This window comes from Aricia agestis, chromosome 11 (assembly GCF_905147365.1).
Source record: "Aricia agestis chromosome 11, ilAriAges1.1, whole genome shotgun sequence".
Classification (NCBI taxonomy): domain Eukaryota; kingdom Metazoa; phylum Arthropoda; class Insecta; order Lepidoptera; family Lycaenidae; genus Aricia; species Aricia agestis.
This window is the reverse complement of record NC_056416.1, coordinates 9478150-9622328: the sequence shown is the minus strand read 5'-3', so window position 1 is coordinate 9622328 and position 144179 is coordinate 9478150. Positions and strand designations below refer to the sequence as shown.

Below are 144179 nucleotides of genomic sequence, written 5' to 3'. Positions count from 1 at the left end.
GCTCGCCCTTGTTCATGTCGCACGAGAAGTTGTCGCACTCGCAGAACGGACCCGATATCACCTGCAATATTTGTTATGTTACTATACTTCGTTTCATTGTTATCCAAATCTACCTATTTTTATCGTAAGAAAAGCAAATCCACGTTAATTTGTTAAAATTTCGCCATCTTTTTATACATACCGAATCGGAACAAAGCATACAGGTTTACTTTACTCACAAGTTGTGAGGTGTGAGTCACAACTCATAAGCTACACTCAGCCTAGATAGCTCCTTTTATTATTGAGGTCACAAAAATGTTAAGGCGTCATCACATTTTTACAATAGTTGAGGTTTGCATTGCTAACATTTAGTACTGTAACATAATTCAATAGAATTACGTTAATAACTTGTGGTAATTGCCAAAAGATTTTTGCTTATGAGTTATGACAAAGTTATTATTAATTATTATCGACTGGCATATACAGTAAAATTACATACCTTCTGCGGATCGTCCATCTTATTGCACTCGCACACACCGCAGATGCAGGTACCGCGGTTAGAACAGAGCGGGCCAGCGGTGGCGTTGGTCGGCCGACAGCCGCGCTCCTGTTCTAGGGAGCCGCCGCCGTGCGCGCTGCACTCGCAGGCTTTACCGAACCGGCCGGGCGCGCATACGCAGACTCCGCACGCTGACACGCCCTGCCCGCTACACACGAGACCGCTGTCGTCGTACGCCTGGAGAAGATAACTTTAGTCATTTGGAATTCGGTTTTAAAGAGTGTTTGATACTATACATAAGAAATATGTCATCACATAATGTCCAATAAGATACTTTGTGATTGATAAGTTGTGGTATCCTGTTTCTGTTATTATTATGTGTACACACATCAACACATTTTTATCTTATGATGTTTTAAACATAAAAGGCACAATAATTATTAGAAAGCACGCGCCCGAACAGCCCGCATTTAGAATTCATTGAATAAAATTATGTGAAATTTCGCACATTCGTCCGCACCGTACGTGCCGCATTTCGTGTACGCAATTCGTGGACGTGTACGGTGCGGACAAGTCTGCGATCAGCTTCAAAAGGAATAACAGTTTTATTACAGCGTAAAGTCGTGTTGGTAATATTTTTATGGGACATTTCGACTACTTTGTCATACAAAATTGTCGCGCTTAACATATTCTCTATATTTATCAAGTTGAGTCGGGCAATACTACAATAATTTTATTCTTATTACTCTTTCATTCCGCTTAACCTTATTTCAGCAAATAGGTGTACGTACATGATGTCCGGGGTGTTCGCAGGGGCAATCGCAGATCATCTCTAGCTCGACAGTCAGACTCTCGGACACGCCCACCGGGTATATGGTGAAGTTCTGTCGCCACTTGGTCGGGTCCTTGGGGCACTCCTTCAGCACTATCTCCGCCGTGAACTCTACTACGTCGCCGACCTGCATATTTATAAAGCATTCTAAATACATAACTATAAAATTAAAATCTAAGAATGGCGCTACATTCCGAAATCGAGAACCAAATCTATTTTTCTATGTTGTCTACTACTAATCCATGAAGTTAATATACCTAGCGGAATAGAGAAACAAAGGCCTGAGCAAGCGAGATGTCACTATCAGTAACACTGAGTGGTAAAAAGAGACGTGTGATACATGACAGCAGCACTCTTTTTTTGACGTCCAGTCGGCACGTGCCGCAAGACAATTTAATCTCATAGAAATCATGTTCAATCATGCTTGTGTAACTTGTAAGTGTATACGTACACATATTTTTACACACAGATGAAACCAATTTCGGTTTCGTTTGACAGCTCGAGAATATATATATATATATATATATATATATATATATATATATATATATATATATATATATATATATATATATATATATATATATATATATATATATATATATATATATATATATATATATATATATATAGATAATTGGAATCTCGGAATCGGCTCCAACGATTTTCATGAAATTTAGTATATAGGGGGTTTCGGGGGCGATAAATCGATCTAGCTAGGAATCTTTTTTAGAAAATGTCTTTTTATTCGTGTTTTATCGATAATCGATAAACTGAAAAATATGACTCTTCCTGACATCTATTGGCGAATAATAATACTATTTTGTTAGCAACTAATTGTTTTAACGACCAGCAGATGGCGTTATTAAGTAACACGAAGTCAATGAGTGTTTGCTATACCGAGCAAAGCTAGGTCATCCAGGTACTATTAACTTTATGTACCAATCATAACACAAACTTTCGCATAAATAATTTTATGTGATGATAAGGTTAAAAAAAATGTGTATCTCTCACTTGTGCCAGTTTGCATATTATGAATATCTGTCTTTTGATGAATATAATAATATGTATTTAATAAAACTGATGATGATCACAAGTAAAAACAGTATTTATACCTACTACTAATACAAGTAAACGGATTTTAGAAATGACTCATTTTCATATTAAATCATGAATGAATAAGTACAATATTCGTAATGTGAGCAATTCTCACCTTGAGTCCGTCGCACTTGTTGGTCTGCATGACGTTGTCCTTATCGCCGAGACAGGATGAGTAATACATGATCTGCACCGCGTCGCTCGTCGTGTCCTTCATCTCCACGGTCGACGTGATTTTCTGTTGAGTTTAATAATACATAAAATAATTTGTATAAGTATGGACAAAATATGAACATTACCCTGTGACATTAACTGTGTAATTGTTATTCAAATGGCTATCCTTTTTACTATTTCTTCCATAAAGTATCTGATACACGGTTTTTTTTTAATGGCCCCTCACTTGGGACCTCTTGTTCCCCCTTACATGATAAGGGACAATTTCTACAGTTATTTATTTATTACATGTTCGTTTATTTTAGAAAGTTATACATGGCTTGTTTACATTAATATACGGTTGTCAACGGCGGTTGTCAACACGCAAAATCTATTTAACACTGTGGTTTACAACACGTTTACAACAGTGTAGCTGACAACGCGCAAACCCGTTTTTGCCGTTGACAACCGCCGTTGTCAACCGTGTATCAGATACTTTAGCTAGATAACTTATAAATAGGTTTAGTAGGTATACTGTACTCGGCGAAACATGGCGGTAGCGGTCATTGACAAAAACTTGCCATTTTCTATAAAACCGCGATTGACAATGAAGTGTCAGATGTTCCTAGCCCATTGCCAATCCATGTTTCCATTCCATTGTTAAAGAGAACTAACTTTGCTCGCATATTTCAGCAATTCTTACAGGAGAAAGATGAAGAACACTCATTTATCTACGCTAAATTCAAGAGGGAAAGGGACGCACTATTGCCCACTTAAACGTCAAGTCATATGAGAGAAAGAGATGCACTCACGTTGTACTGCTCTCGCACGAGCTCGACGACGTTGCCGGAGTCTTCGCTGAGGGTGCCGCTGCTGGAGCCCTCGATGTGCTGGCTGAGCTGCTCGTACACGCCGATCTGTTCCGCCGTCACTGCGAATATCACGTTGATAGCGTGCTCCTTCACCTACAATACAAAATTACATATAAAATAATCCCAAATTAATAATTCGCAAGCGATTTCTAAGGATTTAACAATAATGTTTATGTTCTGTTCTCTATTTAATTAATTACAGATGATTTTAAAAAACCAAACAATCTGTATTGTATTCTTGCACACTTATTTAATACCAATGAAAATTCATCGAGACTTTAATAATTACTGACCTCATAATACGGTAATCATACCTTGAGATTGATCTGCGATATACTGGGATAGTCCTGGGTTGTGGAGTGTGTGTACACGTTGTTCTCCATGTGACACTCCCCGTCGTTCGGCTGCACGATACCTCCCAACTACAATTAAGACATATTTTATTATTTACATTTTAAGGTTCCGTACCCAAAGGGTGAAAATGGGACCCTATTACTGAGACTTCGATGTCTGTCCGTCTGTCCATCTGTCTGTCTCCAGGCCGTATCTCAAGAACCGATATAGCTAGACTTCTGAAATTTTCACAGATTGTGTATTTCTATTGCCGCTATAACAACAAATACCCATACAACAAACGTAATTTTTTTGGCCTTTTTTGCTCTATATCAATAATGGAAACAGGTAGGCACTTGAATTTTTCACAAAGTCCTTTATTATATGTGTACTTAATTATTTAATTATAATATTAATTAGCATAAAATAAAAATTTAAATCCCATATATAAAACACAATTTTAGCCTGTTTTTGCTCTATAGCAGTACGGAACCCCTTTTGCGCAATAACGATAGAGTTTACTCTATGGAGTTTATAATACTTCCGTGACGTCGCATTGTATGTATTTTAACTTAAAAAGATAATAGTATTGATAAAAAAATCATTCTTTTACGCACTTATATCTATCTACTCGTGATAATTATTAGAAAAATAAATGTATTCATTTCATTTCATGTATCAATGTATGCTGACACGCACGCACTCGCGTACGTAAACGCATCGCGTACGTGTGCCCGCAAAAGCGCACGCCAATACCTTTCCATCCCCGGCGTAGTGGAAGCCCGCGTCAGTGGAGAACACAAGCAGTTTACGTGCGTGCTCGCGCCAGCCGATCTGGTCCTTGCACACGACGGCCTGCATGATGGCGTCAAAGCCGCCCTCGGGAGCGTCCAAGTTGCCGGACACGTCCGCGCGTGCTACCGCCATCTAGTAGGACAAATTAGTTTATATTTCGTCAAATAGTTTTTTATTGTTCTGTGTCTATGTATCTGGTTGCCTGGAAGCAACCGCTTAAAGCAGTAATACCGCCAATTTGCGCTCTGCCTAAATTTTGTTTAGGTACCTACTTATTTTTTTTATTTTGTATTTTTATTATGAGCAAATAAATAGTTTATTATTATTGTTATAATAATATGTCTTTGTGGTCGGGTTATGTCGAATCAATATTATGAATTTTGATATGTCGACTGAAACATTAAGTCGAGCAAATTACGTAGATCTTCCATTTGCTTATTCTTTTTTTTTCTGAGAATATAATAACTATGATGCTCTTTACTCAAAAAAAATATTATTAGTATTTTTATGTAAAAATATGTCTTAAAACACCGCGAAATAAACTTACATCAAAGAAATCTGTGTCGTTGCTAAGAGACATTTGATTTTTGTATCCGTAGGGAGCCGCGCAGTCGTCACACGGAGCTATGAGTCTGAAAATACAAAAAATGTAAGTAAATAGACTTATCACAAGGAAAACCTTATATTTACTTGTTTATTTTAGTTGCTTCTTGAGATATAAACACAATAGCCAGTACATAATCAATATTCCAGAAATAAGTCAAAATCACACCATTTCTAAATATATGTGACATTTTAATGCTTGTTTTCCCGCAGTAAAATGATTATATCTTAGAGCACAATAGATTTGTCAAAATGTTTTTCATTCAAATCATAAATAGAATAACTTGCATGATTCGATACTACTACTAGAGACACAGAATATATATTAGCTATAGGTAAATCGTTCTGCTGCGGGTAAACAACCACTTAAATGTCACGTTGTATAAAATGTTTAAAAACTGGGAAAATTTTGCTCCTTGTATTTGACATAACGCATCACTAAGTAATATGGCGCATGGTACCTTTTATAAAATTCATGAATAAAGGTTTGTATGAATCCGCATATCAAATTAAGCACGACCGGAGTCGTGGCCAAATGCTATGTACGATTGACACATAACAAAAGTAACAATGCACTCACTTCTTTGGTACGGTAGACACAAAAGGCATGACTAGTTTGTCCACGAAGGAACCGAATCCGATTCTGAAGTTGGACGTGATATTTCTCATGGTGCTGGACAGCAGACTGCCCAGGGAACTGAGCTTCTCCTTGTCGTTCTTCATGGAACGACTGAGGTCCATGAGGTAGTAGAGATCTACAGGGTAGTCCTGCGCTTGAGCGTACGAGAACGTCATTTTCTGCATCTGATCTGTAAAAAATACACTTGTATGAGCACACTAGACTGTTTAGAATAAATATAGTGATATAGTGTAGAATAAGGTGTTTAAAATTACATTGTATAAAAGAAAGAGAGAAAATCACAAACATCTTTCAGATAGGTCAAACTACAAGAGACACATGGCCTTAACCCATCAATCGTGGAATAACGAGACACAATACCTTATCTATTGTTATCGCGGCCGGATGCGGCCGCTTAGGGCTTCATGAATTAAGAGTCCAGGTGCCATCGAAATTCTCAAACAAACGTACAGTAGAACTCCAATTATCCGAATTAATGGGGACCGGGGCCCATTCGGATAATCAAATATTCGGATAATCGGATTTTTAAAAAAAAATTGCCATTGGAGAGAATAAAAGCTACGTTTTGATATTGCACGATTTTTTTATTGAACTAAATGAAAGGAACATGAAATTTTCACATGTTTTAAATATAAATAAAATGTACTTATGTACAAGTTTAGAAATAAAAATCATTGTTTTTTAAACATCTCCGTTAATGTAAGCTGTTTTGCGGTCTTCAACCGTTTTCGGGCAGCCAGGTCACGCATTCGCTTGACGGTGAGCAGTTGCAAGTGGTCACACTCGGGCTAACGCGTGATTCGGATAATCGGCGATCCGGATAGTCGGAGTTCGGATAATTGGAGTTCTACTGTAATACCATGATCATTTCACTTCAAAATATTTACATACTTACCAAAAATATTAACTATTACAATATTTACATACTAAATTGTAATCGTTCTTATTTTTTGATATGTAAATATTTTGCAGTGAATATTTGTACAGGAACCTAGGTAATTACTATCTTAAGCTGAATAATAACTCATATATGATAAATATTCTCGAATAGGAAATGATCTTGGTATTACTTTTGTATGAGAATTTCGATGGCACCCGGACACTTAAGCTTTACAGCAAAAAATTCTTACGAACGCTACAGCAGAAAACGCGCAAATCTGAACGTGCCGTAAAACGTCATGAACTAACTCTAGAAATAAATAAGGTGAAATACGAAATATGAATAAAACGAAATGTGAAGTTCGATAATATTGTCGATTGTAATATATATAACAACAATCACATCCTGTCATCCACTGATATTAGTTATTGATGAGACATTCGCAATGTATGTGATATTCGCAAGTTCGTGTAGTCAGTAGTCACGTTCAGTGTCTATCTCAAGAGATGATGTTTTAAACTAATGTGAGTGACGCAATGATGTCAACTTACTCTGTCTCAGGCGCAGCTTGACTCGTTGGGGTTTGATCTGCACTAGGTTTTCGCCCCCGGCCGCGCCTTTGAAGCCACCGCTCATGGAACTGCTACTGCTACTGCTGCTGCTCAAAGACTCCTCGTAGTACGAGGATTCCATGCCGATACCCATGCGTCCTCTCGCTGCAAAAGTTTAAAAATATTTTGATAAAGCTGCAGAACTTATAAAGGAGACTGAGCAAAAGTGGTCCGTGAACCAATACGCATACCATTGATGTACTGTTGTACGAGGGCTGCTATTTATGTATCCGGAACTGGCCACTTACAAGAACAATATTTAAAAAGTAATTACAACATTTGAAAATAGAACTCTTTGGTTGAAGAATACATTTTGTTTCATGTGACTGTCAATTATTTTTCCATTGTGGCGTCATTTTGAAAATTGCGTGTCTTCATTTGCCATGGATTTAACGCGTGAACATTTTCGTGCAATGATTTACTACGATTTTCGGCGTGGGCTAAATCAACAACAGTGCTTTATTCAACTCACCGCAACTTTTGGAGATGAAGCACCATCAAAAACCACTGTTTATCACTGGTACAGTGAGTTTAATCGTGGGCGGTCTATGCTCATGGATGAAAATAAAGAAGGTCGCCCAAAAACAGCTGTTGTCCCACAAAATATAGATGCTGTGCGGGAACTAATAATGCGTGATCGTCATGTTACATATCGCGAGATAGAGGCGTCCTTAGGCATAAGTATGACGAGCATACATAAGATATTACACGAACATTTGGCTGTAAAAAAAATATGTTCGCGTTGGATTCCGCACAACTTGACAATCGATCAAAAACGGGCTCGTGTCGATTGGTGCAAAAAAATGATAAAAAAATACAACCGTGGTACGTCAAAAGCCGTTTATAATATCTACACAGGTGATGAATCTTGGATCTATGCATATGACCCCGAAACTAAACAACAGTCAACGGTGTGGGTGTTCCAAGATGAGCCGAAACCAACAAAAGTTACTCGTGCAAAAAGTACTTTGAAGCAAATGGTCGCCTGTTTTTTTGGAATTAATGGACATGTGGCTACAGTGCCATTAGAGAATCGTAAAACGGTTAATTCTGAATGGTATACGACCATTTGTTTACCAGAAGTCTTTGAAGAAATAAGAAAGGACAACCGACAACGCAGAATCATATTACATCACGACAATGCTAGCTGTCACACCTCAGCTGAAACAACTCAGTTTTTGGAGGGTCAAAAGATCGAATTGACTGGTCATCCGCCGTACAGCCCTGATTTGGCACCTAACGATTTCTTTTTATTTCCATACGCGAAGAACAAATTACGTGGTCAACGTTTTTCGAGCCGCGAAGAGGCTGTTGATGCGTTCAAAATGCACGTTTTGGAGATACCTCAATCAGAATGGAAAAAGTACTATGAAAATTGGTTCCAGCGTAAGCAAAAAGTGTGTCGATCATCGCGGCGAATATTTTGAAAAGCAATAAAACCATATTAAATGATATATGTTTGTTTCTTTTTTTAATTCCGGATACATAAATAGCAGCCCTCGTAGGGATACCTCTACTACATCCTTGTGCAAAGGGGAATCAAAATCTAACCCGGCAGTTTTGAGAAAAAAAAATTTGATTACTTACCATTATTATGGTAATTTTTTGTTTGAAAAACGTTTTAGTTGAGTATTTTTAGGGTTCCGTAGTCAACAAGGAACCCTTATAGTTTCGGTCTGTCCGTCTGTCTGTCTGTCTGTCTGACGTCTGACGGACAGACGTCTGTCTGTCCGTGGTTTTGCTCAAAGACTATAGAACTTACAAAGCTGTAATTCATCATGAATGAACATATTAATGGTGCCGACAAAATGACCAGTATCCCCCCCGTCTATCAGCTAAACGGTTACTTCTGGAAATGTGAAAAAATTCACGAAAGTAGGAAATAAATTATCACGGCTAAGAAGGCTTTATGAGTTATTGAGTAATAGTAGATCAAAAAAATGTATTTTTACGTGGGAGAGCCATGCTTCGGCACGAAGGGGCCGGCTCGACCGGAGAAGTACCACGTTCTTACAGAAAACCGGCGTGAAACAGCGCTTGCGCTGTGTTTCGCCGAGTGAGTGAGTTTACCGGAGGCCCGATCCTATACCCTATTCTCTTCCCTACCCTCCCCTATTCCCTTCCCATCATCCCAAAAAGAAGACATGATATTATTTTAAGTAACACAAACAGGTCTTGGTGAAATTGGCGCGAATAGCAGGGACCGTAGTAGGTTTACTTAACTAAAGTTCAAGACAAAAGGTCTTTATCACCCCATATTCTAAACAATGGTCGACTGATAGTTCATGGTCTCGAATAATTTGATGAGAGTCTTTAATAACCCTCAATATGAAGAATAAAGATCTATACTTTTTATACAAGTGTAAGATTAAGGATAATTATAGAAAGACGTGTTGTCCTTGTCTAATACAATAGAACTGAAACAAAAACTTTATAAAACTATAACGTCTTAGGTCGTAAACACATTTTTGATTGTTTATTAGTAAGAGAGTACCTCACATAATTTTATGTATTAATGTTGATAAATACATAAAAATTAGCCATCCCGCCAATGACTTCACCTTATTTCTCTGAATGAAAATTCCAAAAAAATATTATGATACACACATTTAAAAACCCTCCATTCAACTAGAGTTTAGTTTTAATAATATCTATTATCTAACTATGAATCATTGCTAAAAATGTCGTAAGAATTATTTATAAACCGTAGTACGTTCATAATATTTATAAGCAAAAGAGTTTATAAACGCATGAACTAATAGATGCGGAACTAGTTGATACGCGTAGTTATTAATTAATTTTTCAATAAATTGTTGATTTACTCAGAACTAATCAATTTATATCGTGTTATGAATGAAACTGATTGTTACTTGTTATTCAGGATCATTATTATTATAACCACTTTAAATTTTAAGTGACTCATCAGTACAATGCAATGTAAACACGGATAAAGGTAAAGGTAAATGCAATGTAAAGGTGATATCAGATAGTTCACTCGGATGACTATTGGTCAATTTGACATTTGCACTGATGACTCGTCTTATTAAACACAAGAAGACAATTATAAGTATCGAAAAGCTTGCAAAAACATTTTGATACATAATGGTCACATCAGAAGAACAGAAAACAATAAACTTAGGGCCTGTTTCTCCACTTTCTGATAAAGTGCCTAATAGGCTATTTACAACTTTTTTGACAGATTCTCCATTCTTGATCTGTCAAGTTAATTGGTGGATAGCCTTATCAGGAAGTGGTGAAACAGGCCCTTAGTCAAATTACAAATGACCATTCCAATAGCCAACTTTAACCTCGCTGTCAAAACCATCAAAATATACAACTCGACTAAGCACCCTTATGAACTCAATCGTAAATGCTGACCTCTCGTCAAATCCCTATTGAACATAGGGTCGATGGACTGCTGGTTGTCGGGATTGAAGATGAACTCCTCGCTGCAGCCGGCAGTGCCACCCTCCATGGCGGGGTTGAAGCATCTCGGGCCGTTGAACTCGGAGGCGAAACACCAGGCACAGGAGGGGGTTCGCGCGCACTCGCTACACGTCGTCTTGCTCGAGCAGGGGTTCTGTGCCAGGAGTTGCTCAGCCCTCTGACCCAGGCACACCGTGAGCAGGCACGCCGCGTATAACACTAGCAGTTTCGTTCGATACATTGTGTTCGTTTTGAGGATCTGTAACAATGATGTTATTTAAATGCAGGATCATACTTATACATTTTGTTATAGGTTAGGGAGCGTCCATAAATAAATACGTACGAATAAATACGAATAAACATTTTCGTTAGTGTGCGTACCTAACGGAGCAGTCAGTAGCGAGCGAGCCATGTACGCGTGTATAGATATGGTCACCAACACAACTAAGAGCGCCGCGCACTCATAGATTGCAAGAACTATAATGTTACGAGTGTGTGCTTTTATTAGTTTGTTCTTCTATTAGAGTTTACATCAATTCATAACGGAATCACATTATTTGTCACTCCATTCATTCTGCCGCAATGTATTAGCCCCAGGGTGATAGGAGTGCGGTTAGGTGTGTAATGTGTATACTGTATAGTGGTGGGCGGGTGCGGGCGGAGAGGATCACCCACGCCGCACTATCGAGGTCATAGTAAACTAGAGCCCACGGTTACTACAATGCGGCCCATACATTTCGCTTTTACTTATGTGTAACTATTCTTTTAAGATTTAAATGCGTTGCCTTATTAACGCAATAATGTAGTTATAGGTCTAGAATGTGATGGTAAAAAGTGAGAAATTAAATTGACTCTAGCAATGCCGGGGTAATTGAAATAAAATATTTTGATCCTTTTTTTCCTTATAGCGGCTTATTCTGTGTGTAAAACATGCAAATATAAAAATGTATCCAAGGATCAAGGATATTTTTTGAAAATCTGCCGTCAGCCATCAGATTCTGGTAGTCCTATAAATATATCCTAAGGAATACGGCATAATATTACAAAACCGGCATTTATTTACCTCATTCCTAATACCAAGATCTCCACTTTGTATACAGATGTTTTTCTTATAAAGTGTTTTGTCATTGTCCATTACGTTAGGAAAGTGGCTTTCAGACAAGGATAAAACATTTTATAACTCCAATAATTGTTTTTCTCCAAAAAGTGATGATTGTCCAAAATACCTCGGCAGTGTTTTTTACTTTATAATCAAGTGTTTAACTACCAAATAAAATAAATTGGATATGAAATATCTTTTAATTACTACGCGAAGTTAGAAGTGGCTTTGAGGGTTATGACAACAATAACAGTGCATAGGAATTAGGAAATAACTAAATTGATATCTGATGATATCATACTCAAATGTTAATATGAATGTTTGTATAAAAACAGTTACTTGCAAGTTGCAAGGTTAGCGTATTGTTACTTGTAAAATAATAATGAATATTATAGAATGAAATCAGCAAATATTTTAACCTAGATATGAATAGTTTAGTAAAGATTTAAGTAGATTATATAGGGGGTTTCGGAGGCGATAAATTGATCTAACTAGGAATCATTTTCAGAAAATGTTTTTTTTGCGTGTTTTATCGATAATCGATAAACAGAAAAATATGACTCTTCCTGACATCTATTGGCGAATAATAATACTATTTTGTAAGCAACTAATTGTTTTAAGTACCAGCAGATGGCGTTATTAAGTAACACAATTCAAGAAGTCAATGAGTATTTGCTATACCGAGCAAAGCTCGGTCATCCAGGTAGGTACTTAATATAAAATATGTAAAAGTGTGTCTGTTACCTCTTCACGCCCAAACCGCTTTTAACCGATTTAAAAAGAAATTTGAATGAAAATACTTTTAGTCCCGACTCCCGGGAAAGGATAATCCCGGAAAATTGTACCTACAGTTCCCACAAGATAAACAAATTAAGGCGCAACAGTGTTGCAGGCGTAATCTTTTAGATGCAGAATGAAGATCTTTTAGAACTTGAAAACAAGAACATATAATCTTCCAACGGTCAAGGTTCTGTGTCATACTGAGGTCACAACTTTGGTCAACCTTCAATAAAACCACATTTGCACATCACCCTCATGGCGGGAATGGATTTATTAGTTACAAACTTTCGTCTTTATAATATTAAGTAGGATTACGCATACTACTGAGAAACCAAAGTCTACATACAAACTTACAAAGCATTATAATATAATATAATAATATCTATGGACGCTTCACACCACGTCAGTCTGGCCCTGTGCTAAGTACCTTAAGGACTTGTGTTACAGGTACCAGACAACGGAAATATATTTAATACTTTTATACTATACATATATTTAAAAATTTTATTTTATCATACACATATTTAATACACATCCAGACCCGGGAACATTGAAAACTTTTTGTTCCGTCGGCGGGATTCGAACCCGCGACCCCCGGCTTGAGCTACCGACGCGCTCACCACTGAGCCACAGAGGTCGTCATAAAGCAAAATTTCGAAGCATTGAAATTAAAATATGGAACTCTTGACAAAAAATAATAAAGGCTATGCCATGCTCAAGCTTTCTAGTCTTTAGAGCTTATTGCTAATCTTATAATCACTGCGTGACTTCGTATTATAAGGATGTAGCTTTTAGAGGAGCATTTGAGCATCCTTGACCTACACGTACTGCTGTTTTCAAAGGTTTTCCTTATATCCTTACGATGTAACATATTAAACCTATACGAATTCTAGCAACATAATATATAAGAACAATGTTTACTTCTATTTTTGAACTCTGTAGTTTGCATTTCACTTCAGCAGACTACCTGAGTCAGCTGATTAAAATTCTAAGAACTACTACCAACTTATCAATGCACGTCTTAATCAATATTTTATTGCCAGTTATTTAAATGAGGTTTAGAGCCTACACTAGTAATCAATGATAAGGAGTTGAGATGAATATGAGAGAGAGAGCTTTGCTCTATGTAGAGTCACAGAATAGATACAAGGTAGAGTCAATACTCAATATGAAGCTACTACTAATTTTTAACACTTCAGCTTTCTGAACATACCCCACCTAGTGCCTGCCTACACAGTACCATGTACCTCAAGACTTGTTTGTATGTATATTTTTCAAACCAGATGAACCGTTCCTGTGGCCTACTTTTAGACATTGAGTTTCGACGTTCATTGATTTATGGCACATGCCAATTGCAGAACCCTTGATTGGTCTGCAGCACAAACGGACGGACCGACTGGGTTTGAAATAAATCATAGAGTTCAATGATGTGTTCATGTTTATTTTGACATTGATTTCCTCATGGGTTTGACTAACTTCTTATTTTGCTAAGAAACTTCATACAGCGTACTACACACCTGATAGTCCCTATTTCCACAGTTTCACTCACAAACACAAACAGTGACCCACTTTACACAACTATCCGCAAAATATCCATCAGCACCGGGACCTTAATTTCTTATGCACTTATCTAATAGCCTCATAAACGTTATTCTCGTCTCGCGATAAGAGGTGTCATATTTATATAAAGCGCGATTTAACACCGTGTACGAGCGTCGAGCACACGACCGTCCCGCGCCGGATACGACTGTGACTAATTGTACAGAAAATAACTTCGTCAGCCGCGGTGGCCGGTGATACAGCGGCCCGTCACCGCGCCTTCTTAGAACCAATACGTGCCAAATCCGATCAACAATACATTTGACTTACGAGCTCTATGACAATGTTGACCATGTGTTCACGAACCCATGAGTTTTAAGCCATTTCTCTGGCCATGTGTCCACAAACCCTTGGTTTTTAAGCCGTGACTCTAATAAATATCCAAGCTTTTGTCCGAATTCGGTTTGATAGACGATCAGATGTTTCCTTAGTAATGATAACAGTCCTTGACCCTGAAAAAACACATAAGGCGCACTGCGCACACAATTCACAAAAATGTGTTAGTAGAGCTTTTAGAATTTAGATCATTGCTGCAGATACCATGAGAAATGGTTTAGGAAGGAACTTGTATCCTTTTCCTTTGGGTTGTTAAAGTCTACATCGTGTATACCCAAAATTATTCTAAGTACCTTAAAAAACTTACGCTCATATTTTAATAAAGTTTAAGGAGCTATTTTTACTTCAGCATGGGCTCATAAGTCATAATTCGTGTTTTTCAAAATTAAGAATGGAGTAAAAAATAACGAATCGAAATAAAGTAGGAACAAAATTAGGACTTTAGCTCTTTTCTGGACGTGGCTTCCAATAAAGCGATGTAAAAGGAACGAATATTCGTCAGTTGTTCGGCAGAGGTAATCAAGTATTAACGAGAAACCGGTGTTTTTAGGTCATTGAAATTACGTCATGTCCACTACATTATGATGATTCAACCACGCTATCATAACCTTTCTTGTACGTTAATGAGTCTTTTTGCGAGAATTTTGATAAAAGCTTACGTATTATTTCGTAGTTCTTAAGGTTTCTTATACTGGAGATTGGGACTCGCCTTGAAAATATGCATATTGCTCTATCAGCCAAAAAAGTAATTAATCAGGATTCTGGAAGTATCTTCATTAGGATAAACAACTTAATATGTTTAAACTTAAGCTCGAAAGTAAGTTGAACTTCTGAGTTCTATAATACAACAGAAGAGAGAAGAGCTTAAGTATTAAGTAATCCCCCTGTTAAAAAAAATATATTATTATTATTAATCCTCCTGTATCTGTTACAGGAAGTTTGTGATAACTGCTAAGCGGCGCGCGGCGCCGAGATTACAATAAAAGAATTAAATGGAGAGCACAATTAGTTATTATTTTTATGGGTGATTAATTAATTTTTCTAACAGTGCAAATTGTTTTGGCTTATCAATAAATAATTATTGTCCATGGTTTCGCAGAACTTGCGTCCTGCAGTCCCATAATGACTAAACGTAAAACAACTGTACATTTTAGACCATGTTGATCTTTTCCTATGAGGAATCTCCAGATCGAAACACCGAACAAAATCCAATGAAATTCCTCAAAAACGCCATTTAGTCTAGTTCTTTACGGGACATAACCTAGAAAGTAACCGTAACCTAACGGCTAGCAAATTGATTTAACCGATGGAGCGTTTTTACGCGATGGCATTTAATCACAGTTGGGCATTGTGTCCTGAACCTGTGCCTTGCCGGTCGGCGCCCAGTTTCCATATAGCGACGATAACGGGGGTGGCCGCGGGGTCACTGACCGCTCCTGTCTGCCGCACAGGCGTGGCGCCGCGACTCTATCTTTATGTAGCTTTAGGTATACGCTATATCAGGGGTTCCCAAACTTATTTTGTCTACCTTTGAGAACAAATCACTTTAGAGTTTAGAGCGCCCCCATTGTTCTACCTACTTTAAAGTATGGGGCTATTTCCGCACATTTTATGAAAATCAAATATGTAAAATGCTAAATTAGTCTAAATCAAATTAGTCGTTTTCAAACAATATTTTTACTATTACCCCCGACTTAATTTTTGTTTAACAAAATATTATACTCTAAGTAGCCTCAACAACTTGCTAGCCAAAAATTAAATCTAATTTGAGGGAATAGATATGTTACGCTCCAAGACCGAAATCGCTCAATGAGCCACAACGCGTTGTGGTCACAGTGAAACAGCCACGACGCGAAATTCGCGTTATGGTCTTTTTGTGATTGCCAGAACGCGTCGTGGCCGTTTTCATTAGAGCCACGACCCGAATTTCGCGTCGTGGCTGTTTCACTGTGACCACAACGCGTTGTGAGACATTTTTTCGCTCATTGAGCGATTTCGGTCTTTGAGCGTTGATTTGTTCTTGATTGATTAATCGTCCATAGGTATGGAAGATTATATTTAAATTACCACGTGTACTACAAAATATTTTTTCTTGTACTAAATCACTGCATAACGTGTTTTTTCATTATTATTTGAAAATATCCATAGTTCCATAATATCCGTGCTAATATTATTACTGTCTGTCTGTCTGGCGCTGGTTATGGATATTTTATAAATAATAATGATAAACACGTTATGCAGTGATTTAGTAAAAGAAAAAATATTTTGTAGTACGCGTGGTAATCTATATATATAAAACTCAAAGGTGACTGACTGATTGACATAGTGATCTATCAACGCACAGCCCAAACCACTGGACGGATCGGGCTGAAATTTGGCTTGCAGGTAGATCGTAGAGTTATGACGTAGGCATCCGCTAAGAAAGGATTTTGATAAATTCCAACCCCAAGGGGTTCAAATAGGGGATGAAAGTTTGTATATAAATTATTATACTTCTTAACGCGAGCGAAGCCGCGGGCAAAAGCTCGTTTAAATATAATCTTCCATACCTATGGACAATTAATCAATCAAGAACAAATCAAGAAAAACGAATAGCATATCAGCCACGACACGAATTTCGCGTTATGGTCTTTTTGTGATTGCCAGAACGCGTCGTGGCCGTTTTCATTAGAGCCACGACGCGAATTTCGCATCGTGGCTGTTTCACTGTGACCACAACGCGTTGTGAGACATTTTTTCGCTCATTGAGCGATTTCGGTCTTTGAGCGTAACAGATACATTAAATTTAAAACGCATCTAGATGAAATGAAATTACAAATCACCCCCCCTAAACCTCTACACAACGCCTCTTTTTTACCTCACCTTAAATATTGTTGTGAGATACTCTTAAGTTAAAAATCACGAATTCGAAGTCTAGAATTTTCTTAATCTGCCCCCCCTTTTAAACCTCTGCCCCCCCTATATAGAATGCAGTTAAGCCCACACTGCAGGCAGCCATTGGTAGAGTAGCAGCTGATGTTTGTAATAGTCTCTCTGCCCTCTGGTGGAAATGGTAGAGTACCACAGAAATTTTAGTGGGTAGCAGTGGCGAAGAGTCCATATAATCCGATTCCCGTCGGCTTCCCTTTTGGGAAATCGAATCTATGGGCCAAATACATTTTTATCTAATAAATATTTTACATACTTAAAAAACTTTGAATTCACTAAACGCCTACAAAATTTTATATGCAATAAATTTTTCTCTCTTGAAATAGTTTGAATTAATAATTAATCGCCTACAAATTTATATAGGCAATGCAATGTTCAGGCCATCTCCGATAGAAGCCGATAAATTAGCGGGTTATTTCTTCATACAATGATATTTCATAGTAAGCATCTGTCCTTTTCATTCCTGTGAACTGATCGTCATGTTCTGTCTCGTTCTACCACGCGCCAATATACTCGGAAATAAGCCGATACTCGGCGAGTTATTACGGAGAAAGGTTAATTAGCAACGCACAAGTGCGAGCGAGAAAGATGAACTTCATGAAGTAAAATTGTTATGAGTCAAATGGTGGATGAGTGTTTGTAAACAATTTGTTTGTTTTGTGTTTAAGAGGATACCACAGCGGCTAGAGAAATGAAAAAAAAGTACGTGTAATATCTATAGCTGTCTCCCTTACCTCAAGCTTATACCGCAGAACGCGATAGAGACAACTGCAGAAAATCCAGAAAATCAACGATTCGTTGTCCCCTGATTCCTTCTCCAAAACTTAACCGATTTAAGTAATTTTTTCATTAAAGATTAAAAAAAGGCTTGAGCTGTGTTCCTATGTTTTGCTTTTTTTGTATAATCTATCCAAATCTGTTTTCTGGACGTTTGAACACAGTGGAAAATCTGGCCATTTTTTTGGGTTTTTGAACGTTCATATCTTATTTAATAATTAAATTATGAAAAAAAGGAAAACATAGGGACATTGTATTAGTGGCCGTAGATATTCAGGAAAAAAATTATAACTCTACTAGCATTATCCAGGGAGGAAACAGGGGACAACGTTTGTATGGAAAAATTGGCGGTGTGGAATCCTCTTAAATGTCGAATGTTATTTGTTTAAGCGTTAAGAAGAGTGCAGTCTCGCGAATTTAAATTAATTTGTGTTGTGATTTCTTAATTGTGACTCGTACAGCTGAGACTGTTGTCTGACAGATTATTTGCTGTCGAAGGAAACTTCGTTTTCCAAACTTAGTTTTGAATGACCGCATGTGCCGTCACGCATACAACATAACTCAGAAGGCATTTTTCAAAGGCATCATTATCAAACTTGAAACTCGAACATTGTTGAACATTAGTGCTGAGCGTTTTGGTAAGTAGATTTTTTACTCCGGCTTCCCTTCCGAAAATATTCACACTTCGCCACTGGTGGGTAGAGACTATTGTCTTGCACTTTAGAGTTTACAAGCTTTCTGTTAGCTCCCAAAAAACAACAGATAATAATATTTTCTGTGCAACACTTCTTTTTCTTCCATATGGGGGATGGGGTTCGCAATATACGCACTTTACACAGAGATTTAAGTGGGTAGAGAATAGTCTCTACCCACTAAAATCTCTGTGTAAAGACTCGGGATTTGTATATGTGTATATGGGACTCGCTGTGTCTATGAATGGTAATTGACCTATTGTCAATATGTGCGTATATTGCGAACCCCATCCCCCATATGGAAGAAAAAGAAGTGTTGCACAGAAAATATTACTATCTGTTGTTTTTTGGGAGCTAACAGATATATTTCAGATGGCGCTGCTCTTGTGCCAACATACGTTGACCGTGTCTCCCGTATTATCGTGATTTAATAATATAAATAAAGTAAATATTACAAGTAATTAGTGCTTAAAATACTTATTAGTGGTTACATCAAACACAATTGAAGTCAAGGCGAAATGAGCGCTATTAACTTTATGAGAACTCAAAATGTGTAAGTGATAACTCTGGGACCAAATTCAAAATTGTCAATATTTGTATCCAACATATAAACAATTTTTTCCATATTTCTATTAACAAGGTTCTGTGACAATCAACTCAGTGTGGTGTTTTTGTGGTGCCTGACTATAATTTATGACTTTTTGGACTTTTTACACTTGTACTCAAATTGACTGGTACTTTTTAAATGACACGGCTCCTGTGTCATCCGCACTGAATCAGTTAATTTTCTCATTGTATAAATGTTCCCTAGACTTTCACAATTATTTCAAGACTAAAATTATATTCAAAAGCATAAAAAAAAGATTCTATGATCTGTTTTGTTGTTAAAAACATTTTTAAATTGGTTAGGTACTCAATATTAATAAATTTTTGTTAGCAATAAAAACTTACTTTGTCAAAACAATCCTTGCTTGTTTTTTATCTTAATAGTTCTAAACTTCTAACCTAAGTTCTCATAAAGGAAGACTACACTACGGTACTAAATAACAAGCTTTTGATAAAATTACTCAGTACTTTTCTGACTACCGTGAAGGCTATGTGAAGCAAAGATATTTAGTTTTGAACTATTTAATCAAATATTGCATCTAAATTTAATAGCAGAATAATGGCAATGAGACCTTGTAAGTTTTACTTACTTGAGTTTATGAATAAACCTTGAAAAAGGTGTAGACAGTAGAACTGTAGAACTTATCATATATAATGATATTATCATAAGAACTTTTTACTTTATTAGCACACATCAAATAGAAGAGAGCTTAGAAGATAAAACTTACCAGAGTTTATACTTTAAGGAAAAAGGGTTTCATAAATTACACTTCATAGTTTACTGGCAAAAACGGGTAATATGGTAGAAATAGATGGAATAGTTTAGTAAGACGATTGTTTTGTTTAAATAGAAAAATAACACAATTTTAAGCTAAATAGAACAAAATCTGAGTCATAAAATTCTAAAATAAATAAAAATTGGTTTGACACTTTGTCAATGAGCTTTTGAATATGTTCCGTACCCATAACAGTATAATAGCAAGTCAGCAAGTTTGGTATGCCTAGATTTGATTGGCTACAAGAACGTCAGATGTGAGATATCAATGGCTATATTACCGTATTTGAGAACACAATCTGTCTATTGATTAGTATTTTCCATAGACTTATTTTTATACTTTCTTTTGTCTATAGTTTTTGCAGTAGACTTCATCGATGCAGGAGCCAGGACTCGAGCGACAAAAGTCGCGAGTTTCGGCTTTTGACTTTTGAGCACTCTGGTGAACTGGTGATTGGTGAAGGTGACTGGCTTTTGGAGCAGTCATAGTTAAACTTTGAGTATAGCCAGTGGCGTTGCGGGGCAAGACCTAAAGGTGTGGGCGAGAATATCTTGCGAGGCCCCCAAAAAAATATTTTGCGAGGCCCCCTGGTGGATGACGCAAGAGAAGGAATTTTTATTTTTTGTATACTTACTCAAACTTTTATGAATAAAACTTTTTATTTATGAATATTTGACTATCAAAACTCATAAATCCTTAGGGGGGTATTACATTATCATTTATATTGGATCATTTCTATGATCATAATATATAGGATCCAATATATATGATCATTTGATCATATCTGCTTAATATATTATCATTTTTCATTGATCCTATTTTACGTCATATGTGGTTTCAATAGCCAATGGAAAGCGCTAACGCTGACAGGTATTGACGTCAGGGTTGCTAGATCTCAGAGAATTCGATTTGTCCAAAGTCATCGTCATTTTTAATATGGCTTGTTTTTTGTTATTTCAGCAAGATTATCCAAGGATATAATTAGAAAAATAATTACTTTACATTATTTGAAACACATTAAGGAACAAGAAATTAAAAACTCTTTTTTATATTAAATAACTGGCAACACCTATTTCTATGACCGTATTTGATCCAATCTCTCAGCAAATGTCAAAAATCTATGATCAAGGAAGAAATGAATCATATTATGTCTATCGAGATCATTGAGTCAATTATATTGGATAATGTAATAACATTATCCAATATAATTGACTCAATGATCTCGGATCCAATATATTATATGATAATCTAATATCCCCCTTAAAAAAACCTCGGGGCCCAAGAGGCGCGAGGCCCCTTAGACCGTGACGCCGTGGGCGGTCGCCCACATCGCCCACGCCTTACGCCGCCTCTGGGTATGGCTTCTCCAAAGGCTTTGGGAAGCACACTTTGAGTATCAAAGTGTGCTTCCCAGAAGCCTTTACCTCCGCAAGTGATATAATGAATCTTTTTAAGAAATGTCATGGCATCACTTTACAAAACATTTTTCGGTGCAAATTTTCCACTAGTCATTACCTGCCAAAGTTGCTGAAAACTTTTTTTTGGGGTTCCGTGAAAATTTTTGGTTTTCCAAGGGTCCCTGCATTAATAAATAAATGAACAATTTATATTACAGTCTCAGGCCACAGCCGGCAGCCCACAGGCCTCAACCACACAAGTCAAATGTCAAGACGCGACGTGGAGTCCGTGGACGGCAGGATGAAGGTTTTTGAGTTTTGACCGCTGATCATCTAAGTCAAGTCGCTCGCGAGTCGCGCCTGGCACTTGGCAGTCGCTGGCTACTGCTGACGACAAGTCGTGTGGATAAATCGATTTTTGTTGTTATGTTGGCATTAGATGTTCAACCAATGAAAGCAAACGCAGATTTTTCTTCTTTGTAAAATATGGCCGACATTTTGATAGTGCTGTCATGAAGATTTCCCAGTGACAATTTTTTAACTTTGTAGTTCTTCATGCACGGTTTTAAGTTCCAATAATATTTTAGTTTTTTTAACTCCATAAAAGGTGTGTAGTGTAAGATTATTTTCTTTACAATATGGCAGCTGACCGTGAAATAGCTGCTGAAGACAGCATTAGAGTGGTATGCCGATTTCGGCCACTCAATGACTCCGAAGAAAAGGCTGGTTCTAAATTCATTGTGAAATTTCCTTCAGGCCCGGATGATAATTGTATTTCCATAGGGGTAAGTGTAAATATTTTTTTATTACGAGCACGAGTTTCTGCAATCATCGCCCTAATTTAGATCATGATGACTAATACATTACTGTAGTGGTGTTCACCTGCTACGAAATGGCCTTTCTTTTTTATTCCGCTTGGTTGAATATGCTTACTAACACGATAATCGGAAAAATCTTAACATATTACGGACAGATTGCGAATTTAAGATACTTTGCCGAAAATCAATACAAATATTTTCCTGACCTTGACCTGGCAATTTGGTAATTTTTTTGTTTGGGTAAAACATATTGTCAAGCAAAATATTTACAATAGTAATAAAAAAGCAAAATATTATACATTTTATGTATTATAATAATTTTATTAGCAAATGGAATTTGTTTCCTATAAAGTTCGTACAAAATATATTTTAGAAAAATAATAAAAAAACTTGTTTACATTATTCACATTTTTTTGTTTACTGATGACTTATTGCATGGGAACCATGACTGACCTCTATAATACACTGGATAGGCTAATGCTGTACAAAATGACAGCTATTTTTAGCGATCGCCTGTCCAGTGTATTATAGAGGTCAGTGATGGGAACTGTACATTTTTTCGGGATAAAAAGTATCCTATGTCCCTTCTGGGTACTTAAAGTTTCCCCATGCCAAATTTCAGCAAAATCGGTTCAGCGGTTTAAACGTGAAGAGTTAACAGACAGATACACTTTCGCATTTATAATATTAGTATGGATTTTATGGAGTTTCACATATTGTGAATTACTTTTACTGGAATAGTAATGAATAATTATAATGGAGAATGTTACTAGGTATGCCAAATTGCTTGAAATTTTGTCACAGTAAAGCCTGTATGTATACAAATACACTAGTTTTTGTTGCAGTCAAAAATACCTAGTAGTTTTGATTTTATAGGGATTCAAAGTTTCGAAAAATATCGATTCCCTCTAACAGTCCCGCGACCGCTTGTGACGTCATAGCACAATTCTGCCGCGCGGGCCCCATACAATATATGTGATTTTTTGCTCTATCTCAACAACGGCAACAGGTAGGCACCTGAAATCTTCACCAAGGTGTTAATTATATGTGTACTTTAATAATTAATAATAATATTATAATAAAATAAAAAATTAAGGGGGGCTCCCATACAAAAATCACAATTTCTGGCCTATTTTGCTCTATAAACTATATTCTCTATTTTAGACGTCGTCTATTTTAGACGTGGGAGAGCCATGCTTTGGCACGAATGGACCGGATCGACCGGAGAAATACCACGTTCTCACAGAAAACCGGCGTGAAACAGCGCTTGCGCTGTGTTTCGCCGAGTGAGTGAGTACCGGAGGCCCAATCCCCTACCCTGTTCCCTTCCCTACCCTCCCCTATTCCCTTCCCATCCCATCCTTACCCTCCCCTATTACCCTGTTCCCTCTTAAAAGAGATGCAGGTGCGTTCTGCATCTCTTCTGATGCTGCGAGTGCCCATGGGCGACGGAAGTTGCTTTCCATCAGGTGACCCGTTTGCTCGTTTGCCCCCTTATTTCATAAAAAAATAACGGTATATGTATTCATGAGTGAGTCCGATTAGTAAAAAAATACAAATAAATAATCGGCCAAGTGCGAGTTGGACTGGCACACGAAGAGTTCCATACCGCTACAGTGATTTTTGTATGGGAATTAATACAAAAATTAATTTATCATTTTTCAATCATCATTCATCAACCCTTAAAATTTTATTTTAATATTATTATTAAATATTAAAGAACACATATAATAGTATAATATAGTAGTTATTAAATATTAAAGTACACGTATAATAGTGTAATAATAAGTTTTTAGCTTTTTTTGCTCTAAAACGACAATAGGTAGACACTTGGAATTTTCACCAAGGCCTTAATTATATTATGTGTACTTTAATATTTAATAATAATATTAAAATAAAATAAAAATTTAAGGGGGCCTCCCATGCAAAAATCACTGTGCACAGTGTTTTAGAAATCCCCAAAATCGGACATGACTAAGTTAATGCAATAAGTCGATGGCGTCTTATATTTCAAATGCAAGAGTAGAACTCCTGTGTGCGCATTTTACATCTTTTTTGAGAAAATCAATTTTTAAATTAGTCATTTTTTGACTCCCTGAAAACGAAATTCTTTTATTTAAATTAATTACGAGGGTTTGTAAACTTGCTACCCAGTTGATTAGATTGATCATTAAGAGACACAAATTTTGTACTTTATTTCATTCCTACAATTCAAGTAGTTCCTGAGATTTTAATGTTTTTAAATATTTAGACTTTATTTTTTTTTCTGCTTTCCTATATGATTTCCGCACCTACTGTCAAAACTGAAAAATACTTTGGTATAGTCTTTACACTAAAATATTTTGGTGAAAATTTCAAGTGCCTACCTGTTGCCGTTATTGAGATAGAGCAAAAAATCACGTTTATTGTATGGGGCCCGTGCGGCGGAATTGTGCTATGACGTCACACCGTTACCGGGGCCCGCGTCGTATAGTTACAACTTGTTTTGCTTACAAATCGGAAACTAATTAACGTATCCAAGTAATTCTTTCACTAATATTCTTTATTTTTGACAGAGAATGTGAACTGCTAATAATCAAAATTAGGTAACATTCTCCATTACTATTATCCTTATTGTAATAGTTGTCGAGGATTTTTTAAGTGTGCAAAGGAAAGCAGTTGTAAAAAAAAAATCCCTGTCATAAAGTATCCCCTTTTAATATATAATTTATATTTATTGTTATTTATGTTAACTATAAATAAATAACCTTGTCTTATTATAAAATTATGTGAGTGGGTAGACAAAATTTTCTTAAAAGATTATTTAAATACTTTTGTGAGCTGATGTTGGGACTGGGATGACTATAACTCAGTGTTTTTGGAACGAAGTTCCTTATCGCATGTTGCAAAAGGGGGCTAGATGGAAAAAATCAAGACCCAAAAGTTGGCACAACACTTTTGATAATTTGTATATTGTTTCTTTTAATGATTTTTATATTGTTTATTTTAATGAATTTTGAATTATAAACTTATGAAGCCATAAATTCTACATTTAAGTGTTAAATTTTATTTAAATACATATTTTGTAATTATAATGTGATCTTTAATAAATTTTAACACATATATTTTTTATGTTTACTTAAAATTTTGTTGCCTTTTAGGGCAAAGTATACCTATTTGACAAAGTCTTCAAACCCAATGCGACACAAGAAAAAGTTTATAATGAAGCTGCTAAAAGTATTGTTTCCGATGTGCTGGCCGGGTACAACGGAACCATATTTGCATACGGACAGACAAGCTCTGGAAAAACACATACCATGGAGGGTGTCATAGGTGTGTAAAAATGCCTTTATTTGAAGCTTTATTCCAAAATTATCCTTTTTCTCCACTCATTGTATTTTTGTTTCTTTAGGTGATCCAGGAAAACAGGGTATCATACCACGAATAGTGAACGACATATTTAACCACATCTATGCAATGGAAGAAAATCTTGAGTTCCATATTAAAGTTTCTTATTTTGAAATCTATATGGACAAAATCAGAGATCTCCTAGATGGTGAGCATATTTTTGTTTGCACTGTGTAAGGCTGGTTTTATAGTTAAGCGTTTCGCAGCGCCGTTGGAGCGCGCGCGTTCGAAGCTGTAACAAACGTATGGACGAACGGCGCTGCTCAAGCGCGCGGACTTTAAAACGCAACTACTACCCCCATACATATTCGAACGCGCGCGCTCCGACGGCGCTGCCGAAACGCGTGACTGTAAAACCAGCCTAACACGTTAGTTCATTTTTATTACAGTATAAAAATATATATGAACCTTAACTTTTTAATATTATATAAATTTTTTTTCAGTCTCGAAGGTGAACCTGAGTGTCCATGAGGACAAAAACAGAGTCCCATTTGTAAAAGGTGCTACTGAAAGATTTGTGTCAAGTCCCGAGGAAGTTTTCGAAGTTATTGAAGAGGGAAAATCTAACCGGCATATTGCTGTTACAAGTGTGTATTTGTTTTTAACATTTTTCATGGTCACAAAATATCTAGACATATTTTATTTTGCATAATATAAGTGTAATATGTAAGAAAAAAATTGATTTTCAAACTATGAATAATAAAAACTAAGGAAAAGTAACTCTTTTAAAAAACAAGCTCTACAATACTTGTCAAAAATGTGTACCTAGGTCCTAGGTACACATTTAAATACATTTGCAATATTTAGGTGGCCTTAAGCGGTATTAGGCTGACGTTACTATAGTATGAGAGTAGTAGTATGGGAGTTACGTTTCCTTCGTTTTTATTATTCATAGTTCAATCAAATATTTTCAAGCCTGTACTGTTTTACATTCATTTAAATCTTTTAGCCTTGGACTCATTTTAACATATGTTTTGTTATTCCAGACATGAACGAACACTCTTCTAGATCTCATTCAGTCTTCCTCATAAACGTCAAACAGGAAAACTTGGAAAATCAAAAGAAACTTTCAGGAAAATTATACCTTGTGGATTTGGCTGGTTCTGAAAAGGTTCAAACCTTTTTTTTGTTCTTGTCTAAAATTTGATTTATTAGTCTGTCAAGAAAGTGAATAAATTAAAAAGTGTCAACATCATAGTGTCATCCCTTTCAAATCAATCTACGAAAAAAGGGATGACTATACATAATTCAGTGTTTTGTAACTCACAGCCTTCTACAGTATAATATTTATATTATATTTCTAAATCTCTCTTTCCTTTTAGGTATCAAAAACTGGTGCTGAAGGCACGGTGCTCGATGAAGCTAAGAATATCAATAAGTCCTTATCTGCCTTGGGTAATGTTATCTCGGCTCTAGCAGATGGAAACAAATCCCACATTCCCTACAGAGATTCCAAACTCACCCGTATCCTACAAGAGTCCCTCGGAGGTAACGCTAGGACAACCATCGTGATTTGTTGCTCCCCTGCATCCTTTAACGAAAGCGAAACCAAAAGTACACTCGACTTCGGTAAAAGAGCAAAGACTGTCAAGAATGTTGTATGTGTCAACGAGGAACTCACGGCAGAGGAATGGAAGCGTCGTTACGAAAGGGAAAAAGAGAAGGTGGCTAGGCTGAAAGGAAAGGTAAGAAATACATTAAATTTTCCAGGTTACCTGTGCCTTTAATGAATTTGCATTCCATGATTTTGATAGCAAGTGCCATCTCACTCAAGAATTAATTATGTGAGATATTCACTGTTTTTGACTTCGCAGTTTGAATTTACCGAGTGCATCTTGACTAAATGTTAATGTTGTTAAAATACAGAATTCGGTAACTAAAGTGTGGCTAATTGATTAGGTTGAGAAGTTGGAGGCCGAGATCAGCCGTTGGCGGTCAGGTGAGACCGTGCGTCCGGAGGAACAAGTCAACCTGGTTGAGATTGACGCTGTCACTCCTGTGACGTCATTCATCGAAGACAAACCACCAGCAGCGGTAAGTTCTATTATCTTTGTTTACGTGAAACATAAGACTGGTTCTTTCTTTTATGAGCATCCATGGCCTAATGGGTAGACCGTTGGTTCGCACTCTTAGAGCCCGAACCCGGGTGGAGGCGTGTACATCATCAAGGACATAATGCGGACGCTCGTACAGTGAAGGAAAACATCGTGAGGAAACCCGCACATAATTGGTCCCAGACGTATTGACTAGTTCTCTCCTCTGGACTAGGCCGTCTATGATGCGAGAATGCCGTATGCGCTTGGGCAACCATACGGACATTTAAAAATCTTGTCCCAGGCACTACAGTATTTGAGGAGTGGTGACTTCGCTCTGAAAAATACTGTATAAATCATCTATATCATCAATCATCCAAATACTGGTTATTTTTAGAGATGTTTAAAAAGCAGTTTATTATGTATTAATTTTTTATTTTACATACTATGCATTTATTTTCACATTGTCTGCCCTTGGCAAAATTTGAACTTACAACCTTCAGTATCTAGGCAGTCACCACCTACTCGAATAAGTAAGCTTTATGTTAAATAGCAAACTTTGGATAGTTTTGTAGGCAAGACTATCCAAAGACGTCATGCAAATTATCTTCTTTATCAATGAAAATATCTTCATGTTATTAAGAAACCCTTAGTAAAATAATAATATAGTTTTAATATAAAAAAAAATCATCTCTTTTTTTAATACTAAATACTTTTGACTAAAAAGTTATACCTTAGAACTTCTTTTTGCACACGATGGTTATTATGATAATTATTTAGATTTGATTTTAAAATAATATTTATGTAGGTACTTACTTAAATTATACAGACAATTAAATTAATGACTCATACTCTAAGCGAGAGGTAAATGAAAATTTAACACTTGAAGGTCAATATTTGAGTGAAGTGATTTAATTTGCACTGTGGATAATACAGTGAGCTGGATACACACTACACTAGCCCGGCAGAGCATTAGTCATAATAACTAGGTTAGGTACATTTTCTAGCATGAGAGGTACTTTAGAATTTATGTGCACATTAATATAATTTATGTTAGTTTTACTTAGTTATTGTCTGAATACTTAAAATACGACGTGAAAATATTAAGTTGAGTACCTACCACTAATGACCGTACTAAGAGAAATTTAACAAAATTACTTAACTTTAAAATAGTCAAAAGTTTGACAGAAATTGTATGGAGTTTATGTCATAATCGTCATTAAATTAAAGTTACGTAATTGTTAAATCACTCTGAGTGTGGCCGCAAGTTCGCATTTTGCAACACATACTACAATAAAGTGAAAATAAGACCATAACCTGCGTTCCATTATAGGAATTTAATCGTAGATAAGCTCGGCAATAATAATGGAATTAGAGCGGCTATTTCAGAACGACTCGCGTGTTTTTACTTTCTATTAAATATATCATATTTCGAAATATTAAACGAATATTGTTATATGCATGTTACGTTTTCTGTCTACCTAATCCTTTGAAAAATACAGCCAAGTTTTGTGAAGACTTGTATATCGGAGAAGTTGATTCATAGGCAGACGGGGGACCTACGTAATATGGTTGCGTTATGACCATAAAATTAATATACCTAGCGGAATAGAGCAACAATCTCGAGCTGTCAAACGAAACCGAAATTGGTTTTATCTGTGTGTAAAAATATGTGTATGTATACACTTACACAAGCATGATTGAACATGATTTCTATGAGATTAAATGGTCAACGTGCGGCACGTGCCGACTCGACGTCAAAAAAAGAATGCTGCTGTCATGTATCACACGTCTCTTTTTACCACGCAGTGTTATCTACTGATAGTGACATCTCTCTTGCTCAGGCCTTTGTTTCTCTATTCCGCTAGGTATATTAACTTTATGGTTATGACTAACCCATCCGACAGATCACACCTAACATTGAATTGACATAATCTGACTAAATGACGTAGATCGGTCAATTGCCTGTGAATCAATTTCTTCGATGGTACATTATAATGTGCACCTACTTTACAAATTAATGTGTAACACATTTGTAGCGTTTCGTATCGTATCTAGGTTTCCTAGTCTTGGTCATGATCGCTAGTTTGAGGCAAGGTGACGAGTATCATCATATGATGTCTCGACGAATATCATCAAAATCTGTTTTTTTTTTATCCCAGCCCGTGCCAGTGGCTGTGTCTAGCGTGGTGGAGGATGCTGCCATGCAGGGCAAGCTGGAGGCGCTGTACCAGCAGCTGGACGACAAGGACGAGGAGATCAACCAGCACTCGCAGCTCGTGGAGAAGCTGAAAGAGCAAATGATGGAGCAGGAGGAGCTGATCGCGTGCACGAGGTAATAGAGAGTATACACTATACATGCGTGATGAACAATTAATCCTATTACTTAGCTTGATACCATTCGGTTTATATAACTTTGTTTTGTTTGTTATTGAACTATGTTAGACATAGATATGAATATTATGTTATAGTGGACATGGCATTGGGTTTTAGGACTATTTTGACATTTCAGCGGTAACATTAATTGTACCAGTTTAACCAGTTCACAACAATCCTTAGTGTCTAAACACACTAGGCCGAAGTTACGCGGCGTAAATTCCGCATGATTACGCCCGCAATGTATTTTCAATTACCGATGACACACTATTCCGTCGCGTTCCGTCCGTATTTTGTATGCGTTTGACATTGCGGACGTTATCATGCGGAATTTACGCCGCGAACTTCGGCCTAGTGTGTTTAGACCCAGTTTCATCAAGCAATGTTAAATAAAAAATCAGTTAATGGCCTGTTAGAGCTATCGAGCGTTCCACCATTATTTTCATAGTTGTGAATAATTATTTATTTTCACTTTGCCAAAAATTCAGCCTTCGGATTTTCCTTGACATTGCAAATATACTAACTTGTATCCAAATTACCAAACCGAAATATGTAAATAAAAGTTTGTATTATGATTCATGTTTTCAGCTTTGACAGATAATAATTATTAACCTGGTAAATTAAGAACTATTATAGCGTAACAAATGTTTGCGATCAGTGATATTTTAATTTGGTCGCATTATCTACTATTATACTACTATGGAAGAAAGTGACACATTGCAGCAAACATGTCGTATTAATCTTGTACATTGCAATTTCGTCGCCTTATAACAAGAATGAACGAATTGATAGTTGTTCACTCGTTGTTTACTTAACATTGCATTTACTAATCCGCTGTTAAATTTTTACTGTGGGACATAAGTATTTTAACAGTCTGTTTAATTTTCCAAGGTCCGTTAAGTAATGCCTTGTTAGGATTTAACAAACAGAGGTTGGTGAAATTGGGTCTTAGAGTCTTACTTTAATATTATAAATGTTAAAGCGCGGATGTTTGTTACACTTTCACGCAAAAAGTACTTGACGAATCATCATGAAACTTTGTACACATACTCTTGGAGATATCAGAAGTAACATAGGATATTTTTTTACTTATTTAAAAAAAATACGAAAACAAATGTTGACGAGGACGCGGACGAAGTCGCGGGCAATAGCTAGCTAATAATGATTATTAATTGATGAAGCAGCCCTATATGAATGAAGCTAGAAATATCTAAATATACATCTCAATAAGAAAATGGGCGGTTTTTTACAACCTTTAGCGATTAGTTAGGAAATACAAATAAAACTTGTGAATAAGAACTGTTAAGTATCATAAGATTGTGAAACAGGCCGTAAGATTTGTACGTGACTTTTATTTATTGGCACGACTCTCTGATTGCGTTGCGTCGATACGCATCTACGATCTCTAATTAACGATATTCTTACTATACTCCCCAAACTTATAAAGGTTTTCTGTCCTTATTCTGTCATGTGTCGTTTCCAATATGTAAGACAAAGACGAGTAGATCTTGTGTAGTTATTCGATGTAAGTATAACTATTTTTATTAGCAAGGGGGGAAGGTTTCCTATACGCATATAAATAAAATTCATTTCTCCGTATGCGTAGTTGAAATGACTTCGTGAAATAGATGACTAAAATTAAAATCGCGTCATATTAAGTCATTAAAATGCAATTAGTAGGTTATTGATACGGAAATTAAATGTTAGCTTTGTAAAACGTAACACTAGGCAGTAGGCATGTTACCTAAAAATAAGAACAATCCACTCGAGTTTATTTTTCGTACTGCCAAATTAGAATAATAGATGGTCAATGACCTCTTTGGCGTACGAGTACCTAAATTGCATTGGCCAAGTTTTATCTGGCCAGAGATAAAATGTAATTAATCAAACAATTAATTTCAGGTGTGATTCAAATAATTCATAACATACTAGTTATTTGATAACTGTGTTATGGTCAAGGCTTTTTTTAGAAAATAAACTTGTAAAGTAACAACTGCACTTACAGATACGTTTAGTATTAGTTATGATTACTTATTTAGTTACAAGCGATTCTATAAGTAATCATCATCTTCTGTGTATAGCCGTTTGTTATTTTAGCGCTATGGTCCTATTTTATCAGAGAAGTTGATTTCTAGGCATATGGAGGACCTACGTAATTTGGTCGCGTTACATCAAACCCAGCCGGCAGATCACAATTAATATTGAATAGGCATGATGACTATTTTTTTTTCTTATCGGTAATTGAAAGACACTTAAAAAATAGAAACATCGTTGAAAGAATGACTCTGATAGCTTAAAAATTTATCAAGATATGACAATTCAAATATCTCATAAAAAAGACCTGCCCGAAACGCTCCATGCTACGAAAGTATGACGTCAGTCTTTCGTAGTTTGTACGCATCGGGAGACAACTTTGTTCGACAGGTATATTAAATATGGCGTTTATGAAAGTGGTTTCATAACAAAAGTTGCTTTTAATTGCATAAGTTATCGAATTGTATACAAATATTAAGAAATTTAATTGAAAAAAAAAATCGACTTGAATATCGAACTTTGAAGGCGCATAACAAAAAAATACAAATGCTATCAAGCTGAAATTTTGGGAACACTTATTTTTTACCGTGATTTCTTTATTTTCTTAACAAAATTCGCTAATCTTTGACCTTGTCATCATCCCTATTGACATGATCCAAACCAAAACCAAATGGCATTGGTTAGTGGTCAACTGCCTAGGAATAAATTTCCTTGATGGTACATTTTCTTCACGTTAGCCCATCAACATGATAGACAAATATAGTACGAATGTGTAAACAGCGTATTCGTCTACGATTGCCGATGATCGCTGTCGATTGTGAAAGCGACAGAAAAAGGACATGGGCCAAAAGCCCATAAACGACTCAAACTATTTCAATAAAAAACATATTATAGAATTAGTACCATCGAGGAAATTGATTCATAGGCAGTTCACGGACCTACGTCATTTGTTTGGATTATGTCAACTAAATGTAATTCGTAATCTGGCGACTGTGGTTGACAAAACGCGACCAAAATACGTAGATCCGCCATCTGCGTATGAATCAACTTCTCTGACAGTACAAATAAACAAATGTATGACCTTGTATATAAACCCGCAGACGCGACTACGAAGCTCTGCAGGGCGACATGAACCGCATCCAGCAGGAGAACGAGGCGGCCAAGGAGGAGGTGAAGGAAGTGCTGCAGGCGCTCGAGGAGCTCGCTGTCAACTACGACCAGAAGTCCCAGGAGGTCGACAGCAAGAGCCGCGAGTGCGACCAAATGGCTGAGGACCTGCAGGCCAAGCAGGTGAGTTTAGAACACCTTTTTTTATACCCAAGTAATTTGATTCCTAGGCAGTTGACAGACCTACGTCGTTTGGTTGGCTTATGTTGATTCAATGTTAGCTGTGATCGGTCTGATGAGTTTCACTTAACGCGACCAAATTACTTAGGTCCACCATCTGCCTAGGAATCAACTTCTCTGATAGTACATAGGGAAATGCTTTGCGCTTCTCCAGCGGTTTGGGGATATTAACCAGAGTATGTGGTACTCCCCGTATGATCTACCCACTAAAACCCCATGGTGCTCCACTCCCCACTAAGGCATAGTTCCGGGCACGATCAATATGGCATATTAAATAAGGACTATTTTTGTTCTATGATCGATGTTTTTGTCTATGATAATGATCGCACGGCAAAGTTTTCGAATCCGAGTCGTATACTGAATCGCCCTACCGATCTCAGTTATTTATAGGTACTCGAATTAAAATTTTACACAGAGTGCTCTGGCGACTGCGACGGCCGAGTTGCAACAGCTGCGTGACATGTCGGCGCACCAGCGCAAGCGCATCGCCGAGCTGCTGACCAACCTGCTGCGCGACCTGGCGGAGATCGGCGCGGCCGTAGGCGGCTCCGAGTTGGACTTCAAGCTGAACGTGGACACCGTGGGCAAGCTGGAGGAGGAATTCACCGTGGCCCGCCTCCACATCAGCAAGATGAAGAGCGAGGTCAAGAACATCGTGCAGCGCTGCCATTCGCTCGAGTCCGCCAATATTGACGCTAATCAGAAGGTTAGTACTAACTTAATAAGGTTAAGGGTAAGGTTAGTAGTAAGTTAACAATAAGTTGAGCTGGAATTAATTAAGTCCTGTCCTGTCTTCACAGAAATTATATTCACAGATGTCTCTTAAGATAAACATACATAGATATATTATTATAAGATGCCTTAAACTAATGTAGGTAGGAAAGTTGATAAGATGTTTTGATTGATTGTGATCTTGATAGATGAATAAAAATGAAATATAAAAAGACGAACATAGAAGTTCCAGAAGTCGGTTATTAAAAAATCAATATGTTCTATCTTATAGATCGAGGAGTACGAGCGGTCGCTGGGAGAGTGCCGGCTTCTGATCTCGCAGCACGAGGCGCGGTGCGCGTCCCTCGCCGAGTCCATGCGCGAGGCCGAGAACAAGAAACGACAGCTGGAGGAAGCTGCTGATGCGCTGAGAGAGGAGTGTGCTCGTCTACAGGTAAGTTGGCGAAGATGGAGTGTTAAAGCGACAATTTTTTTTGTAAATCACCCTTAAAATCCTTTCTTATCAAATTTACCTTGTGTAAAATTGTTGTAACTTACTTTTCGGACTGAAATAATAACTAAAATCCGCAAAGTGCAGCTGAAAAAGTTAGGTCATGTAGCAATCATAACTTTTTCTGTTTAATTTATCATAAATATTATGTTTTAAATTTTCTTAGCCACATCGGTTTATATAGCAGTTTTAATTGGCTGACATCGAAACTAACCCACCAACAATGTTGTGAAACTGTTCGAAAGTCTGCTTAGAAATGTTATAGCAACACCACTTACGCAACAATAAACCATAACTATATTGTGTATGGTGTAGGCGGCGGAGCGCGTGCAGCAGGCGGCGGCGGAGCAGCGCGCGGACACGCAGGTGCGAGCGGCGCTCGAGGCCCAGCTGGAGCAGCTGCGCGCCTCGCACGCCACGCAGCTGGCCGCCCTGCGCGACGAGCTGGCCGCGCTGCAGAGACAGCACCAGGACCTCAAGGAGTTAGTATATGTCACTGTTACATATATATATAAGTCCTGACAGTGTTTGTGTGTCAATAACAACTGGATTTATATTGGCAATTATTATTCAATATATGTATTCCAAGAAAAATTGTTGCGACTTTAGATATTTTTCGATACATATGGGTTGTAATGAATGTACCGTTTGTTACAGCACGTACCAGGAACTGACGCTGGCGCGCCAGCAGCTGCAGGACGACTACGACAAACTGAAGCGCGAGGAGGCGGACAAGTCGGCGAAACTCAAGGAGCTAATGTTAGTAAAGTCGCCGCGCAGAAACCTAGACAAGGCCGAAAAAGAGATGGCCAATCAGAGGATGTTGAAGGAGGACGAGTATAACGACTACATTATCTCGCCCAAAGAGAAATACGCGGGCCTCGAAATAGAGAAGGCTTCGGTCGCGGAGGAGAAGTCGCTCTCGGCAATCCCCAAGCCCCCTCCCCGCCACTCCTGCAACATCCACCCCCTCCAACTGCATCTGCTCATATCCGTCACCATGATCCTGCTCACCCATCGCTACCCACAGATTGTTGTTTTGGTTTGAGCTTGCCGCCTTCACTGTGATACCGTCATGGGTCTCCGCGCCGCCGATTTATCGTTTCGTGCCTTTATATTACAATAATTGATTTGACGTGACGAGATCCATGAATTAGATGATTCGCTTCTCTATCACCGCAACTGCCTTATATAAGCACGAGTGGCAATAAATTATTATAGGTTTAATGAGATTATATAAGGCAGCTGTGCCCGATACGTAGACTTCTTGATTTAGGGTTGATTTTCAGTCGTTTCGATGCTTCGCTTCCAAATTATTATGTTACCTATTTTTTTTATATTAGGCAATTTATACTAGGAGTAAAAGTATATTTTAATTATTTTACTAATTGGTAACTATTTTTAACGTCGAGCATGTTCGTTGTGGTTGTTTCATGTGTATTTAATAGCATGATTATTGGAACTTAATACCGATTATGTGTAGCGGTCCTCTAATAATGTTTCTTCTCGACTCTTAACACTAGTTGAGTAGTTCACTGTTGATTGTTACTCTTGTTAGATAAATCTACTAGATACTTTATACTGTAACTAGTCAATAAATATAGTGATAATTTGTACAACGGTAGGGGAACGCGATTAACAACTTAACATTCACTGCCTCGCTAGTCGTGTTTTGTGATAAAACTTCGGTTCGTGCTAATTTTTAGTTAAAACCAGTATTATTTGGCACAATTTAGTTTTACAGAGGAGCATTTACGAGTGAGATTAACGCGTTCAAAACATTGTAAATAGTCGTGTACATAGAGTTGTAAAGAGAGTTTACGAGTGACATATTTTTCTTAAATATTTTTGTATAACACTTGTCGACCATATCTACTACCGATGGCCTTTCGTTCGGAGACGAGGTTCATTGCATTTAAAGAGATTCGAAGACTCGACGACGCCATTCCATTTTGCATTTCGTCCCCCGTGGACATCATGTAGCGCATGCACCCACATTCCTTCTGCATTTGTTGTTCCTTCCCACGTTCACTCCCTAGTGTGCACTCTTATATGCCGACGAGTGATTATCGCCTCACCTCCGGGCCGAGAACTTGTGCAAGTCTTAATCATTCACGTTCAGTCCAAATTCAGTATTGCACCAAGTTCCCGCCGGGCCGGGGCAGGTCACGCCCGCGATTTAATCTAGACGGGCTCCGCTGATCGGCGGCAATTTTAGTATTCTAGATTAAATGGCTCGATACTAGGTAACTTTATAGCGATGAGTTGTATATCGAGTGAGTACGTATGTAGTGCAAGGTCTTGTGACGCCTCGCTTTTTATTTTTGATTTGTCATTTTATTCCGCACGTATCCCATTCATATTCATTCTGCCGGGAGTCGGCACATTCGAAAGCACGGCCTAGTCACCGCGCGGCGTAATATGGATGGGTGCGTGCTGTAGCTCGATCACGTTTCAGGTAATATGGCTTCATAAAATTATATTAACACACATAATAATCCTCATAAATTCATAAATTTCTTCTGATCGGTGTGCGGATCCCTTATAAAAGTATCACGTACGTTACGACGTATATGTAAAAAGTCGCACACAATCTTTGCTTGCTGCGAGTGTCAGATTGAAACTAACCAATCACGAGTGAGCTCGCATAGCTTGTTTTTATATCAGCTTATCGCGTGTGTGTTTGTAGCCAAAGTGTGGAGCGCCGCGAGCAAGCCCGCGCCGACCTCAAGGGGCTGGAGGACACCGTGGCTAAGGAGCTGCAGACTTTGCACAACCTGCGGAAACTGTTCGTCCAGGACCTACAGGTATGTTAAAGGAATTTTCAAACTATGAAATTGATAGTAACTAGTAAGTTAATAATATACTTTTTAATCATAACGGAAGTCTCTTCAAATATCTTCGACAAATCGCGTTTGATGAAATGATGTGTCCGAAAATGGCTGCCCTTTAAGACATTACACTGTCGCAGTCCAAATTTATGTCTCTTATTTTTTGTCTATTGTTTTCGTCTGAAATGTTAGAAGATTCTCTTAATAAATAATTAAGATTCTATGAAATCTGTAGACAAAGTGTAAATTATTAAACTCGTATAACGTCCTTGCGCCTGCCAAATCCTCTTGTTTTTTAGTAAAATTTTCAGTTGTAAACAATAAACTATTTTATTTTATTATGGTTGGACTTATCAATAAATAAAAAATGCATATGGTGGCAAACCTTATTAAGTATGAACTAAGACATTTAATTTATTGATAAATTCATCAATCATCCAATAAAATAGTTTATTGTCTACCCCTGAAAATTTTAATAAATAAAAACACAAGGATTTGGCAGGCGCAACGACGATAAGACTAGTAATATCAAACTTTTCTCTGCTCAGGCGCGCATCAAGAAGTCGACGAACTCGGAGGAGGGCGCGGAGGAGGAGGGCGGCTCGCTCGCCCAGAAGCAGAAGATCTCGTTCCTGGAGAACAACCTGGAGCAGCTGACGAAGGTGCACAAGCAGCTGGTGCGCGACAACGCCGACCTGCGCTGCGAGCTGCCCAAGCTGGAGAAGCGGCTGCGCGCCACCATGGAGCGAGTCAAGGCGCTCGAGACCGCGCTCAAGGTGAGACTTCTCAAACCACGCAATACGAATAAACGAGATAATTATATTTGTAAATTACACAAAGAAATATTTAAACAGTGTCTAGCTGTAATGTTTTGTCCTTTTATTAGATTGTTGTAGGAGGCGCTTCATATAACAGAAGAAAACATTGTGTTGAATGTTGGGGATAAGAAAATATTATCAGAAACTTTATTATAAGATGCCGTCAAAACTCTAGTCATTTCAATAACAAATATACTTAAGTTAGTAAAAAGGAATATACCCAGTTAATTTTTTTGTGTCAGTGAAATAAACATTTTATTAACAAGTGCGTATCTAAATAGAATATTTTTGTTGTTATCACAGGAAGCTAAGGAGGGTGCTATGCGCGACCGCAAGCGGTACCAGTTCGAGGTGGACAGGATCAAGGAGGCGGTGCGCGCCAAGAACCTCGCGCGCAGGGGCGTGCAGGCACAAATCGGTAAATAAAGTCACTAAAAGCTGGTTTCGAAACTTTTTTGAAGTTTTGCATTGTTGATTGGTTAACGTTTTGACATTAACCAATCAAAATGGCTGAAATAAATAGAAAAACTCTTGTCAAATGCTACTACTACCAATTGAAAATCAATATATATTTCGTAAAATGTATTTTTTTCATTAACAATGTATAAGTAGAACAACTTCCTAAGGCGATGTTACAGAATACAGACTAGTAAACCTAAGTAAGTAATCTAATGTAATATTGTGTATTACAGCGAAGCCGATCCGCGCGGGCGGCGGGCACCTGGCGGGCGCGGCGGGCGTGGTGCGGCCGGCGCCGGCGCACGACATCAAACGTAAATCCATTGTTGTTGGCGCGCGCGGTACGTACACGCACACGTTGTAACGCTCGAGTCTGTTAGACGCACTACAGTATGGCTCATATCGAGTAATGACTAATGAGTGACCTAGTTAATGATTTTTTTATTCTTTTATTCTTCAGTGTCTAATTAAATGATAAAATTCAAAATATGCTGGGCTTGATTAAACAGTAAATTAGTTCACCATTTAAGGCTAGATAAATCAAGCACGACCTTCGATCACTAATATACATATAAAATATATAGTATTATATATAGTGATCGAAGACCACGACGGCTGTATTATATAACTTCAGTCTCTAATAGGGGGGAAAGTTATCAATTCAAAATATTATACTTATTAGTTTTGCTTGACTCTAGTTAGTTTTTTTTTTTGTGTTGTTTTCTTTGTTGTGTTTTTATCTGTTTTATATGTTTGGCTTGGTGCTATTAAAAGTTGGAGAACAAAGTCCTAAGCTATACAAAAATTGCTACCTTAGCTGACATTTGGTCCCAAAACCAAAAAATTGTGTGTAGTTTTGAGTGTTGCAACAGACACAAAATCCGTTTTTTTTTGGGTGATGGGTGTGTATAATTCATCTAGTTTAGTAATAATAATAAAATGTTTTATTCAAACATAAATACAATGCACTGCACACACTAAGCAAAAAAAAACAAACAATAAACGAAAAAAGTTTACTGTACAAATATTAAATATGTGTACAATTTAAAATATTATATAATTCAGCTGTTATTTTACTATGTATAATATTTTGTATTTTGAGTTAAAATTATATAGTTTTACTTCAATTATAAAAATAAGGAATCTTGTCGTAACGGAGAGTTCAAGTCTTATTACAGGACTAAAGGCTCGAGAGAGTTACAACACTGCCTGTACGTACGTACGCGGTTACACACACATACACTCACACAAACACTTAATTATAATTTATAAGTAATTGCATGTAATTATAACTAAACACGCTTAGCGTATTTAATTTAAACTTTACACACTTCAAGATAATATTATATTTATAGAAAACCTAGTGTTATTAATTTGTGACATTTATTTTAACGTGTGTTTTGTTTACTTTACAGAGGAAAGTTGAAGAGACAGCCGTTACGTCATAGAGAATCTTACTGAAACTTTATAGATGTACTCTAGCATAAGGCGGCAAAATCATTCTTGAAAAAATATACCCATATAATAATTCTAATAATGTTTACGAAAGCCTAATGTAAGCTGCAACAAAAATATCGTAGAAACCTTTTAGGCTTAACGTTTCGAGCTATCTAATCTTTAAGATCACTAAGTGCACATGTATTTTAGTAAAGATTACAGCTTCCGCCATTCGTGTCTGTATCGGCGCCGCGCGCCGGTGCGGCGCGTGTTTCAGTTCACATAATATTTATTAGAAGGTATTCCTTTACATATAAAAATATTGTTTTTTTTTTATATAATCAGATGTTATATTTTTATGGAATGATAGAGCGGAAAGTATTAAGTTTCATTCTGATGTGCTTTATATAAATTTGTGCTAAATCATCGTATTAGTTGTAATGGGAAGAAATGGTACGCCTACGAAACTGTGAGTACAAAACACCGAGCCAGTTACCAGAGCGGAGAGTGTTGGGTCGCTGCCGTTTCTTCCCCGTCGGAGGCGAAACGTTCGCTAGCTGCGATGACTGTATGTTTAGAATGTCGTGAGTTACTTGCATACTTGCATATGCTGCCGCACAAATAAAAAAATTAAAAAAATACAAAAAGATCACCAATATTAATCTCGTGGTTGTAGCGTTGCAAGTGTGGTGGCAGATGCAGACCAGAGTATATCTTCAATGTGTAGTTCTAGTGTAAGCTTCTTTTAATATATATTTTTATATTGTGATAAGCGTTGTTATGCCGACATGCGAGCATTTAATAAGTTAACGAAGGACGACCTCGTACGGAGGTGTATCGGGCGACGGAATTTAAAACCAACTTTCAACTAAACAATCGCGATACGATCCGCTCGTGCGAAATGGATTGGATGGTATCGATTTTCTGTATACTATTATTTGTTACATTATACGGTTAAATTAATAAAATCTTTAAGGTTCGTCATGATAATGAAATTATTAAGAGATTCATATTAGTATCAAAGATTAGGCATAATAATAATGAAAGTTACGAATAATATTATACAAATGAACTCTAATTGTCACATGCTGTGAAAATTGATATCATCTTTGATTATTCACCGGGCGGTGCGCGACTGGCCGGCGCGTGCGAGCGCTACCTAGGCGACTTGCTGCACCAGCAAGTTCTCAGCCGTTAGGTAACGACAGCGCCAGATAAATTCCCGACATTTTAGTGGGCGATTTTTATATTCGGACGCGGAATATGAAAATCTCTTTCGACTAAACGCAATACGTTCTGGTTACGACTCGTCGCGGCGTTCGTTCGAACCAAACCGCAAACGCTCAGCTGAATAAGTTGATAGTGCATGACAATAAAGTGACGTCATTCCCCGGCTCAGCCCGCCGTCTACCGGCTCGAGCGAGCGCCGCGCGCGTCGGCAGCTCCCCCGTCCTTATCTACCGCGCGCCGGCCCGCCGCGCAGCGTCGCGACTGTCCGATCGGCGAAGGTTTCCCTCGGTCCGTTGATTTACTTTTTTTATTGTTCTGACAGATCCCAATGCTTTTTGAATTCCTTTCGCGGCTATTCGTATCGTCGTACGTCCGCTTTCGATTCGGTTGAAGTTCTCTATTTGCTTTTAGTACGCATCAGCTTCTCGGTAGATCTGTAACTCTGTAAGTACTTATGAGATATCGTTAGATGTTAGCGCGTACGCACCTCACGCTGCGTCGGGAGGGGTCCTGGAACGGACGCGCCCCAGAAAGCCAAAGATAAATCACAACCACTAGATTTATTGATCGAGATTATATTAGATCGCCAGCTGAAATTATCGTCGGTCCGATCCGAAGCGCGTTCCACGGCTCCTCGATCGTGTTGCAATACATTATATCATTTAGGTGTAAAGTTATAGTAAATTATTTCATACTTAAGTTAGATATTTGAGTTTATTATTTTTATTTATTGTAAAGCAAAAAAAAAACTAAATTATCATGTTTGTTTTCACTTTTGAAGTGTTGTACGCTTTTTATATACCTCTTTTTTACAAAGTAGAATCATGATCAAATGCATACTATGTACTATTCAAAATTGGGAGATGCCTACGAATGCATTCCACGAGGAAGGCAGTATTTTGTTGAGTCATAAGTAACTTCTTTTGTTGGATGTGTATGAGAGGCTAATATCGGTTTCCCGAACCGACAGGCTTGCCTTTGCACCAAGTGATTTAGTTTGTATTGACATCTTTTGTATGATGTATTTAATATATGGAAAATTCTCCAAACGAGTGTTTTCTTGATTTTTTTATTTATTTTAAAATAAAACTATGAATTTAATTTGCTACTGAGATTTTTATTTATACTGACCCCACTAGACTCAACAAACACCTAAACAGAATGGGTATTTGTAGCATAACGACTTGCAGATTCTGTGAGGAGGAGGATGAAACACCTATAATTCACCTTCTCCTCGACTGCCCTGCTCTACTACAGAGCAGGAACAGGCACCTTGGTCGCCACGAATACTCATCCACAGAGGAAATTCGTGGCACCAACCCCAACCATATCGTTCAATTTATGAGCAGTATTGGGTTGGGGATGATACTCTAGTCTAGTGCGAAGGAGTCACAATAGATCCTCATGGGTCGCAGTGACGTCAGGGCTACAGCGACCTGCCTTCTTTATAAAAAAAAAACCACTAGACCCATTGGGAAACATTGTTGTTGTGTTGTTGTTCACATAGACTTAATTTATACTGTGGCATTATAGGTTTATGGTTGTTCATAATGAATTAGTGTTTATTGATACCATTTGGTACAGAAATAATACAGCTGTATATTTATGTACATATCTCTATTTATTAAAACAATAATAATTATAATGACATTTGGTAACGTTATAAAATATTACAATCTAGGAGTCCTTGTACTCATTTCGCACTCAGATCCTTGATCAACCTCTGTTTAGTGGCTCACCTATATAGGGCCATTACTACTTGATGGAAAGATTTCGTTGCATTTACCCGAATTCACAACACACAAAATTTAACTTTCATCATTACATTGACAATCCTTTAATTCATAAGTTCATAAGCTATCATTTCGATATGATGAAGATAAAAATGTTAAAAATGAGTATGAAACTATAACAATATAATCTTTATATTCATTTGGTATAGTATAAAAATATTTGATAAAATTGCGGATTCAATAGTTATGTTATAACTTTTATATGATACTAGTGCCCAGTTTCTGAGGTATTTATAGTAGAAGTTTATGTATTCAACTGAGTTGTTAATGGGGGCTACCGTTTTATGTTTTCTCACTGGATGGCGCAACTAAAGGTCCGAAGTATAGCTATTAACTTTATAGTAATCTAGAATCCCATTTATTTATTAAATTAAATTAAATAATATCTCCTTTATTATAAACTGTGTAATTTTTAATACGGTTATTATTTCTTTTCTTAATTTCGCTCTCTTTGAGAGCGATGGGATAATTTTACGAAGGAGATCGCTTTTCAAACAGGTAAATTGCTTAAATAATAATTTATGTCACGAAGACCGCTAAAACTAGTACAAAAATATGGACGTTTTTGGACCTCGCGCGACACTAGTGCCTCTAGCGGAAAATTCACACGCGGTAGCCCCTATTGGTTGACGTGTTAACATTAGCCAAGCATAACGCATTAGCATAGCTAGCGAACAGATAAACTCCGGCAAAAATGATCTTCCTCCGATCAAATTCACTTTAGAAACCGAGCACATAATATAAACTAGTTACTATTATAACTACATACTAATCTCCTCTAAGTAAAGCTACAATATTATTAGTCGTCATAAAACTACAATAAGTTATTTAGAAGGAATAACCAGAAAATTTTTCTCCGTTCAGAGTTTAAAGCCATCTAGTGCAGTTTTCTGTCTAGTAATATGCACAGTTTTATCTAGGTATACTCGTATTCTTACATGTGTAGTTCTCATATTATGAGGCGTTATGTGTAGGCGACATATAAACGTTAGGGCTTATTTACATTATGATTTTAGCGAGAATCGGGATCACTCTATTCGAGCCCTGGATCAGTGCTATATATAAAAAACAACATGCCAATTGTCCAGCAAACAATAGCGGTAAATTTTTTTCACGCACTTATGATTCGAACTCGTAGATTGTAGAAATATAAAAATTATTTCAGTAGCAGTGTTATAAATACCTAATACACTTGATTTTATTGCACCCATCACAATCGATTTATCCGCTAGCAAGCTTTTCAATTTCATACAAACTACATAAACATACATTATAATAATACTTTGATAAAAATGACATCAAGTAAATAAAAAGTACACGTAACACAATAATCAATGAAATAAATAATATTGAAAAAGAATATGAATATCACAGATGGGTATTGGAAATGACTTTACGTTGATCTACTTTTTATAAGCGGACTACTAGTAGTACGGTAGGTATTATTGTTACATGATTGCCAGATTGAGAGTGCAGCGTCCTGCTCTAACAACTGTGCCATGTGTCTGTCATTTCACGTTTGTTAGAGTAGGGGGCGGCATTCTCGTACGATTGTTTGAGTCTCAAAACGGTTTCGTGGTACGGCCCCTGATTACAATATCGCTATGTAAGTTTTAAATTTACGTTAGAAAAACTTTTCCATATACTAGTAGTAGTATCGCAATTTCTTAGCGATATATTTTAAACTTACAGTCCATTCTCGAGAAGAAATTGCTCTGCATTTGCAGTTAGATTTTCAACTATTTCTGACCGAAAAAGTTATTAGAAAACATCGTAGTTTATTTTTACTAAGTATGACATAAAAAGTGGCAAAATATATGTGCTAAAATAATTATATACTTAGCTACAAGCGTGTGTCTGGTTTTAAATGTATTATGATTTATGTATCTAAAATAATAATATGTAATAGCAGGTACCGCTTATTTGTTCTTAATATTGTTGACTATCAGAGCGCTTCATAAGTATCACTAATGGGTTGGTGACTCATAGAGTGACTCAATCCGTTTTCTCTGGTGGTCGATGAAATTCTGAAAAAATAAGCACAGAATTACAAAGGTTTGTAAAGTTCATTTACACATAAGTAAAGCTTGTCTTACTTGAAATTATGCTCCCTTCTTTCGTTATATTATAAAATTTCCTAACAGCAACCGCACTAAGCGACACTACACTGCAGCGGAGCGACGCGTCACTTCACGTTCCATAGCACTGATGTGTGTCGCGTACCACCGCTGTCGTGTAGTGCGAATTGGCTCCTACGATCGCAATTTGCATACAAGTAATATTTGGCCTTGACCATCGCCGGCACCACTGAAATTTCAGTACGAAATCGATAATTTCGATTGCAATTCCTTTACGAAGTGATTCGACATTTTTTAATTATCGATTAATTTTTGTTAGGTAACTACCCTACTATTGTCAATTATAATGTGTCACGCATCATTATAAAACGCACAAACTATAGTGAAGCAATGAAGCGCGTCATTTTAAATTAGACAAGCTCTATTTTGAGTAAGCACAAAAAATAATATCACCACCAAGCGTTAAAATTTCTACATCATACAACATACCCGAAGAATGGTAGTAGCGTGACGAGCTGCGTGCGCGAGGTGCAGGCGCGCAGCTCGGGCAGCGTCAGCAGCACGTGGCGCAGGTACGCCTGCAGCGACACGCGGCGCTGTTCCACCACACGGGGGTCCTGCAATTTTTTGGAACGTAGTTCCTTATCGTGCGTTGCGAAAGGGGGCTAGACGGAAAAAGTTGTAACGATTTTACACAACAGTGTCGGTATATTACAACTAGAGCATAAATGCTATAGTTGTAAGCCGTGTGGTGGCGCCGGGCGCGTGTTTCTCTCACTGTATCTCTCTCTCTCTCTTTTTTTTAACTACTTCGGTCCATCCGGGTGTCCCTTGACACCTCTTAAGTTTTTTTTATAAGGGGGCAAACGGGTCCCCTGATGGAAAGCAACTACCGTCGCCCATGGACACGCGCAACATTAGAAAAGCTGCAGGCGCGTTGCCAGTAACCTACAGTTATTTACCTACTGCGATGCCAAAAGAAGGACACCGATTTGGCAATCTACGACCATCCTGGTACTAGTGACGATAGTCCAGCTTTTTTAGCCAAATAATAGAAGATGTATGAAAAACGTAAGTATTATTTGCATAACGGCAATGATCCAATTGAATTAATAAGGTATCAATAGATGTCCGGGTAACATAGGCAAGCTAGCCTAAATCCACTGGTGATGAGCAAAGCATTTCCACATGCGAAAAATGAGGTTAGCTATGTATAATATTACACGTAGTCAGGAGGAGCGGAGCTAACTCCATATCTGCCGTATATACGGGGCCCCCAAGGTGCGTAATTTACGCTTTCTGAGGGCCTCCAAATAAACTTTTATAAGGCCCCATCAAGGCCAGAAGAGTGACTCTTTTGGTAGTCAGGTTAAATTGCGAAAATGTCTTGTATCAATAGAGGATAGCAATAATATGAAGCAATAACCCGGTAGTTATAATTGTTATTAAAAACCCACTCGTTTTCGTAAAGTTTTCTTCGGCGGGAACTTGTAGCTGGCGATGTCTGGATGACACTTCTTCAGTTGCGTGTGGAGCTCGTAGAACTTAGCATATCTGTGGTACACGTTCCACTCTTCTAGACCAACCTTTAGGAATATCTGAAATGTAAATAAGCAATTATTGTATTTTTAAGCCTATTAAAATATGACGACAAGACATATCTTTTTGCATTTATTCCGCGCGCGCGATTTTGGGCGTAGACGCTGCAGATTTTACTACGGGCGGTCCGAAAGGGAGGGGGCATGACCCCCGCCCAGGCTACATATCTATTATCTCCATATAGGTTTTAGAATTCCACTGTTCGTGAACTCTCGTAACCCTCTCAAATTTCAGGGTGCGACTGGATAACATCTGAATGATTATGCTGAACGCTGACAATAAAATGGTAACTCACTTGATAGACATGGTAAGTATGGGGTTTCTTGCCGACGAGGAATGCAGTGGGGATGCAGGCTTTGACGTTGGTCTGAGGGCACTCAAGCACCTCCAGGCCGCCGCCCTCCAGCTCCTGCAGCCGTTTCTGCAGGTGCTGGTTGAACTCCATCAGTTCCGCGTGCATTTCCGCCACCTGGAGCGTTATTCGCGATTTACATTCCACTCTGGGCCTGTACCACGAAACCGTTTTGAGACTCAAACAATCGAACGAGAATGCCGCGTCCTACTGTAACAAACGTGAAACGGCGTTGTTAGAGCAGGACGCGGCGTTCTTGTTCGATTGTTTGTCTCGAAACGGTTTCGTAGTAGGCCTACTGATTAAGGAAACTTTAGCGTGCTGTGCAGGGCCCGATCTAGGGGGGGGGGCAAACCGGGCAATGGAGAATGTTACTAGGTATGCCAAATTGCTTGAAATTTTGTCACAGTAAAGCCTGTGTGTATACAAATACACTAGTTTTTGTTGCAGTCAAAATACCTAGTACTTTTGATTCTAAAGGGATTCAAAGTTTCGAAAAATATCGATTCCCGCTAACAGTCCCGCGACCGCTTGTGATGTCATAGCACAATTCTGCCGCGCGGGCCCCATACAATAAACGTGATTTTTTGCTCTATCTCAACAACGGCAACAGGTAGGCACTTGAAATTTTCACCAAGGTCTTAATTATATGTGTACTTTAATAATTAATAATAATATTATAATAAAATTCTGACATGGGAGAGCCATGCTTCGGCACGAATGGGCCGGCTCGACCGGAGAGATACCACGTCCTCACAGAAAACCGGCGTGAAACAGCGCTTCCGCTGTGTTTCGCCGAGTAAGTGAGTTTACCGGAGGCCCAATCCTACCTACCCTTTTCCTTTCCCTACCCTCCCCTATTTCCTTCCGTACCCTCCCCTATTCCCTTCCGTACCCACCCCTATTCCCTTCCCTACCCTCCCCTATTACCCCTTAGAAGGCCGACAACGCACCTGCAGCTCTTCTGATGCTGCGAGTATCCATGGGCGACGGAAGTTGCTTACCATCAAGTGACCCGTTTGCTCGTTTGCCCCTTTATTTCATTAAAAAAAAAAAAGGGGGGCTCCCATACAAAAATCACAATTTTTGGCCTATTTTGCTCTATAAACTATATTCTCTATTTTAGACGTCGTCTATTTTAGACGTGGGAGAGCCATGCTTTGGCACGAATGGACCGGCTACCTTATCACGTAAAAATAGCGATCAACAATCCACTAGCAATAATCGCGCGAGTGATTGCTGGGTGTCATGAATGTCACAAACAATGGTGTCATGTATAGTGATCGATTGCAATCGTATTGTATTGGATGATACGTGATACGAAATTGCGATTTTGGAGCAATTATCGCGCAATAATTGCTATCGCATTGCTCTCGCAAGATACGTGATACGGGGGCCGATCGACCGGAGAAATACCACGTTCTCACAGAAAACCGGCGTGAAACAGCGCTTGCGCTGTGTTTCGACGAGTGAGTGAGTTTACCAGAGGCCCAATCCCCTACCCTGTTCCCTTCCCTACCCTCCCCTATTCCCTTCCCATCCCATCCTTACCCTCCCCTATTACCCTGTTCCCTCTTAAAAGGCCGGCAACGCACCTGTAGCTCTTCTGATGCTGCGAGTGGCCATGGGCGACGGAAGTTGCTTTCCATCAGGTGAACTGTTTGCTCGTGTGCCCCCTTATTTCATAAAAAAAATAACGGTATGTGTATTCATGAGCGAGTCCGATTAGTAAAAAAATACAAATAAATAATCGGCCAAGTGCGAAGAGTTCCGTACCGCTACAGTGATTATTATTATTATTAAATATTAAAGTACACGTATAATAGTGTAATAATACAGTAGTGTGAAGTCTCACGGTAACCGCGTCGTACGGTTACAAGTTTACAACTACTTGTTTTGTTTAAAATAAAAATTTAAGGGGGCCTCTCATACAAAAATCACTGTGGTGGTACGGAACTCTTCGTGCGCGAGTCCGACTCGCACTTGGCCGATTATTTATTTGTATTTTTTTACTTATCGGACTCGCTCATGAATACACATACCGTTATATAGCAAAATAGGCCAAACATTGTGAATTTTGTGTGGGAGCCACCCTTATTTTTTTTATTTTATTATAATATTATTATTAATTATTAAAGTACACATATAATTAAGGCCTTGGTGAAAATTTCAAGTGCCTACCTGTTGCCGTTATTGAGATAGAGCAAAAAATCACGTTTATTGTATGGGGCCCGCGCGGCGGAATTGTGCTATGACGTCACACCGTTACCGGGCGCCCGCGTCGTATAGTTACAATTACTTGTTTTGCTTATAAATCGGAAACTAATTAACGTATCCAAGTAATTCTTTCACTAATATTCTTTATTTTTGACAGAGAATGTGGACTGCTAATAATCAAAATTAGGTAACATTCTCCATTGCCCGGGGCGGCAAAAATGAGGGGCGGCAAATTGAGAGCGGCGCAGTGTTGCGTAGGTGGCTTTCGTACGCGAGTCCAACTCGCACTTGGCCGGTTTTCGGGGCGGCAAAAAATAATAAATTTTGCCCGGAGCGGCGAAATAGCTGGATCGGGCGCTGGTGCTGTGCTGTCAATGACGAGCGCGGCAAGCGTTTTGGATGTCGCGCGGTCAAGTGTCCGAATCTAAATCGAATTGCACATTGTGTATCAGGGTCATAATTATTAATATGGTTTTAAACGAGTAGGGTTATGGAAAAAGTAAATAATATATTACATAATTATGCATCCTTAAGTTTTTAGTCAAGATTGTATTCCAAAGCATAGAGATTTTTATCTCGCGCAGAATCAGAATTCATTACTTTTCGTAAGCGAATTTATGTAAAATCGACACAATGATGACCTTTACGCGGCAACACGCAACTTAAACGGTATTATGCAGGCTTTTACAATGTAAATAATTTAATATTTATACAGGTGTCAAGTTGTACCTATATTATTGCCTATTGAAGAGCCGTCTTGAGTCTAGACTCTAGACGTCTAGATTTTAGAGCAGTGTTACGCAAAAGTTGTGCCTCGGTACACTGGTATACCGTGGCCAGTAGTTGGTGTGCCACAAAAAAGACATTTTACCTACATATTCCTAATTTATAAGAACGAAAAAAGGGCATCAACATCTTTCGATGAAAGGAATAAGATTTGGGAACAGAGCACCCCCGAGCACGCTGATTAATTTTGTGGTGTACCTCCAAAAAATTTCATTTTCTACAGAAAATGAAATTTTTTGGAGGTACACCAAACTTTTTGTGTTCAAGGTACACCTTGAACACAAAAAGTTTGCGGAACACTGCTTTAGAGGCCTGATCTGCACATACATATTATTTATTTACCTGAACAAGTTTCCTCTCGTACTGATTAGCTTCATCTTCTTCACAATTACTACTCTTTAGTGCTTTTCCCATTTCCACAGCTGACATGTAATTCTTCAATTGCTCTTTCAATCTATCATTTTCCCTGCAAAAATAGAAGAGCTATTTATACACTTTACTTTCTTAAAGATAAGTTTTCTTTCTGATACTTTAAGAAATTAAGTTTTAGTTGTTTATGCTAGAAAACTAAAAAAACTGCAACAACTTACTTATTTAAATCTACTATATTTCTTTCTAACCTCAGAATATTTTCTCTACTTCGTAATTCTATTTGGTTACACCTAGTTTGTAACGCCAAAAATTCCTTCTCCTTAATCTCTAAGATAGACAAATGGCTCTTGTCGTCCGGAATGCTCTCGTCCTCGAAACAAAGCTCCAAGCATGAATTGCTCCCGTCAATACTACCTGCTACTCCTTCGCTGTCACTTTCGGATAATTTCAAGCAATTCACACTCAAGTCGTCGTCTCTCGAGTGAACACTTTTGTCTATGCTGCTCTGGGAGTGAGTGAACATTTCCTTGGCACTCTCAGATAACTTCGACAGAATTTGTAGCGGGCTCTCGATTCCCTTGACACCATCGGGAAAGAAATGTCTTATACCCGATTTACTATCTGAGCTGGTCGGTTCACTTGTTGATGCTACTTTTGGTTGTATTTTAGGATCTGGAGAATTGAGACAAGTTGCGGGAGCGCTGTTCCATGAGCAGTCAGGGGATCCATCAATAGGTTCCAATGATTGTCTCTTTTCTCTCATTTCTTTGTTCTTCTCATCCTTGTCAAAAGATATCACTTGCCTTAGAGGTTTTCTTCTCGAGTTACCGGAGGGCTTCACTGGTGTCGGCAGTGGTATAACAAGCTCTGCTTTCATTTGATTCGAGTGCTGTGAATCATTTAATTCGGTCCTGTCAATTGATAATGCAAACAACACAGTCGATAAGCCTGAAATTTGACACGCACATTACAGCTTTATCATTGTTTTATAATTACTACGCCATTTGATATAACTGCTAAATATTGCGATTTCAATTGTAATTTTATGTTAAAAATTACATAACTTAAATACCTGTTGCAATTCCTGGCAAGATATTTGCTTCAGGACTTCTAACAAATGCACCCTCTTCATAATACTCCCCAAGAAGTCCATGTGAAATCCAACTTTGAATATATCTGCAAAAATAAAAAAATATGTAGTGCTTTATAATTTTCAGAATTAGTTTTATTTGAAAATTAATGCTTTTAAAAATAGGTATCTCTGCTAACAAAAAAAAACTATCATTGCTATAGCCTGTCAAGAAAGTAAAGAAATTAAATAGTGGCAACACTGTAGTGTCATCCCCTTCAAATCAATCTAAGAAAAAAGGGATGACACTATGATGTTGCCACTTTTTAATTTCTTCACTTTCTTGACAGACTATAACTTACCTCACAAGTGATCTTTCATTTAAAGCTGCCCTTAGAAATGCTCTAAAATACCCTAGAGGTGTATTGATATTGGCTAGTATTTTAAATCTTTCTTTTTCGTGTTTGGTGAGGTGCAGGCAGCTGTAGCTCCACAATGAATTTCCTGTAAAAGTTTTTAACACAGGACCGGTTAGTTTCTTTGGAATTAAAGGGGTGATTTTATAACAATTATTAATCTATATATTGAGTTACAAAAAAAAATACAGAACTTCAGAGTACATAGGATATCTTACCAACATTTATAATGTTAAATGTAAAATTAAGTCCAGCAGTCACAATGTCTTGAATAGAAGAGTTGGATAAATTTGACTTCAGCCCATGTGAAAGAATTTTTTCCCATTTTTCACACAAATGAACAATCCTAAAAGGGCAGAAACACAATCATTTTTACCCGCCTGCCAGGAGGGTTATTTAAATAAGTAGTTGTTCTACACAATGTAATACATACTTAGGAAGATATTTTAGTATAATCATTAATCACCCTATCCTACTAACACAAAAAGTAGAGTTAGCTATTATAGCTTTTATAGCTATTATAACTATTATAAGTTATAAAATAAAAAATAAAGTACAACAGATGTTCCTGACCATTATAAATTGTTTATCTTTACATTTCCTATCCCAGACTGCCAAACTCCTCTAGTTATCCTTCCAGCATCCATTTATTTGTGACCAAAAAGAAATCTATAGTATCTTTATTTTTACAAGCTAATTCTTAACTAAAATTATAAGGAAATAATAAGGTTGGTTACTGAAGTCCTATAAAATTTCTTACAGTATGATGAGCGGACTTTAGTTTTAAAGTAGTCAAAGGCATTATATATTAAACTTTACCTTATATCATCCTCTGTAGCTAATTCAGATTTTCCACCAAAACGAGTTTGACAATTCTCAACACACGTTTGTAATTCTTTTAAAACACCTTTGCCACTTTCTATTCTCTTTTTCACCTCTTCTTTATTATCAATTGCATTAGCTATAGTGTTTAAAATCCTACTATTCTAAAAGGTAAAAATAATCAAATTCATAAGATATATGGCTCTATAAAAGGTAATAAACATATAAAAGGAATAACAAGTTCCTTTTATTGTAAACTTTAAGATTTTTAGAAGGCACAGGCCTTACCATTTTAGTGATATTTTTTTTTATTTACCAAGACATTGCACTTGATAAAAATGGTTTTATTTTTACGCACCACGACTTTATATATTATTTTCTCAATTGAAACATGAAATTAGTAGTATTTAATAGTTTAAAATAAATTGTTTTGTATTATTAGCTATATAAATCCCATAGCATTGATTGACTTTTGTGACAATTGACAAGTGACATTGACATTAAGAACCATCAATGTCAGAAAAGTCTTGACGTCCCCTTTTTTTTGGTTAATTATTTCTGCAGGGCTTCAAATATCGTTATTTATTCGTAACGTTACTGATAACATTTTACATCCCTTTTTTCTTAGATTGATTTGAAAGGGATGACACTACTATGTTGCCACTTTTTAATTTCTTCACTTTCTTGACAGGCATAGAAAGTTGAAATAAATACCGATTAATAAGGTGTGGGCGGTGCGGCTGGAAGAAAATGCCACGGCCCACGACACACGCACGAGGCATTAAGCCCGCCTTTGTACAAAAAGTGCAATAGTTTGAATTAAATAAATGTTATAACGGTAAATAGGATTAAATAACGGTAAATATGTGTTCTTTTTTAACTTATTGAGAATTAATAATAAAAATAAATATTCTTTATTGTGTACACACAAAATTTAGAAATCAAGAACATTTAAACATAAAACAAGTAATTTCTTCCAGGCAACCACGGGTAGAGGAAACATAATATATATACATCAGGTGATTGTGCCATATTATACAGGAAAATATATACATATCAGACAAATATTATTCATGGTACATAACATTATTATACCTAATATATACACAGATACATACATATCTACCTAGTCTAAAATACATACATACAATACACACATATAATACATACATACATACAAACAAAAACAATATTATTTCGAAAGGGTGGAATCACAGAAATGTATATAATTAGAACTGCCATGTGTATGTACTTCGCGTGCCATCGCATTCCCAAATATTGTACAATGTCAAAATTTCGAAAGTCTGTTCTTTAGTCTGCGCTCCACCGTTATCGGAATCGGACGTCAATCGAAATTCTAAAAATGTCTAATTGTGCCGTATTGGGCTGTGGAAATTTGACTAGAAACGTTGGTCTAAATAGTGGATACGTTTAATTGTATCGGTAAGTAATTTTATTATTAAATCATGTGCCCTTTATTTTAAAATCAATTATTTAATGTTAATCGTGGGTGGTTGTAGTTTTTACCATGAAATCTACGTTACTGCGTGTGTACCGCATGATTCATAATACATTGCCGCTTTAGTTAGAAAATTATAGAGCCCGTTCTGTTTGTCCGCTATTGAGCGCGCAATGGAAATAAAACAATCGATACTTTCACTCATCGCTTAGTTTCGAGGTACAGTCAATATTCTCATTTTTCTGTCAAATGAAGCAAATCGATTTTCGAAACAGACATAAAACAGAGGAATGATAATGTTCGCTTTGGAATATTTTGTGACTCGGTAATTCTTAATATCTATTTATGTTCCTGTTTAGTGATTTAGTTTAGAATAATATGATATATTACTAGCTGTCCTGGCAAGCACGTATCTTTAGATTAATCATTCCTCTGTATATTTAAGACTCGAATAATAATCGATTAAAAAATCAATATATCTATTAAAGTGGCAAAAGAGACGGGGCGCCGCGATGCCTTCGAATCGATGACGTCACAGTAGGTATGAAAAAGTGACTCGCTCGTGTTCATACAAATTGGTGCGACATGGCGGTTCTAACTATATCCATTTCTGTGGGTAGAACATTAATTTATATTATTAAAAGTTAAAAGCTTTTATTTAACTTGCTCTGTATGTAGGTATGTAAGTATGTATATTACGGTGGAATTTTGTAACTCAATTTTAAGGTAGATGTATTTAACTGATTGAGCTGAAATTTTGCATACGCGTTTAGTTTGGATGACCATGCAGGATATGGTATATCACGCTAAATCCAATATGGCCGACCATCCAAGATGGCAAAATAATTATTTTCTATGCAGTCCTACAATATAAATATTAAACGAAAGGGCTTTTTGAGGGTAACTCAAAAACGAATATAATTTCATTCTATATCCAACATGGCGGCTCATCCAAGATAGGGGAATAGTTATTTTTAATGCACTTCTGCAATATGGGTATCAAATGAAAGGGCTCATTAAAAGTAACTCGAAAACGAATGTAACGTCATTCTACATCCAATATGGCGGCTCATCCAAGATACGGGAATAGTTATTTTTAATGCACTTCCGCAATATGGGTATCAAATAAAAGGGCTCATTGTGAGTAAATTGAAAAATAATATTCAAGTCGTGTCGTGTCGTGCGTGTCATGTCGTGTCTTGTCGTGACGTGACATGAAGTGTCGTGTTATGACGTGACGTGACCTGACGTTACGTGACGTGACGTGACGTTGCGTGTCGTGTCATGACGTGACGTGACCTGACGTTACGTGTCATGTCGTGACTTAACGTGAAGTCACGTGACGTGACGTTACGTGTCGTGTCGTAACTTCACATGACGTGCGTGACGTGGCATGAAATAACGTGACTGACAGCCGTATTTCATAAAATGCCCGCTTGAATCCGGTCACTTTTTTTAAATGAAATTTAACTTTTTAGTCATGCAGAAATCTATTCAGAGATAACTAAAAAACAAAAAATAAATTATAAACAAAAAACTTTTTGAAAAAACGCTTTTATTGAAATAGTCTAAAAAGAAGAAAATAAGATTCTCCTTAAACATTATAACTATTAAGTTATAATCCTCAATATATTATACAATTCGCATGATAATAAAAGCTTGTCGCGAGACTTAACAATCTATCAGTACTTGATAAAATAAAAATATAATATTTACTCAGTTATATATATAAATTGGTACTAGTTTATTTACAAATCGTGCGACAAGCTTTTATTATCATGCAAATTGTATAATATATTGAGGATTATAACTTAATAGTTAAAATTTTTAAGAAAAATCTTATTTTCTTCTTTTTAGACTATTTAAAAAAAAGCTTTTTTTTTTTCAAAAAGTTTTTTGTTTATAATTTCAATATTTATGTAACGTTATCAATAGTCAGTAGTCACATTATACATAATAATTATTGTTAGCGATAAGAGAGAGAATGAATTCAAGTTATGCAATTACTATAATCAATCATCATTATAAGCAATAGCAAGGAAGTGTTTCGTGACCAAGGTCTTAAACCGATATAGCGTTTTAGGCATTTTTATGTGTCTTGGTAAAGCATTCCAAAATTTTATTCCAGTAATGACAAAGGAGGAGCCATAAAATTTGGTGTAATGTACAGGCATTTCCAGGAGCAAATTAGACACTGATCGTAAATTCTTAACGTCTGTCTGTCGAAATAGAAAATTATTTTTTAAGTACGAAGGTAAATGCGAATCATGTAAAGTGGAATAAACGAGAGAAAGAAGGCGAGCATCCCGTCGAAGGCGAATAGGCAACCACTTCAGCTTTGCAAGGTATTCGGAGATGTGGTCGTATTTGCGAAGGCCGAAGATAAATCGAATAGCTAGATTCTGCAATCGCTCGAGTTTGTTTAGCTGGTCCTCTGTGAGATTCACAAAACACGCGTCCGCATAGTCCAGCGTGGGTAAAAATAGTGATTCAGCTATCTTAATTTTTGTGGGAATGGGAAGTAGGTAACGTAGACGAGATAGAGAGCGTATATTTTCCTACTGATCTCTTTGATGTGTTGTGACCATGATAATGTTTCGTCAAGGTATACTCCTAAATTTTTAACTGATTTGGTAAAGGGAACTACAACGCCATTAACAACCACCGAAGGTAAACAGCTAAAGTCGACCCTAGATATTAGCCCAGGACTACCAATAAGTATTAACTGCGTCTTAGCTGGGTTAATATAGAGATCATGGCGCTTACTCCAGTTACAAATTAGGTTAAGGTCACTGTTGAGTTTATGTATAGCATGTATGTCATGTGGGGATGATTGGCAATAAATTTGGAAGTCGTCAGCATAGAGGTGAAAAGATGAGGTTAACGATTGTGTGATATTATGTGATATAAAATTATTTTACAAAAGGTAACGTTATCAAAGAACATATATTTACCGTTTCCTATTTACCGTTATAGCATTTACCGGTATTAATTTAAATTTTTACCGTTATTTCTAGTATCGGGTTCATACCTTTATCTATGCCTTTGAAGCAGTAACGTTATGAAAAAAATCCGGTATTTGAAGCCCTGGTTACAACTTACAAGTAATCGATGCATCTGATTCTACTTATTCGCTTTTGATTTTTAGAGTAACATCCCTAGAGCTTAAAAAAAAGGTCAGCTGACATACAAAAAAACGTTTGGGTTTTTGATGTTCATTATTGGTAAAAGAGTGATTCTTCAAAAATGATTCTCCGCGTCACTTTCGTGGGAATTTTTTATTTTTGAGTTATCTTTAAATAAATTCAAATACCTTTAAGGTGCTCTAAAAATAATAAATACGATCTTTAAGGCATGTAAATCGGTCCATTAACTACTGAGATAATCGAATTTGAAATTTCGGTCCCCACGAAAGTTGCGGCAAACTCCACGAAAGTTACGATTGAATTTTCTAGAAAGAAAATATGGATTGAAATCTATTTTCCTTAAAAAATAAAATAAAATATTATTTATTTAATCAGTTTTTATTAAGATCAATAATACTAGAGCATGGAGCTTTAATTTGTTGCTTAATCTGTGAATGAACCGGTTCTGAAATGCTGTGATTTTTTCGAGGTTCAGGTGATTTTATTTGAAGTTCGTGAAGAATGACTGTGTTTTACCTGTAAATAAAACACATATTAAATACTTACCTTACTTGAAGCTTACTGATATGAGATGGCGCTAGCGTGCTCGTCGCTTGACCTCGTCTTGTCTCTTTCCTTCTCGTACCCCCTCGCTCGCACACATAAAACTATAATGCTAATATATTAAGTCTATGCTCGCACAGCTATCTTGAGAACCCCACCATGGTGACGCCACATGAAGTGGCCTAATTTTAATTTCAAATCATTGAGTCGAATATCACCAGGCAGTATTAAAAATGTAAGCTTCAAGTAAGGTAAGTATTTAATAAGTGTTTTATTTACAGGTAAAACACCGTCATTAAATACTGTACGCATACTTGAATCTTACTGATATGAGACCTGTTTGTTATCGCCTGGTGGGAAAAAGACGCATTGTGAAGGGCATTATTATTATTATACATTAGAAGAGCTTAGAAAATAGAAATGTAAAATACCTTACTGAGATCAATAGATTTATTGATTTGTATTAATTAATAAGGTGTAAATTAATTACAGAATAAAGTATCAGTAATGTTACGGTACATGGTATACGGACACGTGGTGCCATCTAGCGACAAACCAGCGAAACTTACAGAGGGAACACAGGCAACATAAATCCCCGACTCAATACTAGATGGCGTTAGGTGCGCTAATACATACTCGAATAGACTGTGCTCGAACTTTCTAGAAGTATCTTGTTTACTTGTTTACGTGAATCGGGCAAAGAACTTTCAGGACCTCGTCTCGCCCATATAAATAGCCGCAGATGGACGGCCCAGCAATTCAGTTCGTTTCGAGCTATCATCAAGGCGATTTCGGAGTGACAACAGTGAAACCTGCGGCTTGGCTACGACCTAGGACAGTGATAGTGCTTAGTGATTGGACCTAGTGATTAGTGTTTGGACTTAGTGCTAAGTGTTGTGACCTAGTGTGTGCTTGTGTGACCTGGACTTAGTGAATAAAGTCTTCAAGAGAGTCAGCAGGTCTTTCTCTCCAATTCCTTCGAACCCTAGCACGTAACAACTGGTGTCAGAAGTGAGATTTGGAGATGCCATTGACTCCGAGAGAGGACTTCAAGGGGAGTGTCAGGAAAAGGGCGCAGCGAGCTGCTGCCATCGACTCCGAGAGAGGAGTTTTTTTTTTTTTTTTTTTATTAAATAAGGGGGCAAACGAGCAAACGGGTCACCTGATGGTAAGCAACTACCGTCGCCCATGGACACTCACAACATCAGAAGAGCTGCAGGTGCGTTGCCGGCCTTTTAAGAGGGTATACGCTCTTTTCTTGAAGGTTTGCAGGTCGTATCGGTCCGGAAATACTGCTGGTGACAGTTCATTCCAGAGTTTTACAGTGCGCGGCAGAAAGTTACGCGAAAAACGCACTGTGGAAGACTGCCACTCATCAAGGTGATGAGGATGGTATGTTTTTCGCGTGGGACGATAGCGAAAAGTTGCAGGTGGTATGATTCCGAACAATTCCTCAGAGCACTCCCCGTGATACAACCGATAGAGGATGCAGAGTGAAGCAACATCTCGGCGTAATTCCAGGGGGTCCAAGCTGTTTGAAACACTATGGCAGTCAACAATTCGAGCAGCCCTTTGTTGGATACGATCCAGAGGGAGCAGTTGGTATTTTGGCGCCCCTGCCCAGAGATGAGAACAATATTCCATATGAGGCCGAACCTGCGCCTTGTAGAGTTGTAGGCGTTGGTCCGGACTGAAGTACTCTCTCGCTCTGTTAAGAACGCCAAGCTTCTTCGAGGCTAATTTGGCCTTACCCTCAAGATGATATCGGAACTGGACTTCGCTCGATATGTTGACGCCAAGTATCTCAATGCTAGGGGAGATGGTTAAAGATGTGCCCTTGAAACGAGGATAAACGACCATTGGTGACTTTTTAGTGGTGAACGCGCAGACTTGTGTCTTGGCGGGGTTGAATTGGACTAAGTTACGTCTACCCTATTCAGAGACCTTCTCCAATGAATTCTCCACCTTAGACACAAGTTCGTTTCGACTCTCAGTGACATTTTGCCGAGAAATATTAGGGGAGCCGGTATATAAAGCATCACCTGTACTATCATCCGCATAGCAATGAATGCCTTTGGTTTGTAACATGTCATTGATATGCAGTATGAATAGAGTAGGCGATAGCACACAGCCCTGAGGGACACCAGCATTAACAGACTGAGTTTCCGAGCATTCGCCGTCAACTACGACCTTTATGCTTCTGTCTGCTAAGAAACTAGTGACCCACTTACATAATTTCTCGGGCAGCCCGTATGATGGAAGCTTTGATAGCAGCGCTTTATGCCAAACCCGATCGAAGGCCTTCGCAATGTCCAAACTAACAGCCAATGCCTCTCCCTTCGACTCAATTGCCTGAGCCCAACGATGAGTCAGGTATGCCAAGAGATCACCAGCCGAGCGACCCTTACGGAACCCGTATTGTTTGTCGCTTAGCAATCCCTGGCCGTCCAAGTATCGAAGAAGCTGGCTATTGATAATGGATTCCATTATCTTCGAGAAGAGAGAGGTTATAGCGATTGGTCTGTAGTTGGAAGGATTTGAGCGATCACCTTTTTTGGGGATCGGGTGCACCAAGGCTGTCTTCCAGGAAGCCGGGACTATGCCAGTGGAATAGGAGAGCCGAAAAAGACGCGTCAAGAAGGAAGCCAACTCTGGAGCACACTTTTTCAACACAATAGGCGGGATTCCGTCAGGCCCACTCGACTTTTGGATATCAAGAGAACAGAGGGCTTTTCGCACTGAGCGCTGATGAAACCGTATATCCGACATGATGCTCGTGCATCGCGGTATGGTTGGCGGTTTCTGCCCCCCGTCATCCAGGGTCGAGTTTGACGCAAAGAGCTTGCCCAGAAGATCGGCTTTGTCTTTTGCGTCCTGGGCCAACGATCCATTTCCTACGTGTAAGGATGGTAGGGTTGGCTTGCAGAAATTTCCTTCAATAGCTTTGGCCAGAGACCAGAATGCACGGGTTCCCGAGGGGAGGCGCTCAAGTCTCTTGCCAATTCTATTGATGTGCTGTTGCTTTGCCCGAGTAATCTCTTTCTTGAGGGACCTAGAGGCAAGGTTCATGTTTATCTACGACCGGGTCAACTTCATCATGACTTTTTTCCATGCTAAAAACGAAACCTAATATTAGGATTTCATGCAAAATGTTTGGAATGAACGACAAATAAAAAACCTTGGCGGTAGTTAAAAATATTTGAAAACCATAGAATGATTTGTGTTTTACTAAAATTACGTACTTAATACTAAAAAGCACTATCGTAAAAAGCATTACTAATATGCATTATATTATAAATAGTTCTAATTTTATAGAAATTTAAAAAATAAGTACATAAAAGTCTACTTGAGGGTAAATAAAAATTTCTTGAAAAGTGGTAAAATTTTCTTTATTTTCTTATAAAGTTACAGAATTCCTTTAGAGGGTAGCGTAAAGAACTAAATTATTATCGATTCCATAAAAATAAGAATCTATTTATAGAAATATTTTCAATACGAACGGTAAAACCGTTAATTAGTTGCAAACACTTTGTAAGGAAAATAAAAATGAGCACTTACATGAATCGCTGCAATAACAGGCTCACACTTATAAAATAGTATAAAAACTTAAGCACTTATCACGATAATAACTGTTGATAAGTGCAGACGGCAAAGAGAATATAATCACTACGGGTCGAAAATTCAGACGCCAATGATTTGAAATTAAAATTAGGCCACTTCATGTGGCGTCGCCATGGTGGGGTTCTCAAGATAGCTGTGCGAGTGAGGGGGTACGAGAAGGAAAGAGACAAGACGAGGTCAAGCGACGAGCACGCTAGCGCCATCTCATATCAGTAAGCTTCAAGTATGCCTACAGTATTTAATAAGTGATTTAGGAGGTCATATTAGGGTGTTTTCAACTAAATATGGAGATTTAGGACAATATTTTCTTCGATTCAGTTTGTGGGATATATACGAGGGCTCGCTTCGCTCGCTCTCGTCTTAGTATCGTATCGCATTGCATTTGGATTGAGGATGTAATATCAGTTGGTCATGTAAAATACTGATATTCAGGTAAATCCACTAGATTAGAAGCAGATTCGATATTATATATTTCGCGAAAAGATTAGAAGGTAGATTGATGTATAAAGCCACATATGTTTTGTTTTTCAAAAAAAACTTGTAGAGTGAAAAATTAGCTCTGGGTACCAAAACCATAGCTGGAAATATTATACTATAGCCAATTCTCATAGGAAAACGGTGTACAAAACAGCCTACGTAGCTCTTGTAGGTCACTAGGTAACTTTCATGGGTGAAAATCCACGAAAATTGTGCCATGAAAGTTACGGAAATTTTACATTTTTTAGAATTATGATTAAAGTAATAGGTAAATAAACAAACAAAGTACTAGGAAATAATCTCGATCATATACCTTATTTCTTAATTTGAGAAGAGTGTCATAATTATAAATTATTATCATTCAAAACATGCTCGCAAAAGTTACGTGACTACAGCGACCACAAAATTTTTAAGGAATATCTTATCTTATATTTTCTTTGTTTTGAAACAACGAGGGTTTGAGTCCCCTGTACAGATGCTGGAAAGACACTGAGCGTTGGTGCAGCTAAAACGTGTAACCACAAGTCGCGTTTGGAAGATAGGTGCAGTTTTATTACCCGCTCGTGAAACTAGCAAAATCGTGTGACACAGACGTTATGCCTAGTAACTTTTTTAACTTAAGGCATAACATTATTTTATTTTAGGAATTAGGTAGCCCAGTTAATCTAGATTATTTTGATTTATCACACTCTATGCTAATGAATAGAATACAAAAGTTATTAAAGCTTACCGTAAGCGCGAACAGAGTGTGACACGCGGAGAACACCGATTTTGCCCCCGATTTTGACATTGAATTAACCATTCAATAAAAACTATAAATAATTATAGATGTTTTTTATTGAAATCAGATACTTAAATAAATGAGGAATAACGTGTGTTTGATCTGCAAGATCTGAAGGCTGTATGTTTATTAGGGTAGTAGTAAAGAGCGTGTGACCACATTTTGAGGGGCCTTGGAGAATTACTCAAAACATTAGCCATAAAATTTTCGTTATCGTGCACAAGTGCAGGTAAGGTGTTGTCAAAACCAACATTTGTAATTCCTGTGACATTTGGTAAATAGGGCTATTTCTAACGTGAGTTTTTACTAAAACATCGTTATAATAACTTTATTACCTATTCATTGGAATATTATTGCCCTTTTTTTCAAATTGAAATGTATCAAGTTTTACATTCTTTTGCCCAGAATTAAAGCAATTAATGATGGTCTACTCATACGCCATCTACGAGGAAGTCTCGTAGGAATGCCGCGGCCGCATATGCGTAGTGCTTCGCGCTAAAAACGATACTATTGGACGATCTGCGTGTATCGGCCAATGGGTTGTTTTCTTGTTTTTAATTTCCACCAGACGGCGCGACCATAGAGACTTCTAGATTTTCTATTGGTTCCCCACCGACTTGAAATATCAGTGTACTGTCAAGTGTGACAAAAATCAAGTAGCTTAAATTTCACGAAGAGCATACGCCTAAGTGATAGCCAGTATACTGGTAACAGTTAAGGAACATGCTAACAAAATTTAATACTTGTCAAACTGAAAACAGACAACTGAAAGAGTTTTGGCGGGCATGTCACTTTCAAACTTCTTCTATTTTTTATAATAGAAGAATAAACAATACAATAAAAAATAGAAGAATAAAAACCACACCATGTGGTTTTTATTCTTTTTTCCCAAATTGTGTTATTCGGGTTTTTGATATTCATTATTGGTAAAATATTAGCCACTAAATATCCGTAATCTTGCACAAGTGTTGTCAAAACAAAATGTATAATTCCTGTGATATTTGGTGTGAATATCGGTAAATAGGGCTATTTATTCCATGAGTTTTAACTAAAACATCGTTATAACAACTTTATTATCCTATTCATTGGAATATTATTGCTTCTTTTTCAAATTGAAATATATCAAGTTTTACATTCTTTTGCACAGTTTTGTAGCAATTATTGATGGTATTCCCTGGTAATACTGATAGTTTTCTACCCATACGCCATCTAGTTACTAAAATGGAAACTGTTTGACAATCAAATAAAAAAAAATAGAAAATACCTCATGGTATCGTCTCATAGCACGAAGCTCATAGCTCGACTCAGGTGCGGCCGTGCCGTTACTAAAATGACAACTGTTTAATAATCAAATTAAAAAAATAAGAAATAAACATCCATAAATATAGTTATTTTAATAGGTATATTAGATATCGTTACAAAAATTATGAAATATCTGGCTTACCAATGTCACATTATTTACCATAATGGCCCGGCCGCACCTGCGTTTATCGTACGAATCTTCGTGCTATGAGACGATACTATTGGACGATACACGCAGATCGTCTAATAGTGTCAGTTTTAGCGCGAAGCACTACCGACTACGCACTACAGCACGCATATGCGGCCGCGACATTATGAAAAAAACGGTACGTAAACGTTATTTTACTGGTAATCGGTCATAGACATTTTTTTTTCACAGCAACTTATATCTATAGTCTATGATGATTAAAATATTTTAAAATGGCGTCGAAGCTTGGTGAAATTTTGTGAATTATTGTGAATCACTGTTAAATTTATCGAATCTTTATGATTTTGTTTATTTTCTAAAGTGTTTTAAAGTTCACTAAGCAATTGTATTCTTTAAAAGACTCGGAAAAGTGTACAAGTTAGGTTGAACTATACCTACTATGAGTAACTACGAGGATGATCAAAGTGAGGATGGAGAATTGGCACGTAGTCCTGCACAAGATGAGTTGGATTTTAGGTAAGTCTTGCACATAATATAAGTCTATGTTCACCATGATACCTTATGGCGATCTTATTATCATGATACCGTACAACTATGACGCATTGGATTTTATAGGAAGCAAATGTTCTGCTACCCAAGTAGAGGTTATTTCCTGTAATTGTAATATGCTAAACATTTAGCACCAAGCGTATGAAAATATCTTTCTGTAATATGTTTCAGTTAGAATGCGTTAAAAGTGTAATAAGCCTTTTTTATGTCGGAATGCAATCTATGAGACAACTAGATCTCCGCTTGTTTTTTGTATATTACAAGTACAATGTGCAATGTAAGGCACATTCAAGAAACATTTTAGAATTTTTGACTGATAAATATGTTTGTAGGGTTAGGTTGGGGACACTAAACTATAATAGGTATACATATTATATCTTTTGAAAAAATTCTACAAAAGGGGTTAATGAATAATATAACATAGCACATGGTGAAAGTGTATATAAATTTCATTTTAGCCTGTCCGATGAAGATCGGGATAATGCAGATTCCTTAGTAATAAAACCACCACAGGCAATTGTCAGGTCTCATAGAGACAAAAGAGGTCACAAAAGATCTCTCAAGGATAGATACAAGGAAACCGTCAGAAAAGAAAAAAAACATCTGTACAGGTAAGCCTTATTTTATTTGTTTAAGAATTTTTGCGTAACATCTGCGTGACTAATAATAAATGTATTTTAAGGTCTGACTCATTGCTCTGGGCATGTACAACCAACTAATTGTTTTTCAACAGGGAACGCGATAAGCCAGAAAAAAATAAAGGCGAACTTAAAAACCTCGAAAGAGAGGAAATGTCCAAAGAGTACTATAGGGAAAAACAATACTATAGAGAAAAGGAGGCATACAGGGAAAAAGAAATACGAGAAAAAGAACTCCGTGAAAAAGAAATGTATAGGGAAAGGGAGGTTAGAGAGAAAGACATGTACAGGGAAAAGGAATTGTACCGTGAAAAGGATCCGTACAGAGAGAGAGAACATTATAGAGAAAGGGAAGTCTATAGAGATCCACAGTACAGAGAATCTGCTAGACCAAAGGAAGCTTATAGAGAAAAGGAGGTTTACAAAGAAAAAGAGATGCAGAGAAATAGAGAAATGTATGTAAATCGTGATAGGCAATTTAAGTATTCCGAAGCAGATCGGAAAAATTTAGAAAATGATAGAATTGAGTCTAGGTTAAGGGTGTTGGCTGATGACAGCAAAACGACACAAAACAATGAAAAAGAAAACAGGGAGAGGAGTTCAGGTGATAAGGAATTAGAAGATTTAAGAAGTAGGTTGCTAAGTAAAAGAATAACTAAACAATTACAAACACAAGACAAAAAAAGTGTGAATTATGAAAAGGATTCATCCAAAACTGAAAGGCAGTCATCCTTGGACAAACACCAACAAGAAAGAAGAAAGAGGCTACTAGAAGCTGGTAAGATTAACTTATGTTTGAGTTGCAAACTTCATGGTGCATATTATGCTGGCACTTCACATGGCTATTTGTATTTGCGTATTTGATGTATTCACCAAACAATCACCATATGTAGATGGTATGTTTGACAAAGTATTGGCCTTATTTGCCTATTTGACAAATACACATATCCATACCTTTGTCGGTTTTTGACGCACATCAAAAGAGTCAAATAGGCAAATACGTGGGAGAGCCATGCTTCGGCACGAATGGGCCGGCTCGACCGGAGAAATACCACGTTCTCACAGAAAACCGGCGTGAAACAGCGCTTGCGCTGTGTTTCGCCGAGTGAGTGAGTTTACCGGAGGCCCAATCCCCTACCCTATTCCCTTTCCTACCCTCCCCTATTCCCTTCCCTTCCCATCCCTACCCTCCCCTATTACCCTATTCCCTCTTCAAAGGCCGGCAAAGCACCTGCAGCTCTTCTGATGCTGCGAGTGTCCATGGGCGACGGAAGTTACTTTCCATCAGGTGACCCGTTTGCTCGTTTGCCCCTTATTTCATAAAAAAAAAAATACACAAATAAACCGGTGCTGTCAACTTGACAACAGACGGTATATTTTGAGAGTGGCGTAAACATCGGAAAACGAAAGTGGTCCAATTTATTGTAATAAATATTCGAAGTCTATAACTGACATCCGACATTGTATTGGTGAACACAAACCTGATTCAAAAATTCTGAATTGAATGTTTGTAAGTTTGCTATTTGACTGCCGTGTGTGGAAGGTCGTATTTGCCTTTATTTGCATATTCGTCAATAATGTTGCCAAATACAACCAATAGCAAATACAAATAGCCATGTCAAGTGACAGCACTATAATAATAATTATTGTGTTAGTCTGTTGTAAGTTGTAAGATTACTTAAAATTAGCAATTTTTTAACTTTTTAGAAAGAGAAATGGTGAAAAGGAAGCATGAGTCCCGAGGTGAACTGGAAGCAAGAAGAGAAGAGCGTAGACGCCGTGGCAAAAAACGTTCAGTGTCTCCTGATGAGGGTGCAAACAAAAAGAACAAAACCAATCACTCGCCCAGCTATGGAGACTCGGTTGTTACAGTTTCAGATGCTAGTGACGTTGAAATGAAAAGCACATCACCACATTCTGAGCCTGAGGAAGGTATGTAGATGCTTGTAAATTCATTCATTCAAGTTCAAAAATGTTTTATATGTACTATCAAACAAAATTGATTCATAGGCAGTTGACGGACCTTTTTCATTTTGTTTTGTTTATGTCAATTTAATGTTGGTCAGCAGGATTTGACATAAAACAACTGAACTATGTAGATCTGCCATTTGCCCATGAATCAACTTCTCTGATTGTATTATAAAGCTTAATATAATTTGTAATATAGATTATGTAATTCTTACAAGAAGAACTATGTATATAAATTACTAGCTATTTGACCGATCGCTCGGTATTCGATAAAACACGAATAAAATGACATTTTCTAAAAATGATTCCTAGCTAGATCGATTTATCGCCCCCGAAACCCCCTATATACTAAATTTCATGAAAATCGTTAGAGCCGATTCCGAGATTTATATATATATATAGACCATTATATATATATATATATATATATATATATATATATATATATATATATATATAAAATGGTACTATATTTTTACATACTTAGTGTAATTTAGCTTAAGCTATTATTGTTATTTTCCACTTTCTTGGTAAAAGGTGGCCCCGTGCGAGTTTCTTACGGTTTTTCTCGGCGGGGTAGTTCCCGAACCGGTGGTAGGTCTCATGTAGACACGACGTATTTCATTTCATTTCATATAGTTGAGAAATATTTTATTTCTATTTTAGGTGAACATTCCAATACGGATACAGAAGAAAGTTCTGAAACAGCTTCAGATTCTGAAGCTGAGTCAAAATCTGATGATAATGGAGATGAAAAATCTGACAAGGAAGATGAAGAAGATAAAGAGGACTTTGATAAACCCAAATCAAGACAGACCTCAAAATCACCATCACCAAAATCGCTACAACGTAGCCCATCATCTGAAAGATCAAATAGGTAACCCTAATTATTATTTTCAAATTTGTCCAAAATCATGTTATGTGCATACAATAAACTCATTTGAATTTGAAGTTCCATGAATGTAATAAAAGCCGTATTGAATCAATTTGTTGTCCATATTTTGACTGTGTGTCTATGTAATTATTATCAGTGAGCGGAGTAGGTAGATTGAAATGAGGTAGACAATCGGAAACATACATAATAATATAGACATTCCCTCGAAATCCCGGACTTTGTTAATATTTTAAACCAAAATTTAAATTAGTAGTAATTTTAAAAAATAAGACTTATATTTAAGTCGATTTCATCCATTATTCATTAAAATTATGGTAAACTAGATGATGCCCGCAACTCCGTTGCGCCAAAACTCATTTATCGCGCGGGAACCGTACATTTTCCTGGGACAAAAAGTATCCTATGTCCTTTCTCAGGACTCAAAGTATCTCCATACAAATTTCAGCAAATTCGGTTCACCGGTTTGGGCGTCAAGAGGTAACAGACAGACACACTTTTGCATTTATAATATAAGGTACCATATAGTATGGAATTAGTATGGATTACCAACATTTTTTTTTTTTAATGAAATAAAGGGGGCAAACGAGCAAACGGGTCACCTGATGGAAAGCAACTTCCGTCGCCCATGGACACTCGCAGCATCAGAAGAGCTGCAAGTGCGTTGCCGGCCTTTTAAGAGGGAACAGGGTAATAGGGGAGGGTAAGGAAGGAAAGGGAAGGGAATAGGAGAGGGTAGGGAAGCGAATAGGGTAGGAAATTGGGCCTCCGGTAAACTCACTCACTCGGCGAAACACAGCGCAAGCGCTGTTTCACGCCGGTTTTCTGTGAGAACGTGGTATTTCTCCGGTCGAGCCGGCCCATTCGTGCCGAAGCATGGCTCTCCCACGTACAAAACCATCTTTGATTGAGTCCGGAAATACCGGAATAACTTCCTGGAATAATGACTTATCCACATTATCCTTTCTATGAACATTTATGATACAAGTAGCAAAAATCAATATACCTACTCCGATCACTGGTAATTATTCATAAACATATTTTATTTTTAAGGTCTCGATCACGATCCAAAAGTAGAAGCCGGTCACATTCATTTTCACCGCCATTGCCTGACGAAAATGGAAAAGTCGCCTCTGAAGAGGAAAAACCTGTGGAGGACGACGAGAGTATAAAATCAAAGGAAGCAGCATTGAATGCTTTACCGCCATATTACCCAGCATTACAGGTAAATATACACCTAGTAGTGAGATAACTAGATATCAAAAAGTATTTCTTACAATTGCCATTGTTTAGCAGTAACATTGTCAAAGTAAACAGTGCACCACACCAAAGCTCATGTAAGTGTTGATCTATCTAATTTGTTATTATTGTCGAGAAAGTTGAAAGAAAAAAATTGATTTCAATTTAATTAGGAAGTAATATTGTTTCTTTATTAACACAAGTTTCTTTTTACGAGGATTGAGATTGACCGCCTAACTTAGGCTGGTATAAATAGTCAGTACTCAAGATGCATCTCGGTCTCAAGACACGGTTCAGGCTCTGTGATTGGTTGGCTGTCAAAATTTGAACCAATCACAGAGCCGCGTCTTGAGACCGGGTCGCATCTAAGTACTGACTATTTATACCAGCCTTAGTCGCACAAAGCGTCGTTGCTTGCGTACGCGTTGCATACGCAAAAAATGCGAAGGGATCTCAAAATACATTGAAAGAAAAAAGAAAAAGAAATGTTTTCTTTTATCTTTCACAATTAAAACATCTTCAGAAAGTATGTGTATAGAGATGTGTTTTTGTTTTGTTATTAAAGTATTTTATGTTATATTTATAGGGTTGTCGATCTGTAGAGGAGTTTCAGTGCCTTAATAGAATTGAAGAAGGCACCTACGGAGTTGTGTATAGAGCACGAGATAAAACTACAGATGAAATTGTTGCTCTGAAACGACTCAAAATGGAAAAGGAAAAGGAAGGATTTCCTATTACCTCGTTGAGGGAAATCAACACATTGCTTAAGGTAGGATCACAATCTGTTTTTTACTCTCTTTAGCTCACTAGAGCCATCGTAAAGCCTCAGTGCTCTATTTTTAAAGGTATAGATAAACTTTCTTTGTTACTTATTATTTTAAGTCTATTTTTTTGGAGCCTTGAGCTGTGAAGCTCCCGATGGCTCTCGTGATGTATTTCACTTTATTAATGCCTTGTATTTTATTCCTACAGGCCCGGCACCTCTTGAAGAGGGTTGTGCTAGAGGTGTGACCCAATAGCAAGGGTTAACAACTTCGATACACGGGCGGGCCTAAGTATCTTATAAGGGATTTATTCCAGGGGAAATAATATCTTCCAAAAGCTCTTTCTAAGAGCAAAGCATACAGAGAAAAGTAATTTTCCTTGCATTCATATATCTCGAAACATCAAAAACTTCTGAAATGACAGTACAAAATAAGTCAAGTGATAACAACCTCATCGTCTCACAGCACACTGAAAGGTAAATCTATAATGAATTTGACTAATACTCACTTGTGTTTATAAAAATCTATGAAGGAGGCTGAATCTTCATTTAGTAATGAAGAATTATCCTGTCATGACAAAAAACATCTCAGTATTGGTGTTGCCAAAAGTAAACGAGTTTTTTTGACAATGGCATTCCCATATGGGTGTTATGTTTTGTGGTTTGTATCTATGAACATACTCCAAAGCACAAAAACATGAACCTTTACAACTGATGAGTACTTAGTATGTTAATGAATGACATGAAGTGTAATGCTTACCATATTGTTATGGTGCGCTTATACGGGCAACTAAAATTGCTCAACACCAGTCAATTCTCGTCAACTTTGACGTCACGACTACATCAAGCAATTTGCGGCAACAAGCAGCAATATTGCGCAATACAATATTGAGTAATGTGGCCATCGAATATTTGAGCTATATGACATTGAGCGATATGAAATAAATTGCTCCATATTGCTCCAGATCGCTCTATTCGTGTCGCCGAGCAAGTATTGCCCGTGTAAGCGCTTCTTTATGTTGAACATATTGCCAATTCTTACTAGCTCAGTGAAATTAAGCATTGATACCTAACGCTTTTTGAGATTATTTTAAAATATATCTCACTCTATGCACAATTTGCATTCGTAAATTTTTTCTTTCTTTCGCACTCTCTCTTCATTGTGAATTGACTGATGAGATAAGATAGATATAATTATGATTATTAGCAAGTATTTCATTGACCAAGTATGGGAGAAACACATTTTCTACTTCATACACTTAATAAAGTGTAACTAGAAAATATCTAGACTTTTTAATTATTACTTTCATGTATATTTTACAAAATTACTTTCATATGCTGGTAACAATTGACAAAGTAATAATGATCAAAACTTTTAAATAATATCTTTGTAATATTATAAAGTTTTTCTATGTAAGTACCTATTTTTGGTAAGCGGTACAAAATCGAATTTAAAAACTTTAAGTATGTTTTTAATTAACTTAAAACTCAACACTGTAAGTGTTAAAAAAATTTGAGTTGAACAGTTGTTGCTACTTAGTGTCTAAACACACTAGGCCGAAGTTACGCGGCGTAAATTCCGCATGATTCCGCCCGCAATGTATTTTAAATTACTGATGACACACTATTCCGTCGCGTTCCGTTCGTATTTTGTATGCGTTTGACATTGCGGACGTAATCATGCGGAATTTACGCCGCGTAACTTCGGCCTAGAGTGTTTAGACACTTAGTGGTCTACCAAAATGTATGTTGAATTTAGATTGTATAACTTACCAAAAGACATATATTTTGTTATGCCGTATAAACGACGCGCTTTTATAAATTCAGTATTTGATATAGTATTTTCAACTTTAGTCTATCCGAATTTTTAAGGGGTCTGAAATTCAATACGAAGATTAAATATTATTTTCAATTTCAGGATAACGTCACGTGCCTCCACCTTCTTATGTGTATTCTAAATTTAGGTTTTATTTAATAGACTAATAAAAACAAAATTTCTTAGGAATTATAGATTACTAGCAAATCAGACGGATTAAATTAAAGACACACGCGGACAGAATGCAAAGCATGTTGATATAATACAGGTATAATATAAGCCATAATATAACATTATGTCCGAAGCTCATCGCGGCCGCCTATTATAGGTTTATCACAGAGTAGTGTAGTTGTAAATGGCAGAATTTGTTTTTATAGAAAACAAATAACGCAACCGCTCAATGGAGTATGCATTATATTAAGCGAATTTTGAAACTAGACTTCTCTTTCTAAAACTGCATTATAAGTTTTCAGAAAATCAATTTCCATAACAGGGAATCTAACAGACTGATTTTATAAAAATATAACACTCTGTGTTACACCACTTGATAGTGTTGGTATAAAACAAAATATTTTGCTTTCATCCATAATGTATTTCATACAAAGCATTATTGAAAGGATGTAGAAGTTTCAGTAGAGATGATCCACTTTTATGTAAAATTACATATTCTTGTGACATGTATTCATGACATCTTTGGACATGTATCTAATTCTAGCGGTCAGATAGCCTATCTAGATTCTTGCCGAATAGAACGACATTAGGCTTTTAGCAGAACTAAATATAAATAGAAAAATAAAACTATCTTGTTACATAATTTTCATAGTTAAATTACCTTAAAGTAGTGTTGGTAGAAAGAGAGATCCGATGTGCGCCCTGACGTCATGTCATTCACAATGCGTGCAAAGTCCATAGTAAGGCTGCGTTTCCACCAGAGATGTGTTGCAAGGAATGTGTTTTTAAGATCCAATAGCATCGCCGCGCTAAGCGATGTCATGGCAAGGTCATGCCAATGAAGCGATTCTATTGGTTCTCACCAACATATCCCTCGCAAGTCATCTCCGGTGGAAACGCAGCCTTAATTTCGTTTTGCTAGAAAGAGATAGGAAGCTTTGGTCGCTTATATCTTTTAAAACTCCTTAGAATTCCCAGTAACTAAAAGGACGAATGAATCTTTATAATTTCTAATATCTCTCCATCTGTCTGCCCCAGACTTGATGACTTTGGTAGCAACGAACGTAAATAGACAAAGTTTTGCATATATTGCATATATACTGCACATTATAATAAGACTTTATATTGGGCATCTGGGCCTCTATCATGAGCTCTTAAATCCATTCTTTTTACGTCCTTATCTGACTGTATAAGGACGTAAAGTGAATGGATTTAAGAGCTCATAATATTGTGTGGTGGTGTTTTTAATCGTTTAGTACTTTGGTTAGTTTTTGAATCACGCTTCATCATTAATTCATGAAGCCCCAAGCGGCCACATCCGGCCGCGATAACAATAGATAAGCTATTGTGTCTCGTTTTTCCGCGATCGAAAGGACATGTCTTTTTAACTTTTTGTTCGTAACTTTTTAGAGTCCATCCAACCATCAAATATATACAGATTGTTTCAATTCCAGTGGGGAGAAATAATTATGTAGGATGTAACAAAACAAAGTGATAATACTTTTAGGTCAGCGGTCGTCACACTTTACTGGCCAAGGGCCACACATGACAATGTGAGGCCGCAGAATATGTGAAGGGCGCTTCAAGAGCAGTTCCACACTAATGCCTTTTTTACACCTACCGAGTAAAGTGGCGAGACAGTACTCTCGGCAAATTTTTTGATCGAGAACTCAGTCTCGCCACTTTAGTCGATAGGTGTAATCAGGCCCTATACAACAACTAGAATAGGTTATTATTTTGGCATTTGTTAACTAAATCAAACTTTAATAACAACAACAAAAATTAACTAAATAGGTATATAACAAACAAAGATAACCGGCCAGAATTGGCCAGTTACGTTTATAATTAAATAATTTTAACCATTGTATAGTATAGTTGAACATTCAAATAATTTTACCGCACAAATAACGGCCACATCCCGCATGCGGCCTGCGGGCCGCAATTTGACTATCACGGCTTTAGGATGTGTATGTGTCCCTTAAATAGAGTTCATTGTGAAATTAGCAGTATTGAAGTAGTATTTTTTTATTATACATATTATTTATTTTCACATACACTTATGTATTTATATGTATATATATCCTGTAAATTATTTTCCCCCATTGGATTTTTTTTTTGAAATTTTTCGGTAGGTACGTACACTTTACTGGTAGGGTAAGGGCCAGCGACAGCCAGACTTTCGTCATTTTATAAGTCTGAAGTACTGAAAGTCCTTGTGTGTATGACGCTTATAGAGGTAAGAACGACCAGCAATTATGGAGTTTAGGTCGCGGTTACTTTTATGCAGGGCCGGTTTTAGCACTACCAGCGCCCTGGGCGAGATTTCTTTGGCGGTCGGCGCCCAGGTAGTTCTTAAAAAAGCCGCCGTTTTCTAGCACTTTTGTTTGCGTTCGGCGCCCTTTTTTAGCCGTCGCCCCCCTCTAACGCCGCTACTGCTTTTAGAAGGTATCCAGTTCGTCAGGTCTACCTAACGGTTTTTTTTTAACTTTATTTTCTTCGGGGCCATTGTAGGAATCTCGTCTCCCACTGTCGGTCATTTTTGACAGCTGATTTCCACTACCTTTCCACTGCAAAGTGCCTAAAGTACTAAACTTTGAGGTGGTCTAGTAGTGGGAAGCAATTGTCATAAGTGTCTGGCAGAGGGAGGCTAGATTTCTACAATTATCCCGAAAAAAAAAGATTTATATTTTATATATTTTATCGAAGGTAACCTTCAGGGCCCGATGTAGGTATGTATTTAGCCGCTCTGTGAAAATATTACTGTCGCCGCCCTTAACATGTAGAAAACCATGTGAGTCATGAGCTAGTTTTGTTAGGGTACAATGGGGGGAATATTTAAGTAAAGTACTTTAATATTTCAACTATCCAACCTGAATTAAGTTGGAAGGTAAAATTCTCAAACATAGTAGTTATGGCTAGTTTGGAAGATTGATTCTGATTGAGATGATAAAGGATGGGAATAAGTCAACTTTGGCGCGCCTAAGTTTTTGCCGCTCTCGGCAAATGCCTCTCCTCCCCCTAGATCGGGCCTGTCGGTGCCATGTAGACCTTCAGAACTGTATACCTCCTAAAATCCATAGTTGCTGTTTTTCAGGGTTCCGTACCTAAAGGGTAAAAACGGGACCCTATTACTAAGGGCCAACCCACACGTACCACAACGACAACCCCAACCACACCACGCGGTCGGGCGTATATTTCGTATTGTAAATTAACTGGACCATTCACACGACGTTGTCGATCATTTGTCAGATACCGACCACATCGCAACCACAACGTTGCATCGATGCAACAACAGTGCGCGCACACTGCCCGCGCTCTTCCCCCCTCCGTTTCATTGACTTTTGTACGTAACCACATCGCAACCACTGGCGACAACGCAACCCCGTCGGCATTTTGTAGGTATCTCAACGCAACTGCAAAAAGCAGCAGCGACACCATTCACACGTACGCACTGCTCGACGACATTTTGTCGTTGCGATGTCGTGTGGATTGGCCCTAAGACTTCGTTGTCTGTCCGTCTGTCTGTCCATCAGTCTGTGTGTCTCCAGGCTATATTTCACGAACCGCTACTAGCTATAGCGGTTCTTGAGATACTTCTGAAGTTTTCATAGATTGTGTATATCTGTTGCCGCTATAACAACAAATACTAATAACAAAATAAAATAAATATCTAAGTGGGAGCTCCCATACAACAAGCGTGTTTTTTTGGCTTTTTTTCCTCGTTATCAATAATTAATGGAAACAGGTAGGCACTTTAATAACATTAAAATAAAATAAGAATTTAAGGGGGCTCCCATATAAAAAAAACACAATTTTTGGCCTATTTTTGCTCTATAACGGTACGGAACCCTTCGTGCGCGAGTCCTACTCGCACTTGGCCGTTTTTTTTGTAATATCTGCCTCGTATATGATGCAGGGCAATTATTTCTTTTGTTTTTCTTTTTACATAAGATGATTTTATGATTTCCATAGTTGCTGGTTGTTCTTACCTTGAGGGGTCATAAAAAGGAAAACTTTCAGCTTTTACAAAATGGCGAATGTCTGGCTATCGCTGGCTCTTGGGCCATGTATGACGTGCAACAAAATTCACAATTAATCACATTCACATTCTAACATTCTTTACAAAAAAAAATGTGCGAAATCGGACAGCAGTCTTGGAAGTTATAAGAAATAATAATAACTAAATTATAATAACGTAGTAATATTATTGATCACTAGGTAGCGTATTCCGAATCTTATATCTTTAAACGAGCAATTCTTGTATATATATAATTGGAATCTCGGAATCGGCTCTAACGATTTTCATGAAATTTAGTATATAGGGGGTTTCGGGGGCGATAAATCGATCTAGCTAGGAATCATTTTTAGAAAATGTAATTTTATTCGTGTTTTATCGAATACCGAGCATAGCTCGGTCAAACAGCTAGTAAATGTTTAAATATTCAGTGTAAAAATTCATCATAAGTGTGTTCGGTTATTTATATTTTAGTTACGTTATAAAAGCATGTTTTAAAATCGTCTGCCATTTTCGTGTGATGTCCGCGTGTGTCTAAGGATTCTTACAGACGAACGGCACGCGTCACGGCAGTCGACAAGTGTCTTAGTCCTAAAAGTTAAAACCAATTCACCTTACATACGGCATACCTATCACAGTAACAAAATGATAATTTTTTGTGTAGTATCATTTGCTTGCAAAATGTAATGCAAAATACGGGCACAATTTCTTATTTTTATCTGCTCTTGCTATCGAATACTGAATTTTTAGAGGTCTTATACCTGGTTTCTGAGGTTTTTTTGAAGAAGTTTATGATACAACAGCTTTGTTGATTAGTCAACGTTTTGAAGTTTTGCCAATCAAAAGTGCTAGTGAATAAACTTCTATATGTAATTGATTGTACTGTAGTTCTTTGTGGACATTCAAGTTAAACACTAATAAAACACAATTGAGTCACATTAGGCGTGCGCGTTCCTCGGGCGTGTGAGCGACGCGAGCACCGCGTGCGTGCCGCAGGCGCGCTGCATAGGAGCGAGTTGCCGGTGTGTGACGTGTGTGGAGAGTGCACGCGGCGTTCGCGATGCGTTCAGCGGGGCTAAAATGGTCACATTTAGCAATTCCTCTCAATCAATTCAGCAAATGAATTGTCAAAACTGACAAATGTCAAATTAGTACGAATTACTACAGATCGACAAGGCTTTTTATGAACGTGAGCGGGGGCGCTGCACAAATGAATCATATTATGATTCCACAAAGCGACCATTTTAGCCCCGCTGACCCTTTCCACTGTCCAAATTGTGACTGTCTTGATTGAGGGTGCTTATCGACGCGTGCGCCCCGCGCGTTCTCTGCACACACATCACACACCGGCAACGCGCGACGTTTATGCAACGCGCTCGCGGCGCGCACGCGGCGCTCGTGTCGCTCACACGCCCGAGCAACGCGCACGCCTAATGTGGAGTCAGCCTTACATGCACTTTTTCCACTATAGTCATCATCAGGTGTACTATGTACACCCTACGAATAATAAGAACTAAGGAAAAGTAACTCCGTCAAAAAATATGTTCTACAATACTTGTCAAAAATGTGTACACATTTTCAATACATTTGCAATATGTATTTAGGTGGCCTCGAGCGGTATCAGGCTTAGGCTGCGTTTCCACTGAAGCGGAGCGGAGCTTAGCGGTGCCGAATTGACCAATCACTATGCTCCAAATCTTCGCTGTCATTCCGTTGGAATAGCACGATTGGTCAATTCGGGCACCGCTAAGCTCCGCTCCGCTCCACTCCGCTTCAGTGGAAACTGGAAACGCAGCCTTACGTTACATGACAGTTCGAAAGGAACCAAGTTAAAAACGGTAATAGTATGGGAGTTACGTTTCCTTAGTTTTTAACCGACTTCCAAAAAACGAGGAGGTTATATATTCGGCTGTGGATATTTTTTTATTATTCGTAGCAATCGTAGCCTACAGGCTACACCTGATGATGACTAGTATCGAAACCCGTCATGTTTTTCATTAGTTTAATAATAATTACTAAATATAGTAAAAAATATGTGCACGTAAATTGTGTCTAATAAACTTCTGTCATAAAACTTCAGGAACCGGGTATAGGTTAACCTAAAAAAAATCTTGAGATGCGATTCAGTCTGTCCCAGACGACGATTTTATGTCGCTCTTGCTTGTTTTTTCATTTAAAAAAGTTGACTAAAGCAGAGAGTTTATGAACCTGCCGTTTTCACCTTATACTGTGTACCTTAAAGCTGCGTTGACTCAGAATTGTAAATCCATTATAATTTAGAATACCATTCACTGATAGATGAAAAAGTAATAAAATTTTTATTACAGTATCTCATCAAGAATACACATCGGCTTTGACAAAGAATGGGTTCCATTTTATTGTCAGACACAAAAACGCCAATGTGGTGTTTGTCACTGCATTGTCATTGTCATTTGCCATTGCAAAAGTTATTCTGACCGGGCTGGTCTTATGTACCTTTGATGGACATGAACTTCATTGCTCATAGTCACAGTTTTAACTTTTGAACTTTTTAAAAGTCAATAAAAAAGTATAACCGTCAAAATATAACATTGCGATATTTTATATTGTGTTTTAAAAAGTTCCAACGTCAAAATTGTGACCATAAGCAATGAAGTTCATCTTCATCACAGTTACATTATATGGGGCAGATGTAAAGCCACTTATTCACGTCGGTGGACGTATCTGCAGGCGTCACAAGCTGCTCACGTAGAATGACTATCAGCAGACGTATCTGCCGACGTGTAGAGTCGGCTTTAGGACCGTCCGCAGATCCGTACACAGAGTCGGCGCTAATAAAAATATATGATGTGATTCATAATATTGTATTCTTTTCAAAAGTCGATGAGCGTTTTTGGTCGGGTACTGCGTTCATAATATGACGAATGAGGTTGTTATTGCTAAAATAGGGTGACACCTTAAGGGTGTAGTACCAGGGAGTCTAATTTATAAGCAGGTATAAGCGTACCCTGCGTCCTCGAGCGAACTTGAAGATGTGTGCGACTAACACATATTAATTATTAAATTATTCAGTTATTGGTGTTCATCTTAGTTTTTCTATAGAAATATCTGACAGACTAATGTATAGAAATGAGCATTAATCAATAGCTAAATCAACCAAAAACTGGTTATTAAAATTAGATTTCCTAATGTTAAAGTATTTTCAGCTCAGTTTTTCTACCTTAGCCAATGTACTGTCATTTCAGAAGGTTTTTAATGTTTTTGTCTCCAATTAAAAGTATAAATAGTATTTGGGTTTTATACATAAGGTAAGACAAGGATTGCAATATATCCTGATAGTGATATAATGTTTCAAGTTGGTCTCACCAACATTTTCTTTTTATTGTCCTAATCATCAATATGTTGAAGTTATGGCTTAAAGTGAAAATGTTAGTAGTTATTTAATTATGTTAAGTATTGCTTTCTGTTGTCAAATTAATTTATGGTATGTTAAATGAATAAAGTCCTATTGCGGAGCATTCGTATGTTGAAATATTGCTACAGAGTACTTAGATAACTTGTACTTATTCGATTATTTCGACACCGTATCGTTATATTTTACACTAAAGCAACTTGCGGTCCTTAAATGTTGCTATCGAGTTTCTATCTTTATTCTTTAATGTCTATAGAAACGAGATAGCAATAGATACGTGTGTAAGTGAAAGGAACAAGTAGCAATAGATCGGTGTACGAATTTCGGTGCTTCGCGACCGGACTATACTTTTGTAAAGTACTTATTTAAACAATTTTTTAGGGTTTTTTAACTGCGATAAATAATATTAAAATTAGAATATTCTGCAACACTTAATATGTCAAGGTGTGTTTTACAAATACATTAAACATGTTCCATAACATTGTTGAAAAACATACCTGCATTCATAGCATGGTCACTGTAGTAAGAGTTTCTATGAAAGAATAGACAATGTAAGGCTGATTTTCCTGTCACGCTACCGCTCGCTGACCGTCGGATACCGAGGTGTATGAAATATCAGCGCTGACCGCTACGCGTCATTCAAATACGCTTCCTACAATTTCATACATCTCGGCCCATCAGCGCCGACGGTGCGCGCGCAATCAGCGTGACAGGAAAATCAGCCTAATAGGCGCTTACATTATGTGTCCCTCAAATGTTTCAGAATCTATTCTTTCGCTTTTCTACAGTGATATACTCATACTAAGTTGGCTGGCATATTTTTTACTGTATTTTAGTTATAATGATTGTATATGTATTATGCATAATGTATTATGCATAATTTCTTCTGCCGAAAATTTTAAGAACGTGTAAACTAATCCTACCATATTTTTTTGTCAATGTATGTGATTGTATACTTATTATTTTTTATTGTTAACTTATTAATAGCTTTTAAGTTTTGTTTGTTTACTCCTAAACAATAACAATATCCAAAAAACCGATCAGCTACTCATGGTAATTAGTTAACTTGCATTCTCTAATTTTCACAGCAAAGTCAAAAACCGGCCGAGTGCGAGTCGAACTCGCGCACGAAGGATTCCGTACCATTATTATGATAAAGCAAAGATAGTCAAAAAATTTATTTTTTGTATGGAAGCCGCCCTTTAATATTTATTTTATTTTTAAACAATATTAGTACAATTATAATTAAGTATTTTGTGAATATTTCAAGTGATTATCTGTTTCCATTATTGATTGCAAGCAAAAATGGCCACGTTTATTTTATGGGAGTCCCCCTTGAATATTAATTTTGTTTTGTTATTTGTTGTTATAGCGGCAACAGAAATACACTATCTGTGAAAAATTCAATAGTCTTGCTATGGCGGTTCTTGAGATACAGCCTGGAGACAGACAGACGGACAGACATCGATGTCTCAGTAATAGGTTCCGGTTTTTTTGTTCCTTTGCGTACGGGACCGTAAAAATGAATATTTAAAGGAATTTGACGTAAGGCGTCGCAAGCGTTATAATATCATTTAACGACGCAATATATATCAAATCCTATAAATTTTATTAACATCGCTGTTGAAATTACCGAATTCGTGTAAAGATGCGCTTACACGCCGCAAATTGCTTGATGTAGTCGTAACGTCATAGTTGACGAGAATTGACTAGAATTGAGCCATTTTAGTTGCCCGTATAAGCGTACCTTTATGTAAGTATGCAGTTTCAGTCTTTATTGATAGACTGGAAAAGTCACCTTGTAGAAATAGACAAATGTGGAATTTTTAAATATTTTTATTGTTAAGGGGTAAGTATTTATCTGTCAAGAAGATTCATAACAAATACAAAGCTATTTTTCGCCTCTCACATATAAAAATCTTTCTATATGTTCAAATATTCTTTTCTTTTGAAATTTTGGTAGGGTTAGTTTACGTTCAACTTTACTGTATTTTGGCATCAACCTTAAAACAGTAAAACATACGCCTTGTCATGTTAGTGCTCTTAAAATAAACGAAAAAAATATTATATCATGTGGATATACAAGAATTTTTTAAAGCTTAGGCCTTAGATCATTTTTAGGGTTCCGTACCCAAAGGGTAAAAACGGGACCCTATTACTAAGACTTCATTGTCTGTCCGTCCGTCCGTCTGTGTGTCTCCAGGCTGTATCTTAAGAACCGCTCAAGCTAGACTTCTGAAATTTTCACAGATTATGTATATCTGTTGCCTATTGTTTTTTATTTTGTTTTTAGTATTGTTATATAACAACAAATAGTAGACACTTGAAATTTTTAAAAATGCCTTAATTATATCTGTACTTTAATAATTAAAAATAATATTAAAATAAAATAAAAATTTAAGGGGGATTCCCATACAAAAACAACTTTTGGCCTATTTTTGCTCTATAACGGTACGGAACCCTTCGTGCGCGAAACCGATTCGCACTTGGCCGATTATTCTATAACCACGTTACTTATAAACTTGTGATGTTTACCGAGTCACATAAGTTACATATTTCTATTGCGTTATATAATTGCCATTTGCCATTGTCCGATCCTTTAATGTCACAATGTATGGCATATTTTAACGACAAATTGGTTCTCAATTTTTTCTCTCTCTCACGGTTGTAACATGGCAGCTATTTTAGTTTTTTCGGGCTCTCATACTAATCCTATGTATGAACATAAACATGGTCTCATTTGATAGCTTAACTTGTGGACTATACTTACACAATACACAGCATTATGTTATAAATTTCGTTGAATAAAACAGAGAAAACCAAAGTTTAAAAGAGAAAAAATATTGATAGCCAATTTGTCGATAATATATGCATACATCATAACATAAAATGCTCGGTGGTGTATATAAATTTGCATTTAAACACTGGTGTCGGGACACATTGTATAAATGTACATAGTTAATGGTACAGAACACGAGACTAGCCTCGAAACTTCATATTTAATGTTAAATTTGACTAATTGCAAGTATAAAATTTCAGCCATAAGCCATGGTTCCGAAATAAAACCAGTATACTGGCAAGTGCTCAAGACGTTATGTGCCCGCTATGTTGTACTGGTAAGACAAGTGTGACGTATTAATAAAACATCCCAGCAAAGTCGTATCCTCTCTCTCCGCTCCACGTTTAGGTATGAAACTCGTGAGCATTAGCGACCGATCGCTCTTGTAGGGGCAGATGCCTCCCCCTGCCCGTACCTCGCTACGCCCATGCATCGGTGTCAGCGTTGCCAGACGTCCCGATTTTGGCGGGATGTCCCGATTTTTTCATCAAAATTAAATGTCCCGCGCGGGACAGGCTCAGTTCCGCTTTTCGGGGAAAGCCCAAGCGTACGTGCAGCGCGCTGAGAAAGAAAGGTGCGTAATGAAGATAAGAGTATGGACTGGAGGTAGAGGGGTGGAGTTTCTTTGGCTACTTTAGCTATCTATTGTCACGTGAACGTTATTTTAACGCCAATATAATGACAAAAAAAAACTTGATTGTAATGTACGAGTACCTTTTTAATTTTTTACTTTGTCCCGCTTTTGACTGAAGAATCCCGCTTTTTCACTCAAAAAGTTCCAAAGTCCCGACTTGGAACAAAAAAAAAATCTGGCAACGCTGATGAATGAATCGACAGAATGGCGTCGATTCTAGACGTCATGAGCACTGGCCAGTAGACTGGGCTATACTTCGAAACATACCCAACGTTTATATATTGAGTGACGTGTCAACATAAGTCAAAAATTGGCTAGCCAATACAATTGATATAAATATGAAAAAAAAATTACGACGCCTTGAACCCCTCACAACAGCGACGAGTTATTGCGAGTATTTGCTGTCTTTGGAGCTCATTAATTAAGCGTCAAATATTTATTTATAAAAAGGCTAGTTGGATTAATTATTATGTTTGTATTAAGTATTTTGATGTGAAAAGTATTTTTTTTACTATTTCAATCTCATACAAGTTGTACCTACTTATCTCGACTTAGTAAATATTTTTATATTTTTTTGCTTTCTTTAATATGCTGCAAGTAGCAACACTGATAAATCCAAAGGCTTGATCTATATTTGTCCGCGCGACTGTTTGACTGCTACACAACGAAATCACAAGCAATTGTATGTTAAAAAAAAATGTCGAGCCGCCATTTAAATAAATCGTGACGTACTATCAGAGAAGTTGGTTCCTAGGCAGATGGCGGATCTAAGTAATTTGGTCGCGTTAAGTCAAATCTATCCGACCGATCACAGTTAACATTGAATTGACATAAGCCGACCAGATGACGTAGGTCCGTCAACTGCCTAGGAGTCAATTTCCTCGATGGTATATTTGCTTGCACTTTTGGTACGTACGGTAGATAGACTATCAAAAATATCCCCATTCATATTTTGGCCGTAGTTTTACAGGAATTGTCATTATCACATCATTTAAATTGCGATATTATTATGATTTAGGTTATATTTTATAATGATTCTTTCTGTGATAAAATCTTATCTTACTCAAGCCACTATTAATAGTAGGAAAAATAAGAAATGTCTGTAGCGTTTTTCTGGCCGCTTTTAAACTATATTTAAATATATCTTTAAAATTATGTAGAACAAAACATTTTATTTAAGAAAATTGTGTGTCGATGTTGATAGGACTCTGATATGGCTACATTAAGATATTAAACATATTATATGTTGGTGGGACCAAATTTAAGAAACAATGTGTGAATAAATCGTCAAAGGAATCAAAATAGAAGGCATCAATAAATGCGATTTTCAAATATATTGCGTAGGCTTGTTTTCTAACGGACGGCGAATTGAAACGATCTGTTACAGGGTCAACACCCGAACATAGTGACGGTGAGAGAGATCGTGGTGGGCTCCAACATGGACAAGATATTCATCGTCATGGACTACGTCGAACACGACCTCAAGAGCCTGATGGAGACCATGAGAGGAAAGAAACAGGTCTTCTTACCTGGTAAGTTGTCTCTCTCTGAATGTGTTGCTGACTTTTTAACCGACTTCCAAAAAGGAGGCGGTTATATGTTCGTCTGTGGATTTTTTTAATTTAAATATTGTTAGATGTGAAATATGGCAGTTAGGGCCGACACACATAATCGCGTTGCGGCACCACAACGCCAAAATTGGCGGTTTTTTTAATATGAGTTTAGATTTTTTTTGCCTTCGATTTTGGCGGTGCGTTGCCGCAACGCGGTTATGTGTTTTGGGTGTTCACACCTGAAAGGCTTTATTTACTCATTATTACTTGTGATCATTTTTGTGTTGTGACAACAAAGGTTAAGTTAACGACGTTATACTGTAAATGTAACAGTTATGTTATCTTTTATTTAGTATAGGTCGGTTTGTGTTATCATTTATTGACGTGTGTAGACAGTAGGCTTAATTTTTGAGTATGATTTTGAATGTAAATTGTGTGTGCAGGTGAAGTGAAGTGTCTGATGACCCAGCTGCTGAACGCCGTCCATCATTTGCACGACAACTGGATCCTGCACCGGGACCTCAAAACTAGTAATTTACTGCTATCACATAAGGGAGTGTTGAAGGTAATTTTCGTTGACAGTTTCTTAGCTAAACTTTTGTGTCCATTGCATTTAAAATTCGATTTTAAAGACAGCGACACATCGCGCTGTGTGTATATTTTTAATTAAAAGATCTCGATATCTTGAATTCTTATTACGTATTTCCTAAAAGTTTTTGTATCGACTAAAATAGTCGACATTAAAAAAAACCCCTTAAACATAGTCGCAGTAGATTCACTTGCTTCTATATTCGCAGGTGGGTGACTTCGGTCTGGCTCGCGAGTACGGTTCGCCGCTGCGGCAGTACACGCCGATAGTGGTGACGCTGTGGTACCGCGCGCCGGAGCTGCTGCTGTGCTGCAAGGAGTACTCCACACCCATCGACATGTGGAGCGTAGGCTGTATATTCGCCGAGTTCGTCACCATGAACCCGCTCTTTCCCGGCAAGTCGGAGGTCGACCAGTTGAATAGGATTTTCAAGGTACGCAATATAAATCTCTTCTTAAATATATCCACACCGGTTATAAAGCCAACGATGTAACGTTGTCAGACACGGACAAAATATTTCATAACTATGACTGTAAACACAGATAATACCTTTATGGATGTAGATAGAGAAGAAGTTCATACATATGACTTTAAATTTTTTGTATTACTTATGTAGAAATAACATTCTTTTAGAATCATTCTAGTCACTTCACAGTTTATTTCTTATTTCGGTACGAAATAGATTGTCATATTGTAGTGCAACAATTAGCATGTGCATGTGCAATTTGTACAGGACTTGGGTTCGCCGTCGGAGCTGCTATGGCCGGGGTACAAGGAGCTGCCGGCGGTACAGAAGATGACGTTCGCGGAGCACCCGGCCGGGGGGTTGCGGCAGCGCGTCGGCGCCGACCTGCTGTCCGAAACCGGGTTGGGGCTGCTCCAGGGCTTACTCACCTACAACCCCGCGAGACGACTCACCGCCGAAGCGGCTCTCGACCACGAATACTTTAAGGTATAGGCCGTAATAAGTTTTAGGATCGGTAAAAGTGGAAGAGAATACGCTGTATCCGAGACTAATACGCATCATATTTTTAAAATTTTAATACATCGTGCTAAATCGCTTGTAAACGAAGAAATTAATGTGTAGGTACATATATTAATTATTATTATCGTTAGTTGAGTAACGTGTGTATTCCACCATGATAGTTGTCTGCAGTTTCTTTGAAAAAAAAAGTTTCTATTATAATGAATTGTTGTTAACTTCAGGAGCATCCGGTGGCGATAGATCCTGCCATGTTCCCAACGTGGCCGGCGAAGTCGGAGGGCAATAAGCGTAGCACACACAGCCCCCGTCCGCCCGCCGGCGGCGCCGCGTACGCACAGTTTGCGCGCGCGGACGCCGAAGATGCGCGCGCGTTCAAGGTCACCGCGCGCTCGCTCAACGTCGCGCCCGGCTTCTCGCTCAAGTTCTGAGGCAAGAGAGCTTCTACTACTTATTGTGACTCGTTCAGATGAGGAAATCCAAGGACGCTCATCTTTCTTGATCAATTTATTATATATAATATAGTTATAGAAGATGATTTTCTGCGGCAGTTTAAATTGTCTAATTTGAACGTGTTACACTAATTTTGTAGTTTTGAGTAGTGTAATTTATGCTTTAAATTTAAATACACGAATCTAATGCGACTTGTCCACACTTTCTGTGGCCTAACCCCATAGGGAGTTTTGGCGAGTCGCCATTAAAAACAGCGATTTTATAATAAAATAGTACAAGCGATACGCACTGTCACTGTTATTAAAATGCTCTTTAATGTAAATAAGATTGTAAAAAAGTTACTTCAAAAATACAAAAAGATCAACGCAATTATGGGTAATTTATATTTTGTAAACAGTCAGATTTCTTGCAACTGAACTTGTAGTAATAATAATAAAAAACTTACACAAAATTTAACATATAACTTATTCCTAAAGTCTAATTTCATGTTATGTGGCACATAGTGTAGCCTACATGTTGCGTTAAGAATATAGTATTTTACCTTCCAATAAAATACATATTATGTTTTCAAACGTCCGAGGTACTTCATGAGAGTACACCGTTGTGTTTTCGCGAACTACCACTAGATGTCGCTATCCGTTACCTGACTGCTCCCAGCTTTCGACGGTCACGTGGTCTCGCTGAAAATTACTTAGAAAATTTCAAGCCGCCATCTTGCTCATTGTTAAGCTCATGATGATGGGGGTGGACACCAGGAAGCCATTATCAGGACCTCGGACCTTTGGAAACATAATATGTATATTATTGGAAGGTAAAATATTATATGTTCCGTTAACGTCCGAGGTCCTTCATGAGAGACCTGTTTGTTATCTCCTTGTGGCTTGAAATTAAAGCAACAATGTGATTCATATTTTATATTGAAGGATCTAAGTGACACACAACTACAAACATAGATCATGTAATAATTATTATTGAAAATTAAAAGTATAATATAAGCCTTGTAATCAACTTGCACAAAAAAATTGTGACAAATTTTATACGTGGGAGAGCCATGCTTCGGCACGAATGGGCCGGCTCGACCGGATAAATACCACGTTCTCACAGAAAACCGGCGTGAAACAGCGCTTGCGCTGTGTTTCGCCGAGTGAGTGAGTTTACCGGAGGCCCAATCCCCTAACCCCTACCCTATTCCCTTCCCTACCCTCAACTATTCCCTTCCCTTCCCTACCCTCCCCTATTACCCTATTCCCTCTTAAAAGGCCGGCAACGCACTTACATTAAATTAAACTACTTGGAATCGTTAAATCAGGCACCTGCGCATGCTTATTTTGATTTACAACCTGGATCTTTGCTGGTAAAATGTCATGCAAGTAACTCACCAAGTTTTGCGCCAACATTTCAAACCTTCGGTCCAAAAGATCGCTGCTATCACCGCGTGCGCGTTTTTTCGGGGTGGCTCCATCCTCCGATGACGATGATGACGAATTTCCCGAATTTTCGTCGCGATTACGATCGCGTGATTTACGAGTACCCGACGAAGACGGATTATTATTAAAACTCATTTTAAACTAAATGTAACGGAATAGCGACGTTATTTAAAACACGCGTTTTAAAATAAAATAAAAGTTTAAAATAAAAAAAGAAAAATGCTTGAACTTCAAAATTTAAATCTATAGCGGCTGCTCGATTTGAAAAACGATGCAACAATGAGCAAGATGGTGGCTTGAAATTTTCTAAGTAATTTTCAGCGAGACCACGTGACCGTCGAAAGCTGGGAGCAGTCAGGTAACGGATAGCGACATCTAGCGGCAGTTCGCGAAAACGCGCGCAAACACAACGGTGTACACTCATGAAGGACCTCGGACGTTAACGGAACATATAATAAAATGTTAATCGATTAAAATTAGCGAGTCTTAGTTATTCGTTATATTGAATAGATGTTTAGCATTCGTTTTTTTTTTGTTATTCTAAAGTCTGGACTTAATTTCGAACATATCAAGCTAATTTGGTCACGTGTTAGAAGTAAAGATTGTAAATGTCCATTTGCATTAGTCGAATCACTTTATTTTTACTATAAACAATAAAGGAATTGAAAGCTTAGGCTCTACGACTAAGCTTCCACAGCCATGGGTGTACCAGGATTTTAGCTCGGGGCGGCAGCAGATCTGTTTCGAGAAGATGGTCAGTCATATTGAAACAAAAAATCATGAAAATTGACTTTTATTAATCTCTTTTCTGACTGAAAAGATACTTTGTTTCCAACACTTCATTTTGCCCGGAGTAGGTAACAGGGTGCCCCTACCTGGGTACGCCCATGTTCCACACGGTAGATTTGAGTAACACCTGAGCTTGCTCTATTTGTGATACAACCATTCTGTATACTAATCTGTCCAAAACCCATTAAGTTTCTACTGGCTGATCAGATTTGTAACGACGTCTATTACATATAATAATTTTGTTATTAAAATATTTGAAAGTATACTTCACAAATACTTGATGTTTTTCTATCATAATTAGTTTTGCATTTATATTCAATTTGTTAGGTATTTTGTTCAAAATGCGTAGGTATATTTCGTAAAATAAATCGTAATATTACAACCTACCATTATAAAGTTATATTAAGGAAACAGTACTTTCAAATATTTTAAAAACACAAAACCTAAAGTACCTCAGTATAAATGTTAAACTCAGTTGATCCAACAGCTATCTTCCATATACCTTTGTCATTTCATGTTACCAAAAGAGGCAACAGGTACTTCATAATCATGCCTCATGTTTAGCTTCACCCGCAAATCTGTCTACTTGTCAAAGAGGTTAAAATTTAACCATGGCCCATACCTGATTCATCTTATTTTATTAGTAAGTTTATGTTGTCAACCAAATATTATTTGTAAATATCGAAAGTTAGCTGTTGGAGCACATCTCGACAGTCGGTCGACAGTTTAACAATCTGCCCGTCTTTGCAGATAACAATAAGGATGTGTTCATTTGTAATTGTAATGATTTTTACACTGGCGTATTGCAACCTTGCCGCAATAAATGCTTAACTTTATTTGTTATTGATTTTTTAACAAATAATGTGCGAGAAGTACTGTAAGAATTTAAGGATTTTATAAATAAAATACAAAAAAAATAAAATAAATGTAATGAAAGTTCCAAAAATACTTTAAAATTAGTCTACGACGGTACTTGTAAAATTAAATGCATATTTTTGAATATAGCTCATAAACCAAACCTATTTTCTGTAATCGGTTAGAATTGTAAATATGTTTTAATTGTAACTTACTTAACAGTAGGTCATTTAGTTTTAAATATAAATGGTACAATATATGTTTTGACATAATTTTTCTCTTTTATTGGAACATTTCCTATTTAAAATTCATCCATTCAAGTCTGTTAGGGCGAAGGTAGGGGCGAAGTCATTAAAACAGAATATTATTCGATATTTATAATTAATCTATGAAATACAAAAATACTTGATAAATAAGAATGTTAGTCGCCATCGTAGTTTAGCGGCCGGCGTCGCTCATGCCTTTCGGCAGCGCTAGAAGAGAGTTGATGAGATCAGCATTCCGTTTCCAAGTGCGGTATCTTGCGTCGAAGGTTGGATCGTCGTCTAAAATGTTGTTCTGCTCCCCTCGGTATTCGTCAATCATGGCGAGGTATGGTGCGTACTAAAAAGACGAAAAAAAGTTATTACTAATGTCACAGAAAAATTACGATATTAAAGTGCAGAGCTGGGTTAAACTCTGGGTTAAAACTTAAAGAATATGGTATCTCTGTCGTTCTTTGTTTTTATTAAAAAGTTTTTCAAACTTTAACCCCAATCCCTATATATAAATCGACCTTTATGTTTTATGGTAAAGTGGGCTTGTAAGGGTGGTGTGATACCATAATATCCAAGTGCATTTTTATCTCACTAGAAGACTTAATTAGCACCATTATTGGTCTATGTTAGCACTTAAGTACTTAAGTACACTCAGATGACTCAGGTACTACAGGACTTGATAAGCGGAAAGCTAATTACTCCCTTACATCGTTAATTATCTGATATGGCGGGGGTTTTCAAGCGTGCAGTGCCGAGCCCTTATCAGTTATCAAGGACGACGTGGGTGTTTCATACCGAGCTCATAATTAACGTTCAGTAAAACCAATATTATGCTTATAACTTTCGGAAATCATACTAACCTTTTCACGCCCAAATCACTGAACCGATTACGCTGAAATTTTACTCAGCATAATCGGTGCAGCTGTTTGGGTTCGGCTCAACGAAAGAGGTAACAGACAGACAAATGGACGGACAGACTTTCGCATTTATGATATTAGTAGTGGGCCCCGTGCGAATTTCTTCCGCCGGTTCTTCTCGCCGGCTTAGTTCCCGAACCGGTGGTAGGCATCATGTAGACTTTCAGAGAACATTTGCAAAAAATTATTCTGAATAAAAAAAATTGAGTTTGAGTATGGAAGTCTGGGTTTTACATTAAAATTATTATTCTGGGAAAGCTATTGCCAGCTTGGTCGTACGGTTGCTGTTATAAACTGCAGTAGTTAAAGGCATAATGAACGTCTACGTTTTACTATGAGTCTTATTTTCAATCAAAAGCAAGCAAAAAAATTCTTATGTGGATAGCACAATGGCGGTAAGACAATTAAGAACGGATGGTAGTAGGAAATATAAGCACGTTTTTTTTTATTTAGGAGAAACCACCCGTTTGCACTCCTATAGTTATTGTGCGCAGGGAGAACAAAAAATTCGGAATGTAAAAAGTCGATTGTTGGAAGGAATAGAAGGAACTAAGTCAAAGAAATACATTAAATGACCATACCAATAATAATACACACAATCACACATCGACTCATACAAATTACTGTTTCAGTAATTTGTCACTCTGTCCGATTTATTATTTTCTATTCTTAAGGCAGGGATTAATCTCAATCAAAAACGATAACCTTGCACACAACCAAAGACCAAGCGTATACGCATCGCAATAAGATTCATTTTAGCTTAGCATAAAACTGTAACAACTCTGGCGGATCTTCGCTATTTTTCATGTTTTTTTTAAATATCTTTGGAAATAAATATTAAGAAACAAAATTGTTCGGTTAAAGAAGTTTTAATATAGATTTACTAACAATTCATTCAAATAAAATGTATAATTATCCTAGTTAATACTTATATTTCGACGAAATAGAGTTTTTTCAGAGGTGAGTTTGTAAATTAATTACAGCCAAAGTATTACGTTTTATTAAAATGTTTATGGTTTAAGGTATTTTGAATATTGTGCTTTATATCTCATATTTTTTAACACTTCGTTATTATATTGGAACTAGGTAAACCGGGAGTCACGGAATAACAAATTGGGGTTTATCCTCGCCTTAAAAACTTTTCATAAAAGTTGGTACAAACATAATTCCTAAAAAATGTTCTTACCTCCTTGTTAAACGATAATTCGTCGTAGTTCTCCATATTGGGTTCCAAATCTACGGCAGATAACTTGAACGCGTAGCTCGAAGCTAGCAGAGATCCCAGCAAGAGGATGAAAATACTTTTCACGATATTGATCATTCTAAATGAAAACAATATATTTTAATGTATGTATAGGTAAACTTTATAACTAGGTATATTTTTGTTATGGTTAGTTTTAGTAAAGCTAAATCTTTGCAGAAGAAAGTAAGTAATTATAATATTTTACAATGTGTAAAAATAAGGTTGTTTCTATTAAACTAAAATTATTATTGCTTTAAGTAAGTATTAGGTTCGGATAAGTAGTGCCATATACATTTTATATTGCACCGGGACAAACCCTTGTCGGGTTTAACGGTGCCGCTATTTTTTAATTACGATGTTTATGTGTCTTATGTTCAATAAAAATAAAATATTAAGATCATCAAGCTCCTAAATATATTTTTGGAAACAAAAGATTGCTATAAATTCAAGAAAGGAAAAAAATATACTTCCTTCCTAATTTGAATATAGTCGCATATTAAAAAAATATCTTACTTGGCAGATATTGTCTGTCCTATGTCCAGCTGTCTATCCTGTTTTGCATGCGGATGCAAAGTGCGGGACACCGCGGGCTGTCACGGTGCTAAGCTCGGTGGGCGGGGTGGGGACTGGGGGGTAGTCCGGAGTGACATGACACGCTTCATCGGACACGCCCCCGCGATACGTGCACCTGACAGCTAGATAATAAGGCTGTGTTACATATTGTCAGGTACGAAATATTCTTTTAACCCTATGGTAAAATGTTTTTTTTTTTTAATTTTACTCCTTCCATTAAAATTTTTGAATATAAAGACATTTCTAGATATTCTTAGGTTAGACTTGATTTTGGCCGCGACTTCGTTGCATTTGTTTATTAATTCATATTTTCCGGGAGACGAAGTGTTTTGGTGTAACTAACTTCATCGCTATTGGTTCGGCGGTTAAAGCCTAACGAGGTACGTAACAGACAGAAAAACGTTAGATTATTATAATATTAGTAAGGATTTGTTGGGTAGAGATTTTAATCTAATCTACTGAAGCACTTTTACAAAACGCGTTTATGTGAATAGTGCCCTAAATTAATATTTTAGCATTTTGTATTTTTTAAAATGTAAGGTCAAGTTATTAATAGAGATATTTATTTCGAGTATTTCTATTTAAAGACCTAAACTTTTAAAAATATATTATACATTGGCTGTAGGCACTGAATTTCTGACGATCAATAGCTTTACCTAGTGGTAGCATTAGTGCCTTATCGACGTAATGGTTTTGTAATATAATAACCGTGGTCCGTGACGTAGGAAAAAGGCGTGTAAGAGCTGTGTGTAATGACTAATGTGTATGAATCTATATTTTCATTTAAAGCGGGGTTTTCATTATTGAATAAGAACAAGCAGCATATAATTAGGTTTTAATCATCTCGCATTCGTGTAATGTAAGAAATAACAACATGGATGTTTTGGCGCGTGGTGACATTGTACAGCATGACTGGTGAGACATGTTCAATACTCGAGGACGTGATTTGGCTATTATAGTAGTTGAAAAAAAATATAAAAAAATAATATCAATTGATCACTGAGTAAATGTAGCTTAAAGTTAAATAATTATTTACCCAAAGCATGGACACCGCGCGCGGGAGGGTTAGCGCGCGGCGCGGGGCGCATGTCGCCGCGCCAGCCGCATAGTAATTTACTAAGTGTTCATGATTCATTTATTTAAAGGGAAATTTATTCAAAAATTAGGTTCTTACCTAATTTTATTACATCTTATATATTTAAACGAGCAATTCTTGTATATAAATATATAATTGGAATCTCGGAATCGGCTCCAACGATTTTCATGAAATTTAGTATATAGGGGGTTTCGGGGGCGATAAATCGATCTAGCTAGGAATCATTTTTAGAAAATGTCCTTTTCATCGAATACCGAGCAAAGCTCGGTCAAATAGCTAGTAATTATAATGAGAATCGAGTACCGAGTACTCTCCTTAAGTAATAGATCATGTCTCACCAGTCACCAGTCATGCTGTATAATGAGTTCTCACTCACTTATTCCAGCCAATTGTTTCTAAAACACCTCTATCGTGACATTTAACGACATGGCGATGTTAGTTCCACACGGCAAATCAGCCTTGTAAGTTGTAGGTTAAATTAGCACGCGTTTGAATATTGTTGAAGCCACTGTTTCAGCTGCAGTATTTGGTCCCTTACGGCCAGTCGTGCCGTGCCACCAGTACTTGAGTACTGCTCCACACTCGCTTCCCACGAGAACAGGGCCTGGAGATCCTCCGCAGACCCGAATTCTGGGCTGAAAAATCAATGGTTAAGGCAGGTACATACTGGTATATTATAATATTACCCTTGGTTCCTTGCAATCTATAGGTATTTCAAATTTCAGTTTTCAGAGCTGTAATTCGAGGAGTATAGGGGAAAGCCCATTTATTTCATGGTTTTATTTCATCTCACGATTCCCCCTTATTTCCTAATCGATTTAGTAATTAAAGGGGTACTCAAAGAATTGAATCGATTTACCAAATTTTAACATATTCCTGATGAGGCAAGCTCTGCAAGTCGACCCCCAATGCGCTGGCTCTACGTAACGCAGCGCCGACCACATGGTGCGCGCGGCGGAACGGCATCCCCCGCCGGACCAAATAGTGGGCCAAGTCCGTTGCCAACATACCAGGATCCAGGCATTCTAAGGCTCTCTTACTGTCCACCTGTACATGGAAAATTTAAAAACTCTGTTTTATGACTACACACTGTTTGCTGAAGTCTGAACTGGGATAATGCCCTATACGCTGCATAATATCTCTTTTTACCCGCACACGAATTTAACGCGGTCTTTTTCCACAAGTCTGCGTACATAGGAAGCTGTAGCAATGTTTCGTGCGTGAAAGAGACAAGTAGATAAAGTAAGTCGTTGTGACTTTCTTCTGTTGGCGGCATAATAAATAAATTGTTTAATACAATTGCATAAAGAAAATAAAGTGAGAACTTACTTGCATCGTGCTGACAGTCCCTGTGGCTACTTTTAAGCAGTCCGTTAGTCTGTCGTACGATCGAAACAGAATCTCTTTATCTGACTGCAGGTCCTTGTTGTACGTGCTGGGTAACCCTTTGAGCACGCAGCCGAAGGAAAAAGCATCTCCCATGAGGAGTCCCGCCGCTCCGCGTACGAGCTCCAAGCCGTCTGGATTACGCTTTTGGGGCATAAGGCTCGATCCGGTTGAGAATTGATCCGAATGACGTACTATAGCAAACTCTTGGGTACTGTACACGATTAGATCTTCCGCCAATCTGCTGAGATGGATTCCACAAAGTGATGCCCAGTTAAGAAATTCAACTGGAAGAAAGAAAAGGGTTGAATAATCTCAATAGTGTCTGATCGCATTAGAAATGTGTCTATTCAATATTTTAATAGCATGTCGTAGACATTTTAATCCCTTTTGGATTTTACCTATATGGTCTCTAGAAGATACAGCAAACATTGAATTGGGTGTGACACGTTTGAAGCCGAGCTGTTCGGCCAGTCTCTCCCTATTAATTTGTAGCGCACACCCCGCTACCGCGCCGCTACCTAGTGGACATGTCGATAGACGGTCTCTCTGCTCCTCCAACCTTAAAACGTCTTCTCGGAGCATCCACGCATAGCTGTAAAATTAAAATAATGATAATGTCTCTGATTCGTTTAACCGAGTTTAGAGGGTTCCGAAACGATTTTTTAAGGTATTTTTTTTTTAATAAAATAAGCGGGCAAACGAGCAAACGGATCACCTGATGGACTACCGTCGCCCATGGACATTCGCAGCATCAGAAGAGCTGCGGGTGCGTTGCCGGCCGTTTACGAGGGAATACGCTCTCTACTTAAAGGTTTGCAGATTGCATAGGTCCGGAAATACTGCTTGTGACAGTTCGTTCCAGAGTTTTATAGTGCGCGGCAGAAAGTTACGCGAAAATCGCACGGTCGAAGACTGCCATTCATCAAGGTGATGAGGATGGTATATTTTTCGCGTGGATCGATGGCGAGGCACCTTAAAAGAAAATGACTCCACCGCACAGGCTGAGCGCGTTGGAGATGCGTGTAGCTGGGAGCGATTACGTCTATTTCCCGGTCTGCTCGATGCACCAACACCTAGGGAGTAGGTATAAGTTAATAATATCACAATATCTAACTTTTCTATAAATTGTATTTCCCTTACAATGCATTGATTGCTTAAAGTGCTTTCCTTCTTAGATCTTCATCCAGCTTTAAAATTATAGACTAAAGAATACTTAAATCTTAATAATAACAACTATGTACCTTGATTAATTTCAAAACTTCTAGCTGGATTCGTTGTAATGCCGTTGTCATCCATAGTTTTGTGTCGGTTGCAGATTGGTCGTTGCGACTACGTGCCGTGTGCAGACGGAGTGCCGCGTCTCCTGCTATCTGCTGCAGTCTTCTCTCTACTACTGAGTGAATATCTTCCTCCGGGTCTTTCAAACGTTGATTTTGAAGGAGTTCCTCCTCAATATCTTTTTCTACCTAAAATGTTTTACGAAGGTAAGTAGATAAGTGACTAATATTTTTTTCTCAATGAAGCTTTTAACTTTAAAGTACCTGTTCCAGCCCTTTTTGAATGCAGTGGTTATCTTCATTACTCAGATGGCCGCTTATATGGAGTTCATTAGCCCACGCCTTACTGTTGATAATATCTTCTTTATAAAGCCTGCTGTCGACTGCCAAGGAATCATTTAGACGCCTTAAAACTCCTGAAGGCTCCTCATCGAAACAACCACCCCACAATTGGTACCTGTCCTAAAAATTCGAGAAGTTTAATAATAAGTACCGGGATGACCGAGCTTTGCTCGGTATAGCAAACACTCATTGACTTCGTGTTACTTAATAACGCCATCTGCTGGTCGTTAAAACAATTAGTTGCTTACAAAATAGTATTATTATTCGCCAATAGATGTCAGGAAGAGTCATATTTTTCTGTTTATCGGTTATCGATAAAACACGCATAAAAAGATATTTTTGAAAATGATTCCTAGCTAGATCGATTTATCGCCCCCGAAACCCCCTATATACTAAATTTCATGAAAATCGTTGAAGCCGATTCCGAGATTCCAATTACTTACCATGTCGTTGATAATTTCTAACCACCAAAATGTTTCATAGTAATAAAACGTTTCATATTATGGTATGTAAATAAAACTATATTATAGCTATTTTACTAAGTATTTAAGATATTCGCAAGGTTATAACTTATAGGAGAACTGCATAAAAAGTGTCTGTTAAGTTATAAGTACTTACTGCAGCCATAATGTAAAGTTAAAAGTTATCGTACATAAATGAGAACGTTAGTTTAGGAAATCAACGTCTTACGTTGTGTACAATTAATGAACGAGTGTGTGGGAGATTATGTATGAGCCTTTCTTATCAAAAGATCATATAGGTCGTCCGTCGTAGTAAGTTTGTTACATACATACTATAAGTACTTACATCTGTTCGATAAACAATTTTACAAGCTCAATTGATAATAAATAAACTCAAAAGAAAGAGAGGATTTAACTTATAAACAACTTTTATCATGGGTATAATATCATGAAGTGTTAATTTTAACTTTGAAATGTTTTACATCCTGCAGGAATATTTCATACGTATTTGTTCAATTCAACCCACCTACTCGAAAACATTATAATAAGTATTATAAACATAGTAAGAAGATTAATATTCTTTTATTATTTTAATTTTTCTTTGTAAGGATGTACCTACTTAATTGCTCCTTGAATAAGTTTAAGACATTTATTTTCTCATAAGAACTTACACAATTCACTTAATTGAGAAAATATACAATTATTAAATATAAATATAAAAAAAATAAACATCAACGTCATTGTCAGTCATCAGCTGGCGTCAACTTGACATGTTTTGGAAGAAGAAGAAGAAGACCTCGTCGGTACTGTGTTGTTTTGTAATTTGTAAATTAAATGCAAAACTAAATAAAAATTGTAATAAAAGGTGCTGTAACGTTAGTTAATTAATTGTTAGTTAATGTATTTTACGCTGTAATTGTAAAAAAAATCACAAAATGGGAGAAACTACCAGCGATACTGTTAATGAAGATGAAGTTGAGCCACATGTTTTACACTATAGTTTGTTTGATATAACTATTGACCCTGGCTTGAAAGATGACGAGGGAAATGAATTACCGAGACCATTCACAAAAAATCAAATGAGAAGGTGGTTAAAAAAGGTAAGGTGGGAGAACAGAAAGGCGGACAAGCGCGCCAAAGAAAAAGCAAGAGCTAAGGAAAGAAGACGGAAGGCGAAGGAGGAAAATATAGATCTTGGACCCAACAGAAAGGCCCTGAAGAAAATGAAGCTAGAGAAAGTTGCTAGAAACATTGGCATAATCATTGATCTTAGTTTTGATCATCTAATGATAGAAAAAGATAGGTATAAAGTGATAAAGCAAATACTAAGATGTTACTCCATAAACAGGCGATCAGATTCACCATTACAGTTCTATATAACTAGTTTTGGTGAAAAATCTAAGGCTGATATGTCCAGACATAACGGTTATGAAAATTGGGATGTGAGTTAAACTTGAACTATCCATATTATCATGTTATCTTATTTCATTTTAACTCAATAATCAGTCTTTGTATTAAAATATAATCTTACACTATGATATGTAATTCTTTGGATTTTAATATCCTATCCTATTTTATGTTTTTGGTCCTCATTTAAATACAATTTTTTGTATTATTTCTTGTACCCAACATGTTATTTCTTTCTTCCAGATAGAGTTCTGTGATGTGCCTTACCTTAACAAGTTTCCTAAGGAGAAGTTGGTGTACCTAACAAGCGAATCAGAAAATGTGATTGAAAGTTTTGATGAAGATAATTACTACATTATAGGTGGCCTAGTTGATCACAATCAATATAAGGTATAAGCAAATGTTAGTTGTAACTAAATTTATTTATTGTAATTTGATACATAGTAATTAAAAAGTTACAATTCAAATACAAATAAAATTAAGCAAATAATACTGCTGGTGGCATTTGTGGGTTGGATATAATTCACAAAAAATATTAGAAAATGATGTAGTGTTATTGATTTTGTTTAATATTTTGAAGTACATAATGTAAGAGCTTGCAATACATTCACTCTTAAGAAGTGAGCACACTGACCGATTTGCGATGACACCTGGCACGGCCCGTCTCAGTGTGCTCACTCTTTTAATATTCATCCAAGGACATATTATTTCATAAAAGAACTTAACCATTTTATTTTTACTTCAGGGCCTGTGTCACAAGATAGCAGTGGAGCAAGGAATAAGACATGCACAGCTACCTTTAGACAAATATATCAACATGAAAACAAGGAAGGTTCTTACTATTGACCATGGTAGGTTTTTAATATTCGTTTAAAAACAAATGTCCTTTCCAAATATTATTATAAATTCAATCCATGTATCAACATAATATTGTAATTATTAAAAATATTTTTTTTTTCAGTATTTGAAATTGTTCTCCGAGTTGCTGAAGGAATGCCATGGCAAGAGGCCCTGCTGAAGGTGTTACCCCTGCGGAAAGGTGCCCATGTTTATGACTCTAATAGTGATTTAGATATATCCTCACATAGTGACACTGTAGTAAAAGAAAGCTAGTTGATAAAAACATACAAAAATCACAGTTGTTTAACTTACATTGTTAAATATTCAATATTATATTTATAATTCTACTTTTTACAAATAAACAGAAAATATAGTTGTTGGTTTTAACATACAAGTGCCTTTTTTATCCAATGTCAATAAGTATTCAATTTTTTCTATTATTATTCCTAATTCTGCATTATAACTCATCTTTGTAATAAAACCTGTAAAAAATGCATTGTAAATTTATGTGATACAAGCTTTTGTTCGCGGCTTCGCTCGCGTTAAGAAGTATTATTATATGCAAACTTTCATCCCCTATTTGAACCCCTTGGTGTTGGATTTTATCAAAATCCTTTCTTAGCGGATGCTTACGTTATAACATCTACCTGCAAGCCAAATTTCAGCCTGATCCGTCCAATGGTTTGAGCTGTGCGTTGATAGATCACTATGTCAATCAGTTAGTCAGTCACCTTTGAGTTTTATATATATAATATAGTTAATAAGTAGGTTTTATTACAATGAATACAATGTTACTTCACCTTATGATAGTTATAAATTCCCATTTAATATAAATTTGATTTAATGAGGTAGTATAATTATGTTTTAACAGAACATAATTATTTATTGCACCTATTTTAAGTACGTTTTCCTCGGTATTATAACCATAGTATGACATATTTTGTTACTGAATTATGTTATAAACTTGTATTTTTGTAAAAACTCCATGATGAGAGGCGTTACCCTCTCGGGATCGTTCAAATGCAAGTGATGTGTGCCGGGGATGTTGTGCCATTCGAAGTTGGGGTTGGTGCTGGCGATCAGCTCGCGCAGCTCCGTCGAGTACTCATCGGAGGCGTAGGGCGAGTCCCTAGCCTTGATGTACAGCGTGGGACATTTCAACCTGCTGACTAAAACCTTCACGAGGTTCTTATCGTCCGGACAGAACAGTATGTTCTTCAACCTGGGGTCCCTGGATATGTAGAACTTGTTGGGCTCGCTCGGGGACTCCTTGGCGCCCCGTTTCAGGAGGTGCGGGACGCTCTCCTTGGTCACGGAGCCGTTGGTGCCCTTGTGCCAGCGGTCGATGACCTCGCTCATGGCGTAGCACGGCGCCGGGGTGTCGATTCGAGTCTGGGCGATCTCCGTTTTCTGGATGATCTTCGGGAAGTTGGCGACCACGAGATTCAAGTCGTAGTCGTCATAGATGAGACTGTCGATGGCGACGTAGAAGTCCACGTCGTCGGGGAAGGTGCTTGCGAAGCGCATGGCCGCTATTGAGCCCATGGAGTGCCCTAGCAGGGAGATTTTGTCCCAATTAAAGTGCTTTTTGATGTAGTAAACCAAACGAGGTAGATCCCATGGATAATACTGCATTCCTGAAAAATAGAAACGATAAAATTAGCGTAACCGTGTTAAGCTCACTGTGATTTGAATACAAAATTAATCAATTGGACATTCAAGTAAATATTACCATTGTTAGAGGTCAGTGTACTCTAAATTCCGTAACGCATAGAATTACTTATAGCCTGCCAAGAAAGTGAAGAAATTAAAAAGTGGCAACATCGTAGTGTCATCCCTTTTTTCTTAGATTGATTTGAAAGGGATGACACTACGATTCTGCCACTTTTTAATTTCTTCACTTTCTTGACAGGCTATAAAATTCTAAGGAACTATGCGATGTTATTTTGAAGCAGAGATTTACAAAATAATGTGTCTTTATGATTCTTCTGTGTCCCAAAAATGTTGCTGGCTTACTGCTTTTACCCCTCAACTCCCAAGCGGTAACCGGCTACCGCGGAATTTGCACAGCGCATTCACACAAACTAAGCGGCAGCCGGTTATCGCGCTGTTCCATTCGACTAACTAGTTACTAGCGTATATCGCTGACTTACAGACTACATTGCTGAAGTACCAACAAAACTCTTACCTTTAGGGTACCAGGACGACAGGCCGTGTCCCGGGAAGTCGATGGCCAGGATGGGTCGTTTGGCGGCAAGCGCTGGTGCCATCGGGTCCCACGTGCCAGCGTTGTCCTGCCAGCCGTGCAGCGCCAGGATCGGTCGCTCGTTCTCGTTACCCCACAGCTTGGCTGCTATGTGACCGTTCCATCGGGTTGGGATCTTTACTTCTTTTACTGGCACCTAAAATATAATGGTTATAGTCTGGAGTCTTGATTGCAAAGGGATAAATTAATATGGACGACGAGTATTGAAACGGAGTTTTGAAATTTCGATCTATTTTCAGCACGGATGATGGCCATGGACAGCACCAGCGTTGCCAGATTTTTTTTGTGTCAAGTCGGGAATTTTGAACTTTTTGAGTGAAAATAGCGGGATTCTTCCGTAAAAAGCGGGACATAGGAAAATAATGTATAAAATCTAAAGTTTCGAATTTTTATCTTTTTATTTAACTTAAAATTACGTTTAAAGTAGCCATAGAAAATCCACCCCTCTATCCTCCACACTCTTATCGTCGTTACAGACCTACCTTTCTCAGCACGCTGCGCGTACATTCGAGCCAGTACTCTGTGATTCGAGTTATCCCCGAAAAGCGGGACTGAGTCTGTCCCGCGCGAGACATTTCATTATAACTTAAAAATCGGGAAGTCCCGCCTAAATCGGGACGTCTGGCAACGCTGGACAGCACCCTGTGAGTACCTATTCATGTTTTGGCGTTTGTTTACACATTCATCGACGTAAATATGTAGGAAATCGTTTCATTTAAACTAATCACGAACCAAATGGTGAATAGGGGAAAAATAATATAGCTAAAACCAGATAAAAAATAGAAACCAGTAGTAACTATAGCTGCTATCTATAGGCATAAACTATAAAGTACTATTAGCTCTACTAGTTTAGTCATCGCCAGTTAAAGCAGCTACGAGCGTATTAGTTCAAATTAGAACTTACAGCTAAGGGCATCTACATCTTGATAATCTCGCTTCTAAAATATCTTCCCTTTAAAAAATTAAATTTGTGTAAGGCTACGAATAATAAAAAGGTTTGATCTTTTGAAATGTAGAGCATAAACATTTTAATTAAGCATATTTAATTTTCATTAGAACGAAACAAAAATATCTAACAAATGTATACGTAGGTCTTAATATTAAATAATTACATGTATCTAACTACGTAATGTAAAGATGTATTATAATCTGAGTTTGTAACGAATTAAGTAATCTTAAATACTCTATAATGTAGAGTATGATTACAAGGTTAACGTTAAATCTACTCAATACCGTAATATTTTCATTGATTAATTTCCTCGTGAAAACTATCGAATGCTGTAAAATACTTACATTGGCAGTGTGTAAATTTCTGCGGACTCCAATGCCAGCTGATTTATTAAGCGAAGAAGAAAAAACCTTGCTTGTATTTAATACAACAGACACAAACATTTTCCTAGACATATTTCATCACTTTTTGCATAAAATTGTAGAGCAAAAACCTAATATCACAATTATTAAGAATATTTGAATTTTCGTTTATTATAAAAAAAGTTTGACAGAATCAAATTAAAATAAAGGTATTTTCGCGCAAAATTTTTGAGGTTAACTCTGGTTAACTCAACATTACCTAATGCAAGCGTGCGCCGCGGTTGACTAGAGTAGCAAGGGCAGGTGACGTCACAGTGACGTCATGTAGAGCAAAGTAGAGCTCGGCTTTACCAGACTTTGGACGGAAATTAATTCTGTAGGCATGACTAAACAAAATGTTAGCTATTTATATTCATAGTTGATAATCTCTCTAAATTATCTGTTTTTATCTTGCCAAAATGTATTTTGGACTTTGCATTTAGCATATAGGTTCAATTGATAGATATTCTTGGAAAAGTTCTGAGTGAGTAATCGATACTAATATTATAAATGCGAAAGTATCTGTCTGTCTGTCTGTCTGTCTCGCTTTCACGCCAAAACTACTGAACCGATTGCAATGAAATTTTGTACACAGTTATTCTAGAGTCTGAGAAAGGACATAGGCTACATTTTGATGTGGGAAAATATCTTATTTCCATGAAAATATCGATGAAAATTAATTCGCATTGCGCGTGGGCAGCGCTCATCCCGGGGGTCCTGGGATCGAGTCCCGCAGGCGGAACAAAAAGTTTTCAATGTTCCTGGGTCTTGGATGTGTATTAAAATAATATTTCAAAAATCTTAAATATATTAATTTATGTATAATATTATAAAAAATCCAGAAATATATCGATGCAATGAACATTTTAGTTCTAATACGATTTAACAGATGGCGTTTTATTTTTTACTTCATTGTAACATAGAACTAATCATACTTATTAGTTAGTATGTTTTTGTTTATAGTTTTTAATACGTTAGAATATTATGTTTAATAATATAATCACTTGGTATAATAATAATCAATCTATCTCTTGGTATTTTATTGAGAAATAAAGATTTATTTATTATTTATTATCTTATCTTATAGAACTACTGCATTTCTAATATATGTGACAAGTTGACAACAGAAGGCGCTCTAAAATAAAGGAGGTCGAGTATACCGTGTTGGCCTATATTCCATCCAGAAAATATATCAATGCAACCCACATTTTAATTCTAATATATGAAAACAGATGGCGTTTTATTTATTACTTCATTATTGTAACAGAAGTCAGAACTAATCATACCTACTTTATTATATATTGTTTTTATTCATAACTAGCTGTTGCCCGCGACTTCGTCCGCGTGGACTTTAGTTTATAGCGCGCGGTGTCAACAAAATTTGTGTCAAATTTTAAAAACTTTTTAAAACCCTGGTAAGTGGTACCCCTCTTAGGGCCGCCCTACACCGGAATGGCAGCGCTTAAAGTGCTCGCCTCGCCGCTGCCATTCTGGTGTAGCGCGACCCTTAATTAATCAAAATATCCAAAAACAGCTGTGCAGTGTGCACATAATTTATACTAATATTATAAATGCGAAAGTATCTCTGTCTGTCTGTCTGTCTGTCAGTCTCGCTTTCACGCCAAACGCCAAAACTACCGAACCGATTGTAATGAAATTTTGTATACAGATAGTCTAAAGCCTGAGATAGGACATAGGCTACTTTTTTACTGGAAAAAAGGGTTGTAAGGGGGTGAAAATGCGTAAATTTGTTCAAATTAAGTTAGTTTCAACAATTCATAATAGATGGCGCCGTGCGTCTTCTACATCGCGCTGACGCTTGCTCAAAAGTCTTTCTATAAGACGTGGTATCATCTTAAATTTAATTGTTTTATCTATTCTACGGTATTAAATAACTCAGTACTTTATCTGTGCAGTGACGTAACCTTAAACCTATCAATGATAAATAGTTTATGGGTAAAGTTGTGTAATTGGAGGACTAAATAAGCTTTAAAATTTGGCATAAAATATAAAGTTTAATATAAAAAAATGAAATACTTATTGGCCGTGTTCGTACTTCGTCGGCGTATTTTTGGACAAACCTTTTATTGCGCATGTCCAAAAGATGTCATGGCAACGCCATAACAAGTTGCTGGTCAAGTCGTAAACAACGTCTTAATTGTTTATACATGATTAAAATAATAAAATTTTACGACCTCTGTGGCTCAGTGGTGAGCGCGTTGGTAGCTCAAGCCGGGGGTTGCGGGTTCGAATCCCGCCGACGGAACAAAAAGTTTTCAAAGTTTTCAAAGTTCACAAATGGATGTGTATTAAATATGTGTATCATATAATAAAAATCTTAAATATATGTATAGTATAAAAGTATTAAATATATTTCCCTTGTCTGGTACCTGTAACACAAGTCCATCAGGTACTTACCACGGGGCCAGACTGACGTGGTGTGAAGCGTCCATAGATTTATTTATTTATTATTATTATAATAAAAGCTAAACATAAATACATAAGCCAAGCCGCACAAATAATTTATTTAACACTATGATAGTGTTTGATTATTTTATTTTGGATATGGAATGGAATGGAAAATATGGATACACTTGGAAAAATTTAAAAATTTAATTGTTTTTTTTTATGAAATAAGAGGGCAAACGAGCGAGGGTCACCTGATGGAAAGCAACTTCCGTCACCCATGGACATTCGTAGCATCAGAAGAGATGCAGGTGCGTTGCCGGCTTTTTAAGAGGGAATAGGCTAACAGGGGAGGGTAGGGATGGAAAGGGAAGGGAATAGGGGAAGGGTAGGGGAGGGAATAGGGTAGGGGATTGGGCCTCCGGTAAACTCACTCACTCGGCGAAACACAGCGCTAGCACTGTTTCACGCCGGTTTTCTGTGAGAACGTGGTATTTCTCCGGTCGAGCCGGCCCATTCGTGCCGAAGCATGGCTCTCCCACGTAAATTTCGAAAATCGGTTCACAAACGGCGGAGCAATCGTTGAACATACAAAAAAAAAATATATCCACAGCCGAATATATAACCTCCTCGTTTTTTGGAAGTCGGTTAAAAAAGGTAGTAAGTAAACTATATTTTTTAACAAAATTGGAAAGATATACATACTTACTTATAGCGGGAAAATGTCACTAGCGGCGCATTTTCATTTATTAGGTAGTCGTTAACTCGTACGGTATACAGCATACGGGGAGTCCCTGCAGCCGAGATAACAATTACTAATGGCGCATGTTCATTGGTCGTGGCATGCGTTTCAACTTTCAGAAATCTCCCGCGTCCCGCATGCGGACCCTATCGACCAGTGAAACTGCGCCATTAAGTTAACTACTGTAACAGTGGTAAATAAAAATATGGTTTCATATTATGTATTTTTATTTGAATACATACTATGTTTACACAACGTGGGTAACAGCGTTACTATGATAGAGGTAGTTACGAACTATTTACACAAAGCGATCACTTATCCTAGTAAGATTTCAGTATCGGTGAAAATTAGTTTAAGTAGGCGTTGCTGAAAAATCTTATAATGTTACTTACAAAAATATGCGTTTGCATTTATAATTGAAAATTGCACATGTTTATTATTTATCAAAGTCACGATAAATCTTAATAAAATACATAATTTTAAATACTGGTATAATAATTATACTTCAAAATATTAAAAAATACCTAATTGTGTGTAATCCTCAGTGCAGTGTTAATTCAAATATTTTGTCGTAAAAAATATTATATTTTCATAGAAAAGATGACTACCTATACATTATACAATAATATACAAATTATACACAATATTCTCATCGTGATCCTGGAAACATTTCACTACGTAACCAAAAAATTATAAAATACATTTCTAAATACATACATATTATACGCAGTCTTTACTATTATACACGAATGTATAAAAAATCTATCCTAATCACGTGCACAGAGTAGGCGGAAGGTTGGGTTCGTAGAGTCCTTGTCTTAGCGCAGAGAGTAGCGGCCAAGGCTGGCAGCGGCAGGCTCCGCGCCAGTCGTCGAGGTCGAGCGCGAACAGTGCGGCACCCCTGAGCCCAGCCGAGGACACTGCTGAGGATATCCGGAACACCTCCTCCGGTCTCAGGTATGACGTCCACTGGGAACCGTGCACGGCGAACGTGCCCTGCGGTTGTTCCCTCACTTCCCATTGCTCGGCGTCAATCGCTGTACATATCTGGAAAAGGGTTATGGAGGTTAAATGAGTCGTTTGTAAGCAAATATAGTGGAGTAAGGGTCCCCGCAGACTTACAATTTAAAGTTGGCCGACTATCGTACAAACCACAGAAATAGATCAAGATAGAAGCGCGATGTCGCTCCAATTTGTATGAACACGAGCGTGTCACTTTTTTCATACCTACTTCTATCCTATCCTACCTATCTTGATCTATTTCTGTGGTTTGTACGATAGTCGGCCAACTTAAAGTTGTATATCTGCGGGGACCCTAATAATTTCTTTAATGAAATAATCAAGACCTGGATGCTTCATAACTTGGTAGGAATATAATAGGAGAGTTGTGTCTCTGTAGCCGCGCAAACTGTTAGATTGCTCAGCAATAATGGACGGGCACAGTGGGTAGAAGTGCCTTATAAGGGCGTGTATTCGTGTACAGAAGATGCGATTGGCAGATCAATGAGGACGGCTGGTTATTCGTATGTAGATTGCGATCAGAGTTGCGACAGTTATACGTCATTGGCAGCTTTTGTAATGTTACTGGTAGATATTGTATATATGCTTAAGGGCCAGTTTCACCACTTCGTGATAAGTGTTAGATAGGCTATCCACAACTTAACTTGACAGATAGAGCATTCGGCACTTTATCAGAAAGTGGTGAAACAGGCCCTTTTGACAAGCGATTTAGCGTTGGGCTCGCGGGCCTCATGAAGTGAATACTTACTTCATAATACGCCAGGAATCCAGGTATCTGGGTGTAGGGTCCAGGGCGGCCGGGACCGGCGATGTTGGAGCCGACGGCGTCGGAGCGCTCGCTGCGCAGCGTGTAGGAGCGACCGTACGCGGGCAGACTCACTACCAGCTGCCGGGGTGGGATCACTCCCGCCCAATAGCCTAGACTTGATTGCTGGAACAGAACATGCGAGTTGTATGGCGTATACTCGATAAAATTTTAAGGCAAATCTATTTTATAATAAGTAATTGTGTTTGAATCAACTAGGGGTTACATCTTGATAAATCTTGTGTGGTAAAAATTTCCATTTTAGGTAACTAAAAGGGGAAGAATCGCCACTACATGAGCTCGATCTTCTTCAAATTGCCTAAGAAGAAACTTGCAAGAGGTTAAATACTCGCGGTATATATTAAACCTTTCTTTAAAACACTTACAATGTTATTATCTGCGTAAACTTCAGGTTGCTCGAGCGGTAGAAGGTAGGCTGTTTTCTTTGCTGTGGTATCGTAGAAGTCGTTGGCAGCGACGGAGACCCAGTCGAGAGTGGCGGCGAGGATCTCGGCGTCATAGGCAGTAGCCGCCACCTCGGGGTTAGCGGCAACCATGGCGGACAACTCGAAGTTGTGGTTACGTAACAACTTTGCCAACTCCACGAGTAGGATACTGAAGTTGTCCTTATCGGAGTCGTCGTGAGTCTCGCATGGTGCCTGAAAAAAAAGCAAGACATAGTGATTTTAAATACAGAGTTTAAATAACAAAAAAAAAAATCAATCAGTATTTCCTTATAATGGGACCATTTTTAAAATGTCTTCTTTCTAATAAAAAAAGAATCATCAAAATCACTTTATAAACAATGAAGTTATCCGCAAACAAACAAAAAAAGCATAATACAAATAATGTATGAACTGAGAAACATTCTCCTTTTAGTCTAAGCGATAAGTTGAGAATGGCGAAATATAGAGATAAGGGTCATAAAAATACGTGCGATAGCTCATTAGATTCGGGAAGACGTCTAGAAAAATGTTTCGGAAGCGTGATTAGCACACAAAAAATTGCAAAATTTATAAGCAAATTGGGTTTTTGTTAAAAACTCCGAAACTATTAACATTTAAGAAGTTTAAAAAAAAGATTCTTAAAGAGGAGGAAATTTCCATAAGAAAACTCTCAACTCCCGGAATTCTATCTCTATTATTTATAATTCTAATTTAACGCTGAAAGTAAGCCTCCGCGCGGCATTTTTAGGTAGCGCGCGCGGCTTCAAAACCGAGCACGTCACACTGATTATTTTTTTAAAGGTATTAAATATTAATTTAAAAATTTCAAAAACTTATGGTGTATTCCGAACACTTCAAAGAATTTGCTCCCGTTGGAAATTTAACTTCAAGTTAATTTTTCAACAAATTAGAGAAATGTAAACTAACGAAATTTTTTCGAACTTCCGTCCTCATTGTACTTTAAATAAAATCTTAAATAATTTTCGTAAAATTTTTTCATATATATATATATATATATATATATATATATATATATATATATATATATATATATATATATATATATATATATATATATATATATATATATATATATATATATATATATATATATATATATATATATATATATATATATATATAATATACAGGGTGTAACAAAAACAAGTGACAATACTTGTGACATTGGCTTGGTGGAGAGGGGTCACTCAAGCTGGGTGGAGTTTCTAGGGTGTTAAAGAGATATCGTTCTGTGTCGAATCTACCCGCCATGTGGCTTAGGACTTTATCGTTCCTGTCTTTTATAGCCATTTTTATGTTATAATCTTTTATGTGTTCGGTTGTTGAAAAATTAACTTGAATTTAAATTTCCAAAGGGAGCAAATTCTTTGAAGTGTTCGGAATACACCATAAGTTTTTGAAATTTTTAAATTAATATAAAAAAATAATCAGTGTGACGTGCTCGGTTTTGAAGCCGCGCGCGCTACCTAAAAATGCCGCGCGGAGGCTTACTTTCAGCGTTAAATTAGAATTATAAATAATAGAGATAGAATTCCGGGAGTTGAGAGTTTTCTTATGGAAATTTCCTCCTCTTTAAGAATCTTTTTTTTAAACTTCTTAAATGTTAATAGTTTCGGAGTTTTTAACAAAAACCCAATTTGCTTATAAATTTTGCAATTTTTTGTGTGCTAATCACGCTTCCGAAACATTTTTCTAGACGTCTTCCCGAATCTAATGAGCTATCGCACGTATTTTTATGACCCTTATCTCTATATTTCGCCATTCTCAACTTATCGTTTAGACTATTTATTGAAGTCGGTTCAAAGTATATTCTATTGCTAACAATAGCATTAAAATGATGAAGTGTAGAAATTACCTGCTTGCACACGGGATATTGCCAAGCGATCTGAATGCCGTCAAACCTCCAGTTCTTTAAGAATTTAAGGACGGATTTGACAAATATTTTCCTGTTGTCGGAGCTGGCTGCCATGTTGCTCCATCTATCGTCCTCGGAGTTTTCTATTCCGCCGGCCGCAATGATCACTTTGACCCCCTTCAATTTGAATTCCGTGATTTTTCCGTAGAAATCTGTAACAAAAAGTTTTCGTAGCAACAAAGATTTCAAGACAAGAAGTTGCAATAGTTTGGGACCATATTATTACATACCATTACTGATATCCAGCTCAGGGATGGAAGCTTCTAGCGTGTTCTCTGTGCTCAGATGAGCAAAGGAGTATACGATGTGTGTACAGAGCGATGGGTCCACTTGCTCTGGTCCGAAGCTACCATTGTTATTTCTGTAAAACAAAGGGGTAAGTAAGCAAATGTTTATTTATGGTAGAGCTTTAAACAAAAATCACAAAATACGGTTACTTTTATTGATTCCGGGATATATTATAGTTGTCCATTAAACTTACTAACGTGGTAACTTTTTAGTAATCTGTGTTTTTTACTTTTGCCGATCTCTGGTGAAAAATAATAAAAACATATGATTACATTTATATATATTTTACCTGTAGAAAGCCCAGTTGGTGAAGTAGCAGGCTACAGTGGGACTGAAGACTTCAGGACTGGTTTCGGAGGCCAGTTTCAAATTCGCCTTGACCTTGCATCCAGTATTTTCGGGCAAATCACAGTGGTTCTGTCGTAAAAAAACATCAACATTAATAATCCATCCATACAAATACCATGCATAAGTAAGTAAAAAAGTAGAGGAGAGTAAATAGTATACCTTATTCCAGAACATATTAGCGGGGCAAGTGAGCTGTATGTACTGTCCGTTGATACAGAGGTAGTACTTGCTGCAGTCGGTGGTGTCTTCGCGGAACCGCGCGCCGGAGCAGGACTGGCCTTCCAAGTTGGAGCCCTGAACAGTTATTAATGTTGTTCTGTAATATTTATCAAGCCTAGTTTATGTGTTCTGGGTTAATTTCAAAACGTAATCTACAAAACTGATGCCGACTGTCGTCGATCCGAATCTTCTACACTATTGTTTTTATAAAATTGCATGTTACTTGACATGCTCAACCATCTGGAGTTTCTACATTTTTGGGAACACCCTTTAATAGTCCTTTAACAGTTCTTATTGTAAATACAATATTATGATAAATAAAGGATTATTCCTTACGCCAACTTCCATCTCCTCCGTAGCAGCTGGAGGGGCGGCTTCTGAGGTGGTCGTCGTGGACGGGGTCGGCGGTTTCTCCTGCACCTGCACGTCGTCCAGGTCGCTCTCCCCACTCGTGTTGGGAGGCTCCTCGGGTTCGGAAGACTCCGGATACTCTGGGCTTTGGACTATGGAACAACAGACAAGTGTTACTTAGGCAAGTTCAAACATAAATATGTTTAATCTCAATTTACGTAAAATTGCTGAAAAACAGCAAATACCTATAAGGAAAATAATTGGATTGAACTGATACAATAAGAGGCGGAACTTACTCTCTTCGAGCATGCACGGAGGCGGGGCGTCCGCCTGTCGCAGCACGTAGTTGACAGTCCTTAGCAGCGGTGACGGGCCGCAGCCGCAGTGCGACCCTCTAAAGTCGTCCAAGTCCAGGGCCCACACCATGCTACCGCCGAGTCCCATCGCGCGGACGTACTCGGCCTTGTGACGCACCATGTAGTCGTCGTCGAAGGACACCCATTGGTCGCCGAGGGTCGCGTACGGCCCGATCCTGCCGCCGGGGTCGCGGTACACCTTCCACCCTTGTGTCCTTACGCGGTCGCAAATCTGAAAGACACGAATTGAATTAGATTTAAAGGTTTTTTTTTCAAATACTAAGTCAAAATTCTTGACGCTTTTTTTCGAATTTTTTCTTCAAGTTCAAAATAATTCATGATACCTATAACATCTCTTCATTATGGATATTATTTAGTAACTGACCTCGTAGAATGAAAGGAAGCCTCGTGCTCTGGTCTCGTCTCCACCTTCTCCGCCGGCATAGGACGGTGCGCCCAAGCCGTTGTCAGCGTTCTCGCTCAGAGAGAACGACTGTCCGTAGAACGGAATGCCCAGAATGAGTTTCTGTTTCGGCGCGCCCTTTTGAATCCAGTAGTTGACAGTGAAGTTCTGTAAATAGAAGTCGGGATGAGAAGTTGATAAATAGGCTGTTCAGCCATTAGAATGTAAGGTTTAGTTATTAGTGAAATATTTGTTTTTTTGCGAACTGTGTTAAAGATTTTCTTGTTCGAGTGCCTGTTTCACAACTTCCTGATAAGTGTCGGATAGGCTATCCACAACTTGACAGATAGAGTATGGTGCATGTGTCAAATAAGTTGTGGATAGCCTATCCGGCACTTATCAGGAAGTGGTGAAACAGCCCCTAAATCTCGTTGAACATCAGAAATTATAAGATGTCAAAACTTACGGCATTCAGTGTTTCATCATCGTCAATTTCGTGGACGTACATGGGTGCGACATGACCGGTCTTGTCGTCCCACTGGCCGTGGTAGTCGTACGCCATGAGTGAAATCCAGTCCAAGTTCTCTCCGAGTACGGGGATATCGTAGGCTGTAAATAAATTAATAGAATTTAGTTGCACTGATATATTTCATATTACATTGTTTTAAAATTGAGGTTTTAATATTTACCCAGATCAATGACGCGTTTGCTTGCTGAAACTGCCGCAGATAAAAGAAGTCCTCGTTTCTTGAACGTCTTTGACAATTCTTTAACTAGAGCAGCAAAGCCTTCCTTGTCGGAACTAGGCCCCTTTTCACAGTTGACCTACGTAATAAAGTGTAACAATAAGGAATCATAAAATTGCTTTTAAAGCAATTTTTTATGCTATCAAATAAAAATTATGCTATCAAATAAAAAAGAAGCGAAAACGAACCTGCCAGCACTTCGGGTACTCCCAGTCGAGATCCAGTCCATCAAATCCATATTGTTCCAAAAAGTCCAAAACATGGAAGATGAATTTCCTCCGCGCCGACGGATTGTTCACGAGTCGTGAGTATTTGTCTCCGGCCGAGTCGTTCCATCCGCCCAGACCAAGGACCACCTTGACTCCTCTGGCCTTCAATGCCACCACCTTCTCATAAAATTCTGAAAGATTTTGATAATAATACAGAAATATTTCTTTAAAATAGTAAAGTCATTAGTCCGTATTGCTTGTTACGGTATACGTACTGTTTTCAACATCCAGCCAGTTGTCGTGTGGTTTGATGATCAGCCGCATCGTGTCCAAGACAGCGAAAGAATATACGATGTGGGAACATAGTTCTGGCTCTATATCGTTGGGCGTGTATTTTCCAGTGTCAGGCCTGTAACGTGATAATTCAATTAAAATTTAAAATCTATTTATAGCCATTTTTTGCATTTGAAAGCTATTGTTTTGTTGAAGAAGATCAACATTACTAAGGATTCAAACGAGATGTTACGCATCAAACCACCAGGAAATATTGCAAAGTTTATTCTTACCTGTACCAAGCCCAGTTGGTGTAGTAGCAAACAATTTTGTGTCCAGTGGGTTCGTCGAAGCTCACTTCTGTGGTAGCTTGTGTGGTAATTGGCTCTAAGGTAGGCCTTACAGTGGAGGTAGTAGGGGGTCGCACTTCTATGTCTTGTGTGTCAGACTCGTCGATGTTATGTGCTGGTTCAACAGGGTATGACGAAATGACGTTGTCATCATCGTCCGTATTGCCGTCTAGGAAGGTGTCCTTGATAGCATTCATCAGAGGATATCTTCCTTGCTTACATCTAGAAAAAAACTCAATAGTAATCGTGGAAAGTTCTAGTAAAGTTATTTAATAGCTTGATTTAATCCAACTAGTCATACCTGTTGTTAAAGTCGTCAAGGTCGAGAGCCCAGACCATGCCTCCGCCTAACCTCAAAGATTTGATGAAGTTGACTTTCTTCTTAATGGACTCTACATCGTCGAAGGAGACCCATTGGTCACCCTTATAGGCATAAGGACCCATGCGCTCGTATTTGTCTTGCACGACCACCCATTTACGATTGCGGATGCGTTCACAAATCTAAAGGGAAAAAGAATTGTGAGTACTGAGAACTAACAGTTTCTAATGTGATTGAAATCATAATAACTACACAACTTAGTGGCATAGTCAAAATTAATCATATTTGTAGGCTAAATTATCCTATAATGTTTTTTTTGTATGTTAGGTAATTACCTCGTGGTAAGCAAGAAAACCGCTAGCTCGAGTGTACTCGCCCTGGACTCCGGCTGCGGTGGCGGGCGCGTTGAGCCCAGCTTGTGGCTTCACGGTACTGAAGCTTTGACCGTATAGAGGCATACCCATCACCAGTTTCGATGGTGAAGCTCCCTTCTCCATCCAGTAATGGATGGTGTAATTCTGTAACAAATTTAGATTTCAGTGCCGCAGTTTTCAACAAACATACGAGACTAGACCCATAATCGCGCCGCGTCGGCGAAAAACGCTGCCGCTAGGGCGCCGTGTGTAAACAGCCTTATATAGCTGAAATTCTTCGATACGTATACAATTTTAAAACATAGCCTTCCTTAAAATATGATCTTTATCAAGCTAGTTAGGTGGAGTTTTTTGGATTACCCAGTGTTAGTAGATTAAAGTTAATTCAATCGTCATGGAATGAAATGAAGAATTGGTTGCAAATAAAGTTTTGAAGTTTTGAGAACTTTACTATCAGAATAAGAAAATACTAACGGCATTGAAATAAGTGACGTCATCATCTGGATGGTAGTATAGAGGCGCGACGTGACCAGTCTTCCTGTCCCATTGTCCGTGGTAGTCGTAAGTCATCACAGCGATCCAGTCCAAGTATCGAGCGAGTGTCGGCACGTCATATCCTGCATCAATGACCTGCTTGCTCGGAGACACGGCTGCTGAGAGCAGGAGGCCTTTAGGTCTAAAGGCGGCAGAGAGTTCTCTAACAAAGTCTGCAAATGCTTCCTTATCAGAATCGGGTCCCTTTGAGCAGTCCACCTAAAAGAAAAGGTCTTTGCATTAATTATGCAGAGTCATACACCCTGTAAGGAACGTTTTAGCTAAGTACATTTTAAGTTTGTAGGAACGTTCTTGTAGAATTTCAAGTTTGTACGTGTTACAGTTTTTGAGATTCCGTGATTAATCAGTAAGTGGTATTACGATTTTGTATTTATGGTAAGAAGAAGATTGTACTTAGATTGTACCATCGAAGAAATTGATTCATAGGCAGTTGACAGACCAACGTTATTTGGTCGGATCATGTCAATTCAATGTTAATTGTGATCTGTCGGTGGGTTTTTAAGGCGACCAAACTACGTAGCTCCCCCATCGGCCTAGAAATCAACTTCTCTGAGAGTACAACTTGAAGGAATAATATAATAATATAATATCAATGGACGCTTCACACCACGTCAGTCTGGCCCCGTGGTAAGTACCTGAAGGACTTGTGTTACGGGTACCAGACAACGGAAATATATTTAATACTTTTATACTATACATACATTTAAGATTTTTATTATATGATACACATATTTAATACACATCCATGACTCAGGAACTTCGAAAACTGTTTGTTCCGTCGGCGGGATTCGAACCCGCGACCCCCGGCTTGAGCTACCAACGCGCTCACCACTGAGCCACAGAGGTCGTCAAAAAAAAAAATATTTTACAAACCTGCCAGCACTTGGGGTATTCCCAGTCCAAATCCAATCCGTCGAATCCGTATCTTTCAATGAATTGTACGACGTGTCTAACAAACTTAGCCCTAGCTTGGGGGCTGTTCACTAGAACGGAGTACTTGTCTCCGGCAGAATCCTTCCAACCACCAATGCCGAGAGAAACCTTGATGCCATACTTCTTATAATCAGCGACACGTTCATAGAAGCCTGTAATAGAAGAGAAATATTTTTAATGGTCATTGGCCCACCACACATTTCTATTACTGCTACTCAAGCACCAACAGCGGTATTTTGATATTATGATCTTAGGAATGAAAAAGATTAAAAGAGATGAGTATGTATTTAATTAAATAGAAACTAGCTGTTGCCCGCGACTTCGTCCGCGTTAGTATAGTAGATCATGTCCTAAGTATTATTTATTGTAAAAAAATATTCAATGTACAGCATTGACTTTCTTACGATTTTATTATAATAAATAGATGTTCCGCGCGGCTTCGCTTGCGTAATTTAGGAATTACACGACCGTACATTTTTCCGCAAAAAAATAGCCTATGTCCCTTAACGTGGTCTATTCTTCATGTTTGCCAAATAACATAAAAATTGCTCCAGTAGTTCTTAAGAATCTTAAGATAATAAGCAATTTCATATAATTTCCCCCGTTTTTTCCACATTTTCCTCTATTTCTTCGCTCCTATTAGTCGTAGAATAATAAAATATAGCCTATGGCCTTTCTCGATAAATAGGCTATCTAACACTAAAATAATTTTCCAAATTGGACCTGTAGTTCCTGAGATTAGCACGTTCAAATAAGCCCTTTCAAATAATTTCCCTCCGTTTTTCCCACACTTCCCTCTATTTCTTCGCTTTTATTAGTCTTAGCGTGATAAAATATAGTCTATAACCTTTCTCAATAAATGGGCTATCTAAAACTGAAAGATTTTTTTAAATCGGACCAGTAGTTCCTGAGATTAGCGCGTTCAAATAAGCCCTTTCATATAATTTCCCCTGTTTTTTCACATTTTCCACTATTTCTTCGCTCCTATTAGTTTCAGCGTGATCAAATATAGCTTGTAGCTTTTCTCGATCAATGGGCTATCTAACACTGAAAGAATTTTTCAAATCAGACAAGTAGTTCCTGAGATTAGCGCGTTCAAATAAGCCCTTTCAAATAATTTTCCCCCGTTTTTTTCCACATTTTCCTCCATTTCTTCATTTCTATTAGTCTGAGCGTAATAAAATATAGCCTATAGCCTTCCTCGATAAATGGGCTATCTAACACTGAAAGAATTTTTTAAATCGGACCAGTAGTTCCTGAGACTAGCGCGTTCAAAGAAACAAACAAACAAACAAACAAACTCTGCAAAATTATAATATTAAGTATAGATGATGAAAAGTAAAAAAGAAAGAAACAGAGTTAAAGAATTATTGACTTACGATTTTCCAAGTCAGCGTAAGAGTCGAAAGCCTCAATGAGGCCGTCTCGTCCCAAAACAGCGAATCCGTAAACGATGTGAGTACAGAGTTTGGGGTCGATGTCCTCGGGGCTGTACTTGCCGAAGCCGGGTCGGTACCATGCCCAGTTGGTGTAGTAGCACACCACTTTGTAGCGCGCTAAAAAAATGTGTAAAGGTAGACGTTACAGGAATGGTAGTATGTGGGCAAAAAGCGTTGCCAACGCCAAGTTATAGTGATCCCTTTTCGGGGTTGCTTGGGCCCACTGAGGCCATTGTCTATTCTCACCTAATTAAAAATCGCGGTGTTAAGTGTATGAAGATTTGTCCACTATGCAATGTCCTGAATTTTGTCAATTTTGTATACATGTATGCAAATTGTCCAAATCCTGAATTTCGATAACTTTGACCTGTGCTATGTGTATTAATTTATCAATCTGTGATGATTAGGTTATCATAGTTAAAGACACTTACAATTCAATAAGTCTGGTCTCGTGTCCACGTCAAGGAACTCAATGGCAGGCTTGGACATTTCCGGCTGCGGCATTTCATCGTCCAAATCAACGTGGTCGTATATAGTGGCCTCAGTTGTTGTCGTGGTCGTGGGCCCGGTTTTGCAGTTAGCGTTGTTTGGCCAGTCACAAATTTGTTTTTCCTAGAAAAATAACGTTTTAAATCAGTTTATATTTTTTAAACTTGGCTGTTACCCGGTAAGTATTTATATGGAATAAAAAATCGGACAAGTGCGAGTCGAACTCGCGCACGAAGTGTTCCGTACTGTTATAGAGCAAAAATAGGCCAACATTTTAGTTTTTTGTATGGGAAAATTAAATATAAATTTTACTTTGTTTTTAGTATTTGTTATAGCGGCAACGGATATACACAATCTGTGAAAAAAATCAGAAGTCTAGCTATAGCGGTTCTTGAGATACAGCCTGGAGACAGACAGTCATACAGACAGACGGACAGACAACCAAGTCTCAGTAATAGTTTCCTATTTTTACCCTTTGGGTACGGAACCCTAAAAAGGAAGTCTTACCTGATTCCAATGTAGGCCAGCGCTGCAAGAGAACTCTTCGTACTTGCCGAACAAACAGTGCAAGTAGCGGGAGCAGTCAGCTGGATTTTTGGCGTATTCTCCATTGTTGCAAACAACAGCTGTAAAAGAGACATTCAAAGTTATTAAATGTTTAAAGTATTATGTTTTTTTTTTATGTTCTAATGAAGGATAATATAATGTTATAAACATTTAAAGTAGTTTTTATTATTCGTAGATTTATAATGTTCGGGCCACACTTCTTCAATTCTAAAACATTTTATAGCATTATCGCCTTTAATTAGTGGCATGTAAAGGCGATAATGCTATAACATGTTTTAGAATTAACGCGATAATTAACGGCGTTAGTGTGGCCCGAACATAACAACTTTTTTATTGTGTAGTAGGTATGTGTACCAAATGAAAAGAGCTCGTGTCAACATCTTCGGTAGTATAGTGGTCAGTATCCCCGCCTGTCACGCGGGAGACCGGGGTTCGATTCCCCGCCGGAGAGAATTTTTTGTACTTTTTTTCTATTTAGGTATAGATAGGCAAAAAGAAACAGTTAATTATTATAATATTGATGTCTTTTCCATAATGATTTTATAGTATAAACTGGCTGTCCCGGCAAATGTTGTTTTGCCATAAAATGATTTTCCCTGTTTTCCTGCTTTTCTCTTGTAGTTTTTTTCTATAGACCTCACGGAGCCCGAGATCTTTCGGTACGTGCGTTCTGGAGTTATAGCGTCAGGAAGGAAAACCCGACTTATTTATATATATTAGATTACCTGTTTCTTGACACCCTCTGTTTTTGTCGTTATATTTGGTCCGTCGATTCTTATAAGCACACACACACTCACCGGGTATCTCGTCGTTGGGCTGCACGAGCGAGGAGTGCTGGGTGCCGTGTCGGTCGCCGCAGTTGGCGCGGTTGGCGGCGGTGGGGAAGTCGCACTGCGAGCGCTCGCGGCTCCACACGAGGCCGGGCGGGCAGCTCTGCATCACCAGCGCGCTGTTCACGCACACGTAGAACTTCTCGCAGCGCGGGTGAGGATGGTATGTGCCGGTCACGCAACGCTGGATAGAAGGTGATGGAAATTATTAGAAAATTGAGGATAAAGGTTGCAGCAGACGACGTGTCGTCGCGACACTACTGGTTTCTGTGTATTTCTATAAAATACGCTTCGCAGCTAGCAACACGAAGCTAGCGACACTTTTCATAGAAATACATACAAACCAGTATAGTCGCGACAACACGTCGCGCGTCGTCTGCTGTCGCTTCACGTAGCCATCTTCCAACTTGTACCTTAAGCCAGAATTAAACAAATATAACAGCCTAAGATAGGCTTAACTACATGATAACCAAGAAGTTGGAATCAAGATTTATGACATAAGAATTTCTAGGCAACGAAATATCTTACCATTGGCTTTTGATATTGTGCGGGTCTCCTTGTAGTTGTAGTAGTGGTGGTGGTAGTAGGCGTAGTAGGAGCTTCAGTAGTAGTGGTTGTTGTTGTTGTAGTGGTTCTAGCTGGTGTTGTTCTCCTAGTGGTCTTGTAAGGACGTCTTGTTGTTGTCGTTGGCAATGGCTTGTTCCTTACTGTAACAATACGTTGTTTTTATGCATTGTCTAATTTTATACTACACTATTTACCAACTAGGAAAAGTAACGCCGATGTTGATTCAGAAGCATATGCTATTATGCTGCTGAGTTATAATGGACAAAGGATATGGACACGAATCTTTGCAACTTTCCACATCAGTTACTTCGACACTCGTTTGGATGTTTTTCAGCACATAACTAACTTTGTTTTTATTCAATAACATTGTTTTTTCCTTACTTTCACACATAGCGAACTCGACCCAGTCGCATCTGTTGGCCCGCTTGTCCCAGTGCAGGCCGGCGGGGCAGCGCTGCTTGCGCCACACGCCGCCCACGCACTGCATGTACGAGTCGCACGACGTCGCGGGCGCGTGCGAGTCGCGAGGCCCGCAGGGGCTGCCTTCGCGGGGAACGCTGGGTTTGACTGTAAGTATAAGTTACAACTTACACTTAATTAGTTGCTAAATGTGAACATAATTTGCAGAACAGTAAAATGTGCATTTGAAAGAGATATCATTATTTGACATGGTATTGGTAGGCAATATTTGGTGTCCAGGCCTACAATGCCTGATAGCATTTTTAAGACATCGAAAATCTGCAAGATTGCTATTTTATTATACCAGGCATTTTAATTTTTATTCGTAGTGTCCTTTTTCAATGTCATTCCTTTACACACTCTGTTCAATACACGCAAGTTTATACTACGGGCTTTCATTTTGCTCCCCAAAAGTAGAAAAGGCTCCAGTCCAGTCCTAAAACTGAACATTTGGCAACGTGTAGTTTAATAGGTCAAACGTCCAGCAGTTTTTAATGGCTGTTAAATATTGCACTTCAAAGTTACCATTTACTCAAATAAATAATTTTAATGCGTACCGGTAGTGGGTCGTGCTGGTTGCGTCGGTCTTGGTGTTGTTGTCGTCGTGGTCGTCGTTGTTGTAGTTGTTGATGTTGTGGTCGGCTGGCTAGTTGTAGTTGTGGCTGGTGACGCTAAAAATACAGTAGGTATAATATTATGGATATTGAATAAACTTATAATTACGTCGTGATATATTATCACTTAGTTTTGTTACATCCTGGATAATCTCAAAAACTCAAGGGTGACTGACTGACTGATTGACATAGTGATCTATCAACGCACAGCCCAAACCACTGGATAAGTTGGGGCTGAAATTTGGCATGCAGGTAGATGTTATGACGTAGGCATCCGCTAAGAAAGGATTTTGATCAATTCCAAAAGTTTGTATATAATAATCCTTCTTAACGCGAGCGAAGCCGCGGGCAAAAGCTCGTATGACGTATAAAGGCTTAAAAAAGGTCACTGACATTGGCAGTTGGCGTATTTGGGCCAGTCGCAGTGCTTGTAGGCGGCGCTCCAGTGCAGGCCGGGGGCGCAGCGGTGCTTGCGGTACACGTCGCCCTCGCAGTGGTAGTACGCGCCGCAGTCGCCAGCCACCGCCTCGTACGACCCGCCCGTACACGCGCTGCCCTCCGATATCTCCACTGGTGAAAACATAATGATGTATAAAAATTATACATGAACATGGTAATGTTTAGACTTTAGATATAATTATAATGTATGTACACTGGGGTATAAAACGAAGAATTAAGGCTGATACCGCCCTGAAACAAGCAAGCAGGCAGGCAGGCACGAATATCGGCGTAAAGGATATTAAAATAACATTCATATCAGCGCGCCTTGTACAGTGGCGGTTACGACGCTCGCCGCGTCCTTGATAGGGCGAAATAGGAGAAAATTATAATTTTCACATGGATTGTTCGATTAAAAATTCCTCGTGAGGAACTGTAGTGTAACTGATAATGTATTAAATATAAAATTTTCAATGCTCTAAGCCAATAGGTTAGGAAGTTTATAGAATATTTGCAAAAAAATCGATGACCACGGAACATTTTTTTTCTGAAACCCTATTAAGTTTGGAAAAAATTCCTCGCGAGAAATTGAAGACCAGTCTACAAAATATTTTTTTTTCGGTATTGTGCTTTAAGTTGCACCAGACTTTATAGAGGTTGAACTTAGATGAAAATGCCAGGTAGCCTCTTAAAGGTAGGTAGTGATAAGTTCGATCTACTCCATGCAAAATGAGAACGAACAATATATAAATGCAAGTGCAAATATAATCAAGGTGTAGGGGTCTTTGTTTCTGCGTAAAATAAGAAGGTACGTAAAAATAACAATAATTTTCTACGTAGACGTGGAGCAAGATGGGGTTTGGTTTTAAGATCTTATGAATGCTTTGAACTATTTGTCTTTGACCAACCATCCCATACTTAGCTTATTCAACTTACTTTCGTCGCTCATAACTGGGTACGACGGAGTGGTTGTGGTGGTAGTGGGGCGCTGCGGTGGCCGCGATGTTATCGGAGCTAACGTCGTTGTGGTGGTTGGTCGTTGTGTGGTCGCAGGCGCTAAAAATAAAACAATATGTAATATCCATTTACCTAAAACAACGCTAAATCCGGTCTCTATCATATAATATGGTATATATGATTGCCATAACATAATATTCAGTTGTAGTGGTATACGATTACCAAGTTACAGAACGTATGTTATTGAACTTTTATAGGGTATTTACCCTTGCACATAGCGAAGCTCGGCCAATCGCAGCGCTGGGCCTTCTCTGACCAGTGCAGGCCGGGCGCGCAGCGGTGCTTGATCCAGCTGCCGCCCACACACTGCAGGTAGCCCTCGCAGTCGCCCGGCGCCGCGTGGTACTCGCCCGCCTGGCAGGACGCTCCTTCCAACTCTGTTGGAAACAACCAATTATTGACACTTAAAGACGTTACTTTCAAGTCTATGGTTGGATAAAATAACATTTGAAAAAGGCAACACAAGTCACAACCAATTATTGGCACTGTAGGGGTTGAGATTGGATTTTTTAAGAGATAACAGACAGCGTGGCGAGCGCGTTTTGGTCTAACAAAGAAACGTATATTTATTGCTATATACTTAAAACATATCAATGACTTTTAACGCGATCAAGTATTGGGACCTGTTTCAACTGGCGCTGCTTGCGTGGTAGAAGTGGTAGTGGTCCTACGTGTCGTCGTCGTGGACGTGGTGGTGGTCGCCCGCGTGGTTGTTGTGCGCGTGGTCGTCGTGGGACGAGCTGTCGTGGTCGTGGTCGGCGACGTGGGCTGCGGCCACCACGTGCTCTGTGTTGTACTCTGCGTGGTGCCGGGGTTCCAGCTCGGCCAGGTGGTGGTGGTGTGGTGCTCGTGGTGATGGTCACCGCCACCGGGTGATCCTAAAGAGTGTCTTTGAATTAAAACTTCATATAGGTTCTTGTGTTTGTGACAGCTCTACTAATCTACGGTTTCATTCCAATCAAGTTATAAATCTACACTCTTTCTAAAAGATCCGTACATTGTATAGAGACGTTATAATCATACAATGTTTTAAATTAATTTGCAAACAGTTTTGTATCGTATTGGGCGAAGAGAGAACACTGTATAGTTAAGTTAAAGAAAATAGTTTAACATTACATGTATATAGAAAATAGTATAGTATATCAAAGAAAATGCTCTATCCAAATTGATGCCTACTCAGTATAATATGTGATAATATATTAGGGGACAGGTCTCAATGCTGTTTTTTCACAGGACGGGTTTTAGTATTATGGCGGCGGGCCGCGGGTCACACTCGTCGAGACACCCCGAGACAGGCCGAGCGCGAGTGTGTACAGGGAGCTTTCGTCCTCGTCTCGTTGGCTCTCGGTAGGAAAACCAGGGCATGTACGGCCGAGGATCTCGGCGAGAGGCTCTCGTCGAGTGTGTATGCAGCCGCCATTAAAGGTATGAAGTAAGTTACCATCGGACTCAGCGGGCGAGGTGGGCGGGGGGAGGGGCGTGACGGGCTCCGGCGGTCGCTCGCAGGCGGCGGCGGGCGGGTGCGGCACGGCGCGGCCGAGCGCGCGGCCCGCGGCGCGCAGCAGCGGCGACGGCTCGTTGCAGCAGCGGTTGCTGAAGTCGTCCAGGTCGATCGCCCAAGCGGTCACACCTCCCAGACCTTTTTGTACTGCCCATTCCACCTGAGAAAATATGTTATGTGTTAAAATATAGGTAAGTTTTAAGATAATATAGTCATATTAATCCATTGGTTACTTTTGCACGCGCACGATAACATTGCTATCGTATTTCTACAGCGTACCGACACAACAAAAAAACGCGATAAACGTAATCAAGGTAAATGAATGTTAAAGCTAAAACTCGAAGCTAACATATTATACTTACTTTCTCGGTAACGGATTTTTGATCGTCGTATCCGACCCACTGGTTGTCGGAATAGGCGTAAGGTCCAGCGTTATCTTGTCGTCCAGTCTTCCATCTTAGATTTTTAACTGTAAACAAATAGATAATATTATTAATAATTTTTCATCAATTGAATTACTGAATTAAAATCGTACCTAGTAAATGAGAAGGCCATAAACGTGTAGGTATAACAACAAATTACGCAAGTCACCCAGCCAGTTCTTAATTTCCGTTTCAAATTTTCTGAACTGTTTGAATTTTTTAAAATTGTTTCTAGACATAACGAAAAAACAATTCGACAATATGAAAACAAAATATATTAGAGTAAGAGCCTGTTTCACGGTTCATCACTTTCTGGACTCCTGGTAGGTGCCAGATAGGCTATCCACAACTTTTTTGACAGATGGAGTATGAAGTATCTGTTAGATAAGTTGTAGATAGCCTATCCGTAACTTATCAGGAAGTGAGAAACAGGCTCTAAATAATTTACCTCTATAGCATATCTCGTAGTAGGATAGCATGCCGGGTTGTTTGGTGAACTCGCCGGGTTCGCCCGGTCCCACGGCGAGGGAGCCGGGCCCGGCCGGTCCCTCCGTATCGCCGAGACGATACGACTGTCCGTAGAATGCCAGCCCGAGAAGCAGCTTCTTCGGCTCCACGCCACCGTTTATCAGGTTCTTGACAGCGTATTCCTGTTGAAATGGATAAAATTGTAATCGATTAATCTAATATTGGTGTAACACTTTTTGAATTAGGTCCTTTTGTTGTGTTACAATATTGAATATTATTAATAATAGAATCAATATTATGTTTAATAATTAAAAAAAAAACAAAATGAATATTGTAAGTTCTAAACTGTTGCTACGAGCGTGCTACGCTGCTACGAAATACTAATTTCACAATCCATTGACTTTGTATGTTACGAGCATATAATATATTGGGATTTACATTATGTAAAAATATCATAATATCACTTTTTAAAGAAATCAAAAGTTAAATGGTATCTATAACTGGAATACGCAAATTATTTTATAGCCTCAAATGCAACCTCAAATGTAAGTGTTTTCATACAAAAACGTCATTTTTGACAGTTCTTCTTTACCAGCAGCGCCCATTGACATATTCATTTAAAGCCTTGGTGCACTATATATGTTCAAATTGTAATTTTCCATCTTTTTAGTAAAAGATGGCCCCGTGCGAGTTTCTTACGCCGGTTCTTCTCGCCGGGTTAGTTCCCGAACCGGTGGTAGGCACCTTAGTATCGACGTTCAGAATATTTTTGTAAAAAAATTACTCTGAATAAAAAATATTTTGATTTTGATTTGATTTGAACCTAAGTATAGCTATAATATGGTAAATCTAGCAAAATGTATTTAGTATTTACAAGTGATTAAGTACATTAGATTGTTAATGCGGGCACCACATATTATATCTTTCAAGTAAATTACAAACTTAGAATATTATTCTAAGGGCCTGTTTCATCACTTTCTGATAAAGTGCCTAATAGGCTATTCACAACTTTTTTGACAGATTCTCCCTCCATACTTGATCTGTCAAGTTAATTGGTGGATAGCCTTATCAGGAAGTGGTGAAACAGGCCCTAAGTTTAATAGAATCAGTATCAGATAAGGTAGAGGCTCAGTCTATCAAATATAGTTTTATAGGCAGCTGTAGGTTTTAAGTGAATTCCAAACTCACAATAGAATAATAAGGCAGCGGGTCCTTCTTCAGCGGTAGGAGCGGTGTGTGGTGCGCGGTGCTGCGCTCCCAGCCGCCGTGGTAGTCGTACGTCATGGCCGACATGAAGTCCACCGCCTCCGATATCGTGGGCAGATCGTACGCGGACTCTATCACCTCCTTGTACCCGGAGAGAGCCACGCCGAGCTCCATGTCGGCGGAGTGGAGGGCTCGCGCTACTTCCTGTAGACAATAGTTTAAAATTGAAGTGAAGAGATATGATCATATGGATGTAAGTTTTAAAGGGATTTGTCAAAATTACTTTAAGTCAGATCGCGGAGTACGAATAAATTCGTTCACAGAACAATAGAGTGCATGAAAGTGAGAAATTATAGCAGAAGGTCAATGGATAATAATATAATTATTATTAATTTCTACTTCTTCGGTGATCATGCCATATTATAGTTTAGTAAAAAATTCTAGTTACTACGTAATCAATTGTCGTGAATTAGGTTTGTTAATTAAGAAAAGGCCATACGTATATCAGCTCAAAAGCCATATTACACTGTAAGGCACAAAAATTTAGATTGCTTTCCTTACCTTTACAAGCAGAGCGAAGTTGATTTTATCCGACTGTGCACCCTTCTTACAGTTGCTCTGCCAGCACACCGGGTAGTTCCAGTCCAGGTGGAGACCCTTGAAGTTGTGCATCTTGAGGAAGGTCACCAGTTTCTCGGCGAACTTGGTCCGGGCCTGCGGGGACGAGACCAGCCGCGAGTATTTGTCTCCGGCGGAGTCCGTCCAGCCGCCCAGACCGAGGAGCACTTTGACGTCTTTGAGAGAGGTCACACGCTCGTAGAGATCTGGTAACAAGTAAGTTAGGGGTCATGATAAATACATGTAAAGGATAATCGACAGGTTTTGCGATTGCAATGGTTTTCCAACATTATGCAACGTCTCATGCTGATAATAGTTAATTATGAAAAAGCGTCAAAGACGGTAAATAATACGTCCAGCAGGCGTAGCATGGTCACCACAGAAACGGTTGCTTTCTACGGAAGAATCGACAAAACGACAGTTAGATAGGACAAAGTGACAGTTAGACAATAGATATCCGCCATTTTGTCGATAAAATCTGTCAGTATGTCGATTCTTTCCCATGTCTATACTGTTGTTATGCTCTGCTGGTGTCGTATACCAGTATGTAACGGCGAGTAAAATATTGTTAATGAATAGAGGTGCTTCAACTTTGTAATAAAATATAATTATATAATTAACTTACTGTGAGTAATATCGGCCCAGGGATCAAACTCCTTAGCGACCAACTCGTCGGGCGACAGCGTCGCGTACGCGTACACGACGTGCGTGCACAGCCGCGTGTCGATCTGCTCCGGCACGAACTTGCCGTCCCCGCGCCGGTAGAACGCCCAGTTCGTCATGTAACACACCACGCGCTTATCGTTCTCCTTACCTGTTAAATTTTTTTATTGTACTTAAAAAAATTTAAAAAGTAGAAAAAATGATAGCGCGATGTAAATAAGTGTTAACGCCATCTATCAACAGCATATCGAACTAATTTTAACTCTTGGTTACATTTGCGTTTTAAGCGAAAAGTTCTGCAAGTAAAAAGCTGATGTTATTTGATTAAAATCCATAAGTTTTTGAGAGATAGACACTACTTTATTGTGGTTATATTATTAAAAGTATGTTACGAACTAAATTAATCATATAAGTACCTCTACGGTCTTCATACGAGTATGCACTGATGAATCTTTCTGGATCCCGCATGTCCTTTTGAGTTCCGGCTGTCATCTAAAACGCAACAAAAGTTTGAGTTGATTTAAAATTATAGTAAATGCATTTGGAAGCTGCATTTTATTTCGCTATTAAGCTGAATGTAATTTTAAAATTCATTAATTACTCACTTCGTAATCGTTTTCATATGCCTGAGACAGAAACCGAGCAGCATCTTCTACACTTATCCTTAAACTCTGTCCGGGAACACACTTGGCTACATCTTGATGGCTATAAAAAAATATTGAAATATTAGGAAAACTCAAATAGACTTTCTAAGCGCTCACAGTATACATTTATGTATCTGTTTTTGCATTATCTCTCCTACTTTATTGTTTGCCTGTCCGTGCATTTGAATCTTGACTTTAATGTTCCTAGAATTTCGTCTATAATTTCTTCTAATCTAACTTATTCTGAACTATTTCGTCGTCGTATTATAGTTAAAAAACTTTTTCATTCAAATTCTTACCCGCAGAATCCAGTGGATGGGTCATACAGGCGTTCATCCTCGCACAACATGCGGTAGTTGACGCCGCCCGTGCAGAACCGGAAGTGTGCGCACGAGTCCTCGTCCGACGCCAGGTACGGCATTTCCGGCTCACAGGACCCGACCTTGAGGGATGACTGATCGGAGAGTGTAAATTCTCCTGTAACATTAAATTTTGTTACTGTAGTTTTTAAGTGCAGATAATTTTGTAACTTACGACCAACACAATATAATACATGATTAAATGAAGAGTTTTAGAGATGATACATGGAGCATATGATGAAATGTGCAAAAACATTTTTTTTGTAATCACTGGAAAACTGTAGTAAGTTTGTCTAGGAATGTACTTATTTTTAAAGGTTATGAGCTTTCATTGAAAGAATGTTCAACACTAAAGGAATAAGCTGTAGGAATAAATACAGCTTCACAATTTACCATTAAGACTTGTTGATATAGCGCTGAGTAGTGGGAAGGGTTTTCCGCACAGGCCGCGGAAGTCGTCCATGTCGATGGCCCAAGCAGCGGCGCCAGCCAAGCCGTACGTTCGTAGGAACTTCATCTGTTTATAATATGAAATTAATTACATTATTGTAAACCTATAGCCTATATATAATATTAAAATTATATCATGATCATCAATGATTATTATATTGAAATAATTTTTTTACAGAAACGGTACAAATAAACTGCGGACAGCTCTATTGGTGAAAATTCGAAATTTGAAATTATGTTTAGAAAGGCGATTCGCCGGCCAGTATTGTGTTTAATTTACCTTTTCCAAAACTGTATTTGGTGTGTCGTAGGTGACCCATTGGTTTTCGAACACTGCGTAAGCGTTACCGGCTTCGTCTATAGCAGTTGAGCCTCTGCCCTCACGCTCAGACATACAAACCTAAAAACAAAATATAATGGAATTATTTTACTAGACTAAAATGTTAGCTCAGGAATTATCAGTATGTCACAATTTTTTATAGATATACTTAATAACTATCGTATTATTTTGAATATCATGTTTAAAATAATATCACAGTGAGTACCTCAAAGTATGAAAGTAGTCCTTTCATTTGTGTGTAAGGTCCTTCTTCGCCCCATGAGGAGACGGCGGCGCCTGGTTTGGGCGCTATGGAGCCAGCGAGGGTGTAACTTCTGCCGAACATAGGGATACCCAGCACCAACTTCTCAGCTGCCATACCGTGTCGCAAGATGTATTTCACCATGAATTCCTATGAACAATTCCCGTTAGAAAAAAATGTTTATTTGGAATTGGAAACATAGCCTGTATTATGTCCCGCAACATTTTTAACAATTCTTCGGAGCTCGCGCGCCGAGTATGCTTGTAGAATTCCCTTCCTCCAAGTTATACATGTGTCCAACGTGACACTGGCACACATGGCATTCCACAGTTTAAGAGACGGTTAAGTTGTAGACTGTATTTGTAATAATATAGTTCTTACAATGTTATCGTATCGCTGGTCGTGGGACGGCGCGCCGGGGTCGCGGTACAGCGCGCTGTGCTGCAGCGCCGTCGGCGGCGGCTGGTCGCGGCGCGCATGATTCATATCCCACGCCTGCAGGATCGTGTAGTCGGTGGCGCCACTGACTGCGCTTAGGTCGTAGCCATCTTCGATTTGATACCTGACAAATACCAAACCAAGAGATTACGAGTTGCCAAGTTGCCAAAATGCCTTTGGTCAATTACTATGCTACGAAACCAATACGAAACCCGTAACATAGATACTTATATAATATCAAGATCAATTTTTTTATTATAAAATAGTAATTTGTATTTATCAAGTATACAATAGGATGTGTTCATTACTTAATATAAGTACGTAAGTAGATATCCCTCAACCCAACAACTGGTGGGATTCCTTGAGACAAAAGTATATTTTGTTTGATGTTAGATTATCTCAAAAGTTTGGCAACCTCTTACTACTTACCTAAATGGTGGTAAGACTGTTGACAATAGGTATCCGTATGGAGTGAACTTCTCACTCAACTCGAATAGGAATGTGGTCAACAACTCCTTCTCCTTCTCATCTCGTTCACCTAAAACAAAAATTTGTTTGAATTTTTAACGCGACACTACTTTGAAAAAGAAAGCCATTTATGAATATGAGGAAGCTCTTATTGTTACCAGGACTTATGATTTATCTGTTAAAACTACTCGTATTACTGGATAACCGTAATAGAAGTACCTAATATGATAATATTATACCTGAGTAGACCCAATGCAAATCAAGTCCATCGAAGTCATTATCCTGCAGGAAGCTCAGCGCGCTCTCGACGAAGTTATTCCGTCTGTAGGGCTCCTGGATCATCTCGCTGAAGAGCCGCTCCGTGCCGTCCCCACCCACGCTGATGATAACTCGGAGACCAGGGATACGCCGCTTCAGACCGGTCGCGATACGGTAACCACCTATAGAAGAATACATTTATACAGGTGAATCCAAGAATTACTTGCTGTCTCAGAAAGCTGTGCTAATGTGAGTTAAAAAAAACCTGGTTTCCTAGAGACAAGTCCTAGCTAAATTGTTCTTTTCCTAGTGTACACAGTTTTGCGATTTTTTTACTGTTGTCAGGAAGCCTACGCTTTGCCATTACTTTAATGTATCGTATGTTGAATACATATGGTCCATATGGTCGACATTGTCTCTTCTAAAATCTGTGGTCTATACTGTATTTTGAATGTCTATACTCTATCGAATATCCCACCAGAAAATTCCCTTTTTTTACGTTCTCTTATTGATGAAGTCAAAATAGTTTCAATCCTTTTTAACCTATAAGGTTCTCTTACCTTTGATAATATCATAATCCTCATTCGTGGGTATGACGGCGTACGTGTGAGGGTGCATGGTGGCGAAGGCGTAGTGTAGATGTGTGCAGGTCTTGGGCACCAGTCCGGCGGTGAAAGCCAGCGGGGGCGGACGGTATGCTGACCAGGACTCCATGTAGCACACCACGAGTCGACGGGAGAATGATCCGCTTACAGCCTGCTGCATTTCTGTGAACAAAGGTAAGTTAGCCTGTTTCTAATTATAATGGTTTCGGTGACGGTGACAGATTTAATTAAGACTAGATAATCAGGAAGAATTATAATATAGTGCCCAAGTGTGTACACAAGAGTAATCTCTCTTTCTCGTAGCAGGTAACCGACACATAGAGATCTTAACGCTAGCTTGACTATATTGATGAATATTCATGAATATAGTCAAGCTTTTTTTTTATGAAATAAGGGGGCAAACGAGCAAACGGGTCACCTGATGGAAAGCAACATCCGTCGCCCATGGACACTCGCAGCATCAGAAGAGCTGCAGGTGCGTTGCCGGCCTTTTAAGAGGGAATAGGGTAATAGGGGAGGGTAGGGATGGGAAGGGAAGGGAATAGGGGAGGGTAGGGAAGGGATTAGGGTAGGGGATTGGGCCTGCGGTAAACTCACTCACTCGGCGAAACACAGCACAAGCGTGTTTCACGCCGGTCTTCTGTGAGCTAGCGTTAAGATCTCACATTTAACGTGGGAGACCCGTGCTTTGGCACGAATGGACCGGCTCGACCGGAGAAATACCACGTTCTCACAGAAAACCGGCGTGAAACAGCGCTTGCGCTGTGTTTCGCCGAGTGAGTGAGTTTACCGGAGGTCCAATCCCCTAGCCTATTCCCTTCCCTACTCTCCCCTATTCCCTTCCCTTCCCATCCATACCCTCCCCAACTCTTAAAAGGCCGGCAACGCACCTGCAGCTCTTCTGATGCTGCGAGTGTCCATGGGCGACGGAAGTTGCTTTCCATGAGGTGACTCGTTTGCTCGTTTGCCCCCTTATTTCATTTAAAAATATCTTTATGAAAAACAGAAAAGCTTCTACATAAAAATATGCCATAAAGATTTCAATTGTACAACAAAATGACTTACCCTGAAGATTTGCATTTCCTTGTTGCAATCTTTCTTCGGAATAACTTGTGTCGCTGGAAACAAAAACAACCTTGAGTCACAACTCACAAACAATACGGCTCCTGCATTTTGAATGTTTAATTTTAAAAGATTTTACATACTAGCTTCCTTTCCTTAAGAAGATACAACTACAAAAAAAATGCAAAGGTATGTCGATCGGTCAGTTCGTCTATACTGATAGACGAACTGACCGATCGACATACCTTTGCTTAAATTGCTCTATCGATTTAAATTAAACTAAAAAAATATATTCAATTTCTATAAAAATAAAATAAGTTAGTGCTAACTAAACTCACTTATTCATAAAGCTTGCCGCTCCATAATAATCGCGTATAGCACTGATAGTCTCTACGTCATCTGCGTCTCTATTCTCCTGTTGACAAATAATATTTTTAACTCATAAAACTACTTAATGATAAGCAAATAAATGTTTCTTTTTTAAATGAAATAAGGGGCAAACGGGTCACCTGATGGAAAGCAACTTCCGTCGCCCATGGACACTCGCAGCATCAGAAGAGTTGCAGGTGCGTTGCCGGCTTTTTAAGAGGGAACAGGGTAATAGCCTAATAGGGGAGGGTAAGGATGGGATGGGAAGGGAATAGGGGAGGGTAGGGAAGGGAACAGGGTAGGGGATTGGGCCTCCGGTAAACTCACTCACTCGGCGAAACACAGCGCAAGCGCTGTTTCACGCCGGTTTTCTGTGAAAACGTGGTATTTCTCCGGTCGAGCCGGCCCATTCGTGCCGAAGCATGGCTCTCCCACGTCTATGTCCCGTATATTAAACATACCGTAATAAACTTATAGAATGACATCGTATCAAATACTGGAATAGGACGCTTTTCAACTGCATCACGTAGAGGCAACCGTCCGTCGCTTTCATCTCGTAGGCTTCTAAAATATAAAAAAAAATGATTTTATTAATAAAATATTACAATAAATAAATATGAAAGGAAGATATTACAATACATTTGCTTTTTGTTCATAAATGACAAATTATAATGATCTTTAATTTGTGAGGTACTCCACCCACGAAAGCTTTTTGCATATTCGTTTGTAGCTTTCATCCCGCCGACTATTGTTATAGTTTTTATAAATACTAATGCATCATTTATTTTAAGTCCTATTGTTAGATGTTTATAATATTTTCTATGTAAGTATACGATTTACTGTATACATAGCACGTATTATACCTACACTAGCTGTTTGACTGAGCTTTGCTCGGTATTCGATAAAACACGAACAAAATGACATTTTCTAAAAATGATTCCTAGCTAGATCGATTTATCGTCCTTGAAACCCCCTATATACTAAATTTCATGAAAATCGTTGGAGCCGATTCCGAGATTCCAATTATACCTATATTTATATATATACAAGAATTGCTCGTTTAAAGATATAAGATACACACCTAGCTGTCATGCCTAAAATTATAGCAAGTAAGAAATCCCTATAATTTACCTCAGGGGTACACTCTCCACTGAAGCTCGGATAGGTAGAGGCAGGGGTTCATGTTCTGGTATGGACTCTATCGCGCTCCTGGCGAAGGGGCTCTCGTCCGAGATGCGCGGGGACGCACACACGTGTGCGAACACCACCGCAAACTGAAACAAAATGTCATTCGTGTATCTCATATTTCGTCAAAGATACAAACTAAATTATTATCAAATAGGTGGTGCATTTAACTCCGTTGCGCCAAAATGTATTAAACGCGCGGGAACCGTACATTTTTTTCGGGATGAAAAGTATCAAATTTCCTATCCCGGGACTTTAATATCCATACCCAGCAAAATCGGTTCAGTGGTTTGCGCTTGTAGAGGTAACAGACGGACAGACACACTTTCGCATTTATAATCTTAGTATGGAAGGAACATATTACGTATAATTATTATTCTTGCTAAGAGTAATAATAATGATTACGAGTTTAGTTGATGTATATTTTTAGTCTGTAACCATTATTTCGCTATTATACCTAGACTTCGCACACAGTACTCTAAAATGTATTCTAATGAATAAAATAAATAATGATTCTGCGCATATATCGGAGGATGATGAACTCTTAATTCGAATGATAAAATGTTTATATTTAAAAATTTACGTCGGTCAATTATAGCAGAGGAATACATTAAATTCTCTGTGGTTTTATAAAAAAAGTTGTGTTCAAACATGGGTTCATAATTCGTATATATGTGGACTTTAATGGGAGATGTAAATAATAGCTAATTTGCCACACATTATCATGATAAATACTTCTCAATGAGCTTAACTGTATCTTAAGAAAATTGATCACATTGTTAACGACATAACCGTCAAAGCATGTTCTCTTTAACAAATTAGAGTACAATAGCCATATTGAGATGATATCAACAACACAATTTGCAACACCATAAAAACTTATCTAGCGATCGAGGCGTGACATACACGAACTATAATAGAGCGTTTAAATTCAATGAAGAGATAATAGAACGTTATAATTCGAGATTCGCGAAGATTGATGACTTAATTCAGTAATTGTCTCGCGTAATGACCGAATGATTCGTCATTGTATTGAGTGACACGATCGTGGGCGGGGGACATTGAACTTGTAAGTATCGCACAGTGGTTTCGTAATTTACATAACATGATAGGTTTCGAGTTGGACAAGTTCACCGCAGTTTGTTCGAAGATTTACGACGTGATTCGGAATAAGTTCGATCCAAACGTGACGCGATTTCGTTACACTCGAAATGTTACTAAGTAGAAAGTTCCAAGGTCCAAGACCAGTGTGTCTTTTGGAACTTCTTTGTGTTATTTTCATATTTAACCCGCCCGGGATGGGTGGGTTAAATATTAATTTCAATAGTTCAATATTCAATGGTTCAATAGTATTCAATAGTTAAGCGGCAGCCGGCTGCCGCATAACTATTGAAAATAAATTGTGTCTGTGATACCATACAATAGAGGTGTTAATAAATAATTAATGTAAATTAACAGTTTCAAGTATTAAAAGTTAAAACACATTGCTGCTGTTAAGTAAACATAATATTTTGTTCATACAATAAGTCAGCGCATATAAAAGACATAAACGATCTACATCATTTTACGTATGGAAATTTCGTAAAAACTTTATATTTTTTTAGATTTCTTTGTAGGTTTTAAGTGTCTATCATTCTAGTCTAGACCTCTTAGCGCTCATTAATTCTGCCATTTAGATCTAAGTATACCTACTTCTGGGCACTCGATCTGCAATAAAACCTAATAGCTTCATGTCACTTAATCACCTAGAATTTACAAAAAAAAAAACGAGTCGTGTACCCACGAAATGTCAAACGTAAAATTAGCAAAAAACGAAATGAAATAGCCAAGTCAAAAGTGTTGAACGCCGGTGATGGCAATTAATCTTGTTAAAGGTGTCACAAGTACCACTTTTAGCATGATTTAAGGCAAAGTCGACGGAGCGATCTAGCCGGTGCGATGACACTCATTGGAAAAACAATATTAGCATACAAACAGCGCCAGGTACACCGAGAAGGGGTCATCGCCATCTTCAGCAGGTTCCGAGGATTGAGAAATATTTGACATGGGTCGGGTTTAGGCCAGTCTCAGTCAATAAACCGGAAAGCGGCAAACTCATCGAAATATTTTAGCAATTATCGACTCCATTTGAAGGCATTTTGATATTATAAATAGCATTAAAACCTTTCAACCTTTTGATATTATAAATACTCACCTACTTACTAAATCTACAACTTTAGTAAGTAGGTAAGTAGCGTGTTAAAGCTCAATGTCAATAAAAAGTTTTCGTTAAGATTTGTTAAAGTCATATAACGGTTACGGCTCTGTAATGTGAGCAAATTGTCATCAATGAATGTCAACATTTATTTGTTTTGGTTCGTTAGGTCAACAGTGAGTAGTAACGGTAGAGTTTTTGGTACAAAAAAGAAGCTGACACTTAGAATGATAAAGTTTAAGTTTCTTTACATTCAATTTTCATCGTCACTTAGGATTTTCATTTTATGTTGAAGTTAAAAGAAAAGAAGTGCATTATTTATTATTGATAGATCTTGTAGTGTAAACTAGAGCAAGTGTAGAAAAGGCTTAAGAGGAGTCCACACCGCCCTTTTTTCCATACAAACGTTGTCCCCTGTTTCCTCCCTGGATAATACTAGTAGAGTTATAATTTTTTTCCTAAATATCTACGGCCACTAGTACAATGTCCCTATGTTTTCTTTTTTTTCACAATTTAATTATTTAATAAGATATGAACTTTCAAAAACCCAAAAATATGGCCAGATTTTCCGCTGTGTTCAAACATCCAGAAAACAGATTTGGCTAGATTTTTCAAGAAAAAGTAAAATATAGGGACACAGCTCAAGCCTTTCTTTAATGTTTAATGAAAAAAGTACTTAAATCGGTTAAGTTTTGGAGAAGGAATCAGGGGACAACGAATCGTTGATTTTCTGCAGTTGTCTCTATCGCGTTCTGCGGTATAGGCTTGAGGTAAGGGAGACAGCTATAGATATTACACGTACTTTTTTTTCATTTCTATAGCCCCTGGTGTATCCTCTTAAAGCCGAGTGATTCTGAATTGTAGACTAAATTGCAAGTTTCAAAAATACATAGAAACAGTACCGATACGTACAGTATCGGTACTCGTAAATTTAAATCGCCACATGCAATCGTCAAGCCAAAAGCCACATTTCTATCTCTACATCCCAGAACGGGATCAAAAATGCATTTTTAACCCCCGACAAAAAAGAGGGGTGTTATAAGTTTGACGTGTCTGTCTGTCTGTCTGTTTGTCTGTGTGTGTATCTGTCCGTGGCATCGTAGTATCCAAACGGATGGACCGATTTAGATCGATTTTTTTTTGTTTGAAAGCTGACATGATCGAGAGTGTTCTTAGCCATAATTCATCATCACCAGCCTGCTCAGTGCTGGACAATCAGGGTTTATCTGGTTCATGAAAGGCCGTTAGCAACTTGTGACAATAATTGAAGCGACTAACGTCCAATGTGAGGTCGAAGGAACGATGTACCGCGTAGCCTTGATGAGGGCGTGAGTGGAATGCAATAATTAATCAGGAGCAAAACCTTTCCTTATTTGTTAAATAAATATAAAAATATTTATTAGACATAAAAAAAAGTTAGCCCAAATGCGAGTCGGACTTGCGAGGATTCCGTATCGTTACAGAGCAAAAATGGGCCAAAACTTTGATTTATTTATTTAAACACTTCATGCAAATATTTACATAATCGAGCTTAATGCCGTATTACACGTCTCTTTTTACCACGCAGTGTTACTGATAGTGACATCTCTCTTGCTCAGGCCTTTGTTTCTCTATTCCGCTAGGTATATTAACTTTATGATTTCAACCCACTTTTTTTTCATGACGCGACCTTACTCTGAAACGTACCTAACTAATTTTCACTTAAAAAATATAAAATTAAATAACGTCTAAAAATCCACAAAAGTTAAGGCTTTGCTGAAAAAGTCTGTCAAAACTACGTCGTATAAGTACTACTAATATATTATAACTTGTAATTATGTGTGTTTTTAATTTGGTGCATAAAGGAAAAATAAAGTAGAATAAAAATTGGTACCCCACTGTTAAAATTATGTTAACGAGTCTGCAAATGGGTATGACATTTTTAAGGTGCAGATTGCTGCCGAGTAGTCATTTGTTATTTTATGTGTCACATCGTAAATGTTAGCGTTATTAAATGGACAAAGCTCGAGATACGAACTTATTTTCAGTATAAAAACTTTTATAAAAAGCTTGCAAAGCTTGCTTTAAATGCACGGAGTAATATTATGATTGTCATTAATTCAATTATTTTTCTGATAAAATAATATTTATCTACTATGCATTATAATATGCGTAGTAAGTTTTTTTTTAAATGAAAATAAGGGGGCAAACGAGCAAACAGGTCACCTGACGGAAAGCATGGCTCTCCCACGTTTATGAACGTAATATAAGTTATACTTAATGGGTGTTATTCTGTTTTGTAATAAAATTATGTAAGGCTATTATTTTAGTAAAGACGTTGCTATATAAATCTGTGGATCTTTTTTTCTGTTCACTTAATTTTAATAGGCTATTAAGCAGTTTTATTGGTAGTATCAATTAGTTACATTTAGCAACAAATAAACACACACAACAGGTTATTTTTGTAATATTACATATGTAAATAGGTATGACAAATAATAAGTTTATAATAAATAGAATAACTTTCGGATCACATGACAAACCTGCTTAAATTGATATTAAAATATCTTTTATGATATGAAATATAAATAATCCTTATCGTTAAAATACTGATTAGATGTTATTAAATTTTAATTGGTATTATTTGGATTCAATGTTTACAAAAGGGCGATTGTTAAGTAGGTTTTGTATATATGTATTATGATATTGTTATTCGACTAGGCGGTTTTTACATTAATGTATAATATGGACAACGGGTATGGGCTGGATATGGTAGTGGTATGGTATGACTACTTTGGAACTGTTTGACGCTACATATTTTGAAATTTTATTCAATTATGAACATTTGACTTAGGTATATATTGTAGATACGTCGTGCCGTCGTGTATTGTGAATTTCTAAAATGATAAGGTTTTTGTACTAACTTTTCTTTTAACGGTTTAGATTATAAAAAATAAATTATTTTAACTCTAAAACGAACTGTATTTATTATAGACTGAATACCACTGTCATCGAAACTTACAAGTAAAATAATATTACCGTGAACGTACCGTAACGCATTATTCATCTCGGTTACTAAATAAGCTTTTTTAAACAAGCTTTCAATATTTATTAGTATTTATTTAATTTATTATTTATAATATTTTAAATTTAATAAAAAATGTGTCGTTATCAGATACGACAAAAAGAAGAATTTACATTAAGTATATTTACATAATTATATTATCATTAATATTTTAGATAAACTTACCAAAATTGCTTCTATCCGCCCCATAACGGGGTATTTTCAGTGTTTTCAGTTCCCAAATTGACGTCTGAAACAAAAAAAAAATATGAATAAAAAAAATGAAATGTCAAAAAAATATTCTAACACTGAACTCGTACTGGCCACTAACAATTTCAAATTAAGAATATTTTTTGAAATGAGAAAATCCCGCGTTTTGTGTCGCGTGTGCCGGTGTCGCGCCAAGCTGCGACTGAACGGGAGGCTGCTCGGTCGCCCGGAGTTAATACCTCGGTGTCATCGACAGAGCTTTGCACCTACGCGCCAATTTTTGGAAACTGCCAACTGGTCCATCCATCCCTCAGTAAATTTAAATTTTGCTCGACATAGTCGCTGCTGGTAATTTTATCTACGGGATAGTTTAATGCTCTCAATGTGTATGCCTCTGTAGCATAATAAGAAACTTTAGAAACTAGATGTTGCCTGGAATTTCGTTGTACAGCCATTGGTTTATCGCGGGGAAGCAGCAAATTTTTCCACAGTAAAACACTCTTATGCCTTTTCTCGTCACTGAATTATCTCCTTTCCAAATTATATCCTAATTTCCAATTAGTTCATTGGGGGTTTAAATATGAAGAGGTAAAAGACAGACATACTATTCTGCCTTTTAGAGTAAAGACATTTATATATTTTTTTAATCATTTAATACGTCTAATGTCTGCTATGTTTCTGAGTAAAAATATATTATTGCGGTGCAGTCCCAGTCTGCGGTTTGTTATCGCGAGTTTAAACTAGGGTCATATTGAATGCGGCGTAGGGTAATTCAGTCATTTATTTTTTTGGAAATGAGTTACTCGTTTTTGGAATAACACGGTTAAGGAACAAAGGCAATAGGATACAATTTAATACTTTTTTTTATAAACGGAAAGGTTAAGGTGATTAGCATTTGAGTAGTTGAGTCTTTCGTCCCATAAAAGTTTGTCCCACTGGGAATCGCTTGAAGTATTTTTAGGTTTCCGTAGCCAATATGGCAAGAAACGGAACTCTTATTTTTGATAATTTTGTCAAAAATTCCAGCATGTGCAGTGCACATGCTGGATGAAAATTGTGCACACAAAACATTGTGAACAATCATTCGAGGTTTTCTTTTTTAAAATGTGAGTGCTTAATAGAAAAAAATTCAACGGTAAAGCCAAGGAACATATTTTAATCAGTTTCATTTCTTCGTAAATCGACATATTTGTTGAAAAAAAAAATGGAATTTTTATAATAGCTCTGTCAGAAGCACGATAGGTTTAAATAAAGATACAAGCTATTAATGAATGGAAAATTTTCCAATTTCATATTCATATTAAGAGGATAGGTTCTTACAATCAGAAGGATTTATGCGTGTGGTTCTGTCATAAAGTTGGAAATCTTTATATTTCTGCTGTTTAAGATTCAAAATATTTCAATTCAAAAAGCTCTTGCTAGTACTATATCAATATTTTTTGGAAAAAAAATCATTTTTTTACGGTTCACCATAATAAACTAAGTAATTTGAGCGCAAACATCAGAGTATCGGGCAACATACAGAGTATCAAGTTGTTGCCTTTTTGGTCATGTCTTATCTAACACGACATTATGTCTTTCGGTTTATGTCTACTAATATAAATATTCTCAATAAATAACTCCTAAATGAAATCCCAAACAGATATCTTTAAGTGTAATGGAATGCCATTTGATCTTTTGAAGACAATAATTATTATACCTACATTTAAATATTGAAGTTAAAGTCGCACATAAAAATTTAAAGTAATACTAATACCTAATGGATATTTTAAGCGTTTTATTATTATTTGCTCCGATTACAGTCTTGCCCGGAGTGACCCCCTACCCACATGTTTACCTTATGGTGTGACAGATAGGTTTACGACTTAAATATAAGTACCTCGATGGTACATAAGTAATGTACCATCGAGGAAATTAATTCCTAGGCAGCTGTTGACGGACCTACGTCATCTGGTCGGCTTATGTCAATTCAATGTTAGCTGTGATCGGTCGGATGAGTTTGACTTAATTAGGTCCGCCATCTGCCTAGGAATCAGCTTCTCTGATACTACAACTTCTACAAACCCATAATATACAACTTCTACAAACTCGGAAAGGTTACCCATTTCTTTGGTTGCAAATATTTTCACTCTAAGACTAGCTCTTGCTGGCAACTCCGCCTGCACAACTTGTTTACTTGTCTTGTGCAGTATATCTACCGCGCCGCGCGCTGTTGTTATGTTTTGTGTAATTTAGTTTATAAATTTAGTTAAATACGTTAGTTTACGTAGTTGTAATGTTTGTCTTCCTTTTGTGGCACATTTACCTTTTAAAATAAGAGAACCTCTTGTGTCTACACAACTCGGTTACGGGTTAAAGACAATATTTTGTCAGAATTGAAAACTTTAGATGTAATGAAATAAATAAAGTTTAACATGGGAAACGTAATTTTTTTTCCACAATAAGTACTCGGCTGTCTCGCTTACTCTACTTTAAATCTGTGTCAAATTTCATCAAAATCGTTCCCCGAAATTAAGGTAAGTATACCTTATATAAAAGTAAGGTATACCTACCTTCACTGCAGGTATACGTTTCTACTTTACAAAAGTAAGAAATACCTGTGAAAGACGTTCATAACAAGTTCTTGTGCGGTGGATGTCAAATTATTAATTACTCACACATTACTCATCGGTTATTGTCGATAGTAAAAGCATCACATTATTCTATTTTCAAACGTAACCTACTTAGAAGCGCAAAGAATACAATTACAATATAACACTCTTTTAATCGACTTTTCCTAGGCTAAGGTCCTAATCCTATATTGTTTTTTCTCCAGACTAAAAATTATTAAGTATGATAATTATTTTTATACGATAATTTTAATCGAATTTAGAATGAATGTTTTGTTGTGTAGGTCATTTTATACTTTGTTCTTGCTAATAAGATGTAGGTCATCTGTCTCGAATTGCATCTATTCTAATTTTAATTAGACGCACCCCCTAGGGTGCTGTCAGACAAAATGATTATTTCAATAACGTGACACACTTTATGGGTGACATATTATAAATATCATAACTACTAACCTTTTCTATGTTAAATTGTGTCAATAAATATTTATCAATTCGGCACATACCTACCTCTTTTGTTTTGCGGCACACAACTTTTTTTATCACTCAAATTTGGAACAGAATAAAAAAAAAACAACGAGATCGTCGTATCGTCGAGTAGGAACTATCAGGTGTGCGTGGTTCCGCGGTGCGCAGGCGCCGGCATTACTATGCAGGTGACGTTCCTTCCTTTCTTCCCTCCAATGTCACCGCATTGTTTACCGCCGACCAGTGGCTGTCGGCTAACAGTAAACCACTAAGTGGACCCTGAAATTGGCGGTGCCCTTGTTTCGATGTGTGACCCGCGACCTATTTGAGGAAGTTAGGTAGTAGAAACACGAGACCATCAATTCTTAAGTGTCGTCTATACTTAACATAATAGCTATTATAGTCTAAGAGGCTGTTTCACCACTTCCTGATAAGTGCCGGATAGGCTACCTACCACTTAACTTGACAAATAAAGTATGGAGAATCTGTCAAATAAGTTGTAGGTAGCCTATCCGGTACTTTATTAGGAAGTGGTGAAATAGGCTCTAAGAGTGATTGAAAAAAAAGAAAGGGAGAAAGAATCTCTATTGTCCTTGATTCACAGAAATTGTGGCATAAAATATGTTTATTAATTAATTTTCAATCCCGCCTCTCTGAATTCACAGTGATGAGGTTTAAAATTTTATCCAGAGACAGAGTAAAATAGCAATATTTTACTTTTTAAGTTAACCGCAAGGTTAACTTTGCTTACATCTGGATAACAGCCAACTGGAGGTGAAAATTTTGCTTGTGTGCCAAAATGTTGTGCTCGTCAGTGTAAATTCTAATAATTTATAAGGTTTTACTGCCAAAATGGAGCGTATGGCGTTAGATAGAGATATAAATTTAGCATTATAGAGATTTTGATTACAATATTTTCTATCCTAATAATATTTCTGTCGATCTTCGATGCCGTTGAACTCTTTTCTTCGTGAAGTTGCATTTCAGGTTTTTGAGTATGTTTTAGTGTTGATATTAATAATAATAAGGAGCTGTGAGGCTTAAATATTATAAAATCATTATTGGACTAGATGCTGCCCACAACTTTGTTCGGCCATAATGCGTTTACTGCGCGCGAATTTTACATCTTTTGGTGAAAACTATTATTGCGTCCTTTCGCAGTATAAAGTTTCTTCCATTTCTAAATTTAATTAAAAT

The 144179-nt window shown here is 37.7% G+C and overlaps 9 protein-coding genes, 1 long non-coding RNA gene and 1 other non-coding gene across 17 annotated transcripts in view; 5 read left to right on the top strand and 6 right to left on the bottom strand.

Annotated features, from left to right (window-relative positions):
• Nucleotides 1-20425, bottom strand: part of LOC121731603 (integrin beta-PS) — a 24187-nt gene extending 3762 nt beyond the window's left edge. Inside the window, exons 1-12 of one of the 2 annotated variants that reach the window (XM_042121113.1) lie at nt 20267-20425; nt 10674-10980; nt 7236-7400; nt 5745-5973; nt 5109-5193; nt 4523-4693; nt 3748-3855; nt 3374-3526; nt 2524-2646; nt 1270-1437; nt 479-715; nt 1-61 (exon numbers count right to left, since the gene is read on the bottom strand). The exon at nt 1-61 is cut by the window's left edge and continues 114 nt beyond it. In XM_042121113.1, the coding sequence (XP_041977047.1) occupies nt 1-61; nt 479-715; nt 1270-1437; nt 2524-2646; nt 3374-3526; nt 3748-3855; nt 4523-4693; nt 5109-5193; nt 5745-5973; nt 7236-7400; nt 10674-10962 (1789 nt within the window). In that variant the 5' untranslated portion in view covers nt 10963-10980; nt 20267-20425. Of the gene's footprint in view, nt 62-478; nt 716-1269; nt 1438-2523; nt 2647-3373; nt 3527-3747; nt 3856-4522; nt 4694-5108; nt 5194-5744; nt 5974-7235; nt 7401-10673; nt 10981-14117; nt 14365-20266 lie in introns of those variants that run through there. The other variant, XM_042121112.1, reaches the window with a different exon arrangement.
• Nucleotides 20426-22180: 1755 nt separating this feature from the next.
• On the top strand, nt 22181-42811 carry LOC121732143 (kinesin heavy chain). 2 transcript variants are annotated; one of them, XM_042121964.1, is made up of 18 exons: nt 22181-22496; nt 25670-25841; nt 25921-26064; nt 26360-26503; nt 26903-27027; nt 27239-27601; nt 27816-27950; nt 30112-30284; nt 33460-33649; nt 34122-34412; nt 34710-34871; nt 35244-35410; nt 35586-35687; nt 37618-37735; nt 38308-38535; nt 38881-38995; nt 39270-39350; nt 40452-42811. In XM_042121964.1, exons 1-18 carry the CDS (start codon nt 22350-22352, stop codon nt 40460-40462), a joined length of 2868 nt encoding a protein of 955 aa, XP_041977898.1. In that variant the 5' UTR covers nt 22181-22349; the 3' UTR covers nt 40463-42811. The 2 variants fall into 2 exon arrangements, with proteins under 2 accessions (XP_041977898.1, XP_041977897.1); XM_042121963.1 differs by having other exon boundaries at nt 39270-39377.
• A 2252-nt stretch (nt 42812-45063) lies between these two features.
• Nucleotides 45064-53518, bottom strand: LOC121731904 (sorting nexin-29-like). Of its 2 annotated transcripts, none has more exons than XM_042121589.1 (11): nt 53496-53518; nt 53205-53371; nt 52604-52731; nt 52332-52473; nt 51973-52076; nt 51119-51848; nt 50871-50994; nt 47469-47642; nt 47032-47172; nt 46064-46191; nt 45064-45523 (listed from the first exon to the last, which is right to left on the bottom strand). In XM_042121589.1, the coding sequence occupies exons 1-11, from the start codon at nt 53496-53498 to the stop codon at nt 45442-45444; spliced, it is 1923 nt and encodes a 640-aa protein (XP_041977523.1). In that variant the 5' UTR covers nt 53499-53518; the 3' UTR covers nt 45064-45441. The 2 variants fall into 2 exon arrangements, with proteins under 2 accessions (XP_041977523.1, XP_041977524.1); XM_042121590.1 differs by having other exon boundaries at nt 51149-51848.
• Nucleotides 53519-64966: 11448 nt separating this feature from the next.
• LOC121731490 (cyclin-dependent kinase 11B) lies at nt 64967-87747 on the top strand. Of its 2 annotated transcripts, XM_042120921.1 has the most exons (12): nt 64967-65200; nt 65692-65844; nt 65967-66649; nt 67579-67803; nt 68506-68716; nt 69785-69956; nt 70557-70739; nt 84987-85131; nt 85596-85717; nt 85950-86174; nt 86475-86693; nt 86948-87747. In XM_042120921.1, exons 1-12 carry the CDS (start codon nt 65124-65126, stop codon nt 87152-87154), a joined length of 2622 nt encoding a protein of 873 aa, XP_041976855.1. In that variant the 5' UTR covers nt 64967-65123; the 3' UTR covers nt 87155-87747. The 2 variants fall into 2 exon arrangements, with proteins under 2 accessions (XP_041976855.1, XP_041976856.1); XM_042120922.1 differs by lacking the exon at nt 64967-65200 and having other exon boundaries at nt 65726-65844; nt 65916-66649.
• Nucleotides 87748-88990: 1243 nt separating this feature from the next.
• LOC121731494 lies at nt 88991-90519 on the top strand. The gene is made up of 2 exons (XR_006036246.1): nt 88991-89306; nt 89507-90519. It is a non-coding gene; the product is annotated as an uncharacterized LOC121731494 (long non-coding RNA).
• Nucleotides 90520-90611: 92 nt separating this feature from the next.
• LOC121731493 (pigment-dispersing hormone peptides-like) lies at nt 90612-93291 on the bottom strand. The gene is made up of 3 exons (XM_042120925.1): nt 93178-93291; nt 92608-92743; nt 90612-90850 (listed from the first exon to the last, which is right to left on the bottom strand). Exons 2-3 carry the CDS (start codon nt 92740-92742, stop codon nt 90686-90688), a joined length of 300 nt encoding a protein of 99 aa, XP_041976859.1. The 5' UTR covers nt 92743; nt 93178-93291; the 3' UTR covers nt 90612-90685.
• Nucleotides 93292-93336: 45 nt separating this feature from the next.
• On the bottom strand, nt 93337-98045 carry LOC121731491 (argininosuccinate lyase). Of its 3 annotated transcripts, XR_006036245.1 has the most exons (9): nt 97960-98035; nt 97264-97461; nt 96964-97188; nt 96695-96795; nt 96121-96314; nt 95663-96006; nt 95193-95380; nt 94710-94968; nt 93337-93359 (listed from the first exon to the last, which is right to left on the bottom strand). XR_006036245.1 is itself a non-coding variant. In XM_042120923.1 (8 exons), exons 1-8 carry the CDS (start codon nt 97966-97968, stop codon nt 94812-94814), a joined length of 1416 nt encoding a protein of 471 aa, XP_041976857.1. In that variant the 5' UTR covers nt 97969-98045; the 3' UTR covers nt 94660-94811. The 3 variants fall into 3 exon arrangements, 2 of the variants coding, with proteins under 2 accessions (XP_041976857.1, XP_041976858.1); XM_042120923.1 differs by lacking the exon at nt 93337-93359 and having other exon boundaries at nt 94660-94968; nt 97960-98045; XM_042120924.1 differs by lacking the exons at nt 93337-93359; nt 97960-98035 and adding an exon at nt 97785-97937 and having other exon boundaries at nt 94660-94968.
• A 578-nt stretch (nt 98046-98623) lies between these two features.
• LOC121731984 (tRNA methyltransferase 10 homolog A) lies at nt 98624-100357 on the top strand. The gene is made up of 4 exons (XM_042121698.1): nt 98624-99244; nt 99453-99599; nt 99955-100060; nt 100171-100357. Exons 1-4 carry the CDS (start codon nt 98738-98740, stop codon nt 100320-100322), a joined length of 912 nt encoding a protein of 303 aa, XP_041977632.1. The 5' UTR covers nt 98624-98737; the 3' UTR covers nt 100323-100357.
• A 410-nt stretch (nt 100358-100767) lies between these two features.
• On the bottom strand, nt 100768-103912 carry LOC121731709 (probable serine hydrolase). Its single transcript, XM_042121290.1, has 3 exons — nt 103609-103912; nt 102238-102451; nt 100768-101686 (listed from the first exon to the last, which is right to left on the bottom strand). The coding sequence occupies exons 1-3, from the start codon at nt 103717-103719 to the stop codon at nt 101001-101003; spliced, it is 1011 nt and encodes a 336-aa protein (XP_041977224.1). The 5' UTR covers nt 103720-103912; the 3' UTR covers nt 100768-101000.
• Nucleotides 103913-107478: 3566 nt separating this feature from the next.
• On the bottom strand, nt 107479-143112 carry LOC121731710 (probable chitinase 10). Its single transcript, XM_042121291.1, has 52 exons — nt 143025-143112; nt 139885-139948; nt 134408-134550; nt 133738-133840; nt 133246-133322; nt 132911-132963; nt 131801-132007; nt 131222-131422; nt 130944-131052; nt 130458-130638; nt 130041-130226; nt 129776-129895; nt 129439-129562; nt 128986-129163; nt 128648-128747; nt 128459-128534; nt 128005-128193; nt 127323-127585; nt 126744-126965; nt 125536-125737; nt 125028-125134; nt 124582-124825; nt 123788-124042; nt 123371-123541; nt 123084-123203; nt 122103-122279; nt 121653-121766; nt 121018-121203; nt 120598-120776; nt 120037-120253; nt 119180-119298; nt 118615-118795; nt 118124-118300; nt 116685-116896; nt 115731-116009; nt 115218-115400; nt 114865-115064; nt 114507-114785; nt 114216-114349; nt 113920-114131; nt 113675-113810; nt 113452-113594; nt 112968-113153; nt 112523-112814; nt 112212-112378; nt 111816-111950; nt 111598-111725; nt 111251-111381; nt 110961-111172; nt 109025-109297; nt 108582-108764; nt 107479-107860 (listed from the first exon to the last, which is right to left on the bottom strand). The coding sequence occupies exons 2-52, from the start codon at nt 139906-139908 to the stop codon at nt 107585-107587; spliced, it is 8766 nt and encodes a 2921-aa protein (XP_041977225.1). The 5' UTR covers nt 139909-139948; nt 143025-143112; the 3' UTR covers nt 107479-107584.
• Nucleotides 119619-119690, top strand: Trnad-guc. The gene has a single exon. It is a non-coding gene; the product is annotated as a tRNA-Asp (tRNA).
• Nucleotides 143113-144179: the final 1067 nt, after the last annotated feature.

What these genes read in the sequence shown, in the direction of transcription:
- LOC121732143 (XM_042121963.1), top strand. Translation starts at nt 22,350, where the DNA reads ATGGCAGCTGACCGTGAAATAGCTGCTGAAGACAGCATTAGAGTGGTA. An exon ending in ATAATTGTATTTCCATAGGG is followed by an intron (nt 22,497 to 25,669) that starts GTAAGTGTAAAT and finishes GTTGCCTTTTAG; the next exon opens with GGCAAAGTATACCTATTTGA. An exon ending in CGCTCGAGACCGCGCTCAAG is followed by an intron (nt 38,536 to 38,880) that starts GTGAGACTTCTC and finishes TTGTTATCACAG; the next exon opens with GAAGCTAAGGAGGGTGCTAT.
- LOC121731904 (XM_042121589.1), bottom strand. An exon ending in ATACTTACCATGTCTATCAA is followed by an intron (nt 47,173 to 47,468) that starts GTGAGTTACCAT and finishes TTTACATTTCAG; the next exon opens with ATATTCCTAAAGGTTGGTCT. An exon ending in AGAAAACTTTACGAAAACGA is followed by an intron (nt 46,192 to 47,031) that starts GTGGGTTTTTAA and finishes AAAAAATTGCAG; the next exon opens with GACCCCCGTGTGGTGGAACA.
- LOC121731490 (XM_042120921.1), top strand. Translation starts at nt 65,124, where the DNA reads ATGAGTAACTACGAGGATGATCAAAGTGAGGATGGAGAATTGGCACGT. An exon ending in CAAGATGAGTTGGATTTTAG is followed by an intron (nt 65,201 to 65,691) that starts GTAAGTCTTGCA and finishes ATTTCATTTTAG; the next exon opens with CCTGTCCGATGAAGATCGGG. An exon ending in AAATCAACACATTGCTTAAG is followed by an intron (nt 70,740 to 84,986) that starts GTAGGATCACAA and finishes GATCTGTTACAG; the next exon opens with GGTCAACACCCGAACATAGT.
- LOC121731493 (XM_042120925.1), bottom strand. Translation starts at nt 92,742, where the DNA reads ATGATCAATATCGTGAAAAGTATTTTCATCCTCTTGCTGGGATCTCTG. An exon ending in AATTATCGTTTAACAAGGAG is followed by an intron (nt 90,851 to 92,607) that starts GTAAGAACATTT and finishes TCGTCTTTTTAG; the next exon opens with TACGCACCATACCTCGCCAT.
- LOC121731491 (XM_042120923.1), bottom strand. An exon ending in TTCAAAAAGGGCTGGAACAG is followed by an intron (nt 97,189 to 97,263) that starts GTACTTTAAAGT and finishes AAAACATTTTAG; the next exon opens with GTAGAAAAAGATATTGAGGA. An exon ending in CAGGAATATGTTAAAATTTG is followed by an intron (nt 94,969 to 95,192) that starts GTAAATCGATTC and finishes TTGATTTTTCAG; the next exon opens with CCCAGAATTCGGGTCTGCGG.
- LOC121731984 (XM_042121698.1), top strand. Translation starts at nt 98,738, where the DNA reads ATGGGAGAAACTACCAGCGATACTGTTAATGAAGATGAAGTTGAGCCA. An exon ending in ACGGTTATGAAAATTGGGAT is followed by an intron (nt 99,245 to 99,452) that starts GTGAGTTAAACT and finishes TCTTTCTTCCAG; the next exon opens with ATAGAGTTCTGTGATGTGCC. An exon ending in GGTTCTTACTATTGACCATG is followed by an intron (nt 100,061 to 100,170) that starts GTAGGTTTTTAA and finishes TTTTTTTTTCAG; the next exon opens with TATTTGAAATTGTTCTCCGA.
- LOC121731709 (XM_042121290.1), bottom strand. Translation starts at nt 103,719, where the DNA reads ATGTCTAGGAAAATGTTTGTGTCTGTTGTATTAAATACAAGCAAGGTT. An exon ending in GAAATTTACACACTGCCAAT is followed by an intron (nt 102,452 to 103,608) that starts GTAAGTATTTTA and finishes ATTATATTTTAG; the next exon opens with GTGCCAGTAAAAGAAGTAAA. An exon ending in GTCGTCCTGGTACCCTAAAG is followed by an intron (nt 101,687 to 102,237) that starts GTAAGAGTTTTG and finishes TCTATTTTTCAG; the next exon opens with GAATGCAGTATTATCCATGG.
- LOC121731710 (XM_042121291.1), bottom strand. Translation starts at nt 139,908, where the DNA reads ATGGGGCGGATAGAAGCAATTTTG. An exon ending in CCATCCACTGGATTCTGCGG is followed by an intron (nt 128,748 to 128,985) that starts GTAAGAATTTGA and finishes ATTTTTTTATAG; the next exon opens with CCATCAAGATGTAGCCAAGT. An exon ending in ACCAACTGGGCTTTCTACAG is followed by an intron (nt 111,382 to 111,597) that starts GTAAAATATATA and finishes TTTGTTTTACAG; the next exon opens with AAATAACAATGGTAGCTTCG.